The sequence below is a fragment of the Paramormyrops kingsleyae genome, chromosome 2, assembly GCF_048594095.1.
Source record: "Paramormyrops kingsleyae isolate MSU_618 chromosome 2, PKINGS_0.4, whole genome shotgun sequence".
Classification (NCBI taxonomy): Eukaryota; Metazoa; Chordata; class Actinopteri; order Osteoglossiformes; family Mormyridae; genus Paramormyrops; species Paramormyrops kingsleyae.
Window position 1 is genome coordinate 2259478 of NC_132798.1, and position 144179 is coordinate 2403656.

General features: G+C 40.5%; 1 protein-coding gene across 1 annotated transcript; it reads left to right on the forward strand.

Annotated features, from left to right (window-relative positions):
* Positions 1-2635: 2635 nt before the first annotated feature.
* Positions 2636-68347, forward strand: LOC111842678 (BMP/retinoic acid-inducible neural-specific protein 1). Its single transcript, XM_023809557.2, has 8 exons — positions 2636-3096; positions 23319-23586; positions 34737-34927; positions 38040-38209; positions 42708-42813; positions 57446-57682; positions 59498-59720; positions 63527-68347. The coding sequence occupies exons 2-8, from the start codon at positions 23369-23371 to the stop codon at positions 64665-64667; spliced, it is 2286 nt and encodes a 761-aa protein (XP_023665325.1). The 5' UTR covers positions 2636-3096; positions 23319-23368; the 3' UTR covers positions 64668-68347.
* Positions 68348-144179: the final 75832 nt, after the last annotated feature.

The following is a 144179-nucleotide window of genomic DNA, read 5'->3' on the forward strand; positions in this document are numbered from 1 at the left end:
ATGTTGTTAATGTGATGTTAAAACTTTCAAGCTGCAACATAATGAATGTGGCTTCTGGTATTATTTAGCTGAACTTAATTAAAATATACTGATTCTATTAGAGGACCTTTTTAATGGCGACTGATGAATGCAGAGACAGAAGGTGCCCAGCCCCAGGAGCGAAGCCCAACATAATACCAGTCATGGTTATTAGTTCAATCATCTCATGAGAGGCAGTGAGAGAAAAATGTATTCAAATTTTGAGTATTTCAGCCTGAGGAAGCTGGGAGACTTTAGAAACTGGAGGGCACTGTTGATTTTCTTAATTTGAGATATTCAAATTTAAGTTGCCCAGTGACTCTGACCATAATAAGTGGTTAGAAAATAGATGGATGGATGGATGGATGGATGGATGTAAATCTAAGATAAATTGAATATAAGCTGAAGTGGAATGACTTCAAAAGGCAAATTCAAAATAATCATTTCAAAAGTATCTGAATGATGCATATCAGCCATTCAAATAACATGAAGCACACACCAACATTTACATAACATTATGCAAATGCAAACTTAACCCAGTAAGGTATAAAGGATAAGGTCAAGCTTGAACTACAAAGCTGAGTGACATTGATTTGTAGTTTAGTATGGAAATAGTATATGCAACATGATTTCAGCAGGACCATTTCAGCACCTGCCCTCATTTCTTGTGACAATATATGGTAATAATTGGAGGAGAATTCAGACACGATACTTAGGGAAGCGCACTTGTAATTGAAAGATTGCAGGTTCGAATCCCCGACCTGCAAGCCACTGCTGAGGTACCCTGAGCAAGGTACCGCCCCCAAGCACTGCTCCCTGGGTGCTGAATTAGCTGCCCCCTGCTATGCCACATATGGGTTAAATGCTAAGGACACATTTTGTTGTGATGTGTCAACAATGACCACTAACTTCTAAATATTCCAGCTCCTAAGACTCCCAAATGAGTCAAGATTCGGCTGTTGAGTGACACTAAACAATTTTTAATTCATCTTAATTAAAAAAATACCGTTATTGTTGTTGTTCCAGTACCCAAAAGGGCAATGTTAACAAGTTAAAAAAAAAACTTTATTTCCTAACTAATGGACATACAGGCAGAAAAAAATCTGTGAACCACCAAAAATGGCTACAAATATGGACAGAAAAATTATGCATTTTTGTAAAACCAAAGATTGTTTTCCATATTTTTAGCAACAATGCTTTAGACTTTTTGTGAAAACAACTGAATTTTAGGACAATTACCAGTTTTGTAGACACAAAATACGAGAAAAAATATATCAATGAATAATTATCTGATTATAAGAACACTCTCAGAAAAAAAGGTAAAAAATTGTACCTTTGCTTTTCACTGGGCCTGTATCCTTGTAATTGTACCTTTTAAGGTACAGAAACAGACTCTGAGGAACATCCCAGAGGTACAAAGCATTAATAATGTACCATTCCTCAGAGTCCATTTCAGTACCTTAAAAAGGTACAATTACCTCCAGCTGAGGGTTCAGTTGGCAGATCCTTGAGGGTACAGCCCCAGTGACAAGCAAAGGTACACATTGTTCCCCTTTCTTCTGAGAGTGAAGAAACAGATAATACAGAACAGTACAAGAATCTAAATAAATATAAATCTAAGCAACTACCTTCTCACAATTCTTAATAATGGCAACATACAGGGTAAGAGTTTGCTTGGTATGAATGTGAGCCTGTTTGGTGCTGGTTTTTTAGGGATCTACACAAACACATCCATCAAGCTCGGACAAACCCAACCTCCTGCTTCTCCTTCATGCGTACTGTCGTGACAATGCGGTGCTCCTGCCAGCCCATTCATCAAGACACTAAAGCCGTCTATACATCTGCATCAGACCCTGCACTGTAAAGTCACAGTATGGCAATACAAGAAGCTTTGCGCCCTGTTAAAGTCAAGCCAATCTATCCTATCCCCATTAACCCATGATAGTTATCACTTTACTTTCTCCCCTTGGTTTTATGGATACCTCAATAAACAAAGCACTTAATGCTGATGAAATGATGGCACCCTGAAGACACTAACATCAGGTCTGCAGTAGAAAAAAAAATTGCAGCTTAATCGTTATTTACTTTCTTCAATTTCTTAGAAAAAGAAATTAGTGAAGAAACATTTTAGAATAAAGTGTTTCTTGTTTTGATTTTTCTTTTTTTTTATGCATTTAGTGTCAATTAAAATCCATCCTTGAGGTCACTTTTACCGGGAACAACATTCAGTGCTATTCTAACTGTCTGTGAAGTAAAAATAACGGCTGGATTTTGGCTATCTGACATTCAATTAGAGCCCCGGTTATAAATCGCGTAACAGTGAGCGCTTAACTTGACGTCAGTGCGATGTCAGGTCACTGTCCTGGGTCCTGAACACACATTTGGCACGAATGGTGCTGAACGGACAGCCGGCATCACCACTTCAGCCCGCCGCTCACAGCTGAATTCCCTGCTGAAAATGTTAATGGTGTAGGATAGACATTTGGAATGGCATACGCATATTTTAGAAAATTGTAAAGGGGTCGGACAGACTTGCTTGCTTAAATAAAACAAGTAATAAGATCCCCCTAGTCCGAACCTCATATCAACCATTTCTATCTCTTGAACTTCTGTGATCCAGTTCCACCCCTTGTGTGTCGAGCACAACAATCCTCTTAGAAAATAGTGAGCACCTCCCCCTGGTCTCTCTCCCTCTTGCGCGTCCTTTTATGTCACTCGGCTTCAGTCCTTACCTTCCCCGAGATTCGCTCTGCACTAGTTATCCACCTGATCTCTCCCGTATCAGGAGCCCAACACGCTTCCTATCCGGCTCAGCTGTCCTCATCGGATATTTCTCCTCTCCGTTTTCTGTTTCTATCGCTCCAAGTAGACTAGATCGATGCCAACAATCTGACCCGACTGAGAAAGGATTTCTCTCACAGGAGCATGAGAAGGACTGCTAAATCATCTACAATCCAGTTTCCAAGATTGGGTTACCAGCATGAGCACTGGAAGCACAAGAATCAGCAGTATAAGTTTTTCGGTGACATATGAAATTACCGGCGGCAGATCCTAGTCAAAGAGGAGAATCAATTTTAGGTAAGCTTGCATATCTATCTATCTATCTATCTATCTATCTATCTATCTATCTATCTATCTATCTATATATATATATATATATATATATACACATATATATTTCAAAACACTTTAAATATTTTATTGGCTTTGGAGCTATTGTTGAAAGAATATATTACGGCTTTATTAAAACTTGTTTTGGGAAACAGTAGTCTATAGCCTATTATAAAATATTTCAGATTGGGTATATTTACAGCTGTATATAGCTGCGTGGTCCACAAGTTTCCTGATGTATTGTAGTTTCTTGCCTTATCATTTTTATTCTATATGCATAGGATGTGCTGATCTGTTCACTAAACTTCGCATTTGTGGAAATGCTTTTCGCACTATCGTACAACAGGCATTGCCCAAAAACACTGCAATGAGATTGAAAGGTAGTAACTGCAATCTGTGTTCAGACCACGCATCACTATCTTTTATTTGGTAATTAAAATAATATTGATATAATTCTCCCATGGGCTTTAGGTCGCGTAACAACGCATGCCACTTCCTCCTATATAGCCTAATATAATCGAATTGCGCTATCCAGTAAAAAAATATTTATATGATTTTTATTTTATATGCAAGGAACGCAGACACTGCAACGTTGGTTAACCAAGGCAAAAGTCTGTTCTTGATTTGCTGACAGCATAAAACCCGACGCTTGTGGCTGCTGAAGTATGAGAACTCGGAGCAAGGGCACTAAAAAGCCACACAAAACTACGAAAGCCACTTGATCATCTTACTCATCTCCGTAAAACACAAGTAGATGCTCCCTCGCTATGCGTGTAATAAAAGTAATCATAGCCAGACAGAAAAGCCACAACAAAATCACGTTCAAGCAGCTGGCGTCATATTGTTTGCACGCTCAGCTATTTTTTTCTCTCCCTAAAAACACATTTAAGATCAAGCGTTCACAAAATAAGCCACCGTTATATAGGCCTATATATATATTTTAATTTCAGTTTTTTATATTATTTTTCGTATAATTCTTGTGTTGATTTGGCAACCATAAGTCCACATTTTCAGATCTGCAGTTCCAGTCAGCTACTGGAACTCACCTTGTACACATTGTACAACTCGCTTGCCCTCACTTGCCAGACACATAGGACATCATGTATCATGCAAGTTGGTTATACAGAATTAAAAGATCATATTAAATATAGCATTTCAGTATAACAGTATCTGTACCCTGCGAGATGTATTAATTTGCAAAGTGAATTCTGATAGGAAGAAAATGAGACTTGAAGTGCCCCTCACTCGTCTGCACTTCCTTGAATTAACGGCGGGGGGAGCCCAAGCACTTTCACTAGGGCTACATTATCGGAATCGTCAAAGGAAAGCTAATTGTAGAGGCTATTCATTGTTAGGAAGATAAGATGTAGCACTTATGTTATGGGGAATAAATTTCGATACCTATAGATAATTATAGTTTTTCGCAGGTGTAAAAATGAGCTTATGTTATCTTTTTTTTTTTTAGCAAACATTTCATTAAAAAACTAATAATAATAGTTATGTATTTTGTGTTTCCTGTGCAGCCTTAGACCTATCATTACCAGTAATCTAGAAATAATCAGTTTTACGATCCACAGTATCTACAGGGAATTCACATAAGACGCATATAAATTGCATTAAGTGAATTTCAACTGTGCTTTAACTTGTTCTATCCTGATCAAATCTTTGCCAGCCAAGCCATTAATGCGATTCTTGTCGTAAAGTTTCGTAGGCAGGAAATCACTAAAGAGTTTTCAGAGAGTTTTACGACACCCCTGTTCTTAAAAAACTTTTGTTTACGATGTCTGGATTAAAAACCATGTTGTAACACGAGATAACCCTACACCAGAGCTGACAATCACATACACACACACACACACACACACACGTTTGTAATTATATCTTTGTGGGGAATCTCCATTCATTTCTATGGGGAAAACTCTAATCCCAGCATGAGGACCTTAACCCCTACCCAGCCCTAACCTTAATCATAAGTAACCCAACAAAATACGAGACATTTTTAGTTTTCTGATTGCATTCACAGATCATTGTGGGGACCTGAAAAAATGGTTCCCACAACCGTCAAAATATCAGGTTATCAGGTCCCCATCATGTAATGTTTACCTGTACCACACACACACACACACACACAGAGAACTGAAACTTTTCCCAATATGGTTAACAAAAAAGAAGCTCCTGTGTTTGAGGCAGCCAGACCAAACCATGCCGGACTCCGCCCTCAAGCACGTTAAAGTGATGTCACTGGCTAATGAATGAGAATAACCAAGACCCTGTTTGTCGTGCTGCTAAAGTAAACCGTGATTTTTATTTTTACACATTGTTCTAAACCAAAAACTCCAATTAGTGTATAAAATTAATTTGTCTATCAGCTCATGTGTGTGCAAGTAAATACATATTTATGCAACACTGCAAACTCCATGTTAAAAAGTTAAATGAATGTGTGCCGTTGTGCTGCTGTTTTAGTCACGGAAGAGTGAGATTACGAATTATTAGCTGACATTATGTTCTTTCTTTATTAAAAAACGTTAAATTTGAATGCGTGTTGGAAATCCGAATAATGTAATATAATCATAATCCACACACACACACACTGTAGATGGTCATTACACTAGTATTGTAGTTAAAAATGGGTTTACAAAAATGACATCACATCCAGAAGACTGTATGTAATATAATCGGAATGATGCACATTAGAAACTAAGAAAGTTTTTGCTGAATATGAGAAACATATCATTTTCTTTACAGAACATTTGCTTGATTCCTGAGTCTAGCCTGCAGGCATCAAAAGGACATATTTTACTGAAAAACTAGGCAAGGTAGCAGCACAGAGCTTTCTCATGGAGGCAAGCATGCAGAAGAGAGCTTCTGTAAATCAGGAGAAGGGCAACTCCTGCCTCCACTTGCTAGGGAAGCAGCCCGGTGTGTGTGGGCAGGACTGCGGTTCCCTGGGATACATAATGGAACAGAGTTGATTTTAAAACCTGGGCAGTATTTAGCCCCAAACACGTTAATGCATTTTTAGATGAATGACTGTTTTGTTGCCATATATAACTTATAAATAACATTAATGAAAATTAGTGACAGAGTAATGCATTTGTATTTGTTTCAGAAACAGAACGCTGTGCATTCCTAGGTCCATGAGGTCAGGCCAGTCCTTTGGAAACAGCTCGAAAGTCTTACGTATTACAACATGCCTGTCCTCAATTTTCACGGTCTGTTTTACATAGTTGAAATGGCATTTAACAATTCTGTTAAGTAAAAAGTTCCTGGCTGATCGGCACAGACAAACTTGTCATACCAGTAGCGGGGGGGTGGGGGGGGTGGTTAAACTTGGTGACCTGGAAACCCCGCTATAAAGGATAAAAATTTGTAATGTAATTCTGTAGGTTCAAGTCCCAAAAGTGAGTTATCCTGAGATGCTTCATTGAAATATCTAGTTGTCAGCCAAGAAATAAATAATAGTAATTATGGCCAAAAATAATCCTAAAAAGTACATCCATACATATATCTGTTATCCTTCCAACCAGTATAGTGGGGGTCTGAAGCCTATTCCACAAGGCAGTGGAATACCTTGCATGGGATGTCAGTCAAAAAAAGTCCAATAATGGAAGAGGAAAATTCATGCCTGCTGGGTGAATGAAACGCACATCTTGCGTGACTATGTTTTTTAAAAAATGTTTTAGGACAATTCAAGAAAAGACGCTTTGAGCTTTATTTTCTGGATGGAATGCTAATCCATCACAGGGCACACACACACACACACACACACACGCACACACATGCACTATGGACGATTTAGCAAATGCCAGTCCATTTAACTGCCTGTCTTTGGAACCTGGCAGAAAACCTTTGCAATAAGGGAAGAACATTCAATCTCACACACACAGGGCAGGGACAGGATTTGACCGTCACACACTGGAGGTGTTACATGACAGTGCTACCCACTGAACCATCAGGCCAGCATTATTTGGACAAAACAGACAGCTACCAGTGTTTCATCACCACATAGACCTTCCACAGTATTTCACAGTGTTTCTGGAATTAATACTTGTTGTACGTACTACTGCATGTCACACTATTACCGGGGAAGCTAATGCATATTCAGAACTGCATGCTCATGTGTTACGTTACACTGGGCACAAGCTCTACATTTATAATCACCTACAGTCACTGAAGCAAACATAGGTTATAATGACAGTGTCATCTGTTGAATTGGGTACCACTGGAGGTCTACACCTGTTAAGCAAACCCACCAATGAGTGGGTGTGAGAGTAACAATGCCACGTTACTATTGGATGGATATCTGCTCAGTGATCAGATTCATTAAACAATGTTTTATTTTCTTCTATAAATGTTTCCTAGTTTTGTTTTGTTGTTCTTGCAGTGCCATTTCATTTCATAGACCATGCTCTTTCATAATTTGTCTCACATTGCTCAAGATGATACGATAATATCCATGCCAGTGGTTCTCCGTTTTAAGTAGGTAGGTTGCAGCATAGAGAATCAAGACATATTCAGAAAACACAATAAAGGTGTGAGACATTTAAATGTGAAATGGAAAGCTAAACGTGGAAGATTATTGGATATTTAATTTGAAATTCCTCATAACTAATCCTATCATTTGTGATGTAGAACTAGAATTTATATAACATTAACTGTAACATTTTATCGGAGAGTGTAACATAATGTATCAGATATGACTGAAAATACACTGTTACTAGTCTGCAATGAATACAGTAATAATTATTTACAACCATGTGTGAATATATTACCTACTACAATCCTGCACTTAAGTAGTCACTCGTAGTGTGTGACATCTAATAGTATGTGTTATGCGGTATCATTTAAGCCTATAAATGTTTATTTCATGCAGTGACAAAACATTTGCACTTATTTATGTTTAAATAAACTTAATGCTTTTGGATAAAACAGTGTGTGACCACCCATAGGGGGAAAAATTGTCGTGAGTCTGCTGGATTTTTGCAATATGAAAGAGAGGTCATCTACTTTAGCTGACATTTCTTGGATGTTTTTATTTAGAAATAATTTATGAAACCTTCACTAAAGGCTTGGGTGAATGCCTGTTGATATCTGCAGAGTCTTGATGAAGTCTTACCAAGTATCTCAGGATATCATTAAATGCGATTACTATGAGATATCTTCTGTTTTGGGGTGTGTTTCCTGAAACCTTCCTAACGCTATGTCGTTCGTGATTTCCACCTTAAGTCGTCTCAACGCTTAACGCTTAAGACAGTAATGCAATTTTTCATTTGGCTATTGGGCGTTTGCTCATCCCTATGTCAATGACATGCACATATATTCGTACACGCAGGTGTTTTATAGTACAAATAAAAATAAAATAGTGATATTACAATCTGGTGAGGCAGGTTCGTACACCCAATTGGCAAAAATCATATTTACAGTTAGATAATTCAATTAGTTAATTTTGTGATTTCTTTTTAGGTTCTCCCCAGTTCAGATTAATGCAATATGGAGGAAACAATCAATTCTCAAGCCATCAATGTCAACCAAGCAGGTGTTCTGCTTCATTTGGGAAGCAGATTTAGGAAAAGAAATACCTTTTAGAAGATATACCTTTACAGTCTCCGTAAGATGCTAAGAGTCATCATTATCGGGAAACAAACCCTAAATCCTTGTTCACTTAAATTTAGCCCAGACTACCTTAAATCCAACAAGTTATCTGCCTAAAGAAGAAATCCAGCTTTGTGAAACAGGCCCTAGCACTGTTCCCTTTGCAGGGAGTTTGAGTCCCACCTTTGCCCTGTGTGTGTGCAGACTTTGCATGTTTCTTACCACAGTCCAGAGACATGCAGTGAGGTGATCCTGATGATACGGAAATTATTTAACATATTCACAGATGAAGGTGCTGAGCCTTTAAGAGATGCCATAAATTTTTACAAGCTTGTCCTAGAACAGATGGAGTTTATGGTAGTAAAATGACACGTTTAAAACTATGTATCCATAAATGCCTTGATAATGTATTTTGCCAAAATCACTTGTGGTTCCTAGTATGGCACAATGCAGAGTTGTTACGGTAAGTTGTTATTCATTCTTCACACGAGAGCAGAAATTCACAACTACTAATCAAGCCTTATATAATTCACCATTCAACTGTATAGGATACCAGACATCGATGAAATGTGATTAATTCATCTGACATGACTTCCATCTATGCGTACCACAGATATTACCATCCTGCTCCCATGTTTTGTTTGACTATGAATAACAAGGGTATTTCCATTTATCACGACTGACACAATAATTAGCTTTTGTAATTCTTAAAGAAAAATGCAGTTTACAACTCAATATCAAATTACTTTAATTCCCCACATAGCAGTCTGGCTTAATCATCCATCTATCTTCTAACCACTTATCCTGGTCAGGGGTCTGGAACCCATCTCAGGAACCATACAGCAGAATACTAGGGTACAATCTAGATGGGATACCAATTCATCACAGTGCATAAACACTAAGGACACAAAGGTGCATGGTTTGGATGGCAAGAAGATATTGGAGTATCCAAATGACATTGGAGCACATGTAAAGTTAGAATGTATTCACTGATGAGACTTTTAAGCATATATTCAAGTCGCTTTGGCTAAGGGCATCTGCCAAATGCCATAAATGTAAAGGTAAATGCAAAGTGCAAACTTACAACCCAAGAGGCATAAGATCACACTGTTAACTAAAGCCACCATGTTGTCCCTGGCCTAGTCAGCTCTGGTAAACAATGCTGCTTTCTGTTTTATTACAGCAATAAGCAAAGCCCAGTGTACTCATAGCAATCCATGTCTGCTTAGAGTAGAAGGGCTCCCTGGTCCACCTGGTGTCATTATGCTTGTGATTGCTGGCCCATCGGAGTTAGCGTCTCACCCATAGGTCCTGTACACCAGAGAGCCATGGCAATTTTTATTAGTGACATCCTAGTCTGCTGTAGGAAATGCATTCATATAATAGTGAGTAATCTGCAGCAGTAATCTGTCAGAAAGACTTGCATCATTGGGAGTGGAACATCACATTAGCGAAGACAATTCAGCAGTTTTTGTTCCATTCAAATATTAGCTTATTTTCTGCCACCATATCATCTCTTATGATTATTTCATTTATATAAACACTTTATTTATGTTGGCAATAAAAATAACGGTAACCATTTCATGCTATTAATAACGTGCATAAAATCCAGGATCACGCTTCATTTACAGTGGAAACCAATGGCAATTTATTTGTTTGCCCATTACAATAAGATACTGGATTGAGGTGGTGCTTTCAGAATCATAAGACTAGGCTGAAGAAAAAAGATTAACCACTGCGGTACCAATTAGCTACATGGCAGTGCCAAAAAACACCAAGGGAAAATGAGTAAACACGATGTGAACTACACAAACTACACGTGCATGTAAATAAACGTGCATATACATAAACATGCATTTGCACAAAGTAAATGAGCTGTCTGAGCACAGCAAACCAAGAGATTTTCAAATCCGCACAATACAGCACACAATAGAATAGAGTTTTGACCTTTAATGCTGTGTAAAACATGTCATGCAGGTGAAACATGAATGGTGTGTGAGTGAGCCCTGAGATTGGTTGCCCCCCCATGCAGGGTTGTTCCCTGCCTTGCGCCTATAGCCTCTGGGGTAGGCTCTGGACACCCTGTGACTCTGAATCGGATAAGCGGTTACAGAAAATGGAAGGATGGATGGATGGTTGGATGGGTGGCAGGTGAAACACAACAGAGATCGCTGAAGGATATCTGGTAAACTTTCTCCTTCTTTGTATGAATGACTGGTGTGAGTTGGGATGTGTGGATCGATACTGAAATAACGATTCCTTCGATCTGAATGCTTTCATCTTGAGAATCAATTCTAATGTTAATTGCAATAATGAAAGTAATAGCTAGTAACATTGATTCTTACCTAATTTTGAGATATTTACATTATTAGGTAGAGGCACATGGTCAGATTCCCCCCCCCCTATAATTTTCTTCAATGGCTGTTGACCATGGGGGATGTGAGGTTGCAGATGGCGATGGTAAGGAGTTGTGGACCTGGGGGCTCTGTTTGAGGCCCCTTTAAGCGGGGGCCTCGGAGCTTCAGCTAAAATAAGGCTGTGCATGAAAGTGCCCCTGGGAGGAGCAGATGAATTACTAAAGGGGCAGAAAGGGGAAGGGGCACTGAAATGGAACGATCAATCCCCGCCTCAGCAAGTTTGCCAGTCCTGGAAGGACCAGCACAGAATTTTGCTATCGGGATTGACAATACCAACCTTGTTTTGAACTGAAATCAGATCGAATGGAAAATCTGTGGTATCTCCTATCGCTAGTGTTGGGCAAGGAGAATACACTATATGGACAAAAATATTAGGACACACTTCTTAATCATTGAATTCAGGTGTTTCATTCAGACCCATTAGCTGAGATTTATAAAATCAAGCACCTAAGCATGGCGTCAGCTTTACAAATATTTGTGAAAGGATGGGTCATTTTGAAGTTCTCACTGAAATCAAATGCAGTGCTGTCATAGGATGCCACCTTTGCAATAAGTCAGTCTGTGAAATTTATTCCCTACTAGATATTCCCGGGTCAACTGTAAGTGGTATTATTACAAAGTGGAAGCATTTAGGAACAGAAACGAAGTGACAGACCACGTAAACTAACAGAGCAGAGTCTCCGATTGCTGAAGCGCATGGTGTGTAAAAGTTGCCAGTGCTCTGTTTACTCAATAACTGCAGAGTTCTAAACTTTCCCTGGCATAAACCCCAGCATGAAAACAGTGCACTGGGAGCTTCATGGAATGGACTTCCATGGTCAGGCGGCTGCCTGTAAGCCTCACATCACCAAGCGCAGTGCCAAGCGTCAGATGGTGTAAAGCACACTGCCACTGGACTCTGGAGCAGTGGAAACATGTTCTGTGGAGTGATGAATCACACTTCTCTGTCTGGCCGTCTGATGGATCATCAGGGTTTGGCAGATGCCACGAGAACATTACATGCCTGACTGCTTTGTGCCAACTGTAAAGTTTGGTGGAGGAGGGATAATGGTATGGGGTTGTTTTTCAGGGGTTGGGCTAGACCTCCTAGTTACAGTGAAGGGAACATTTAATGCTACAGCATACTAAGACATTTTGGACAATTCTATGCTTCTAACTTTGTGGGAACAGTTAGCATGACTGTGCCCCAGTGCAGGGCTATAAAGACATGGTTGAGTGAGTTTGGTGTGGAAGAACTTGACTGGGCCACACAGAGCCCTGACCTCAACCCCATTGACCAGCTTTGGTATGAATTAGAATGGAGTTTACGAACAAGGCCTTCACATTCAACATCAGTGCCTGATCTTTCAAATGCTCTTCTGGATAAATGGGTAAAAATTCCCACAGACACACTCCAAAATCTTGTGGAATGCCTTTTCAGAAGAGTGGCAGTTGCTATAGCTGTAATGTAGGGACCGACTCCATATTGAAGCTTATGGATTTAGAATGGGATGTCATAAAAGTTCCTGTAGACCAGATGTCCCAGTACTTTTCCCCATATAGTGTATCATGTAGTTAAGGGTTATATAGGAGGAGCAGTATGTGTAGCAGCCAATGAACAACATTGCTTCCCTGAAATCCAATACGAAAACCTAAAGAAATGCTGAAGACAAATATGGATATTTTTCAGTAATAATCAGATGGAAAGTGCCTTTGGAACCTACAGAACATTCACACCGGATGCTTGGCCCACCCCTACCAAAAGGGTTTGTCAAATCCAACACATAAAGTATAAATTCAGCCACCACATTTCTTCTTGTGTGTTTCACCCTGCACTGTTTTTCTTAGTACATGTAATTGTGCAATATTGTCAATACAAAAAAATTATCCAGTATTACAGCTGGCATTATGATTTAATAGTTTGTCTCTGGCCATCTAAAGCAGTGCTCCAAAACTTAGCACTCCACGGACCACCTCAGAAGATATTACGTTCTCCACATACCGGTGACAAGGGTCATTTAAGGTTTATATCAAACTGTGGCTATTAATATTTTTATTTTTGCTTGATTTATAGATCTGTGTAGAGCTACATAAATCAATTCCAAGACAAGTCTAGCTACAAAATAAACAATAGACTTTGCGTACTCTATTCCTGTAGTTAATTGACTGATAAAAGTTGATGTCGCAGTCCATCAGAAACAGTCATTGCATAGTTTAAGCTATGGTACAAGCCTCTGTAATTGTCTGTGTTCTTGGCACTTTTTAATAATTGGATGTATCCAATATTGCTTTTTTCTTTTAATTGATTGCTTAAAAGATACAAGGAAAACTTGTCATCCCTGCTGCTCTTCTTGTAATAAAACAGAAAGCAGAACAGTTTCTTTCAGCATGTCAACTTTTCGTAATCAGATATATACATTTCGCATTGTGTTTGGTGAGAAAGTTAAATTCATACCCATCAAATGTATATCCAAGTATGATATAAAAATTCTTTTGTGTCACTTTCGGTGTGAAAATGAAGATGTTCTGCCTTGTAAACTTAAGTGATTGAATCCCAAAGAAAGAAAACAATAATCCAACATAAGAGAGAAATAGTTTGCTAGATAACTAATTTAATGATGAAGTTATTACTTGCCTGCTGTCAGTTGCTACTTGATGTAACAGTTGTCTAAGCTGACAAATGTGGAAGAAAAAGCCAATTACTTTCAGTAACCTGATGAACTAATCAAATGTTTGTAGAATTATTGCCAGAGAAGCAAACATCTCTTTACTCAGTAAGTTTCAGGCTGCAGAGTGTTAGCGGATCAATAGTGTGTATTGTCCAATAGGGGCAAGATGAGAATCGGGGGGGTAGGGAGCCCACCCCAGCACCCCCCTAGATCCAGCCCCGATTTTAAGTGCGAGCAAAATACAGCTTCTTATTGTAAAAGCAATAAGTATATAATATAACATACATATATCTTTTTCTACATTCTCTGTATTTTTTATTTTACTTTTCATCAACTATTTGATGAATCTAACGGAGTTAATACAAAACAACTTCATGTAAAAGGTGCTGTGGACTGTGGTTCTTGCAGCTGTATCAATCTCTTAGGATGCTTTACTTATGTATAATAATGTCATCATTAATGTGTAGCATTTGGTGGCCAAAAACAAAATCAATATCCCAAACATTAACAAGTCAGCAAAGATCCAAAACAAGGAAATGTAGCTGCCCTTCATAAAAGCTAAAGAAACAAAAAGACCTGCACCTCAGTTCACATGAGAATACGGTTTGAAAACAAAGTTCATTGTGTAAATATGCTGTCCAGAATTATCTCTGGGAAAAGTAACAAACAAACAAATAACAATTACAGTGAAGGATGACCAAACAAACAAACAGACGAATTAATGAGTGAAATTATATTACAGGACAACGTTGTTTTATTGACTTGCTGCCGCTCCTTTCCCTCAGTAGTGAGCTAACTTCTCTTGTATAATTATGTCCTGCAAGCTTCTCATTTTCATACACAGTCTTCGTATAACCACCGTGAATGATAGCTCAGAGTATCAAATTACATTCAAACATATACATGCAGACGATGCCTCTGATCTTTCACAGCTGGATAGTGATATATAGCTTTGAGTTATAGCTATACAGCTTGCTCGATAAGTGCACAGCTACGAGGTCTGAAAGCTGGCGTGTTATGTGAGGCTGCCTTTACCTGTTGAGCATTCCAATAAGATTCTTATTAAAGGAAAAGATGAGCCTTGAGTGGTGGATTTAACAGTAATTACCAGGCACCATTTTCATTTGTCACCCCTGTGGTACTGCGAAAAAGCAGCCTTTATTTAATCTTGTCACTACATGATTGTGGAAGCGAGGTGCCTGAGATAGGAAATTACAGAGGTGTTACCTCGTACTATTTTTTTCTGATAACTGTGATGGGGAACAGGTGAAGGGGTGGGAGATTTGAGGATGATATATAAAAGCGTTTTTACCACTGAGGATTTCCTAAGTAGCTTTCAACTTAGAAATTGAAGAGTTCTGTTCAAACAAGTCATTGGCAAAGAAACATCTGGAAATTTCCTTTTGGTGATGATCTGCCGTTTGTTACGGGTCAAAATATTCCTCATTAACTAAAATAGATAGAGAGAATGAGGCTACATTTTAACATGATTCATACCTCAACTAATTATCGGTCAACAGATGTATTATAACTCTGCTAGAAATATGGTTGAGCAAAATACTTTTGTTCAAACTAAATTCTACATACATTTGTTCCAACTTGTTATATATTCAAACATGTTTCTGTAGGTATGTTTTTCTACTAATCACATCCCCAAAACAGAAAAGGTGTCACATTTATTTCATTTAGTATTGTAAGCACATTTAGAAAAAATCACGGAACAACAGTTCTGTGTAGAACTAGTACTGGTAGGAAAAATCAGTACAAAGGACTGTAAATGCAAATTAGACTAACAGAATGTTTGTGAAGTCAAGCAGCAGATTGCTCTTGATGGAACTAAAGGGGTAATTAAAATCGTTTGTTTCTAATCATATGCACAAAAGCAATCAAAGATAGAAATCACATATACATGTTTCAAGATCTAAAAAATAGTTGAAATGAAAGAAATTGTGTAGCAGTCAGTTGACCAAATGAGAAGGAAATATTTCACTTCAAGCTATGCAAATGAGAGTCACAAATATCCGAATCAACATACACAGCTCTGTAAACAGTACCGCTTTGTTCCAAAGTAAGACTAAATAATCTTTATTCATTTGTGCAAGACATTAATTTTATAATTAGAATGAATAAGGTCTATGATATGAAAATGAAATGAGAAAGTAGTCTTTTTCAAGCCTAGGAAATTGACAAACTTTCATAACCACCTTGTATTAATCGCTTGAATGCCTGGGGAAAAGCCATTTATTATTAAATTATAAATAGATTTTAAAGGATGTTTGTTCCGTTTTAGAAATGCAGTATGAGATAGAAAATGTAACCTTCTGCGTACTAAAAGTGGAGTGCTTTTGGAGCAGTACACGGTCAGGCTATCTGTTTGTCTGTGTTTCGATCGCTGGCCCGTGATGCAGCTTCGAGCTGCCCTCTTAATCTCCCTAGCTTCTAATAAGAGGTCTGAAACAAAACCTATTTCATTTCAATAAAACCCCACTTTGACCGGAAATAAATATTGCATTTACAGATCAATATTGAATTGATAGCTATATTAAATTCTTTTTACTTTATCAAAATAAAGAAACAAATTGAGTCTGGTACCTTCCCGTTGAGAGACAGGGCTGGGGACACATGAAGAAATACCACACACAGATATATATATATCATTATTATCTTATGAAAATCTTTTGTTTGCTGTATAAGCAACATACGCTACCAAGGCTAAAAGCGTTTTGCTCTCTTTGAGTTGGACTGCCAAAAAAAAGCATCCTGAGCAAAACTAGGTCGCTAAGTTCAGTAAAACCTTTGGGGTGGGGTAGGCGGGGGGGGGGCAGCAAGAAAGGCTTTGCTGTATGAAGCTTGGAAAATGGGATGGAGCTCAGGCCTGCCTTCATGTCTCCTGCCAGGGTGCACAGAAGTGAGCAGCTGTTCCCTGTCCCTTGTTAGCGGAGACGTGACAGCTGGACCCAGCTGTGAACATGCACAGCTTTGCAAGCGTAGGCTCAGGTCGGCCTTTGGTAAAGGACGTGGATCCATAGGCAGGGTGCATATCAAGAAGTGTTATGAATATGCATGGCTCTCAAATACAGGTGTTCCTTATGTAGCAGGTTTTTGGCATGTCCAAAATACAAGAGGATACATTTAACTGCTTTTCAAACTATCGTAGTAAGAGTGCATCCATTGTCCTGTTACTGACAGCCAGGTGAGCACATTTCCATGGTGTTCATTGTTCTCATACAATGCATGAAGTGATCATATCTCGCTGAAAACATTGCAAGCTGTGTTTTTCATATAGCTTTTCATAGTGCATACATCGTGCAGGCCCTGCTACCTCTGTCACATGCCCTCTGTTACCCAGGCTCACTATGTAAGCTCTTACGGCTCGGAGGGATATATTTATAGTAATAATATTAAGGTTTTAGAAGACCAATGTGCTCATTCACTGCCTGCTGAATTTTTCATGCTCTGTACCATTTTATGAGTTTAAGCTGCCCGTAAACAGTTATTGAGATTATTTTTACTCTCAAATGCTCTGCTCTCCATTTTTTCCAGCCAATAAGTATATAGTAATATCCTTAATGGCATATTAACAGATTAAGGTTACATGTTTTGGATAATAGAGCAATGCAACAGAGCAACTTGGTATTTTCATATTCACTTAGATCAGAAGATAGGATTCGCTGTTCTTTCTTTCAGGACTGCTGTGACCTATGTGTGTTTTTTGTTCAGTTTAAGTCTGTCAAATGAACAGCACTGATCACGGCACCTGATACAGGTAACCCTTCTGGGCAAGGAGTGGGGTGGAACTTTCGTCAGCAGATTTGAACTTCAGTCAGCAAATATGTACAGATTCTGAGTCGGCAGAATGATTTATTTTGTGCTATTTAAGGAAGTGAGGAATCCAGCACTCTGTCCGCTTGCTGCACTGCTAGTGTGCACTCTTAAAGTCAAGAGCAGGAGAAAGGCAAAAAGTCATAATGTAACAGAGGCTTATGGCTTTGTGTCCTTCTGGGATGTAATTGACATGCTGTTCTCTAAGGGTGCTCATATGAAGGAGGGAGCTATTTATCTTCAGAACGAATGAAACTTCCTTCCTTGGATTATAAAGCAAAACTGATGCATTCAGGTTATATCAAAATGTGTATTGCTGTCACCAGAGATTTCCATTTGTTAGCTTTTTATTCAGGGGGTGTATCAGTCCAGAAAGTATGAAATTCAGAAGTCTGCAGCTTAGTCAGGATAATCAATTTCCTTGGTCAGTAAAATGGGATTTGAAGGCTATTAGTATATAAATAAATAGAACAGTCCTCTTTCCCTGAAGAATGGGGAATCTGCAGTCTCCAGGCAGATTTATTTTGTAGGTAACATTTTACATCACTGCGCTAAAAAGTCGAGCTGGCACACCCTCCTGCCAAAGCATGACGCTCTTCACCTTAACCATTCTACTCAGGGTACACGACATCGTTTATAAGATATGCACCATGTATGTATTCCCCACTATGTATTTAATATAGAACCACTATACCTGATTGCATACCAATTCCGTGACCCTTCTCCAAAGGTGGTCTATTTAGCTGATGCATGTTTGTGTGCATCATATAAGTGTGGTATCGTTTGAGAGCTTACTTAATTATAGCCCATGACTGCTCATTATGTCAGCGCTAGTAGCTGATGTCTGTGACCACATGTTATAGTGTTTAGACTTTAACTGTGACTCTTAATTGCACGATTATTGCATGGTTCTAGGACATAACAGATGCTTTTTTGTTAGCTTGCAGAGGGATTTGATTAGCCAGTCCGCAAATAAGCAAAGCAAGCTGTAACTGCTTAGGCTTTCAGCACTGGTATCAGTATATTTTGTGCAAGTTATTTAGAAATAGGCACCCTTGGAGATATTGAGTGATGGTGATATGTCTAGTGCTGAAGGCTGTTTCCTTTATTGACAGTAAGTATGTTTCATTTATAAAGCACATTTTAAAACAACCAAGGCTGAACAAAGTGCTGTACAAGGGTAGATAATTCATAAGAACAACAAAATAATACAACACAGTAAAATACATACAAATGCACAAAAGGGACACAGTAAAATAAATTATGTGTAGGCAAGTAAAAACAAATGGGATTTCAATCTGGTTTTAAAAAGCATGATTTATGTAGTTGATCTAATGTCCAGAGGCAATGAGTTCCATAGGACTCAAGCACTTACACGTGTTCACAATTGTAAACTTTTGCTGGCTCTCTTTTAGTATTTGTATTACCTTTTGATATTGTGTTTCCACCCTTAGTCTCCGGTCTTGCTTAGAGGACCTGCTTCCCAGTCTCCCAGAACATGGGGATTGATCTCTACTCTGCAGCAGGATACAGAGGCCACCTTACAGCAGTACTGCTTAGCTTTGCTGCCTGCACAGGTTCACCTCTCCTGGCTGAAGGTGATCTCCCTGTTACAGTGGGTTACTCAGCCATATGTACAGATATAGTACATGTGAGAAGGGTCTAGTCCTTGGAAAGTAGCAGTAGTTGACGGCCTAAATAAGGTAAATGTATATACTTTCTATCACTTCAGATTTCTTAGCTGTTTGACACTTTCAAAGAAATGGAATATGTCATTCATTATAGGATATAAATGAGCCCCTTCAGGTGAAACAGCCTCTTCCAGCCAATTGCTCTTCTTTAAAAGGGCAAACACCAGAAACTGCTCATACTTCTTCATACTGTAATGCAGCTTTTAGTTGTTCCCGAATGAGGCTAACTGTAACTGTAAGTCTGTTTGCCTGTTTTCTCTAAATTGCATGTTGGTTTGAATGCCAGTACTACTGGGGACTACCTGATGAGAGCGTTTATTATTTCTGGTTGATTCTGACCTGTGTGATATATCATGCTTTAGGCATGGAATTCAGGCATTTTGATATATGCTTTTCTGAGTGTGTCATTTGAAGTGTGAATTTAGGGGAAAGCATCTTTAGTTCACATTTTCAGTTCAGTGTCATGCCGGATGGATCATTTGTGGCTCATGAAACACAGCAGGTGCTACAGATTCTGAGCTCTGACCTGTTGGCTCAGTGTTTGCAGTAACTGCTCATGTGTTTCCCTAAAGGCAATTCAATTTTTGGGTTCCAGTACCATTCAAAACAGGTCCATTTCAGAAGGGGAAGATGACGTTTGGTATGCCCTAACCTTACTGGCTTTTGAGACGGCAAATTCCCTGTTACTGGTTGCTGGAGCTCCTTCAGGGCTGCATTTGTAAACCATTTATAAAGTGTTTTCTGTCATGTAATGGGTTTTCCTTATATAATATTAACCACCACTAAGCAATAAAATGTACCTGCTGCTCATATTTCACTATATATTTCAGTGACTTTTATGGTTTTACAATAAAGTCTAAATGGAAAAAAACATTCTTATGTACATTAATACCAGTGTTTTTTTTTCTCTTCATTTCCCAGCTCCCTTCAACGGTTATTTTGTCAAAAGCATTGCAAATCATTTACTTACATTCTAATGACCCAGCTTTTTATATTGCAAATCAATCTCAATTTTGACACCACAATTGAGAATGAGATGAATAACTGACTGTGTAAAATGGATTCCTGAGTTTTGCAATTTTTATAATACATACATATACTGTTTACATGTTTTCAGACACACACACACAAACACACACACAGTCGTGTAATCATATCTTTTTGGGGACCGCTCATTCATTTCTATCGGAAAAACTATGACAACCTTAACATGCACACACAAACACACACACACACACACACACACACACACACACACACACACACACACACACACACACTACCAGTCAAAAGTTTGAACACATCCACTGAAAATCATTTGTTTTTCAACAAGATAACAGCCCTGAACACAGCTGGATGTTATGAAAGCACTATATTATATATCTTATACAGTCGTACCTCAGTTCTCGAACTTGGGTGGGGATGCTGTAAAGCGCTTTGAGACAATGTAATGTCATGATAATGTGCTATACAAAAATAAATTTGTTGTTGTTGTTGTATTAGAATTTCTTTAAAAAATACCTAGAACTCGATCTGAATCTCAGAAGTCAAACCTTGAATGCCGACCTAAGATAACTTGTCTGCGCGGGGAAATGAGTCACGTGGCACGTGCTCCAGATCAGCAGCTTTCCACATCCCTCTTTTTCTCGCAGCTTGTTGCTCACTGACTAAGCAGACGATTTGTTCCGACAGCAGGTGACAAAAGTTTATTCTGTCCACACTTGACGGTTATTTTTCATCTTACACGTCTGATTTAAGCTGCCAGACAGTTTAATTTACGTTCGCTAAATGCATCAGAGATGCTTTAGTACAATGGGAATATACACTTTTGCAACTGTATTACTGGACTCAAAAAGGAACAGACATTTCAAGTTAAGAGATGCAAAGTGCTAGACATGAAAATGATTCAGCCAAAATGAAGAAATGTTTTGTGATATCTTCAATCAGGCAATATAGTTCTTCCTCTGTTCTTTTTATTACTGCATATATGTTCCTTCTTTTAATGAAACTCCTAATCCGGGAGAGTCACTTCTCAGCATGTCTGCCTCAGAGAAGGATGCTCTGATTCCTTTTGTTTTGTTATAGTTACTACAGTTATCCCAGTGACCTGCCTTGTTGACCTTTTTCAAGGGGTTGCTGAAGGACTCCGTGAAGCATTCGCACACCTGCGGCTGGCATTCAGTCAGCAGACTCAAGCACATTACGGTTTTGCATGTGACATTTGAAAGCAGGTTTCCTGTGGTACTGTATTGATCCTGTACCCGTGGTTCTGTATTGATCCTTGCTGCAGTCCACTGGCTCGTTTCAGAAAATGGTAGAAGACGATAAATCAGGTACAGGTAAATTGGAACAGTAACTCAGCACATTAATGTATTACAATGTATTTTAAATTGCCCATTGATTGCAGGCATTGCTGTGATTGGCTCTGGACAAGCCCTGAATTTCATTATTGTGCTGGGATGCTGAGCTGTGCTTTCTGAAGGTCAGGCAGCTCCTGCAGAACAAAATGAAGTTGCATACAAATAAACTTAAGTCTCTTCGGGTGATTGCAGTAGTGGGCCGTTACTTCATTTTACTGGGGTGGCTGTAGACAGACTATGATCATCTTAATTCAGTTTGTCATACTGAGTCAGGATTCATGCCTTTCCCTTGCAGTTACTGCTGACCAGCACAGATGTTTATATAATAATTATTTTATTTGCTATTTCAGAGACACTCTTTTAGTCTTCACATATCTCATCTTGCTCTCCTATGAGGCACTCTAATATACAGGTGACAGTGACCTTTGGGGCCAGAACACGGAGTCATCCAGTTATCCAACAGAGTTTTATGAGGTTAAGAGCCTTGCTGACACAGATGTGACAGGATTACTCTGCTGGCCACCGGATTCAAACTGGCAACCTTTTACTCCTAAGCCATAACGGTGAAGAGAGAACCATGTGAATTTAAGCTGCAGGTTGGTTCTAGAGGACTAAAACGTACCACTCTAACACAAATTTTATGTGAAAGCTGCTGCCGGAGCGGAAATCTTCAGGACCTGTGACAAACGGGTTTTAGACCTGTGCGTGATAGCCGCTCCAAGTGAATCCAGCTGGTGAAACTCATGGAAATAAATCACTCAAAGCATATTTAAAAATTCTCTTTCAAATTGTTTGGTGTGATCTCCAAGAAACGCTCATGGGTTTGGGACACTGTGCCTGTGATTGGAAGGTCATCGGTTCAGATACTATAGTTGGTTGAGTGATTTCACTGTTGAGCAAGACCCTGAACCCAGGAACCAAAAACTCAAAATGTGTTTCACTTTGGGTAAAACTGTCTACTAAATAAACTGCAACAGAAGCTTTTTATAAATTACATTTAGTAAAATATACTTCCCTTAAAATAAAATAAAATTTCATAGACTTTTTGCAGTTATATATCACTGCACGTTTTTACATATTTTAGTGGAGTAAACTGATGCACTGTACAAGGAATATGCAATAGTTACATTTTCTAATTGTGTCAAATACATTTCTAACTATTCAATAAAAATATCTCTTAGGTCACTGAGTAATTTGACACATTGCACTTAAAATTCACTGGGGTGTCTCCTGAAGACCCCTGGGACAGAAATCATACAATGTTGATTAATGCCACATAAGAACAGTTATTTTTGTATAAAGATTTACTGTCAAATGAACCTGGATGATGTGAATAAAATTATGTGAATAATACCCTATTCAGTCTGGGATAGTCTCCTGTTCTGCCCTCCTACTTGTGACCAGGATGTGTTGGAAGCTGGATGGATTAATGGATAAATGGACAATCATACATTAACTGCCATGCAGTAATACCATCAGCAACCTTGTTTTCTACTTTTTAAACTAATTTCAAACAACCTCATATTTCTGCAGAAATTTAGAAATAAATGAGTATGAACCGCCAATTCCATGACTGTAAGAATACAGAAGGGTAATATAAGGCATTCTGTGAAGTTCTGAGATGTATTTAATGTTTGATATCTTTATGTCCCTTGGCAGGTGTCCACGGAATGGAGCAAGAATGAGCAGAGAGTGGCTGAAAGAAAAGCATGAACTGGAGGTTTATTGAGTTCATCTGCTTCCTGTTTATATGGGACCATATAGCAGTTCAGTGTTCCCGTCAAGATCCATCTGTTGCCGAGCAACATGTCTCCAAGCAATTTGATTGGCTCATCTCTGACCGCGGGCCTTTCCACCATTCTCGGAGTTACCTCTCCTTTGTGGAAAGATACCGTCAAGGATTTACAACCAGATATAAAATTTATAGGTAAGTACTGCTTCAAGATGTACCATATCTGAGAAGAACTGTCATTTCATTAGTTCTGAATCATGCTAAAGCAGTTGTTCTCAGCGCGTTTGGTCTCAGGACCCACATTATCCCTTGGTCATTAAGTCACAACACAACCTTTTGAAGTTTTGAACCATATATCCCACCTAGACCCCACCTAGAATATTGTATGCAGGTCTGGTCACCATACCTTAAGAAGGACATTGCTGCCTTGGAAAAGGTTCAACGTAGGGCTACAAGAATGATTCCTGGTCTTAGAGGAATGTCTTATGATGAGAGGTTAGCTGAGCTGAATCTGTTCAGCCTCGCGCAAAGGAGATTAATTAAGGGGGGGGCATGATCCAGGTATATAAGATTCTAACAGGTCTGGATGCTGTTCAGCCAAATGGCTACTTTAATAGTAGTTTAAATACTAGAACTCGTGGTCATAGGTTGAAATTAGCAGGAGAACATTTTAAACTGAATTTGAGAAAACACTTCTTTACACAGCGTGTAGTTAGAGTATGGAATAGTCTTCCTGTTAGTGTAGCGCAAGCTAAAACCCTGGGTTCCTTTAAATCAGAGATAGATAAGATTTTAACAACTCTGAGCTATTAGCTAAGTTCTCCCCAGATGAGCTTGATGGGCCAAATGGCCTCCACTCGTTTGTAAATTTCTTATCTTCTTATACATATAATCCATGAAACTTGCTGACTTGCTGACTGCTGACACAATTTGCCAACATTACACAAAATCTTCTACATATATGTATTTTTTAACTACCCTGTCCGCCATCCCCCAGATGAGAAACAGTTTGATAAAAGGTATCTTGGTGAGTGGGGAAGCTAATGTAGGATCATACATAACAGCACCGGCCTGATACCATGCAGGTCCCGCTTGTGCCGGCCCATCAGAACAGCTCTGACCTGTCGAGGCATGGACTCCACATGACCACAGAAGGTGTCCTCTGGTATCTGGTACCAAGACATTTGCAGCAGATCCTTTAAGTCCTATAAGTTGAACTGTTTTTCATGATCCTCAAACCATTCTTGAGCATTTTTTGTAGTGTGTTAGGGCACATTATCTTGCTGAAGGAGGCCACTACCTTCGGGGAGTACCGTTGACATAAAGGGGTGTTCTTGGTCTGCAACAGTGGTTAGGTAGTAACACTGAGACGAATGCCAGGACGCAGGGTTTCCCAGCAGAACTTTGCCCAGAGCATCTCACTGCCTCTGCCAGCTTGCCTTCTTCTCATAGTGCTTCCCCAGGTACCGTAAGCGATGCACACGCACCTGCCCATCCACATCGTGTATCAGAAAACATGACTCTTCAGACCAGCCCACCTTCTTCCATTGCTCCATGTGCCAGGTGACACTCACGGGCCCATTGTAGATGCTTTTGGTGGTGGACAGGGGTCAGCATGGGCACTCTGACCGGTCTGTGGCTACACAGCCCTATAAACAGCAACCTGCGATACGCTGTGTGTTCTGACACATTTCTATCATAACCAGCATTTCTCAGCAATTTGTGCTACAGTAGCTCTTCTGTGGGATCGGAGCAGGCGGGCTGCCCTTCACTCCCCACACACGTCTATGAGCCCATGACCTCATTACCAGTTTACCAGTTGGCCTTCCTTGGGCCACTTTTGGTAGATACTGACCAATGCATACTGGGAACACCCCACGTGACTTGCCACTGGACAAATTATTTTTGAAAAATTAATGTTAAACTTGCGATCAAGATAATTTAAAGAAAAAAAAAACTGTTGGTGTTGGTAATGTATGTCTATGTTTGAGTTCTTTATTATTATTTGAAATTGGCAAAATGGCCAGTATGCTTTAAATTTGCATATGACAGATTAAGATATTCAAAATCTCCCACATGTTAAATTAGTACAGATGGCCCTCACATCGTTTAATATAATATGCTTATATTTGACCAAGTAATTCTCTTTATACAGGTTCCTTGGTCTGTTACGCTGTTAAGACAATTTTTGCCAATTGCTGAATTAGAAAAAAAAAGAAGGTTTTAGTAAAAAATGATGTGACTGCATTATTGCGGCAGACAAGGAGTACTGCTGTGCTTTCCATGATGGGATATCTTACAAGTCATAAATGGATTAGCAATTAATAGCTAATGTCTCAAAACCAAAAGTGGTCAGCGAAACATAAGTTAATTTACGCATTAGGTATCTCATAGGAGAACAAAACACATTAATACATTAATCATAAAAAAACATGAAGAAAACATGCTCTGATGAGGATTTTCATTGATTATGATCTACAGAATAGTCCTGCATGGAGGATCTACTAGCTGGTTTGAGAACTGTGGTGTTCAAAGTGTTAGATGCTTAGGTGCCATTCATGTGCTCATTTGAAAATTTTATATGACTGTTATAAAAGCAAGTGATCAGCTGTAAAACAAACAATTTATTTTGCCCTATTTTAAAAATGCACCGTACTGTATACATACTGCATACAGTAAGTAAGTTAATGGCAAAACAAATATTATACAGCTCAGGAAAATATTAGGAGACCACTCCATCTGCATTTTTAAATCCTGGTTTAATCCTGGTTCTGCTGGCAGAGGCTACACTGAGCGGCAGGCTGCTTCCAGGTTCAAAGTTTCTAAGACAGCAGTACACAAGAATATGGTGAAGCAGGAGACACTGGAAATAACAAAAAACCAGCCAGATAGAGGGTAGAAGCAACTTTATAATGCCAGAGATGACCGTCAACTTATCCTGTAGGGTCTCATAAATTGAAGGATGACCTCAAGTGACCTTCAAAAGGAATGGGAAACATTAAGTGCAGGTGTGAAGTGCACTGCTAGGATAATTTGTATCAGGTTCCTAGAAGCAGGACTGAAGCCCCATAAAGCAAGGAAGAAGCCCTTCATCACTGAGAAGCAGGGAAGAACCAGGCTAGAGTTTTGAAAAAAGAATGCATATTTGACATAGGCACATACCCATAAATTGAAAAATGAATAAAAAACTAAATAAAAAAAATTCTGTGGTCTCTTAATTTTTTCCAGAGCTGTATATTATTAATATATATGCCATAATCTTCACACTGGTGCTTAAGAAGGTATAGTCCAGATACAAAAAGAAGAGACAGAACACATACATAGTTTTAGGTACTGTGCCTTGCGATGGTGCCTTATCCTGGGTTATTCCCAGCCTTGTGTCTGTAGCTTCCAGGATAGGCTCTGGATACCTATGACCCTACATAGGATAAATGGGTATATAGACAATGGATGGATGGATGGATGGATGGGTGCATGAATGGATGGATGGGTGGGTGGACAGATGTTTTAAGCACAGTTTGACATTCTGCCATAGGATTAACCCTCTGGAGTCTGCGATCACGCCAGCGGGATCTGACAGAAATTTCGCCAAACCGTTTAAATAAGTTTTTTTTGTGGGTTAATAACCAAGAAGCAGTTTCTGTAAAAAGGCCCCATTGGGAATTAACATCTTTCATTTGCCGTATTTTACCTCCACGACTTGTAATTCTGTGTGTTTTTTCATCTTACGCACTACCTCTCTGTGAACAAAACAGCTCACATAAAGCTGCTGTGATAATCATGACATTTCTTTTAGTCAGCAAAGTGAATTGCCATAAAAAATGTTAGCTAACATTTTCCTATGAATCGTTCTTCCAGGATTCTACAAAAGGCATCACTATTTTAGAGACTATTTGATAGAAGTTTTTTTCACGCTCACTCCCAATTCTTGCCTGATTGCCTGATAGATTTCCAAGAAGAAATGGCATTTTTCATTTTATATATATATAGCGAGAGAGAGAGAGAGAGAGAGAGAGAGAGTCTGTGTTCCACTAGAGCTCATGCAAACTGTGCCCAGCGGTGCCATAAACGGGTTTGATAGTTTCAAGGATGACAGGGGCCTAAAGAATCTAGAGTTTAACTGTATTGGTCTAAGTTGGGGGCCCAAAATGATGCGCTTTCATAGGGTTCAGTGCCCCTGAATCTGCCCAGTCATCCCCCTCATAAAATCACAGACATCTCTTCTTCTGGCCATTACATTTCCCTCTTAATCATAAATCATGTTTCAGATCTGTTGAATGAAGGCATTTGCTTCTGATGAACTGTCCGTTGCGGTTTCTGAGTTGTTCTTTTCACAGAAATGATGCTCTCATGCTGCCCCTATCTTTGTATGTCTTATATCTTAACCAACCCATTGCTAAGGATGAGGTCACACAGCTGCACTGACACTTTGTCATTTTTTGTCATCTGCACATTTTATACTGTTACTTTCATTCTTTTTTCATTGCTTAACTTTTCATAAACCTGTCATTTTACTGCCTTTTTCACTATAGTGGCATAACTCAAATAGACTATATCTTCTTTGTGCCATTTCTCCAGATACTATACTGTCATACACTATTTCCAAAAAAATCCTCAACAACCAAAACTTGTAAACCCACCACCTACCATTCCAGCAGTGTATCCAATGTATCCTAGCGGGGGGCCAAATCCCCCCAGGTAGAACAAGGCATCATCATCATCTATTTTTGAGTTGTGCATATATTTTCAACATACATTATAAAACTATAATAGCACCAAAGGCATGTGTGTGCACTATTATAAATTACACATTTTTTGCGTTTCTTAATCTGACATCTGGTAATAAATCTAAATAAAGAGATACAAAAACTATATTAGTACACAGATACTTTTCAGCGCTTCATTTGCATGGAATCCAGCCTTTTTTTGGGAGGAAATTTATTGGTCTCTAGAAATCTCACCAGGCTAAACTGTGGATAGTTGCCTTCTGTTTACCGCTGCCAGATCAGCATTTGTCATTATCGAAGGCAATGATTTGCAACCTCTCTGAAAGATTTACTCTGTTGGCTTTTACATCACGTAGCAATTCTACGTTTGAAAAATTAGCGAAAGTCAAAGGCAGTGAAAGGAACACGGCAAGGTGACCTCGATGCAGGTAGGTTGCGGTGTATTTCTCCACAGGGAGAGAGACCCTAGCTGCTGCAGCAGCTGGCTAGGGAGTGGGGGCGAAATCAAGGTGAGGAAGAATTACCGGCTCCCGTTTTGCACAACGCAACCCCCCTGCACCCTCCCTAACTCCAGAGCCCTTGGACGGAATTTGGTTGCGCAAAGGTCACCTTCGATAGCATATCTGCGACTTTTCTGTCACAACAGAGCAGGTGCATGGGTAAGGCTGCTATACCATCCTAACGGATACCTGCGGGTCAGTGCAGCTGTCAGTTCACATTTGGGAAACATCCTAAAATGGGCCGCATCATGGATGCAACAAAAGTAAATGCTAAGCTGAACAGGGAATTACATCTGATCCATCTCAAATCTCTGATAATCACCCCCCACCAAGGAATTAGTTAATGACTACAGGGAAAAATGTGTAAGTAGTTGAGAAATAGAGCTGGAAAGTGTGTCAGGGTTAAGCACTGACTAATTTCAAAGTGTAGGATAGATTCCTTTTAGCTGTTATCCAGAGAGAGTTACTGACATCACTGTGGTGAGAATAGCATTCTGCCACAAGGGACACATACTGTACCAGTCACCAAATCTTACAGCAATAGAACAGATTCTAGAATAACTGTGATTAATAATCTATCTATCTAGCTGTTCTGAAAATCTCAAACAGTTTCAGTGTAGCTGGCAGTGACCCTTGAACTGATCAGTTACCATAGTCACCAAAAACATTCCACTACACCTAGCCATCTGTCTTATTCATATGCAACTGCAACTAACCTAAAGGCCAGAAACATCTGCTATAATACTATTCTTTACATTTACATTAATTTCAGAAAATATTCAGAAAATATTACTCAGATAGCTGCTAGTTATGGTTGAACGTTGTAAAAGGAAATGGATGGAAGTACCTGAGGAATATTTTGAATGTTTCCTTCAAACATATTTTATTTAGTAAAATAAAGAAAACCTGAAATATTTCATGGACTTAAGTATTACATGTATTGTGGCTTCTAAAATATGCAGAAATGGTGTATATTAGTATTTTCGGAATGCAAACTCAATGCTTAATTTCAGCAAGTAATATTTGGTCATCACATTTATATATTTTAAATGTAATGTGGTTTGTTATTAAACTCTAAAGTTATAAAATTATAAAAAATGAAACGCCGTGTCTATAATTAATTTCTGGCAGACTCTCTAACCTGAGAATATTACTAGGACAGATGCTAGCATGGTAGTTAAGGGCTCACATTTAACCTGGCAACTGCCAGCTAAACTCCCAGGAGAAACCGGTTCCTTTGCAAGAGCATTTATTGTTAGGCACATACAATGACGTACGTCCGCAGTACATCCACATCCTGCAATAGCAGAACTCTTTCTTTATGGAAAATGTGATTCTATATACAACAGGGACTACAGACTCATTTATAGATTGATAAAAAAAAGTCGATGCTGTGCATAAGTGGGTAATTCAGTGGCTGGCAATCATTTTGGAAAGCAGAAAGCCGATTCTGAGAAAGCTTCTCTAAGCGTGTCACAAGCATCACCAGGGTAGCAACTGTCATATTAAAAAGCCCAGACTGAAGAATGGCCTCTGAAGAAGTAGTAATATGAAAGAACTTCAAACATTTATCATAGCTGTATGTCCTGATGCATAATAATATGATGACCTTTTTTTACAGAAAAAAAAAATACTTCGAGATACCGCAGTGCTATGGTTCTCCAAATACCGACCAAAAAAAGTACATAACGTATTAATTCATTGTCCGTTCGCTTATCAGTGTGAGGTCATGGGGGGACCTATTGCTTATCCCAGGCAGCAAAGGCTGCACAAAAAAGACTGTTGCAATTGATTGTGCTTTGAAATTATTTTGTATATAAAGGAGTTGTGAGCCACCTAAGCAGCAAAGTTCCCTTTTAAATACTTTATTGTCTGCTGTTGGAGCATTAAAGCCGAAAGAATCATCTTATATGTGTTATGTATACTGTCTATGTTTTTAAATGATTGATGTTGGTATAACTTTGAAGTACCTCAGGTTCTGTTTTTTATTGTACAGTAGATTGATTAACATATGATTTGAAGAATAACCTGCAGAATCAGATGAATTATGCAGTAGATGTATTCAGGACTAGGGAAAAAAATATTGTTTCTTGTCAAATTTGCCTATTTTTGGTACTTTTACTGTGGGGCTAGATAATATTTATTGAATAATATTTTTTTTCACATATCCTCTTCTACTTGGACACAACTTCTGTTAAAATGGTTATTGATAGTTGATTCTGTTTTTATTATGAATTGCTGCATAAGAAAATTTATATTCTTAGATTTTAAATTACAACTGCATCATCCTAACACATATTTTAATATCACAAAAAAAAATATTTGCCCAAAAACTCTAGCAGCGCCCCAATGAAAAAATTCAAGCTAATGCAAAGAATCAACAATAATTAAAACATTTTGTAGTTATTTTTTCAATAGAAGCTGAATGCTGTGCTTAGTCTCTGAACTCCACTGTAACCGCACTGCTGAAATGAAATATAGTTGATGCTAGCTACATAATCTCTGCTTTTGAAGTCAACATTATAAAGCATATGTTTAGACTTCTTTCATACTTTTAAATAAGCCAGTAATGGTTACTGATCTTAAAAATGAACAATAGTGTCTGTTGTCTTGAAACAGCGCGGCAGTTCAAATATTTTGTTTTGCTGGATGAGGAACAGAGTTGGTACTGGAGGGGTGTGAGACCATCTGAAAGGCAGTTGGGTAACATGCACTGATTTCCGGCAAACTGGCCAGAAATCACCCAGGAATTCAATTGTCTCTGCTGCCATTTGATTTATGGCTTTACTTTTATCTGTCATGTGAATATGAAAACCAAGATTAGAGTGTCTATCCTCAGGCATCTGCAGAGGAATGCAATATTAGCTGGAGTTAAAGGTTAGCAGTAGAGTTGTTCAGAGATGGTCAGATACTGGAGAGCTTAGAGAAGCACAAAACGGCTGGAAAGTCTGTTTCACTATATGCTCTTGCCTTTATATAAAGCAACATTCAATTGTGTATTGTCTTCCTCTAGCCGTCAATCTGAATCATCATCAGCTGCATTATTTGTGTCACCTGGTACAAAAAAATGAATATGTATCTAAAGAAGATTTTTTTTTCTTTTCATACTTTCAGTTTTATAAAATAAAAGTTAAATACAAATATAAAAATCTGTTCTCGCTCCCACGCTGCTGAACTGCAGCCCATAATTGGTCATTTTGTGAAGTTTACAGGAGTATTTTGCCATCTCCTAATTTTTCAATTTATTGCATGACAATTATTAGAACCTGGAAGAGAAATCTGGGAGAAAATATTCAATAAAAATCAGAATGGAGGAATTTCAATGAAAAAAAAACAATGTATTGTGGCAAGTTGTTGATGTTGACTGCTTGTAATCTGGTTTTTCTTATGAGGGATAACATCTGGAAATAATTACCTTTAAAATTACTGTACCTTTTTGTTTCTTAATAAAATAAGATTTTTTATATACGGTAGCAATGTGTAAATGCAACTGCTGTAAACTGGTTTTACTCATCGTATCTAACATTATAGCAGTGTTCAATAATTGAAAACTGTCTCAAAAGTTTGGATTCCTCAAAATATGCCACTACTTGCCTTCATAACTGCTTGACAAACACGAGGCATTCGAAAAAAATTGTGAAAACAATTCAGCAGGAAATCAGATGATATGTCTTTTCATCCCTTTTGCAGCTGTTCCTGATTGTGGATGCTTTGTTTTGACTCCTCTGTCTTCTGTTTGGAGACTGAGTAGGCCTGGGTCCTGTATCACAAAGCTGGTTATTCTTGCTTAACTGGATAACTTTTCAGATTTAAGGTAGTCTGGGCTAAATACTAGTGAACTAAGATAAAGTCAATTTAAACTCGGGAACTTTAAATCGGACAATTTATCCGGCTAAGCAAGAAATTCTGTTTTGTGGTACAGGTGATTAATCTAAGATGTGTTTCATTTTCTTCCTTCATTAGATAGTTCTTGCACAATTTTGAGGTGTCACCGGTCGTTGTATTACTGAAAAATGAAGAACTGATCATTAATCCTGAGGAATGACATGTCTTTGATGTATGTTATGATATATATGCTGGTAGATATGCCTGTGGATTGGGTAAAGATTCTGTCACCAGGAGACCAGACCATGATATTGCCCTGTCCTTGATATCCAGTAGGAATCACAAATGCAGAATTCATGTACTTGCCCTCTCTGCATCTTAAAAATAAATCCTGGTTGCACCAAATTATTTCTCCATGAATTCATAAGACTGACTTAAACTCTTGGAAAGAGAAATACAATTACAGTAAAACCTCGGATTGCGAGCATAATTTGTTCCGGAAACGTGCTCATAATCCAAAGTACTCGTATATCAAAGTGAATTTTCCCATTAGAAATAATGGAAACTCAGATGATTCGTTCCATGATAAAAATGATTAATACAAAATATAAAGTAAAAATACATAAAACAAATGAACCTGCACTTTACCTTTGAAAAGAATCGTGGATGGTGTGAGGGAGACGAGAGTGGAGAAGAGGAGGGTAATTTTGTAGGACGACTTTCACTATAACTAACGGAATCACTGCTATCTGTTGGCTCATTGGAATCTTTTTCTTTTTGCGTGACTTTAACAAGGAACCTATCCCATGACAGCTGTTTTTGCCTCCTTTTCGATTTCACAGAAATGTAACATTGCATTGTCGTTAAACAGATTCATCGCTTGCACTGCTACACCCTTATTTGGGTGGTGCTTTTCTACTAAATTTAAGACCGAATGCGTCACCAAATGCGAGGTTTTGTCTTTCAGACACATCAAGAGATGCCTTGCCTACTGTATTTGGTTTTTAATGTTCCAAATGGTGTTAGTGTTTGCAGTCTTAATAATAAATGATAAAATAGGTCTGTTTTCCCTGCTGTACCGAAATTGCACCGAACCATGAACCCAAAACCGAGGTTTGTACTGAAACTTGAATTTTGTGTACCGTTACACTCCTAATGCATATATCCATCCATTCATCCATCCATCCATCCATTCATTTTGTATACCTGCAACATATTGAAGTCGAAAGTCGTTTTTTAACCATTATATATAATGTATGCAGGCAAAGAACTTATAAACCTTTTCCAGCAAGATTTTTTTTGTTCTCTTGGCAGTGTAATTGGCAATTACATTTCTCTATGTGGAGATGGTAGTTAATTGAGGAGCATGGATTCAAAGTGAGATTTTTGTTCACCCCCCATTGGACTTTTGTGCCAGGAATAAGAATGAACATGTCTGAAGCTTCCATTTTCTGATTATGAAAATTAGAGTCCTGTGAGGTTGTTCTCGTTCAACTCCTGTTCTTGTTCAACTAATTGATTCATAATTATTTTAGCTCCCTCACAGAAAATTCACCAGATTTTATTCCTATAAAGCAAACAAGCTTGATGGTTAAATGGGTAACTGTATTTCTTTGTGTATCTTTTAATGTCTATGTCTAAAAATGTCGTTCATGTTATATTTATTATATGTCTAAATATTTATATTCTATTTATTTCTCATCTGCATTATGACCAACATAACAGTCATGAAACTATAATAGACCAATGGTATAACTAAGTAACTACCGTGTAATGTCAAACAGATACAAACAAATACCATTGTAATCTTCTTCTGAGATCAAATGTTACTGCTACCTGTGTTGTTTTTGGCCTGTGTGTGTGTGTGTCTGTGTATGTGTATGTGTGTGTGTGTGTGTCTGTGAGTGGGAATACCTTACCTTATGGGGACACAATGTCCCCACAACGTAATGAATACCCCTTTTTTCCCCCAGTTTCCAGGTCCCCATAAGGGATAACTGAATTTAATAAAAATCTGTGACTGCAATGAAAAAACTAAAAATGCAAAAACTCTTGTATTTTGCTTGGCTACTTATGGTTATGGTTAGGGCTGGGTAGGGGTTAAGATTGTCATAGATTTTTTGGTCTGGGTTCCACATGGAAAATATTACTTAATGGCATGATTATGAGTGGAACATTTCCTCCATTCATATCATAATTTCACTTACCTTACTATGAATTTTGAAGTGGAATTCAGGTGAACTTGAACACTTTTGCTGACATATGATAGGAACTTCCTGTGTTGGACTGACAGAGAATTCGGACGCTGGAAGGTGAGGAACACTGCCGTAGAGAGGAGGGACCTGCTCCGGCACCCGCTTCCACTGATGCCCGCGTTCCAGCAGAGCGTGAGGCAGCTGGGCCGACGTCCCTCCACCCAGCAGTTTATCGACACCATCATCAAGAAATACGGCACCCACATCCTTGTCTCCGGCACTCTGGGAGGTAAAAAGCTGATGGGCCTGTTCCCTGTACCGTTTTAAATAAGTACTTTCTCATTTTTCAAGAACATGCTGAGATGCTTGCCAGGTTGTGCCTATTAAAATTGTACATGGTCTTTCTCTGCCCACAGGCAGAATTATGAGGTTATAAAAATGCATGTTCTAATATCCAAATATTCATGAAAGACATGACAGGGACAGGGGAAAATATATACAATCCTTTACCCAAGTCAGGGTGGTCAGTTGTCAGAAATAAAATGCAGAGAAAGGTGATTTAGGGACATTTGTTTTATGTCCTGACAGGAGCAGAGTAAGGATGCTGTGTGTCCCAATAATTATACCGACAGTGACAGATATATAGCTGACTCAGGCTGTGAGGGGGTTGGAAGACATGGAGTTAAACTGCTGATTCAAGACCAGGTAGCAATGGGAATGCTGATGCTAAAGGATGCACCCAGGGGAAGAAATAAGAATATATTAGCAGCAAGCTATAGGCACTCGGGATTCTATTTCTGTAATAAATTCTAATCATCCAAATCCCTTTCTTGCGTCATTCCATCAAAGATAAATTTGAGTTTCTGCTGATTGCTAATGTTTGTCACCGTGATCTCAGCTGTTCTGTCATTATGTCAGATGTGAAATGTCACCTGTTTTCCTAAGTAATCCAATATAAAATTAATGCTGATATGATTATGAGCTGTGCAAAATAATTTATGCTCATAGTTCCACTTTTTGAGACCTGATGTTTCTTTTTTAATGTAGCCTTCTCTTTTTGTTACTTCGCTGTAAAATATCATTCTGTTTTATATTTATGTTGTGTTTCATTATTTTGATTTAATTTATTTTAATTACAAAGCATTTTTGATCTGATTCTATTTGTATCATTTCTGCTAAAACTTTATGTTAGGGAGACCAGCATGTATGTATTTAACTTTCAGAGGAAATATGGTGAGGTGGGTTATACATTCATTATGCTTTGACACAGTTATACATACTGTAATGTTAAGAGTACCTTTGTCATTCATAGTTATCTGAGAGAGGTAATGCATCACACAGGGTTGCATTTAATGCTTAAATAACTACAGTGTATATAAAACTTTACATATTGAGAGATATACAATCTTTTTAAACAGTAATTTCCTAGTATGCACATACTGAAATTGAGCATAGCTAATTTAAGTATAAGATTGAATCAAGATTATTACATAATCATCACTTTTGACTCATTATGAAAATGTCACCTGAACACATGTATTTATTTACTTCTGGACACCAACAAACAAAAAATTACCGAAGATGTAATGAGATAAATACCACTTGTGTGAAACATGTTATTTACAGGCCATAGACTGCCTGATACTACTTATTTGGGTGATGACATAATTTAAATGATGTTAATTAGCCTCACCTGGGCAAAGCTGCGATAATGAAACCCCGTTCATTTCCAAATGAAGAGGCATGTAGCTGCTGGCAACAGATCATCATTTCTTAATGCTCAAACATAGTATATAGTATGCCAGAATATTTTGTTCAAGATGTAATGGTTACAGTTTTGAACCTTACATAAAAATATAAAGTTATATGTATAACTTGTGTAACACATGGTAAGTTACTCCAAGACAATCTTGTCAGGGGCAGTGCACATGCTACCCTGCCCTTTGTGACCCTTCCTCGTTTTGGCCAGCAGGCATCACTGGTCATCTCCTTTTCCCCGCTCTGCCTCTTAGCCCTTCTGCCTTCTGTGTTCTCCCCACTTCTCAGAATGCTGCATAGTGCTATGGGTTGAGTGTGTGGCTTAGAGACTGTAAACCCTCGCGTCATACGTTAGAGGCTGTAAACCCTCGCGTCATACGTTAGAGGCTGTAAACCCTCGCGTCAAACGTTAGAGGCTGTAAACCCTCGCGTCATACGTTAGAGGCTGTAAACCCTCGCGTCATACGTTAGAGGCTGTAAACCCTCGCGTCATACGTTAGAGGCTGTAAACCCTCGCGTCAAACGTTAGAGGCTGTAAACCCTCGCGTCGTACGTTAGAGGCTGTAAACCCTCGCGTCGTACGTTAGAGGCTGTAAACCCTCGCGTCGTACGTTAGAGGCTGTAAACCCTCGAGTCGTACGTTAGAGGCTGTAAACCCTCGCGTCGTATGTTAGAGGCTGTAAACCCTCGCGTCGTACGTTAGAGGCTGTAAACCCTCGCGTCGTACGTTAGAGGCTGTAAACCCTCGCGTCGTACGTTAGAGACTGTAAACCCTCGCGTCGTACGTTAGAGGCTGTAAACCCTCGCGTCGTACGTTAGAGACTGTAAACCCTCGCGTCGTACGTTAGAGGCTGTAAACCCTCGAGTCGTACGTTAGAGGCTGTAAACCCTTGCGTCGTACGTTAGAGGCTGTAAACCCTCGTGTCATACGTTGCCTCTGGCCATTTGTTATTTATGTATTATTGGTTTTTTTCCTGTGTGTTTGGTATCGTGTATCTCATTTAATTTTTCATTACTTCACCTGTTGCTTGCTGTCCTGTGGCTTTGTTGATTGGTTGATGTATTGATTGTCCTCAACTGCTCCTCGTTGCCCTTATTCCTGTATAGCCATACCTGTCCCTTGTTATTCGTTGTTACCATTGTATTTAAGTGGCTGCCCTCACTCCATTTGTCAGTGTTGTTACTCTGCCCATTTACCTAGTTCGGTTCCCTGTGTTGTCTGCGTACCTTCGTAGGTTTATTTATGGTTCTGTTAGCTCTGTGTTCCCTTGTTTAGTATTTGACCCCTCATTGTCCCTTCATTTTGTGGTCTTCCCCAGTGTGTTCAGCTCAGTTTCATCAGTAAACGCTTGTTGTCTCGGAGCCCATCAGTGGATCACCAGCTTCTTTCTGCCTGCGCCAGGCCGCGCCGTGACAGTTGCACTTCTGGTCATTGAATAGTCTCATAAGGTTCTTGCTTCATTGGAAGATGAAGATTTAAGCCAAACTGCCTAAACCTGGGGGAAATGTAAACACATATGGTGAAGTGTGATATGCCTCAAGCACACAGCTACATTAATGCTACATCATGTTCTTTTATTAAATCAATGATTTTCATTATCATGTGTAATGTCATGAAAAAAGCTTTTACTTTTCCCCCACAGGTGAGGAGGCACTGACCATGTACATGGACAAGAGCAAACTGGACAGGAGGATGGTGAATGCAACTCAGGGTGTGGAGGCCTTACATCAGCTCGCATCCTCCTATTTCATAGACAGGGATGCGGCCATGAGAAAACTCCATGAGATACAGATTTCCACCAATGCTATTAAGGTCTGCATTTTTTTTCCTTGGGAGAGACATAATGTAATACGTAATTATGAAAGCATATTGGTCAAGCCTGTCTGAGCATGGCATTATGAGGTCATTGATAGAGCGTCCATGACAGAAGTCTCAGCTGTTTCCTGCACCACTCTTAGCTAGAATCTTCCTGGAAACAATATGAGCTTCTTGGTTATATTATAGGTAATAGTGTCTTTAAACTGAAGAACTGTATTGCAAACATCCATCCATCTTTCCATCTTCTGACTGCTTTTCCTGGCCAGAATTGAGTGGGGGGCTGACACTTACCATCATAATCCTGACTTAAGAATATCACAAGGTGGTTTGGGAGACTCATGCGTGATCCAATTAAATTTAGCCACGACATAAAGAATCAGACCCGTAGACTGCAAATATCAAATTGCATTGAGTTGTAATTCTGTAATAGAAACAGCTCAAGTTCACAAAGCACATCTATCTTCAGACTAATGGGAACAGAGCATCCAGTCATCTGTGTAGTGAGAGGACAAGCCCGCCCTGAACGTGTAACACTTCTCAGTAGTGTACTGTAGGACGTTCCAGATCACCACTGCAAAATGGGAAACAGCCAAACATATAAATGCAAAAAATAAACAAACAATAAATAAACAAAATACATAACATTAAGTCAGATCTGGTTCTTAAGTTTTCAGTCTTGCTGTCACTGAAAGGAGCGTAACAGCCCGAAGGTTAGAGTGAATTTGATTTCAGTCACAGCCCTGTTATCATACTCTGATAACACCCAGGTTTGACAGGTTTTACTGTGGTGCTGAAATGTATTGTTTAAGGCTGCTGTGAAAAAAGCAGATGAAATATAAATTTCCCAAAAGGGGAAAGAACACGGAACAAAAGTTATTAAAAAGGAAATTATGAAGTTAAGAATGAGATGATTAAGCGGGATAGGAGCCGACCCCAACCTGGATTAGCAGTGGATTATGGATTATGTATACAGTAGATGGACATATTGCAGAAGTTGAGAGTTTTGTATAAAGAGAAAGCATCTTGTCATTTGCTGTACTGCACGGGTGTCAAACTTCAGTCCTGGGGGGCCGGAGCCCTGCACATTTTTGGGTTTCCCCTCATTTAACACACCTTATTCAGCTCCTTGTGCTAATTACCACACAGCTCTTGAGCTGAATCATTTGTGGTGGAAGAGGGAAAGAACTAAGTTACACATGGCTCCGGCCCCCCAGGACTGCAGTTTGACACCCCTGCTTTACTGGATCCTTACTTGCTGTGCCCCTGTTTGTTTATAGTAACATTGGAACGATGCCCCCCTTTCTTGCTCTTAGTTTATTTCCCTTAGAAACACCAATTTTACATTATGCATCTGGTAAGATGTTTGTCGTTTCTTCGCTAATCATTTTCCTGTAAAAAGAGAATCCAACATAAAACTCTGGCCCATTCCAAACCCTTTGTTTATACATTGTTCAACAAACAGTCTGCTGAGCCATTTTCTATAACTTTTGCAGTTTCCTGTTTTCTGCGACCTTTTAGATGTATTTATGCCCGATTCTACTGAAAGTGGAATAAAATGGAATACAGAACTGCCGAGTAGGAAAAGATAAAAATTTCCTTTCTGAAACGGAATGTCACCTACAGTACAAATTGCAGCTTTGCAAATACATAGTAATGCTAATATCCATCAAATAAACAAATATCCACTAAGCAGAATATGTATACAGAGGCAACTTTATATTTAATCTGCATAACTTTTTTTTCACCTCAGTTTCAAAAGTTTCTTAAGTAATTCAAAAAAGAAATGATTTTTATAACAGTGAATTAAAGACATCCTTTTGACCTTCTTTGTAAAAGAGGAAGATGTTGCTTTTTTCACTTGATTAATGACACCAGTGTTTACCATCCTTTCATTGAATAACCATACAGTGAGTATCTGAAGGTCACCCTCCCAAAAATATTACATAATCTGAAATGTAACTAACGCTGAGGTACCCCAATGTCTCAAGCACAACCCAACACAAAAATTACAAAACAGCTCTGCTTGGAATGGAGGAACAAGAGAGCTCCACAACACAAAAGTGTGAAAGGTTCTCTCATTTATCACTGCTGAATTTTTTGACTGAATTACGCTCCTGTCCTCCTTGGAAGACTGTTCAACACAAGCAAAGCACAAAATAGTAATATGGTGCCACATGTGTAGCTATTAATGCCTTGGCCAAAGCTGCACCTGGATGCCATAAATTCTGGAATGTCAGACTCTGGAGCCAGACAAAAAGCTCTGTCAGCTTTGCAATAGTCCTACTGCTCATTATATAACACGTTGGTTGTGTTCTATTATAACTCCAGCTCTCTGCAGTGGAGAGAATTCCATTTGTCATGCGCCCCCTGAATTCTTTAGAACTTAGCAACGCATGCAAATGCATATTGATGAGGCTTAACCCTGAGCCAGCATTACAGCAGTATGTGTGTGAATGTAAAGTAATTAAAACATATCTTTATTCAAAATCATTGTCGATGTACTGATAAAATGAATGCCTTACACTTTTTTTGCATTATTTTTAAATGAACAGGCTTACACTCATACTGCATCATGCTAAAACAAATCAGGATAAAGGGAAAAGTTTTCAATAGTACTTATTGAGCTCTCTGTAAGGACCTATTGTTTTCATCACGTAATATCCCACTTAGAACAGAATCATTGAATAAAATATCAATTCAGCAGAACAACCTCAATTAAAATACAAGCAAATACAAGAATTTAAATCCTTTGAGGTTTTGGCAAGTCACCGTCATTAACCCTGCTTAGTATATCCGCACCCACACAAAATTTCCTTTTAGAGTCACCTGCATAAAAAATATGGAGTTTTGTATGAGCACTAAGCTGAAAAACTCATCACACACTTACACTGTGTTGCTGAGCAATCTATCTGCTGCTGTCATGGTTACGTAGCACAATCATTTATTTCCAGCCTATGTGAATGTGAATCTTGGGGCAAGTGTGATTCAAACTGTCACTATCCCCTACGGACATTAGCTTAGAGGGAAAATAGATGGCAGATCCTTCAGCTATATTCAGTATTCAGACATTCATAGGTTTCATTGGCACCTCAATATATAGGTAAAATTCTATTGATTTCTCTCAGAATTTTAAATATTTGTTATAAATATTGTAAAGAAAAGGTAAATTAAGGTATTTCAAAGTGAATTGTGCAGAATATATTTTAAGAAATGTGACTGAGTAGACAAAAAAGTTAGCAAAGGACAGAAAGTCAGATAGACTATATGATGACTTACGTGTTACATAAGGGATAAAACACAATGAGGTGTGTGGTTATGTGAAAAAAAAATCTAAGAAAACTTGGCGTAATGCAGCCCAACATAAAGTGGAGGGCCACTAACAAGTTTGAGTTGATTATTTTCGTGTAACGGAACACCATAAAGTGGTATATCCCTCTTATTCCATAGATAATAGACTAAAAATAAGAATAGAATAGAATAACCTAAAATAGTCAAAGTTAATTTTACAAAAGAAAATAATTTCATTTAGCATTTAACAATGTTCCAGTGCGCTCTTAAAAATATAGACCCTATAAGGATAGAATGTCTGTTCAGGCTTCTCACTGGAAGTGGCTCATCAGATAAGTTACCATAGAAACTGTCAGCAGACAGGCGTTAGTTTCCTTGGTTTTCAAAACACAAATTCTTATTTCTGAGTAAAATGTCATACGGATATTTATATTTACATGTTTAATAAAATACTAAATTGCATTAATATAGAATGATTATTAGGCTGCTGGAGCAACCTGTACAGTTACATGAAAATAACCAGCACCCACATGACATCTCTGGACCAATAAGAAAATAGTGTTCAAGGTGTGCATATCTCTTCACCTGGAAAATAAAAGACCATTACTTATATATTAATAATTAAAACTTGGCCATTATAATATGTTTTTGTAATTATATTTGCAATGCAAAACATAAAGATTAAATATATATTGCACATTCTTTGTTTTTATTTAATGTTGACATATTGAAAACTGACCTCAGAATATTCTGAATTGCGCTATTCACAAGCCACTGAGAATCTGCATTACCAAACTCAGCCTAAACCACTACCGTGTTCATAAATGTCTGTTTAATATTACTCAGGTTAAAAATATGGAATTTTTCTACTTACATTACACGCTCATTCTTATCTTGACAAAGCTTGCTTGTGACCAGTGCATTTCTAAGCAACGGTGGTTGGGAGATGGATGGTCAGAAGGAAAGCCAATACCTTATTTGTTTACATGACTATAGCTTATTTTTGTGGTGTAACCTTACTTCTTACTATTATATTAAATCAGGGATAAATCTTCACAACACATGTAAAATATCTATACGGGATACAGTATTTAGTGGTTTCCTGGCTTCATTCATAATTTGTGCTCATGTGAGACAGATATCAAGCAATGCATGAAAAGGAACAAAACAATGAGTAAGGCCATCTCCTCTGTGTCCCTCGCAGGTCACAGAGACACGCACAGGCCCGCTGGGATGCAGCAGCTACGACAACCTGGACTCTGTCAGCTCCGTCCTCCTGCAGAGCCAAGAGAGCAAGCTACACTTGCAAGGTAACTCGGATCACTGCTGCAGTTCTGATAGCTAGTACTCACATTAGCGGGTGGAGCAGAGCTGGTTTTCTGCATGGGCCAGGTCCCTTCTCTGCATTTATATAGTCTACTCACTCCCTTCTTAATTGGCTGAAGTGCATCGGAAGTTCCCCAGCTTTGTTCACCAAACATGCTGTCGTTGCTTCAAAGGTAAACTACACTCGAGCTTTGATTTAGGGATGGCTGTCTTGACAACCGCACACAGTACTTTAAGAAACAGAAAGAAAAAAAAATACTCAGTTTGTACACAAAACTCTTAAAGGAGAAAATCTCTTGTTATGTAATTGGTATGCAGGCAGTAGCATTTTATACACCATTTGCAAAGATATATGGACATGAACCGAATAACTTTTTAAAAAGCAAATTTAGAGAGTTATTAGCAGCTAATAAAACAAAAAGATCAATGTCAAACTGTGATTAGAACATACATGCGTGATACGTGCAATTACAATTCTTTCAATAGACCTGTGAGCCATAGCAATTCAGCAATTGATGACGACGGTGATGATTATGATATTAGTCACATTGACAGTGGGTCACATTATTTCATTGCAATATTTCCTTTCCCCTTTATTGGATTATGATCTGGCAAACATTGTGAACTATAGAGCCATACATTATTTTTGTGTGTAGCTATAGCAAAAAATACAAAACAAGTGTATAGCTATCGCAAACTAACCAAAGAAAGCGCACTAAAGTAGCATCTGTATGCATGCAAAAACATTACCAAAACTGCTGAATAATGCGACATGCAGAACATATTTACCCTTGTGCATATTTATACATCACCCCCTTAAAGCTAACTGCATGCATTAGATACCCTCTGCTTGTACTTTGTACCTGCACAGGAATTGTCTCCTAATCAGCTAGTCACTCCTGGCTCATTCATGTTCCTCAGTCTGTAAATGTATCTGTCAAGCATTTGTTGTCATGGTTATGGAACATTTTATTGAAGCATTGTACAACTGTATCTGTGTGCATCATATTGTTAAAATGAATTTAGGAGCATGATGCAGCAAATTTCACGAATAAACAAGTAGTAAACAGGACAAAAGTTGAAACATATTTGAAATCATGGTTTATCCTCAGATAAAGTCACAGTAGTGGTGCATCCAATTTAAAGTATCGCTACTCAAATGAGGGAAATTATGCTTTCACTCAACTCCTACTATTGCAGTGCTGAAGTGACAATATCAACAGTATAGCAAAGTAAAACAATGGCATAATGACAACGAAAAAGTGACTCATTTATGATTGTTAGGTGAGTCATAAAAACAGCAACACTCAGTTAAGAAAACCATGCAGTTTATAAGAAAGCCCACAAAGTGGCTTAGAACAGCAAACAGATTTATCCTGAAAAACATCCCTCCATTATTATTTACTTTTTTATTTTTATTTTATTTGGGGAGTGGAAAAGTAATTTATAAGGAATATAACAGACAATGATGATAGAAGATGTATGCAATTACATTTTATTAAGTGTATGTTTGTAATCCTGCACCTACTATTTTGCATGAGGTATTTGCTTATTTGCTGCCTTCTGCTATATTTTTTGCTCAAAGTAGAAATCTGTTTATAAAATTTTACTTAATAAAATGATCAGCAGCTTTGAATGTTTTGCTGACAAAAAACATTAATAATGGAATAAGCCATCCATTTATCTTCTAACCGCTTATCTTTGTCAGGAGTAATGAAATAATAATTAAATGTTTCCATTACAAGATTAATGGAAATATAACTGCCCGGTAACTATAATTCCTTTTTGCACAATAACCTTTACTGATGAAAATGTTTAACATTTTTTGTTTTTTGCACATGTTTTGTGCAAAATTAAGGTTAATAGATACATCAAACACATTTGTGTTACACTCAACCACATTCAACACTTGTAAAAAATGCATGACAGACTCAGTATTGTGTAGATTGCTATTTTAATGGCATTTAAGGAACAAGTGTTTCTTCAACATATCAGTAAATTGTGTACATAAAGGCCTGATAGTGCACTTACAGTATAAAAATCTTACATTATCTGATGAATTTTAAGGATATCATGGTTGCCTTCCTTCAGATATTTTCACACTGTAAACACTGTTTCATACTTGTTTACATCTACCCTTTGGGAGACAAAAGAAACATGAATGACACTTGCATTTTTGTTCAGAAGACAAGGTCAACAGAGGTGAGATAGATCATTAGCACCCCAGCAGTGCAGTTCAAGACCCCAAAGTGAAATCCTGATTTTGTATTCTCTCTCTGGGGCACTCCATGGGAATCTCATATTCTGCTAGGTGGGTGTCAAATAGTGACTTAGGAGAGAACTGGGTTATCACTGGCAAGAGGTCAGGGAAAGATTTATGGTTTCCTTTAGCCGTAAGATCATGAGGGACGTGGATGTTACACAACGCAGACCCTATAAGGCTTTACGACGAGAGCTCTTGTGGTTTCACTAGTTTTCTGCATGCTTTTCCATTCTTCCATACTCCAATAATTGCTTTATGCAAAAAACAAATACCACAATACTGCCAGAAAGAGTACCACTATTAAATTATGTTATGTCTCAACAAAAGGACAGCCACTTTTTGAGACTTCAAAAAACTGTGAAATTGTGCTATTCCTACATCTTGGAGACAAGCTAACAACTAACCTTACAAAAGTATCTTTTGCAAGATATACTTAACGAAAAGTGTTTCAGGAAACGTATCGCAGCGTTAAGAGGCAAAACTTACAAACAACGTAGCGTTAAGATGGTTAACGGGAAACTCAAAATTTTGATTTGAGCCTTCTGTTCAATTGTTAGCTGTGCCTTTCTAGACTTTACAAACATAAAAATAGGAAATATTTATCAAACATTCTGACTCATCAGTCAGAATGAAGATCCAGCAGCAGAAGTGAGGAGCAGACAGTGCGTTAAACCTCTCACAAAGTCATCTGGGACAAGGCAGAAAAGTGGCTATTGTTTCGTTTATTAAGTCATAATCAAGAGAAGCCAAGAGCAGATCGAGTTCTGACATTTAGTACATAGAATTCCAAAACAAAGAGAATGTCAATGCACTAAAGACAGACCTGATGTGTCTTCCTCAAAACCAATAGTTTCAGCCTTTGTGGCTAAACAATGTGTAAAAAGCTATAACATACTGAAAAACATTCAGTTACATTTGTTTGAAGTATTTCTCTTATTTTATTGTAATAAAAGTTTAACAAACCAGTGTATTGTTTTTTGTTTTTTTTTTTTAAATCTGAGGGCCCAAACTTCTGGCCTCTAGCGTATATCATGCTCTTTCTCGGCTTCTGTGCTGGCATGATTTCTGGCAAATGAATACTTGGATTTTATGTCTTGTTCATGTTGTCTACTAATGTTTCCTCCAGATTCAGTGAAATGGTAGGAAATTCAAATACAAAAATACATCTTTATTTACTTAGTAATAATAAATTAAACATTTTATTTACATTGAGATGGATTTCTTGTATTTGTACTACATATAAATAAACAAAACAAAGTGCCTTTAAGATTGTACTGTAACTCTGCATAGGACAAGTGGGTTTGGAAAATGGATGGATAGAGTTAAATATTTATTCACCGACTCATTTACATATTCATATTACACAGTTGTGACGCTCGGCAAGAATGGAGCAGGCAGATCCCAATATGCGGGAGCAAGCGGTTTTATTATATAGATCAGGCACAAACAAATCCAGAGGGACAATCCAATCCGTTGTTATGCCGAAAAACGCATCTCTGCCGAAAAAGGCATCCCTGCCTTAGAATGCATGCCGGTGTTCAGGCAGAGGTCGAGTTCCGGGATGATCAGTCCTACACCGAAGGACGTGACGAGGAGACGAGAGACAGGAAGGAGCATGGTCGGCAAGGCAACGGGGCGGGACAGAGAAGGCAGGAAGGCAGGACACAGCAAGCAGGACGAATAGGGAGAACAGGAGACAAGGAGATTGCTCGGTAAGGCTCATTCAGAAAATGGCAACAATACTTCACGAGTAATGTCATGACAGCCAATCTTAAGTAAGATTGGTGTGCGCGTGACAACAGTAAGCCCTAAATATGCTCCCAAAATACTTTAATTTCATTTAATAGTTAGCTTAATACATTACCTTTAAAAAAATGTTTGATGACAGTATCGCCTAATGGATATTTGTCACACTAGCACATTTACAGTACAGTATACTAATGTTACTCCTACTAATTCATAGAACACGGCATTGGCTGCCGTTTTCTTTTGCATTCACAGTAAGGTAAAATCAGTAAACGAACAGGACTGTACACATTGACAGAATTCATATCCTCCTGAGACCCAAGGAAAAAAGTGTCCTTGTCTTTTGAGGAAATAAGACATCTTACAATTTAGATTTTTTCTAAGTTATTTTTAATTTGAAAACATGTCCACTTTAGTGTACAACAGCAATACATATGTTTCCTTACATCAGTGAAAAGATAGATGCAAAAACAAAATGTCCACTACAATGGACATAAATGGGTGGGGTCTCAGGAGTATATACTGTACGTAACCAAGGTACAATTTAATAAAATACGTAAAAGAAATGTACTGTACTCTACGTACAGACTACAGGTATTCAATCAATTAAAAATTGCGTAAAGACGTACAGAAAAAATAAGTTGTAAAAATACTATGTGTGCACTAACCATGAAAAAGAGAGAGAGAACAAAAATACAAACAAAAATATTTCATAAAGAACAGTAGTATGGGTACTCACCAATGATGAATATTGATTTAAGATAATGATGATTATGAGTTACCTGTGCAGTACGTTGAAAATATGAAAATGTTATGTACTGTATTGCCGGGATAGCAGGGGCAGGACGCAAGGAATCGGGGAACAAAGGGTTTAATCAAAAGGTAAAGACAAGCAGAAGAACGGAACAGGCAGCAAACTCAAAATGACGTAAATGACCGGACTTGAGAAACATACTTAAACGCAGACTTAAATACACAGGATTAATGGATGACATCCCACTACCTCAAGCTAAACCCCAGTAAGACTGAACTGCTGTACATCAAAGGCAATTCATCACCAACTCTTGACCTTACCATTACCTTTAAAAACTCTCTTATTGTCCCCTCAAAAACAGTAAGAAGTCTCTGTGTCATTCTGGATGACGAATTATCATTCTCGTCACACATTAACAACCTGTACAGGTCCCGCAGATACCTTCTCTACAACATTAGAAGGATTCTAATGGTCATCTCCAAGTTGGACTACTGCAACTCCCTTATGGCTGGTCTTTCATTGAAGGCAACAAGGTCACTTCAGCTGATCCAGAATGCAGCTGCAAGACTCATCTTTAATGTTTCTAGATTCTCGCACATCACACCTCTTCTACGGAACCTGCACTAACTCCCTATGGCTGCCCGCATCAGGTTCAAATCTCTAACACTTGCCTTTAAAGCCAAGACTTGAACAGCTCCTCCTTACTTGGCAACACTGATCAAGAATCGTGTCACTTCTCATCCTCTCAGAGCATCATACGCTGTTCATCTCGAACCATCAACACTTAAGAGGACAACATGCATCAAGACTTTTTGCAATGTTGGCTCCTCAGTGGTGGAACGAACTTCCTCTTGCCATAAGAATGGCCGAGTCCCATCCTGTCTTCAAGCGTTGTCTGAAGACACACCTCTTCAAGGAGAACCTAGGAGTCTAATACCCCCCTTACTGTCCACTCTCTCCATTAAAAAAAAATAAAAATCCACTAACAATCTTTGCCTGTGCACTCTTTTTCCTAACAAGGTTTTTTTATACAACGTTCTTAGCGGTAATTTGATCTTGACAGTTGTTAATTTTAGGTCTAGCTTATAGATCGAAGAACAGTCATGGACTACAAAGCACTGGTTATAAGTTGCTCTGGAAAAGAGCATCTGCTAAATGCTGTAAATGTAAATGCAATGACAGCAGCTCGAAACAGCTGATCACACGGGAATTCCACACGAGGTAGTTGAGGGGGCGTGACACATGGGAGGATTAGACGAGCAGGTCATGACAGTTCCAAAGGGAATAAACTTTGTGAATGGGATTCATATCTTGTAAAGGTACAGTACAGAAAAAGGAACGTTTCCATGCGAATGCCACATTTTTAATGGATTTTTTAACTGATTTATTTTGTATGTCTTGAACTTTCCCCAAAAACACAGTAGAATCTTCATTAACTAAATTTTTCTTACCAATTTTACACTTAAAAGCATGAAAACTTATAAATTACTATGAAAATTAAACATAAACACTTCTGTAGGGTTCTTCGAGGATTTCGCAGATGTGCGAAAAAAATCGCAGATGCAAATAATTTTGTTTCCAATGAAATTTTTGCGGATCTGTGAATTTGCAAATCACGAAGCGCGAATGCATGATGGCTGACTGTAACTGAGTAACACTGGACTGTGTAATGCTGATACACTGCTGTGGTAGGTGACCTACAGGGACATGCCTGTTATTTGGCACCAGCCCAACATCATTCGCAAGTACTGTGATATAGACGCCCCATTACATTTCAATCAGATAATGGCTGAAAACACACATGACTGAACTGGGAGGAGAAGGACAAGTTTTGTTATTATTTTACAGCTTTAGTTGAGTATGTGTCCCTGGCATCATTTGATGGCATGTAAAAGACTTATTCTTTTGTCCTATTTCCTTGTTATTGATTAAAAATGCTAAATAAGCACAATCGACTAGTACTATGATATTTGACATATGATCACTTAAAAGCTGTATGTGCTGTAATTTTTAATGACCATATTTATACTGACATACAGTGGTGACACTGCTGCAGGCCAACAGGAATCCTTGGTGACAAAGAATGTCTTCGCATTCCATGAACCTAGATAAAAGCATGCAGACACACACTGAAAATAATGATTCACAAGCTCAAAAAAAATAGTATTAAGTGGAATTGATTTACTTAAAATATAAGAGTATAAGCATTGTGTACTCATAAGTAAGGTTAATGGGCAGTAAAAATTAGGTAAGCTCAATACTTTTTTAAGTGATAACATGAGGGAAACCAGATGATATGCATGTGCTTTCTGTGAAGGTTCCAGAACACTTTGGCCACAACAGACATAACTGACAAAATTGTTACAAGATTTTCCAGTATGTTAAATTTGGCATTGTTTTGTATTTGTGCAGTATCGAGATATAACGCTGAGTGAGGTCATGTTAGCTTTGCATTTAGGATGGAGCTGCATGATACAGGAAAAACAAATTACAAATATTGTGATGTGAATTTTTTTGACAATAAATATTGGGATATTTCTAAAGCAAAAAATTAGTTGAATATTTACTGAAACCTAACCTACCAATACATAAAAGTTCCCCAAAAAACAGCCAGTACATCAAGGGGAACAGAAGCCAAACAATCCCTTGCTGTGTGGACAGGGAGCAGACATGTAAACAAACCTTACATCACCACTCTTAATACTAAATGAAACAGCACGGCCAGCTGCTAGCTTCTATAATCCCTTCACATTTTATGTTTTTATTCAGCTTGCATTAATAATATTACTCAATTGTTGTTGTACCCTATTGGTGTTCAGCCTGTACAGTACAGTGTCAGAGAAACCTTGGGATGATTTGGTCGAAGAACACAGTTCTTGAACATTATTTGAGTTCCCCAGAAAAAACAATGTACCGATTCTACAACAGCCTGATGGGGGAGGGGTGACCTGGTTCTTTCCTGTCTTGGTGACTTGTACTGTCCAGTTGGCTTCTACATCTTTGCATCTTTGCATCTCATATCTTATTCTCATTAATAAACATCTTGGCAGACAGAGCTACTGTTCTGGGTCACGTGACCCTCATCTTCATCATCCCTGCAATCAGCTCTGTAACTAACCCCCCCGGTGGCAGCATAGGTGTTAATATGATTACACATGGTGTTGTGTCCTATGCACCTGCTTACTCTGTGAAACCAATGCAAGGGTGCGATTCTGTACCAGCACTGTAATGCAACGATTAACAAAGACAACACCTATCATCCTAACCAGGAGACATTACTATATTATACTGTTTAATATGACGGAGTTTTAGAACAAACAAAAAAAAACATTTCTTCTTGTGACACTTTCTGGAGCCCTGTGACAGAATTTTTTCCACTGGCTGAATTTATTACTGAGAACTGCTGTGGGACTATTAGCATTCTCTGACCCGTGAATGTATACTTTCCTTTATTTTATTGATTTCAGTTTTGGTTTAGTCATTTAACAGCCGTACTGCTTATGGTTTTGTTTCACTGATAGCTGCCCTTTTATCCACAGGAACTTTTTTCCTCATCTTGTCAATTGCAGCATTATAGCTATTAAGAGTTACGCAAACATGCATTACTCAGATTATAAAGTGGGTCATCACTTACGTAGATTTATAATCACTAGTGCCAGTGTCGACCAATAGGCCAAGGACAGTGGGCCACTGCCCCATGCAGGATAAGTGCACAGGAAAGAGTATCACTGGCAAGATGAGTACAGTGGCAGTGTGACACAAGTGGGCAGCTGAATGGAAGATCAGTGTCCGGAAATGCATGGTAGTCCTACAGTAATGATTGTGCCCACTTGGGGGAAAGCAGTAATCTCCAGGGCAGAGAAGTGTTGTTCTGTGAGGGTACAGGAGAGGTCACCTACCTGGGAAGGGGAAATCTGGATCAGAAGTGTGGGAGCAGGTTTAAGCTTTCCGGTCAGTAGTCCCCATCCTGTTCGTCCTGAACTTTCTGCTCCATGCTGTAAACATGCGGATTGGACACTCGCTGTAAGGAACAGGAGGTAGAATAGGCCAGCATGGACGAACAGGGTGGGGGACTGCCTAGTCGCAGCTCCTCTGTCAAAGCTCTCTATAGGCCACACTTCAATCCTGAAATCTTCATCCTAATTCTATGTGTGAAGCTTCTCTGCTGTACGGTGCTTGCATGTGAGAATCTGTATTGGTACACTTAGGTGTTGGCAGTGTTGTAGACTTATTCTCTGTATTTTTAATTGGGCTAAGCTGCCTGGCTTGTAAGTCATTAATAAAAAGAACAAAAAAGAAAAACTAACAGCTGCCATAGTAGTAAATGGAATTGAGTCTGCATGCGAATATCCATAATGCAAAACAGCAATCAAAATCAATTGGGATATCTGACCATTTTCTTAAGATAGCTTATTCAGTTTAAAGCTGTGATTTGTACTGGATTGAAAACATATATCTGCAAGGAATGACTGAAATAACGGAGCCATAAGAAAGTTCCACGTTATTTAATTTGCCGCTGTTGTATTGTTTCACTGTAGACAGTTGAGTACCTCCCGTTTTCCTGTTAAATCGGTTCATTCAAACAACATGCAATTTCCACCAACCCTTTGGATAGCAGCCTTCAGCCTGCATGCAGGAGCAATTGTCAAGTGTAATTTTCAGCTGTTAGAGTAATTAACATCCTGATTTTTTAGGAAGTTCTTCTGAAGGCAATTATGGTCTTCAGATGCCTGCTAGTTCAGTACTCTCTCTATAACTCACACTCCCACACAGATGTCAGATGGATCAGAATTTCATTGTATGCACAAACCCTGGAAACACCTTCATCAGAAAGCTACTATCCTAACTTCTATGGTAGTACACATATGTAATAGAATATCTGAAGCTTTACTAAATAAGTATTTCACATTAAAATATTTCACTAAAAATACCATTAATATTCTTACAAGGGAAGAATCTTTATACATATTGATAGTATTTCTTTGAGTGTATTTGGTATTAAGAAGGATATTGGACAAGGAGGCAAGGCAAGAAGGAATATACATATGATGCAATAAATAAAGGAGTTTTGGTAACATTTCATTTGAAGGGGCACAAGTAATGTAAAGTACACTCATTTTTAATTAACTCATGTTTTAATTAACAGGAAACTGTTAGTTACATGCTGATCTCAAGTTCATTCATCAGTAATCTATCATGGTGATCCATGTATTTCATGCAGTTACTATATTTGTCCATGATTTTAATCGATTAGAATACTTGTATTTGTAGTTGAGTTTCTAAGTTATCTGTGCCCCCTTAAGCAAAGTGCTGTCGGAGCAATATTTAGATTTTTTTTGTCTCCATGACCTGAAGACAGCTTAGAGGAAACATGGCAACTCATGTGTCATGGCTGTTAGTTTGTTCACAGTGCTGAGTGTTTTTATGCAAACAGTTTTGGTTAAGCACCTCAGTCAAGGTTGCTACAGTAGAGCACTTTCTGGGATTGAACCAGCAACCATTCCCTTGGTTGTGAGTCTGTGTCATTAACCACTTCAGCCTGTACAAGGTGGCACAAGCTTGGGGTACACCCAGGGTGTTAATCCATCTCAGAGTAACTTAAGAGATGAATGACAGGGATAAAATCCACTTATAAGGAATACACACAGCAGATGTGGGATCTGAGACCCCAATGCACAAAATGTCAGGCAACAGTGCAACTCACTGATGTGAATGCCACCCCCTTTTCTTTCATATTTAGTCACATAAAAATCTTCATTTTGAATGTATATCCACTTGCTAATATATTTTTCTGTTCCCCTTTAATGATTGTAGTTTTTCTATTTATGTTTTATGTCTCGGACAATGAGTTCCATTCTTCTTTTATTGTTTCAGAAAATAGTTTTTTAGGGCACAGATATTTTCTAGTTGACTTTAATAGCATTGCTTATATGAGGACTAGAGTGATAATCATTGTATTCCCCATGCAGGTAAATACATACCAGTCCCCTGCCATTGCCACTTATACTTTTTCATTAACACGATAACTCAAAGAGTATTTGATGGATCTTTTTTGCAGACTTGGCAAATTTTATCAGTAGCATAGTTGATCGGTGAAATTTATCTTTGGGAAAATGTCAAAATTTATCATAGGAGGATTTCAATTAAAGTTCGATTTTTAATCATTTTTGGGTATGTGGGTAGATTGTGAAGTTTAGGCTTGGGCAGTATTTTCGAAATATCTTTGTTACTGAGTGGTATTTTCGTTCGGCAAAATTTATTGTTCATGAATCCCCGACTTGCTGAAATTTATTGTGGGGGGAATTAAATTATGTTACTTAGCCCTAGTCCTAGTCAGAAAGAACAGGTGCAGATATTAAGAAAAGTCACAAAAAGTTGGGGTTTTAATAAAAATTGATGGAGAGGCGGGGAGATTGTGTAGCATGGGCTTGGGCAAAATTATGGTAATATTTTCAGTTGGGTGGTATAGGAGGAAAAATGATTAGGTGGGGGAGAAGATGTGACAGGGCCATCCAAATAAAACATTGTTGTCATTTTTTTTTCAGCTTCTTTGCTATTTCAATGCATGCTCATTTTAAATATTCTGGTGTCATAATAAATATGTTTATTTCCAAAGTTAAAATGCTAACATAACTTTTTGGTTGTTTCCTACTGTATCGTTTCGTTTCTACAAGTTTGGGATCTGGTACATTATACAGATGTTTCAAAATTCTATTCAGATGAATGTTATCACATTTCATTAATTCATAGAGATTCTCAGTAATCCAGTGGTAACTGCAGGCCTAGGTATTCCACCAACATGCTTTAAAACACGTTAATTTTAAACTGATGTGCTGAAAATATATAATCTGATATTTTAAACATCATGCCCTTTAAAGGTGCATCACAAATACCTATTCTGCTGCAGCTGCACTGCTAGTATTTGCTACTAACCTCCAGGAACTTTTGATCTACCATTGTTGTAAAAAAAATGGTTCATTGGGGTGAACAGAACTGATGTGGCTCTCTTGCTACATGGCTCCGTTCACAGCTAAAGTCAGGCATTCAGTTAGCATCTAAAGGGGAATTTGATAGAGGGAAAGATGAAAAATCATTGTAACTGAAGTGGGGCTTTATTGTGAAATGCGAAATAACGTTCTTTGGATCGAGGTGCTACATATATACATGAAGTTCATGGATAGACAGGCTGGGGGGGGGTGGGGGGTTAGGCTAACAACATTAGCACACAATATAAAGTAAATATTGAGGAAATGTTTCAAATGGGCAATGATGGAGCAGCAAAGTGGTATTTAGGAGTAAAAAAATTAAAAATGACAAATAAATACAGAATGAAATAACGTGAGAAAGTGCTGATGGTCATTGCAGTTAGTGAATTTACATGAATTATGGAATTAAAATGCAAGTAAACACCTTGATCAGGTTGTTCATTGTAAATGTAGCCATAGACATCTTATTTCACTGCACTGTGCACACCAAAAACGTTTCTGTTTATGACACTGTTCTCAAAACACAAAATGAGATGTTTTTATTATTATTATTATTCATAATCTATTTGGCAAATGGCTCTACAAACAGAAGCTGGAAAACCTTGAAAAGTGCACTTAATACCTGAAAAGATGTTTTTAAGGTATTAGCCTTCAGCAAACAACAAAATGTTGCAAAAGAAAAATATATTTTTAACATGAGAACCCTTTGGCAAAGTTTTAAAACAAAATAAACCAAGTAACAATGATTACTTACCTTTTCCTTCTATCAAATTCCCCATGAGACATTAATTGAATGGTTGGACTTTAGCTGTGAATACTACCATTCTGTGTAATGTTGCTCACATTACTTACAAGGAAGGAATGTTGGTCTCTATGCAAAATCTTTAATACAACCCTAATTTTAACACATGATAAAAGTAGGCCTCTATTGATAGAAATAGTATTGTGTCATCCTACATCTCTTCTTGTATTAGTTTATACATTCTGAAGAAAATAACTCCTTTGTTGTTAATATTTTGTTCATATTTGAAGAATGAGCAGCATAATGTCAAGGTTACAGTCTTCAGTCGTAATGTGTTTTAAATATCTGTGGATTTTTCCTGCACTTAGTCTTTATGACTTTCAATCTACAAGGTAGATTTTCAAGGGGTGGAAAATGTCATTTTTATGCAAAATTAGTGAAGCTGATGCCTCACCATAACTGAATGTCCTGTTCAAGTTGCATGCTTTACTGCATTATTGAGTTAAAAAAGTATTATTTAAAAAATCTGTGTTAGTGAATAGAAATAATTACTCCTTTATTTAATCAAAGTTCATAAGGCATTCCAGGGCAACACTGTGCATCCCAAGCATCCCAAGCAACAATCCCATTTGTCAGAAAAATATGGAAACTTTACCCTGTACAGGAGCATCTCTACATTTCTGGTGCTTGGAAAAATAAAGCAAACTTAAAATATGTTAAAATATGTTAATCTTAAAAACAGCTCTTCTATAAGCCTCTGTTACATGAATCCTTTCTGATCTACATTTTGTGCTATTAATACAACAGGCATAATGATGTTAATTACTGCTATTACTATCACACAGTATATACTGTAGGGTTTGCAAAGTATCCCAATGCTTTTGATATAGCTAATTTTAGGCTTACAATGGAATAATATAGATTTACCGTCAGATTTTTTGCGTAAGTACGAGTCAGAAAGCATGTGTATGTGTGTGTATATACTAAAGCAAAAGCAGATGCTACAAATATCTTCCCTTCACAGTACGTAGGTGTGTTACAGTAAATTTGGCGAAAATAATTTTGTTAATATTATGAAATCAATAAAACAATTGAGATAAGCGCCAAAATCTAATTTAGCATTTATTTGAAAAAAGTTAAGTGCTAATGCATTAAATCAGAAATTATGGCTCTGTCACAAATTATGATAAATGCAGCTCCTGGTGTCATTTTTGTAAGTCACTGGGAAACAGCATTACAGCTAAATGTGTCTCTGCAGTTTCACACAAATCAAAATTTCATACATTAAGATAAATTATTATAGTCATTAAAAGTGGTGAAGAGAAGGCATTAGACCATTGTGCTTGGGAATGCTGCAGTATGTCTATACTCTTGCTCATGAATCAAATTTCACTGATTCAAACACTTTTAATAGTACGAGCAATTACTGAATGAAAGAGAGGTAAGACTTCATTTTTTTTCACCCTATTATAGCCTTTCCTGTAAATATTCAGTGGGTTACCTATGCAGACTGTCTTCACTAATATAGAATCAAATAAACACTTTCGCTTCTAACCGAAGGGATTGTTCGTTACTTTTTCTTCACCCTATTATAGCCTTTCCTGTAAATATTCAGTGGGTTACCTATGCAGACTATCTTCACTAATATAGAATCAAATAAACACTTTTGCTTCTAACCGAAGGGATTGTCCATTATTACAATTAGAACATGTGGCAGTCTATCCAGCTACATTAGAAAGAAGATATGCAATATTTTACCCTGGTAGAAGGATGTGTGATGTAAACCATTTCAAAGTATCTTTATTGTTGCATTTTTTCTTAAAAGTTTTACCAGACTGTTATATCAATATAATCTTCATTTAATGCAGAAATAAAGAACTATATTGGGTTCACAAACTTCTCCAGCTACTATATATAGCATATTTGTATTAGTTAAACTTTTTAAAATTATCACAGAAAACATGATTATACTAATCGTGTTGCTCCACATCATTTTATTTTAATTTTTTATTTAACCTTTATTTAATCAGGTTAATCCCTGGTTTTGGTTGGTCAGATTCCAAAATATGGCTACAGTACATGACTGTTATTCGTTTGACACACCCATATATCTTACTTCCAATAGGTCTCCAGGTAATTTTCCCTGAATATCTCCAAGAGAAGTTTGTGCAATCTGCACTCAGCTACATCATGTGCAACGGAGAAGGCAAGTATGTGTGCCGTGACAGCCAGTGCATCTGCCAGTGTGATGAAGAGTTCCCACAATGCAACTGCCCAGTCACCGATATCCAGATCATGGAAAATTCCCTGCATGGAATGATGGATACATGGGCTAACACATATAAGGACTTTGAGAATTCAGGTAAGATTTTGGCCCAGACTTCCTAGAGTAAATGAAAGGAATTCTTTTTCAGAAATATCACTTTACTATGTATCTGTCCAATTATTATTAGGTGCTGCGAAATTGATGTTGACTCCTGGCCAGTGTTTCCCCAGCATGTCTTTTGTCTCACTATGTGTTCAAGTTTCCCAATGACATGTTTACATAGAATAATATAGGAGGCTGCACAGAGCTTTTAAAATGAGGGTCATGTATGTGGATTTCTGTGAAAAACAGATGAGTAGAAATGCAACTGGACTTTTTCCTCATAATATGATTGGTTTTTTGATGACTCCATTATTCCACTGTATCTATATCTATCCTATATCTATATTGTACATACAAAGCATTGGGGAAGCAGTGACACATTCTGATTATTTCAAGAGAAAACATCATTTTGTTTAAGACTTGCAAGCAATAATAATAATAATAATTATTATTATTATTATTATTTATTTTATTATTATATTACTAGTATTAGTAGTAGTAGTAGCATTAATAAAAATTACAATTTTATCAAGAAAAGGAGGAAAATGTTTGTGGCAATGTTAAAATGATGTGTTAAACTGAAAAATTACTTTACACTTCATTATTATTCTCTGAAGGTATACTGCTTTCATGTGGTAAACTGAGGCAAACTCAGGAAAGTCAGTGAAACTGCAATGTAGGTACAAAATGAAGGGGGAAAAAGTAAAAATTACAAAAAAATTACATTCCGTATATACAGTATTCATGTTAGACTTGTTTTATCAGAACAATTAGAATTGTAAAAATACAAACAAAACAAACTGTTTCATTTCCTTCTCCGTTTAAATTTATTTTATTACATGGCAAGAATTAAAGATAAAGTGTAAATATAAAATAACTTTAAAGGAATCATTTTTGACTTGATATCATATTGCATTGAAAAAAATGTAGTATTTCATACATATAAACACATAAACCATACAAACCAAAAATAGCTGATGGGTCAGTGCATTGTAATTCAGTGAACGCCGTGTGCTTTATATGATTCTGCATATAGAGTCTGCGTATGAATTTGTTTCAGGCCAATAAGTGATACAGCTTAGTTAAAGTCACAGCACTTCTGTTTTATAGGAAGGCTCTTGCAGTTATTCATAAACTCACAGCAGCCAGCTGTATCATGAAGCATGCGAGGCAGACCTCAGGCGAGAAATGGGAATTTCTGTTTCTTACACTGAACCAGCATACTGGGAATATAACATTTTTTTTCTATTATTGTCACTGTATATAGAGCAGTGAAATGTCATTTAGAAGGTGCATACTAAACTAAACTAAACCCAGAACTTGATGGATAAGAATTTTTTATGGGTTATATCTGGATATATAGAAATGTAGCAAACAAAGTGGCACCCCCTCATGTTTAATGTAAATAATTCCCCCCCCCCCCCCCCCCCCCACCAAATATATAAAGCGAAAGCATTTGATTTCAGTGGAGTAAAAGCAAAACATTTCTTATTGCAAGTAGCAAATGTATTTCTGTTGCGTTAACGATGTAACGTTTGCTTTCTTTTGTGGTTTGTAACAAAAAAAACTCACTATAACCCAAATGCTACTTTACTATCCAATATCAATGCCCTGCCAGACTGTGCTATAGAGAGAGTGAACTTCCCACTACAGCACAACATACACATACCTTCGCCATTAAAAAATACCCTCGGTATTTTATACTTTTGAAAGAGATGCTTGCTTTACAATTGGATCACAAATTATATAGATCCTTTGTAGTGTCTGCTCAGCTGACTCGCTCTGTTCCTCTCTCCCCTGCTTTCCCAGATGAATTCAAGTCATTCCTGAAGAGGCTGCCTTCAGCTCACTTCCTTTCTGTGAACAGTGTGCACCTGCTGTGGGGGAATGATTGGGACCTGCAGGCTCGCTATCGACAACTGCAGAGCTCACTGGAGGTGCAGCGTTTGAAGATCCAGCGTGCTGCGCGCAAGCTCTATGGCCTTAGCATCCGCTGTTACCATAACCCTAACCACCAGATGCCTCGAGAAAGGTGAGCTTCGAACAAGAGATACTGTATAGTCACAAAGCACATGTAAGACACAATAACAGGATTGAATAACAGATATTTGCTATAATGGTAAGAATAAAACCCTTGAACTTACTAAATAGCCACTGCACCCCAAATCCCTGTAAGGTTGTCCATGTCAAAAATGCCAATATTTTTATCCAGACATTGTTTATATATACAAGGTTCTCACCAGGGGCGTACCTAGAACCAGACTGCTGCACTAAAGCCCTGGATATTTTTCTGTTCCGAATGGTGGGACCCTGGCTTAACTTAACATTACTATGACATACTTTCCATGAGTCTGATCATTTGGATGTTTGAATCTGATCCTTGGCTATCCCATGGCCGCTCCCACCACTATTCTCTGTACCTCTGCAGGGCTACCGCTCAGGGCTGCATTTTTAAAACACTGTGGTCAAAAGCATGAGCCCCATAATGGATCATGGTTATTGGAGTTGACCTACAGTAGGTGTCCTCAGTGGTAGATACAGGCATGCTACCATTCAGCTGTCACATTTTGATTCTCAGCAAATGCACATACACACTCGCCCCGACTACGTTCCCTGATATTTTCAGGTTTTTCAAATACTTAGTAGGAGATGAGAGGCAAAACTTCTGTTGACATTGTAATTAACTCCATTAACCTAAGTGCACAGTTATTTAACTGTGTTGTAATCTGTACAAAGTGCGAGATCACCACCATTTGCAATCAGGCAGATCAGCCTACTAACAGATAGTTAACTATGTAAGCTGGCTGATGTTAATAGGTAAGAATAATAATTTTAGAGTCAACTTTTCCACAAAATCAGAACCACGATAAGCTTAGAACTGATGTATTTTAAACTAAACAGATGGACAAAATTTTATAATTTTAAATCTTGACTCATCAACATGGTTCTCTCCTTATACTACAACCACCCCTGGTCCTTGGTGAAATGTGATGGCTGAAGTGTACTGCACAAATGCAGTGACCCTGGGCCCGTTAATCCTATAGATGACATAGGCGACACAGGCTGCCAACTTCTGAGAGGGCACCAATTTGACCGGCAAAGCCTCAGACCGCTAGGGGGAGCTGCTGATGCTTGCCTTGGGCACCGCGTTGGCTAGGACCGGTCCAGAATGTATCAGTTTGCTTTCCGGGCATATTTATTCAGAACAGTTTGTATTTAGTAATGTATAACTGGAATGTAGATGTGGGAATTTAGATAAGCATGAAATTAAATAAAAATGCAAAGTTGGTCAGGCTTCTAAAATCTATATAGCCATTTCAAATTGTGTAGTCATTATCCAAACTACTGGTATGATGTTGTGGTTCTCATATAAATTCTAAGAGTTCTAAATAAGTCTCATTCTATACATTTCTTATAGTTTCCTCTGGTGACTTACAGGACTACAATGAAATAAGGCCAGTGTTTATGTTGTAATTATAGTTTTTGATAATGACCAGAACAAAAATTTGAAGGCTGCAGAAAGTTGTATAACACTGCTTTAGGAGGATGTTGCACTGTAAAGGGAAAGTAACACCAGCCATTCTGGGAATAGGATTTGTTGTTACCTTGCATTGCAGGAGCAGCGCAATGACGCAATGTGAGAAGGGAAAAAAAACGAACAGATTTGTTTACAGAAGGAGATGCTGGTCACATCTGTTGAGTGCATTTTAAATGGCAGGCATTGCCTGCAGCAACAGCAGGTGTACGACCCGGTATTCAATCCCAAGGCTGGCCATTAGCTAGACTTCCCCCTCTCCAGGGGCCAGCACTGTGCCTGGAAGGTGTGAGGAAAGATTCAGGGTGCTTAGTGGAAATTCATCGCACTACCGGTAGCTACAGTAGATGGCCTCATAATTATCCTGAGCAATCAGGCAATGTCCTCCTAAGCCCTGAGAGCACAAGTCGAGATTAGTGCATCTCTGGAACTGTATGGATTCTGGAGTACATGTCTTTGTGACAAACTGGCATGCCTGCTGTGCCAGTGTTCACAATAATGAAAAATATATCGATGCCTAAAAAATACTATGACAGAATGTTATGTTGCACGGCTTGCTTGTCTTCTGGCTTGCTTCTCTGATTGCGGCTGGATTTGTAATTGATCTGCAAAGAGGCACAAAATTCTGTACAACATACATGTAGGCATTTGTCTTTAAATGAAGACCACCTGTAATTTAAATGAAGACCACCTGAAAGAATATTGTAACATTACTTTGGTGCTTGTAGCATTAATTTGTTTCCTATTTTGAAAAAAAATAATAACCTAATATCAAAGAAAAGTCATACATTCAAGCAGGAATTTTTAAATTGACCTCATATTGACCTCCTAAAATGCCATTATACACACAATCTGTGCAATCACCAAACCTGTTTGGGTATCACAGTTTGTGATGGGATAGATTATGATGTGATGATTTATGATGACATTATGATAGTATTGCTATTTATGAATGCAGTCTACTTACAGTATAGTCATTCTCAAATCTAGGGTCAGCAGTCTAGAGTCACCCTGTCATTTTGTGGTATAAAAGATAACATGCCACTGCTTGCATGTTCTTTGAATTAGAACAACATAAATAAGCTTCTATTTATTACAAATAGTATTGGCTGAAATGTTATGCATTTAAATATTATGTGCATTCATAGTGCCATAAACCTAGAAACATTTACATATATAACATACTCAGTATTGTATGGATATCTAATGAACACTTACATTCACTTACATTGAAGTATAATTATGATAATAATAGGCATAATATATGCTTACACAAGTAAGCATCTTTCATTCATTTACAATAAGGAATAATGCAATATGTATGATTTGTTGTGCTGCTACACATATAACATTTGTATCCATCCATTGTCCAACTTGCTTATCCTACTGGGTCGCGGGGGGTCTGGAGCCTATCCCGGAAGCAATGGGCATGAGGCAGGGAACAACCCTGGATGGGGGGCCAGCCCATCGCAGGGCACACTCACACACCATGCACTCACACATGCACACCTAAGAGCAATTTAGCAACTCCAATTAGCCTCAGCATGTCTTTGGACTGTGGGGGGAAACCGGAGTACCTGGAGGAAACCCCACGACGACATGGGGAGAACATGCAAACTCCACACACATGTGACCCAAGTGGAGACTTGAACCCAGGTCCCAGAGGTGTGAGGCAACAGTGCTAACCACTGCACCACCATGCCACCCCTAACATTTGTATATAATTTAGAATTTATACATTTAACAAATTGTGTGTTGTACTTAATGAATACAGAATTTTATTTGTTTCTGTAATCTGTATGAACAAGAATGTGGAGAAGCCAACAGTTTATGACAGATGGAATTTGGCAATGTATCTATTCAGGCCATGAAGTGCGTGATAATGAAGGGCTCTGCCTGCCTGACAGCGGCCTGCTCCTTTCCAGTATCCGCAGAAGCTAGTATCGTCACAAAGGCTCATCACATCTTAATGACCTTGATCACAAACTGTCATTTTAATCAGATATGACTACTTTGTCACCCTGTCATATGGATTTACCCATATGTAATTAAAGATGAGTGTTGGATGTTAAAAGGCAAAAATACATTTTGTGTATTCACTGTGACTCTCACAAAAACCCCATTTTAAATATTGATGGATGAATCCAGTCTGTATCCTCTATAATGTATAACGATAAGAAAGATTTGTATGCTTTTGTTGACTAGTTAAAAAAATGGTAGCTAGTTTTCCTCAGATGCGTCTTCTGGAAGCAGTAAATGTCCGGTAATAATGGCATATTATTCTCTTCTTTCATGTTTTGTAGATCCCTTTTGCAGTGGCTAAACATAGTTCAGTCCTTTCTATACTGTAATGAAAATGGATTCTGGGGGACTTTTTTGGAGAGCCAGCAGACCTGCGTGTGCCACACAGGGGTCAACCTTTGCCAAAGACCTGTCCCCTGTGTCATCGGGGGAAACAACAGCTGCGCCATGTGCAGCCTGGCCAACATCTCGCAGTGCGGCTCCTGCAATAAGGGCTACAAGCTCTACCGCGGCCGCTGCGAGCCCCAGAACGTGGACTCAGAACGCAGTGAGCAGTTTATCAGCTTCGAGACAGACCTTGACTTTCAGGACCTGGAGCTGAAGTACCTGTTGCAGAAGATGGACTCACGGTTATACATACACACCACCTTCATCAGCAATGAAATCAGACTAGACACTTTCTTCGATCCGCGTTGGCGAAAGCGGATGTCCCTCACGCTGAAGAGCAACAAGAACAGGATGGACTATCTCCACACGATTATCGGGCTCTCCATGAAGATCTGCCAGGTCCGCAACAGCAGCATTGACCCAATGTTCTTTGTTTATGTCAACCCTTTCAGCGGAAGCCATTCAGAAGGTTGGAATATGCCTTTTGGGGAACATGGATATCCCCGTTGGGAGAAGGTACGGCTCCAGAATACGCAGTGTTTCAATTGGACTCTACGTCTGGGAAATCGCTGGAAAACCTTTTTTGAGACTGTACACATTTACTTGCGCAGTCGGACAAAGCTTTCTACCACTCTGCGCAATGATACTGGGCAGGGACCAGTTGACTTATCTGACCCCAACAAGAGGCAAATATACATCAAGATCTCAGATGTGCAGGTGTTTGGCTATAGCCTGCGGTTTAATGCAGACCTGCTCCGCAGCGCTGTCCAGCAGGTCAACCAGTCCTACACTCAGGGCACACAGTTCTACTCTTCATCCTCTGTCATGTTGCTACTCTTGGACATCAGAGACCGGATCAATCGCCTGGCACCACCTGTGGCCCCCAACAAGCCGCAGCTGGACCTCTTCTCCTGTATGCTAAAACATCGACTGAAGCTCAACAGCAGTGAAATGATCCGTGTCAATCATGCACTGGACATGTATAACACAGAAATTCTGAAACAGTCTGACCACCTGACAACCAAACTCTGTTAAAAGAAAGTTAATTATATAAACACAGAAATAAACATGGAAATATCTTTCATTTTAATTGAGGAGTACTTTTTAGAATGTGCTTTCCTCTTTTTCATGTAAAAAAAAAATTTGTAAATGTAATTATTTGACAATACTAAAAATAGCTGGAGAATTAAGAAAAGAAATCATTTAGCAGTGTAATATAATTGTTGAGCATGTCTGTTATTTCCTAAAATGGATATAAAGGACAAATTAAACATCTGGTGAATAAGAGGCCTTGAATTTATGTTTATTTAATGAGTTAAATCTTTTTTAAGTGTTCTTAACTCAAAGAAGAAATTATATATTTTAGGAACACTATTTCATGAGTATACATTCTTAAAGGGGAATTATGCCAACTTTTAATAATGTGATTCTTCCTAGCTAGCAAATAAATGCTATGAGAATCACTTCTTTAAGTTTTTCCTAAAGTGGGCATCACAATGAGCAGTTTCATACAATTTCCTGGGAGAATTTTATTATTTTCCATTTTATGCACTAACTTTTTATAGCTCCAAGGATTACTGGGAAACAATATTTTGAACTAGAAATTGTTGGGGGAGCTAATTTAATGTAAATATCATATCATGCCATCTTATCATTAAGTAATATAAATGCAATGTAGATTATTCTGACTATTAATAAAATGGATACATTGATTTATAGAAGATCGTATGGTATACATAACCCAGGTTATACCAAGGAAATCTTACAATGTACACAATGCGTAATTATTTTCTGTCCATTGAGGAAAAACTAAAATGCAAATGGCAGTGAAAAATCTTTTTGCTGTGTATCTATGGTCATTTGGGTATGTAGCGCATCACCTGCTGAAATTCTCCTTTACTATGAAGAGGTTTAAGGGTGTAACAGATTTTAAACAAGTTTTATATTTGAATATCTTGGGTGTGCTATTCAAGTTAGCTTCACACTGATAAGCCTTCCATTGAACAGGTCAGTTTTCTGAAAGCTGATAATATACAATTAAACGTATAAAGGCACCCTTTCCCCATCTAATCCCCTTGCATGTTTCAGCTGTGGTGTTACTATGTTACTTTGTCACAAATATGCAATATTTACAGTTGTAACTCTGAAGATATCCAATTATCTGTAATACTGGGGCCAGACAATGAAGTAATTTAATTGTCAGTTTATTTGGGCAAACACAAATCCAAATGAGCAAACATATGGTTCAGCCTTTAAAATCAAATCATGCAAAACCATATTCAAACGGCTCTCTTGGTTGCTAATCTACAGATAACTATTTTGCTTTGAGATTATTCTAGTAGTGAAGCTTGCTAACAAGTATCCATGATTCAAAAATTGATATTCATGAGATGTTTTGTATGATTAATGCAAAAATAATTAGAAAAGAATGTATTACTGCATTTGCATTATGAAGCTAGTATGCATTAATTACCTAAAATCTTTGGTTATGGATCACAAAATACAATTTTTTGTAGTGTTACCCACCAGATTTCATTATCCAAATATGAATTACTTAACATTTAATAGAATGTAAAAGATTTCTAAGATAATACATTCTCTTGAAATATGAATGCAAAATATTGAAAACCATTCTGCAAATAACCTACAACTGATGTCAGTTGCAATTATCACTCGAAAAACATCAAAATGTTGGAAAGCTGTTACACCCTTTCTATGCTAGAATGATTAAAATTATGTCACATTGATAGGTTAATCATAATCATAGAACTGCTGATTTTTATAATTTTTTTTCCTGTATTAAATTAAGTATAGGGTGTCTATATTTTTTAAAGGTGTCCACAACCCCAATATTCTGCAACAAATCATCTAACAATTTCATCAAAGAAGAAAAATATCTTGGTTTGGTTAATGCAATTACTGCAAAGTGGTGGGACATGATGAGACTGAGTAATTCTAGGTGGCCATCAAATTCAAATTCAACATTTTTTCAGAGACTGGATACTAAGGCCTGAATCTTGACAATGAAGGTTACTCTTTCATTGCGTTATCATCATACATCATACAAATATCAGTTACTTGAGAATTGATAGAACAAAAAAAAACAATTCTGTCAATGATTACTCAAAATAATACCTTCTCTTGAAGTGTGAACGCAAAACACTGAATCGTTTTGACATATTGAAGCTACCCCCCCCCCTCCCCAACTAGGCACATGGTTAAGTAGTAAAAGTAAGTGGGTGAACCCCACCACAAATTTGCACTGGCTTTTCAGCTGGCAAAATCTAACAGAGTTGACGCCCCCACCAGAGAAACCTATGGAGAGGGACCCTGGACAGTCCACCCCATGGTCAGCAAATCTACCATGGGGGACCTATCTGTAGAGTTGCTGGACCCCCCAAAAAATTATTTTCGGCTACAGGACTGCTGGTGATGAAATTAAAAATAAGAAAAACAATATATCACAAATTAGCAAGGAATAAATGCATTAATGAAACAATTACAGTTTGAAATTAACCTTAATATCTTGGAAATTCCAAATATATATATTTGAATGTATAGAAACTTATTTATATCTTTATGTTATTGCAGCTGGTGAAGGTACAGTAACAGTAACTTCTGAAACTTGGATGACATCAAATGTATTCATGATTTTAAGTAGTACAATGGGAGGTACAGTAAATGTATTACAGAATGCAGCTGCGAGCGATTTAAGGTATTTTGACATGATATATGATTAAGTGCCTGTTACTCACTCCTTTAATAATTTATTGGAAGACCAAAAGATGTCTCTATCTGGTGTTCCTCCAGGAGAAATCACAGTGAGCCCAGATTAATATTAGATTATGCCAGAAATGGAGGGAAAGAGTTATTATCTTATTCTCAAGTGGTTCAATCAAAATTTTATATAAAAAGTCCTGAGCAATGCTTCAGTGTCTTCCAATCTGTGAAGGCAAATTTTGTAGCAATTTATTGTAATGTGCATGTGTAAAAGCATTCTTAATATAAGATCATTGAAAATAATGCAAACATATTATACAAACATAATAAAATAGGTTTTTTTAAAAAACTGGTAATTTATACATGTCCTTGTATAATCGCAAATGCCAGGCTTTTAAAATTCTTATATTTACCAGAATGAAAGGCATCTTAACAGCATTACTTTAGGAAAAAAAATAGAATTCTCCCCCTGATTTTTCTTTCAATCTTGAAATGATTTTACTGCAGTGTACAAATACAGATTCTACTGTCTCGAAATCTCACGGACAATACACTCCATCGTGTGGCAGGACCTGAGAGCCTTCATCCTGGCAAAATATTCTTTAAATGTATTAATTTACATAATTTAAGTGTATTTACATATACAAGAATAAGATCCTTGTACAATTGCAACAGTTACATATATGAATATATTTAAACTGAATTTTTAAAAGGAAAATCTAATGTCATAGCTATCAGTAACTTGTCCTTGTAGTTTTTGCTGTTCTGTTCATCATGGTAGTACTGTACATTTCTTCAAATAAATGTTTCAAAATACAGTTCTTTCATTTCTCATTACAATGCCATTGTGAATAAAGAACAGTGTGGTCTTGGGAGGGAGCGTCAGGTTATTTATTTTTTCCACCTGTTCCACATTCTGTGTAATGTTGAGACTTCCTGTCTTTCTGGTTTTATTTTCATGTTTACTTACTTTCCTAAACCTGTTTCCCCCTTAAAAGGACATAAATAAAAAAATTAATAAAGATGTCATTCCATGCCCAACCCTGTGTCTCGTGTATCATCAATATTTTCAATACTCATTTCTTATTTTTTGGATGAACTGTGTTTTACTTGTCAAGAATATATAATCATATAATCACATAAAACAATAAATTCTGATTATCTGGCAAGTAGGGATGTAACGATACGATTCTGAGTTCACAAAACGATTTTCTCACGATTTTTTAACAGAATGAGCTGCAGGCAAATTTATTCAAAAAAATTCCTTTTTTAATTTTTCTAAACTGTGCAAGACGTGTCCTCTTCTTAACAGTGCGACTGAAATTGAATAAAATACTGTTTAAAAAAAATCCCATATCCATCCATCCATTATCTACTGCTTGTCCGGGGTTCGGGTCGCGGGGGTAGCAGCTTCAGGAGAGACACCCAGACATCCCTCTCCCCAGCTACCTCCACCAGCTTCTCGGGGGGGACGCCTCCTCCCTGTAGGACATGCACGGAAAACCTCTCCGGGTAGCCGCCCAGGAGGCATCCGCACCAGATGTCAAAACCATCTCAACTGGCTCCTTTCGATGTGAAGAAGCAGCGGTTCTACTCTGAGGCCCTCCCGGATATCCGAACTTCTCACCCTATCCCTAAGGGAGAGCCCAGACACCCTGCGGAGAAACCTCATTTCGGCCGCCTGTATTCGCGATCTCATTCTTTCGGTCATTACCCATAGCTCATGACCATAGGTGAGGGTAGGGACGAAGATGGACCAATAGATCGAGAGCTTTGCTTTTCGGCTCAGTTCTTTCTTAGCCACGACGGACCGGTTAAGCGCCTGCAAAACTGTAGACGGCGCTCCGATTCATCTATCCAGAATAGACTTTCCCAGGGAGGCTAAGAAGTGTGATCCCCCTGTAGTTGGAACACACCCTCCGGTCCCCTTTCTTAAATAAGGGGACCACCACCCCGGTCTGCCAATCCAGTGGCACTGTCCCTGACCTCCACGCACTGTTGAGAAGGCGTGTCAGCCACGACAGCCCCACAACATCCAGAGCCTTCAGGCACTCCGGGCGGATCTCGTCCACCCCCGGGGCCCGGCCACCATGTAGCTCTTTAACCACCCTGGCCACCTCAGCCCCAGTGATGGGCAAGCCCCCCCCCCCCCAGCACCCTCGGGCTCTGTGCCCTCAGATGTCTCAAAGGCAGTGTGCATAGATGTATCTGAGGCAGGGTTGAGGAGGTCCTCAAATTATTCCTTCCACCTCCGGGTGATGTCCCCAGGTGAGGTCAACAGCACCCCCTCCCCACTATAAATAGTAGGAACCAGGAGCTGCTTCCCCCTCCTAATATTCCGGATGGTTTGCCAGAACCTTTTTGAGGCCAACTGAAAGTCACTTTACTTGGCCTCACCGAACTCCTCCCACGCCCGGGTTTTTGCATCTGCGACTGCCCGAGCTGCGTTTTGCCTGGTCTGACGGGAGACCCCCAGGCTAATAATTCCCGGAAAGCCTCCTTCTTCAGCTTGACAGCCCCCCTCACCTCTGGCGTCCACCATCGGGTACGGGGGTTACCGCCACGACTGGCACCGACCACCCTGCAGCCACAACTCTGTACGGCCGCTTCCACAATGGAGGTCCGGAAAAGTGTCCATTCAGACTCAATGTCCCCAACCTCCCCCGGTATGCAGTTGGAATTCTGCCGGAGGTGCGAATTAAAGCTCCGGCAAACAGGAGCCTCTGCCAGATGTTCCCAGCAGACCCTCACTATGCGCTTGGGCCTACCAGGTCTGACCGGCTTCCTCCCCCACCACCTGAGCCAACTCATCACCAGGTTGTGATCAGTTGACAGCTCTGCCCCTCTCTTTACCCGAGTGTCCAAGACGGAAGGCCGCAGATCAGATGATACGATTATGAAATCGATCATCAACCTGTAGCCCCGGGCATGTTCGTACCATGTCCACTTATGGACACCCTTATGCTGGAACATGGTGTTCGTTATGGACAAACCATGCATTGCACAAAAGTCCAATAACAGAACACCACTCGGATTCAGATCAGGGAGGCCATTCCTCCCAATCACCCCCTTCCAGTTCACACTGTCATTGCCCACGTGAGTGTTGAAGTCCCCCAGCAAAACGATGGAATCCCGTCGCGGCATGCCAACTAGCATACCGCTAAGGGAATCCAAGAAGGCCGGGTACTCTGAACTGACATTCGGCGCATAAGCGCAGATGACAGTCAGGGACCTATCCCCGACCCGAAGGCGCAGGGAAACAGCCCTCTCATTCACCGGGGTAAACTCCGTTGTTAACCCTCAATGGGTCCTTGTCAGAAAGTTACGTTCCAGGTCCTTGGGGTTCAGATTACACCCCTATTCATTGGCATATATAATTCAATGGTACGAAGCTCAAATTCAATAAACTAAAGTTAAGATACGTTTATTAGTTAACTGCATGGTGCATGCACAGCTTATGCAGTGAAATAGTGCAGTTAAAGGGGTTGCAGCAGTGGGGGGGGGGGGCAGCGGAGGGAACTGGTCATATAATGCACATTCCGTCTAGCCGACCCATTCACTGCCGCGATGTAAGCGCCATTTTAATTCCAATGTCGTAATAAAATTGGAAAACATGCATTATCACACCTTTCAGATGCAAACATTGTTCAAGATTTCTGCAAATGACATGTCTAAATCATACAGTTATATGCATTTGTCACACAGTACATTTGATCTATTGACAGAGTGTGCTGGACAAGCAGGCCTAGAGCACTTATCGCAGAATTTGCGTGTCTTCCTGTCAAACTCCGCGCGGGTACAAGTGACAACGTCCCTGTGTCCTCTTCACTTTAGCTGGTCACCTGTTGATCTTTTGTTTACAAGAGTAGATGCAGGCTAAATGATCCATGTTATCTACGCCGCTCTTAGTTGCATTATAATGAAGGATGATCTCTGGTTTTTGTTTCGGACCATGAACAGCCTTGTCGTGATGTTTAACTGATACCACCTGAGGCCGAGCGTGAACGAATGTGGAACCATCTGGGCAAAGTTGAAAGAACTGCATTGTAGGTGGGTGATAGATTATGTCTATGGCCACCTCCTCTGTTCAACGATGGTCGTTCATTTGAACCAGTCATCCTCCCGGTCCACCTACAATGCAGTTCTTTTAACTTTGCCCAGACGCTTCCACAGTCGTTCACGCTCAGCCTCAGGTGGTATCAGTGAAACACATGAAAGTCAGGGGGAACAACAACAACCCACAGGTGACCATCAAGTGCTAGCAACTTGAGGACTCCACAGGGTTCATAAACCTGCTATGCCAACCAGTCAGTCAGAATTGAGAAAGCACTCCAGTTGGAGTGCGAAACATCTTCTACGAAAAACAAAGTCCAGTTGCTATTGCATAACCCTTTTTTAGGATAACCATGACCTGGATAACTGAGAATCTCCACAGACATCTGTCATAAATTAAGTCTTTTTTGGGGTGCATATTGCACCCCCGATGAAAATATGCCAGCGATAATTGACGTCAACACTTTTTCTATCATTCTATGCATGACCGTATGTAAAACTGGTTCACTTACAATGTCCTAGAGGATAACTGCTGCAATTTTTATAACAACATGGTAGTAGCCATAGAAATGGCCAGGGGGTGCAGAACGCACCCCAAGGAACCATTGAGGGTTAATGCACCGAGCTGTGGGGCCACCAATAGCCCCACTCCAGCCCGGCGTCACTCACCCGCCGCAACTCCAGAATAAAAGAGCGTCCAGCCCCTCTCCAGGAGATTGGTTCCAGAACCCAAGCTATGTGTTGAGGTGAGCCCAACTATACACTCACCTAAAGGATTATTAGGAACACCATACTAATATGGTGTTTGACCCCCTTTTGCCTTCAGAACTGCCTTAATTATACGTGGCATTGATTCAACAAGGTGCTGAAAGCATTCTTTAGAAATGTTGGCCCATATTGATAGGGTAGCATCTTGCAGTTGATGGAGATTTGTGGGATGCACATCCAGGGCACGAAGCTCCCGTTCCACCACATCCCAAAGATGCTCTATTAGGTTGAGATCTGGTGACTGTGGGGGCCATTGTAGTACAGTGAACTCATTGTCATGTTCAAGAAACCAATTTGAAATGATTCGAGCTTTGTGACATGGTGCATTATCCTGCTGGAAGTAGCCATCAGAGGATGGGTACATGGTGGTCATAAAGGGATGGACATGGTCAGAAACAATGGCATTTAAACGATGCCCAATTGGCACTAAGGGGCCTAAAGTGTGCCAAGAAAACATCCCCCACACCATTACACCACCACCACCAGGCTGCACAGTGGTAACAAGGCATGATGGATCCATGTTCTCATTCTGTTTACACCAAATTCTGACTCTACCATTTGAATGTCTCAACAGAAATCGAGACTCAGACCAGGCAACATTTTTCCAGTCTTCAGCTATCCAATTTTGTTGAGCTCGTGCAAATTGTAGCCTCTTTTTCCTATTTGTAGTGGAGATGAGTGGTACCCGGTGGGGTCTTCTGCTGTTGTAGCCCATCCGCCTCAAGGTTGTGCGTGTTGTGGCTTCACAAATGCTTTGCTGCATACCTCGGTTGTAACGAGTGGTTATTTCAGTCAAAGTTGCTCTTCTATCAGCTTCAATCAGTCGGCCCATTCTCCTCTGACCTCTAGCATCAACAAGGTATTTTCGCCCACAGGACTGCCGCATACTGGATGTTTTTCCCTTTGCACACCATTCTTTGTAAACCCTAGAAATGGTTGTGCGTGAAAATCCGAGTAACTGAGCAGATTGTGAAATACTCAGACCGGCCTGTCTGGCACCAACAACCATGCCACGCTCAAAATTGCTTAAATCACCTCTTTCCCATTCTGACATTGAGTTTGGAGTTCAGGAGATTGTCTTGACCAGGACCACACCCCTAAATGCATTGAAGCAACTGCCATGTGATTGGTGGATTAGATAATTGCATTAATGAGAAATTGAACAGGTGTTCCTAATAATCCTTTAGGTGAGTGTATATAGTCGATACCTCTCAACCTCACGAACAAGCTCAGGCCCCTTCCCCACCAGAGAGGTGACATTCCATGTCCCGAAAGCCAGTTTTGTCAGCCAGGGATCGGACCGCCAGGGCCTCCCTTGGCCACCACCCGATCCACAAAGCACCGAACCCCTGACATTCCCCTGTCGGGTGGTGGGCCCACCTGGGGACAGTCCCGCGTGCCTCTTTCCCAAATCAAAATAGATAAAAAAATCTTCAAATACTGTAAATAAACGGTAACGCTTTACATTTACTGCACCTTCATAATGCTTTTATATTGCATGCATAAAACGTTCAGCACACCTACATAATGTATTCATTAAATATTCAGAAATCATTCATAAACATCATGTATGTATACCTTTACATCCTATCATCCCTTAGCAGCTGTAATATACATTTATAACAAACATGATATAATAACAAATATTTTGTTTAATTGTATAATCATGTATTTTTTTGTTATTAATGTATATTAAAGCTGTTAAGGGATGTTAGGATGTTAAGGTGTACTTGCATGCTGCCTATGAATGTTCTATGAATGCATTATGAAGGTGCACTGAATGTTCTATGAATGCATTATGAAGGTGCACTGAATATAAAGTGTTACCAAATAAACTAAGGCTTGCATGTGCAGCTTTTTAGCGTGATTTGCCCTTTTAATAATCGTTGCTCTGACGGTGGTGAATTAAGCTGGACATACTGAAGTATGTTCATTGTGCTATTTGTGTATGTTATCAGTCTTTTATAATGTTTGCATGCAGTTTTTGTCTTGTCTGTGCTTTTCTTGCCATTTTCGTTTGTGATTACCGGAAAGGTAAAATGCTGCCACATTGGCATTTAAGATCGGGGGGGGGGGGGGGGTCCTCAATTTCAAATTCGCTCGCCATCTCACGTTTGAACTGACGTCATGAAATCAAATGTAATATAGCACCAGTTTTTCTGTTAAGTAAAGTACTGTACCGTGAAGTACTCCTAAAGTAGCGATTCATTTTCCACATCAGCCGGTTTAAATAGTCATACATTTACATCGATTTTTAACCGATTCGTGATTCATCGTTACATGCCTAGTGGCAATCATGATAGATTACATACAATTATATAAAATGTATAATCTTCATTTATGCCTCTAAAGCTACATATACATAATATATTACAAATAGTTATTTATCTTTACAATCTTTTGCATCTATAAATTTCAAAGGGACAGTGTGTCTGAGCAGGTTAGACCTTTGTGCCTATGATCTGAAGGTCACAGGTTTGGATACTATCCTCAGGAAAGGGTCCTCTGTTGGGCCCTGGTGCAAGGTCCTTATCCCCCCAAAATACTCAGGGGCACCTGAAAAATCGTTGACCTTGAGCTTGGAACACAAGCTTTAGCTGTCATCTGTGTATGCGGATATATCTCACAGGGGAGCAAGATGGGATATGAAAAAAGAAGCATTTCAATGTAGTTGTGCAAAAAGCAAATACAGCATCATGTCAGACATCAATTATTGAAAATGCTTATAAATCACAATTGAAGACTTAATATTGCACTGGCAGCAGAAAATTACCACTTTCATTGCTAACATGAGTCTGATCAGGTACATATTTCAAAACTCCACACAGAAAATCACAGTGGGGACCATTGCAAGCCTATAGTACTTGCTTCCAAGCACCCTTTCGTCTGTATAAGGAATTAATGAGCTGCAGGCCGTCAACACACTAATGAGGTCAGGCAGTTAGAGTGTATTATTGTTCCTCCAGTATTATTAAAGCTCAGCACTCTACTACAAGGAAGCAAGGAATGTCAAGACATAATTAGAACAGTTCAATAAATCAGACTACTTTGGGGTTTATTGAGTTTAATGTTTTGTGAGTTAATTGTTAACTGTAATAAATTTATGGGGACATTCAAATCTAGTATAATAAGCAATTTCTTCAGGGCAATAGTTTCAAAAAAGACTGTTAGAATGTAGAACACTATGAACTTGAACTTATGGAACACATACGGCTAAATGAAAGTGCCAAAAACGGATATACAACCAAGGACACGACCTAAGCCATAAAGACAAACACACACCCACGTACCCATCAAAATGGGGACCGTCCATTCATCTCTATGGGAACAACCCAAATCTCAACAATGACAACTTTAATAACAGGTTTTTATCACATTGTGGGGGATATTTGGTCCCCACAATGTGAAACATAATCCACACACACACACAGTTCAAATATTCCTATCATTGTGGGGACTCTTCTTCTCCATGTGAGATCCTTCTTTTTTTATAAGCTGGTCTTCAAGTACTCATTGATGACACAACTGGGGCCATTAATGTGAGACATTCATTAAGTAGCTGAGTTGCACGGGACCATAGATCCAAGCAGAGTCAGGACAGTAGAAATCAGAATTGAAGACATTATGCTAGACAATGAACCAAAATGATCTAATCCAAATAACTAAGCCAAACAGAATTAATGTCAAGCCCAGGAACATAGACTGCTAAAACAGAATATATCCAAACCTAGACTGAGCAAAGAAGCATTGACCAGAGTGAGTTTAAACAGACTGACAATGAACTACATATAGAAGCCATAATTAGGTTGATGAAATATTCCAGAGAATTGTATTTTTGGTTACATTTTATCGTATTTTTTTTAATATTTACTAAACATTTAGTGGTTGGTTTGTACCTACAGTATATGTTTTTGGATGTAAGACTTTTGATAGAACAATAGGAAGTCAGCAGTAATGATAAAAATGGCGTCAGTCCATTGGGCAATGGAACATTGAAACTTGTTGAAACCGCTGACAGTCTATGGTTCTTTACCGCTTTACCACTATTGCGCTTTATCAATTTTGCTTCACTTTTCATTTTACTATTGCTTCGCCTTCCATTGTTGTCTTTTGCACTAATTTAACGTTTCAGATATTGTTTCTGTTTAATCGTCGCCTACCTACTCCTGTTGCCCACCCACCTGCCTTGCTCACCAGTACTTACCTGAATCTGCTTGCTAAGGTATGACAATGGACATTTAAAATCATTGCATGGATTAAAGCATGTAAAAGACAAGTTAGTGTTGGATTTTTTTGTTTTGAATTTCAAAACTGGCATTTCACTACACGTGTGGGTGATTACAGATTGGAACAATCTGGAGGTTGGTGGGAAACTCCAGACTGCCTGAGGAAGGTAACATGAAAGATGAACTTTTTCCATTTTCAGCTGACGTCAACAGGTTCAAGGTTTGGGCCACTCTGCAACCTGGATCAGGATAACAGGCAGAGGCAGAAATTTCAGGTCCAAAAAGTAAATAACCAGACCAAGAAACTGATTCAACCAACTAGCTGAGTACTCTGTGACTGCAACTCTGTATACTGAAGTATGATAATAAGTTTGAAGATGGATGGATGGATGGATATTTCAAAGGTCAATTTATGGAATATTATATAGTTACAATACTCCCTGTTTGTAAATGAAGGTTTATAATTCAGATATATATCAGATGCAATATAGCACTTACATGCATTACTTTCAGAAACAATAACCACTTACACAGTGCACATTTTGTTCTTTGTTCTGTAAATTTGATCAGGGTATAGTGCATTCACTCTTGTGTGCAAAGGGTTTAGATTTCACCAAAAGCAATGGAACTTATCCAATGGATGGCAGTCAGCAATGTCTTGGATGTATTAGGAACTGTCAGCCAGACTTCAGTAGTGTGATCATGTCAGTGTATTTCACCAGTATTTAGCAGCATATAAATAAAAACAGACAGACTGGTTCAAGGTCCCGGGTTCAAATCCCAGACGAGCCCCCAATTTTGTTACGATCCAGTCTAGGGTTGGACCGCAACAAAGTGAAAGGGAAGGAGGGATTGGGGAGGACAGGACAACTAGGGCTAGGAGAAGGGAACACGGGACACAGAGGGAGTCTTTTTTTATAGTTTTTTTTATAGTTTTTCACAAACACAGTACAAACACTAGGTGTAACGAACGTCAGGAGTGACAAAGGCCAAAGAAACAAACAAAAGCACATCTACCGAGTAACCCAAGCTGAGCTACCTAAGTGAACACAAAGAAAATGGTGAAACGAAACAACAATGCCTAAATCCATCTCCCTGACCAAACAAACAATAATCCCCACGTTAACGAATAAACCAAAAAGGCAGACACTCCCTACACACCTAGTGAACACGAATCACCAAGCCGAGGCAAAGGTATCAAAAGGGAAAACCGAGAGGCGAAGTCGAAACACAGGCGAAAGTCCAAAACCAATCAAGCAATCAGAAACCAAGGCGAAAGTACAAATAAGGGCGAGGCGAGAATCGAAAGTCAAGGGCAAAACAGTCATACACAATCAATCAATAAAGCAAAAGCGAACAAAGAGCGAGCTAGCAGGCGAGAAGCAAGTAGCGGGCGACGAAGGGACGAAGCGGCGAACTCTTCAGCCGGTGAACCGGAAACGGCTCCGAGGGCAAGGGAGGCGGGGTCAGGTCCAGAGGGCGGAGTCGAGGGGGCGGGTGACCAATCGGCGAGTGGGCAGGACATCCGAAGGACCTGCAGGCATCCTCCTAAACTTACGGCACATATCCCTTACGGCACGTAACCGAAACTTACGGCACGTAACAGTTCCCTTTCTGCATGCAGGTGGAACCACTTAAAATAAGATGAACAAAAAGGTTTGGAACCTTCGATTCTTCCTTATAATACTTTTCCAAAATGGCCACGACCTACTGATGAAAAGTAGCCCTGGCAGCATGATGATACCTCTACTGCTATTCACCATCGTCGTGGTGGGGGTAATAATAGACCTGTGTTGGTAACCAGAGTGAAATTATATTTTATGAAACCACAAATTCCTGATCAGCATAGAGAATCTTTTTGTTTAAAACCTACTTCCTCATTATGTATCTGAATAATAACCAGGTCAATCTATTACAGCACAGTTGCAGTCTGACAAGAGTACCTACAATGATCCTAAGCTTTCCAATGTCCAATGTGTCCTGCAATCAGATGCAAAGGAACCTCCTATATTTAGAGGTTATCAATTAAAGAAGTTCCCATATAACCATATACTTAAGGGTGTGAGCCATTTCATTTCACAAGCATTCACAAGAGCTCCAGGTGAGGTGGAGACAGGAGATTTGGTAAAGATAAAACTGCATATTAACACATGCATTGACTATTCTGTGGGTCCCCATGGAATTTTCAATATCGCGAAACAACATTTTGGTAAACTGGTGTACTGAAGTATTCCCTGGGCAGATTTCTACGACACATTGCCTGTGCCTGGTGAGAATGTAATGAGTATTGAATTAGGCTAAACAAGACAGTAGATGTTGCAGGTAAGGACATATCATTCCACACTGTCTCACTGCAAGTAAGAGGGTGGATGTTTGAAGTGTTTGTCTTCTGGTAACTGGCAGAAGGACTGTCGTCAGCAGACTACCCAGCCACCTCAGCCCAAGACAGAACCTTCAGTTAAACTAGATAACCCACACCTGGAGAGGGGTGGTGTGGGTAACATAAACCAACCGCGACCATGCTGACCTATTTCCTTTTTGTTTTGTTGTATCCACAGTAGTCTTCTCTAGTTAGCTTAACAATTTCATGAAGCACTTTTATCAAACTTTTAGGTGTTCTGTTAGGTGCTCTTGAAGTTCAACTTGTCACACCTCTCTAGGATCATAAGTGGATACATAAGTGGCTCTGAAGTAAATCCTCTGGACAAATGTATCGCATCAAAAAGAAACTGAAATGTAGCTAATATTTCTCCACACCTACTAACTGAGGATTTAACATTTTAAGGGGCCTATATGTTACTCCTGGGAAACCTATTGTCTAATTTGGTACTTGTCCACAAGAAATTTGTCCGAGCTTGGCCTGGATGCAATCAAGAAGATGGAAGAAAGATAGTGGGTTATGGATCTGCACAGACTTCAAGTGGCTTAATGCCAGAATGCTAAAGGATGCCCATCCCTTGTCATACTAAATGGACTGTTTAGGGACTGTCTCTTTAGCATACTGGACCTCACATCCTGCTTTTATAATATTCCAGTGCATTAAGATGGCAAGTATGATATGGCTTTCAGAACTCTGTTTGGACTGCACGAATTCAATTGTATGCCACGGGGACTGTATAATAATCCTGCCTTTTTGAGGATAATGATTAGAATCTTTGGGGACATGGATATCACACAATTGTATTATCTTGATTATGTTCTTATGTTCACTACATCAGAGAATGAGGCCTGTCCAGGCTAATAGTGTAAGGCTCAGCTCCAACCTACCACCTTCTCCACAGTGAGCATGCCCCCTTCCCTGATCTCCCTCCCTGGTTGAAACTTCCAAATTATAACGATTACATCTCCTGTTTTTTGCTTCTAAATTTCATATGCTCTGCATTTGGATCCCTGAGGTTTGTGCATTACATGCAGAGTTCCAAAAGTTGCAGGAGAACAACTTGAAGTTAGCTCCTAAAACATGCCATCTGCTACAGAAACAAGTCAGATGTATTCATACTGTAAGTATTTACCAGGGCCAAGTGTTGTGTGGCAAAAAGCGCTACAGTTAAGCCAGGGGAATCCAGAAACTTGATGAACTTCTTTTTTCTTTGAACCTTGTATCTAATGTAACTTCTGTGTTGACTCTGTGTCCTAAATCCTATTTTCCAGTTTCAGAACGGATGAATGTTCCCCAGCTATTTTTTCCTTATGTCAAATCCTGATCAGTGGGGGGAAATGTTTTGTTTCCATTTCTGAAATATATTCATTCATACAATAGTGTTGCTTAATACTTGTACTATTACAGGCTGCACTACAGTATATGAACTGAGATGGTTGCAGTTAAATACTAGGGAAGAGCGAGTGCAGGTCTATCTGTATCTGTGAATGTATCTGTTCAATCAACAAATTTATCTGTATCCGTATCTGGAACTAATAAAGAAGGTGGGCGTGGTTTAATGTGGATTTTGTAGCACAGGCGAGATTGTTCACATAGCAGAGCCGTTAACAGTGCAGTGCATACTGGGAGATATGTGCAAACAGCCACTTGTATTACTGTCAAGTGTGCCCTTACCTGTGTCATGTGTGAATCCTGTCCAATCCTTGCATGTCTTTAGCCATTGTGTAAACTACTCACCATGTGTGTTCCTTACTGTCCAGCGTCCAACCTCCTTTCGTTTCCCTGCTATGTGTGTCAGAGTTGTGGTTGTTGCTTGTGTACAGTCCTTTCAAGGGCTATAATTAAAAGAGCCACCTTGTTAAAACCATTTTGCCTCGTCTTGTCCCTGCCACTGTGATGCCTGAGTCTGCCAAGCTCTACACCAGAAAAGTATTAAACAAAAAAAATATTGAAGGGGGAGGCAGCTTTGTGGGTTGGGACTCAGAAGGTTGCCGGTTCAAATCCTGTGATCGGAAGAGTGATCCCACCCTTGGGCACTTGAGCAAAGCCCTTAACCCCAGTTCCCCCAGGGACTTGCTGATCCCACTGTCTCCTCTACACCAGTCTCATGAGGTGTCCTGTGATGTTTTTCTAGCTGTCCTGAAGGAGTTTCCACAATATATGGTCGCTTTTCCTTCACTTCCTGGTCAGACTCCCTCCTCTAAAACCATTTGTACTATGTTTAGATCAGGTGGTCAGGTCATGTAATGCAATGCTGTCACTCTCCCTTTTAGGTGACTTGGCACGTCCCGACTTTTGACTGGTATTGTATGAAATGGGCCATAATTGTACATGCTGTGTAGTAGAACCAATTTTATGTTTTTCTGTATGGGTGGACAGAAGGCTTGCACAGTATTTCAGAAATATGGTATACTGGTATACCCTAATATTTCCATTGGTAAATGTTATAGTCCCACTGCCCCCCCATTGTCAAAATTGTTCATCAAGATACCAGAATAGCATCTTTTTAAAAAATCACACAATACATTACAACAGAACAGAGTTTACACATGTAACGCAGGTCAAAAACACAGAAGTGACAGGTGTCGTGCAAGAAGAATTTTGTGTAGTTAATAGTTTTGTGGGAGGGACGGGATGTGTAAGAAGCCAGTGAGCATCATTGCTTCCCTGAAATCCAATGAGGAAACAAAGAAATGCTGAAGACAGACAGATTTTCATCAATGACAATTGGCTTTGGAAAAAAAACACATTATTACTAAATACCGGATACTCATTTCAACCAGATATTCAGTTATATCCTAGTAAGTACACATTTTCACCTGGGGTTTGACATGATAGCTGGCCTGAATACATTTATTGATATTATTGCAAAAGGCCAGAATGACTAGTCTCAATGAACTCTCAGAAGTCAAATATTATATTTGGGGTATCTTAAATATGGTGTAAAGCAATTCTTGCAGATGTAAGACAAAATGCCAACTTTTTACTCTTGAGTCACAATTGGAATTTGATTTTTTTTTTTTTTGCAATGTTAAATATAGAAAATAGCCTTTATTTGTTTTTTATACTTTTAAGGTAAACAAACATTCTTACAAACAACATGTTATATGACATGATTTTATGTATCATGACATGACGGCTCAGTGGGTTGCATTGCTGCTCCCACACCTGCTGTGCCGGGGATTTGAATCATCCGCATGTCCATGTGGAGTTTGCATGTTCCCCCACGCCTCATGTACATTTCCTCTGGGAACTCTGGTTTCCTCCCACAGTCCAAAGACATGCATTTAGGCTAATTGGTCTCTCTAATTTGTGCATAGAGTGAGTATATGCATGATGGTAGCCTGGAACTAAACTAGATTGCTGCAACATACTGCTAATTTGTTTTCCTTCCTTGTGCTCCAAGGGCACAGTGGGTGCAGGCAGATAAGCTACAATGCTTTCTGTTTAATGAAAGTATTGTGGAGATACGCACAAAAAATACATGATTAGTTATTTATGTATTACTTAGAAATCAGTGTATGATATGGGAGCATTTAATAACTCACATTACTGTACATGTATATCATACTTCTATAAATATGTACATACGTATATTAGAAGGTGGATGGATATATGTAAATTTTGTTTCAAAATGTTCTTGCATTGTAAAGGATTTTATATTGAAATTAAATTGTATTGATATCCATTTACGGTTGTAGCAGTTATTGTTACCGGCCTCAGGTCTAGGGGATTCTGAACCGGCAACACTCGATGCACAGGCCTGGTGACACTGTGAACCCGGAAGAAATACTGGGAAACGATGAGGAGAGAGACAAGATTACAATAGTACATGTAAAGGAATAAAGACTATACAATAAAAAATAAAAACGGGTAGGAAGGTGTTAAAAAAAATAGATACTAATAATAATAATACTTTTGTTTCCCAATTTCCTTTTCCACTATTTAAATAATTGTTTATCATTATTATAGAATTGCACTGCTGGGCTCATTGCATTGTTTTTGTCTTGTTCGGCCATAAAAACTAGACAGAATTAGTAAACAATCACTGGCTTTTATTTTCACACAGCAGATTCATGGCTGCATCCATTACTATGCCAGTAGGATTTGCTAAAATAGAAAAAATACCAGTTGTTAAAGAATAAATGGACTCCTGAATACTTTGAGAATTTTGAAGTTTATTACAGTCCTCAAATTCCAATCTTACTCAGCTGATTCTGGAACAGACACTTGTGACGTATCAGTGGGAGCAGGACCCCCCTCACTCCTGCTAAGTATGATTCTGTCAGTAATAAAATAGATACAATTTCAGACACTTTAGTCTATCCATCCATGCAATTTCTTGCCATAAAAATCTCAAGGTACCCAAATATCAGTTTCAGGCAAGTCCATTTAGCCTTGTTTTTCACCAAAGTATATGAATTTGTTCTGCTCCAAAAGGTTTTAAAACATGAAGACCAGTGCTCTCTTCCATAACACTTGTCCCAATTACTAATACTTTAAAATCATGTATGTAGTTCCTTCACTTACTGTACATGGACAGTGATATTGGATGGGATGTGTACAATATTGTGTTTCTTCCATCTTTCACCAAGGCCAGTACACTTATGCATGCCATAAAACAATTTGGAGTCGATTTGATTTCAAATCATCCTGAGCCCTCATGTATTAACTGGTCAACTTTGCTTTATAACAAACTCTGTAAATGAGTGTGTCTGAACCTGGTCCTTAGAGACCGTCAGACCATTCACGTTTTTGCTCTCTTCCAGTTCATTTCCGTTCCCAGCTGAGGAGGACCAGAAATGTGGACTATGTGGGGGTCCCTGACCACTGGCTTGGGAAACACTGAACTAGACAAAGAGGTCGTCCCCCCCGACCCGCTCTGCTGTTTATCTACATGTTTTGAGTGTTTTTTTTTTTGAGTTTTGCCCTATTCAGTATATTTTTCTTTTTGACTTAATAAACTTTGCTAGTCTCTGAACTTGATGCTGTCTATTTTCTTTTTCATCTTGATATATTCACATGGTTTATTTAAATAATCCCACATTTGGTTCCTAGTCTAGTTCATCTACCTGTTCATCTACAAGATAATCTGTAGTGAAAACCTACAACAGAGAAACCCAACTACTGCAGGTAGAAAACTAGATTTTTTTGACTGTAAGAAAAGCTGTGTCAATCAACCATCATCACAAAAACTGTTTTTAACATGTGAATGTGGAAAAACAGTAATTTTTATGCATCTCCTGTTGAGTGGAATGACTATAGAATAAATGTTGTAGAGTTTAGGAAGAACCATTTTAAACATTTTGAAAGATGGTATGCAAAATATATATATATTTGAAATATACATTCAGTCTCATTATAGATGCTAGGTCGTTTGAGAAAGCTATTGTGGGGGTATATCACTGTGCATCTGTGTTATAAGGTTATAAGCTTACTCATCTAAAGATTTAATTATTAGGGTGATAGTTGAAATTTCAATGTAGTGATTTATAGATATAAATATAGACAGGAACACATGTAAGCTGTTCTGAAATGTTTGCCTTTTCCCTTTTATACATTTTATTGCAGAACAGCTAATGAATTATTACAGCACATCTCTCAACACTTGACTTTTAATGTATTTTACAGGTAAAATTATGCATGAATATATCTTTTTTCAGGGCAACATAAACACGGCCTGTTGGGCAGGGGTGTGAGGGGTAGGGTTATGTATATGTATGTCCCCACAATGTGATAAAACCCTGTTATTTTGACCTTGTGGGGACATCATTCAGGGAACATAAAGTGCTATAAGACTAGTAGAAGAATTCCTAAAACAGATGGATTTTGAGGTGTTTCTTGAAGGCAGAATGGGAGTCTGAGGTCTGAATGTGGTTCAGCAGTTCGTTCAACCATTAGTAAACCACACATGAGAAACACTTGCAATGAGTCTCCTTGCAGGGTGGAGGGACTTTGGTCTGTTGACCGAAGAGGTAAAAATGGGACATAGGTCTTAAGAAGCCTCGGGATGGAGGCTAACACTAATGTAATAATTACTTAGTTCATACCCACTTATTTTACGTGTTCTTTGGCCAGAAGACTAGTCTCTGCTTTATAAAAAGAAGTTGCTAAACACTTATTATCTAAGGCTTGTATAACAGACAGCGCCCTCTCACTATGTTGGCTAAAGCTGAAGTTAAGAGTAACCTGCAGAAGTCTGGTAACCATAATGGTGTAATAATAATGCCGCTTCTCTGGAACAAGAGGAACATTATTTATTTAAATATTATGTTGAACCAAAAACACAAAGAAAAATGGCCAGAAAAAGAATAGGCACCTATTTCCTAAGATTTAATGCACAGATTTTTTTGTTAATGATCAAAAGGCTCAGCACTGCTATGTCCAGCCCAGGCAGATAATTGGTTCATTAGGATACAGTAGCTTCTTCAGCTTCACATCATCTCTAGTCAATCATGCAGCAGTTTCGGTGACAAAGTCAATTGTTAATCTATTGTGCGGTCAGCAAATGAAATCTTTGCTCAGTTAAAATCTTGTTTTTATCTTGCTCATTTAACTATGTCTACAGATACCTTATTAAAAATGCTTTTGACTCTTGATTACCCGAGGGAATGGGGAAACTTAAAAAAACGAAACTAAACATTGTTCTTCCCGCATTATGGCATAACTAATTATAAATGCATGAATGAATTAAGAAACAGTGTCAGGGGTTTTTTTCAGATTTTAAAAGTGTCTATACATATTCTAGAAATTTAATTAGCCAAATACCTCTGCTTGGGAGCAATACATAATTTACCACACCAGCTATGTCATCTGTACTTGTATGGCAGTGCAATAATTTGATTATAGCCCGGAGTAATCAGAGGAATTTGAGATTGATAATTACTTAACTGTTATCATTTCTGGGGATCATCATTGTATTAAAGTATGCACAAACAGATGGTAATTAAAGCAACCGCAACATACGAACTGCATTGATTCCATTTATTCTTTTTCTTTTATATTTAATGTCACCCTTCTTTTTGGCATGGTTTGATAGAGTGGCATTCTATGACAGTACCATGCTTGGAATCACTGAGCTCATTCACAAATGTTTGTAATCCTGACTGAACGGCTAGATGCTTGATTTTATACACGTGTGGCAAGGGATCTGAATGAAACACCTGAATTCAATGATTAAGAGGCATGTCCCAATATAGTGTCACGCCCCGCTCCGTCTGCTCCTGATGTGTGCCACGGCCACCTTGTTACCTTGTGTTCATCCCTGATTGTTCTCACCTGTGGCTCGTTACCCGTAGCTTGTCTTTTGTATTTAGTCCGAGTCTCAGTCAGTCTTCCCCAGATCAGTCATTGTGGTGTCATGTTCGATGTTTGTTGCCAGACTGCCCCGGAATAAACTCCCTTTGTACGTATTCCCGGCTCCACTCGACTTCCTGCTCGTCCGCCTACCGCGCAACGTGACAATAGTCCATATAGTTATGGTTTTTATATGGGTACTACTTATGGGTATTACGTAGCACGTACAGTTATGGCCCATTTCGTACATTACCAGTCAAAGCTGCCTACTAAGGAGAGTGATAAAGTTGCATCACATGACCTTGTCACCTGGCCTAAACAGTGAAAATAGTTCTAGAGGATAAATAGCCAATAAGCACTCAGCATATATATGTATGGGCCCTCCTTCAGGACAAGTGGAAAAGCATTGCAGGAGACCACCTCCTAAATCCAGCACTGGAGTCCCTGAAGCGATTGGGGTTAAAGACCTTGCTCATGGGCCCAATGGTGGCATCACTCTGCTGGCCATGGGAATTGAACCGGCAGCTTTCTCAGTCCCAACTCACGGAGCTGCCCCTCCTCTCCCCATACAAACGTGTGTCCAGCTGGTTGTGCATGTGTGTGTGTGTACAATATACACACCATCACATCAGAATTATATTGCCATTGCCGTGGTCCAACAGTTTTTATTTTTGTATTGATGATTTTCCCTAAAAAGAATTCCTGAACTAAATATTTGTTTATGGGCTCAGCAAACATTATTCTCACCATCACAAACATTTATTAATAAAAATTGAACCATGATCATGCTTAGGTTATTCTTATGCTTCATGAACAAAGTTTTTTTTTTATTGGGGGGGTTAAGGAGAGGGAAAGTTGTTTATGATTCATGGCAGTGATGAATTTTGGCTTGAAATGTTCGAGAACGAGCTTAGGTAGCTTATTATAGATCTGCTGTTATTTGGGGTGAATTGGAGTAAAATTTTATCTACAATAAATCTCATCTACAGTCACTAAAATAAAAGGAATCCATGCAAATAATCCAAAGTGTTACTAACAGAAGCTTCTGCTAAATATATAAGATTAGAATGTGTAGTGACAAAATCGGTAATACTTTACTTAAGGGGACACAAATAATGTAATACACTATTACTTCATGTATTAATTAACCAGATACTAAGTGTTAGTTAAGTGCTCATTCCATATTCATTCATAATTAATCAGTCATAGTGGTTCACGTGTTTTATGCAGGCATCTGTTTATACTCAAGTACTGACTGACTTACTAAACTACTTTTGTCCCCTCAAGTAAAGTGTTATCAATAAATCTTGCTGCAAAAAGGGAAAAAATGTATGGAAGCCTAAAGGATTTTTGATCAAATCACACAGTACTACCTCTTTAAAAATTTAATAGCGTAGGTTAAGAAAGAGAGAAAAGGGGACAGAGCTCCTACCTCTCATGTTAAACCAACATATTTAAATTACCTTATTCAGGGTCATGCAGAAAGGAAGGATGCCCCCAAGCAATGTTTTTCCTCAAATGGAGCATATAAATTTAACTTTGCACCCTTTGCAACTTCACCTTTTTTGCAGGTATAAACCTGGCCCATTTCAAATCAGCTTAACGTTTAATATCTATCCTTGCTCATTTGGGGAAAAGAAATACAAATCTCACAAAACAAAAAAAAAGAATGAAGAGAAGACATTGTGGAGAATTCCATTTCACAGATGAGATCCACCTCATTTCCCTCATATCAAATGCTCTAATCATGTAACATAATTTTTAAAATGTTAAATGAATAGTTTTGAGGTACAAAGCATGCAATAATGTATTTATACATTACCTATGTCTCCCCATTTTAAGATTTTACTATATAATGCCATTATGTCTAAAATGTAATGTATTATTCAATATTTCATATTAATATTTAGTGTAAATAGAAGAATGTTCTAAAAAAGCTTCCACTTAAGAGGGTGATTTCATATTATGGCATCAACACCACACACGTCTGAAAAAGCATTTTACTTTACTGAGTCTGTGCCAAAAGTAACACTTACTGTAGCCTTTAGAAGAAAAATAAAACTTCAAATCTGCTTCAGTCTAACCATGACAGTTTTCTGGCACATTTCTCCAGGAAGGCTCAGGTTCTTGGCTTTGGCGTAGTTTATTTTAGCACTGACTTCTAATTCTAGTAGCAGGCTCCTTTTGTAAAGTGCACACATGGTATACGGGGGCTGGACAATGAAACTGAAAAACTAGCCAAAACAGTGGTTGAGGTTTCACACCTATACTCTATATGCATGGCCACGTGGCCAGACCTCACTGACTGCACATTCCGTTATTGAGAGCAGAGTGTGATGGTTGAATCAGCAAAGCAATAGCACAGCTATACATAAAATACTGCAATCCATACAACATAATGGGAGATATAACAGACTTCAAAAGAGGACAAATTTTTGGTGTGAGTCTAGCTGGAGCATCTTGCTGGAGCGTCTTTGAGGTGTATGGAAAACCACAGTAATCAGTATAATGTCGGCATGCCAGGACAAAGGATGGACCACATCCGACAGGAGTAACTCAGGATGCAAGAGGCAGCTGTCTGAAAGGGACGTCCACGTAACCTGGAGTGTATTCCAAAAACAAAAAACCACAGCTGCCCAACTCACTCCAAAACTGTTCGTTGGAAGCTCCACAGGGTCAATATTCATTGTTGGGCTGCTATAGCCAAATCTGGGAGACTTGCGATGTGGTTCATCCCCATGGAGACTCGCCACCCAGACTGTTGCATACCTAGATTACAGCACAGGGGTGGATCAGAAAATGGTTTGGTCTGCAATACGTTGACATTCCCTAGGCCCACTACTTGTCCTAGATGGGCATGTCACTGCCAAGGACTACCAAACCATTCTGGAGGACCATGTTCACCCAATGGTTCAGACATTGTATCCTGAATGTGGTGACATGTATCTGGATGATACCAATAAACACAGTAAGACTAGCAACAGAGTGGTTTGATGAACATGAAAGTGAAGCTGAAGATCTCCCATGGACTGCACAGTCACCTTATTGTTGTATTATTGAACTGCTTTGGGATCAAATGTTTTCCTCCACCAGTATCACAATGTGATCTGGCCACTATTCTGCAAAAGGAATGGCTCGAAATCCCTCTGACCACTGTGCAGGACTATCTGTCATTTCCAATACAAATTGATGCTGTATTACAAGGAAAAGAAGGGCCAACACAATGCTAATTAATCATTGTGTTCTATAACCAGGTGTTTCAGTTTCATTATCCAACCCCTGCATGTCGCCACTGTTCTATTCTGTTTTCTGATATTTGGTATGTTTGGTACACTTCATTTTCAGGTAATTAGCTACAACCCGAATTCCGGGAAAATTGGGACGTTCTTTAAATTTTAATCAAATGAAAACTAAAAGACTTTCAAATCACATGAGCCAATATTTTATTCACAACAGAACATAAATAACATAACAAATGCTTAAACTGAGAAATTTTACAATTTTATGCGCAAAATTAGCTCATTTCAAATTTGATGCTTGCTACAGGTCTCAAAATAGTTGGGACAGGGGCATGTTTACCATAATGTACTGTAGCATCTCCTCTTTTCAAAACTGTTTGAGACACCTGAATTCAATGACATCTGGGCATTGAGGTTATGAGTTTCTGGAGTTTTGGTGTTGGAATTTGGTCCCATTCTTGCCTAATATAGGTTTCTAGCTGCTGAAGAGTTTGTCGTCATGTTTGATGTATTTTTCGTTTAATAATACGCCAAATGTTCTCTTCTCCGACGAAGGCCTTCCCTGACATAGATGTCGTCTGGAGGGGAGCATATGTTGCTCTAAAACCTTTATATACTTTTCAGCATTCATAGTTCCTTCCAAAACATGCAAGCTGCCCATACCATATGCACTTATGCACCCCCATACCATCAGAGATGCTGGCTTTTGAACTGAAAGTTGGGAGGTCTCCCTCCTCTTTAGCCCGAAGGACATGGCATCCGTGATTACCACCAAGAATGTCAAATTTGGACTCATCTGATCATAGAACACTTTCCATTGCAAACGAGTCTTGGCCCACAGCACTTCTGGACCATGTTCAGATATGGCTTCCTTTTTGCATAATAGAGCTTTAGTTGGCATCTGCAGATGACACGACAGATTGTGTTTACCGACAGGGGTTTCTGGAAGTTTAATAATGTCATTGACACAATCATGCCGATGAGTGATGCAGTGTCGTCTGAGGGTCCGAAGACCATGGGCATCCAATAAAGGTCTTCGGCCTTGTCCCTTACATACAGCGATATCTCCAGTTTCTCTGAATCTTTTGATGATGTCATGCACTGTAGATGATGAGATTTTCAATTTGACGTTGAGGAACATTGGTTTTTTTAAAGTATTCCACAATCTTTATGCACTCTTGCACAGATTGGAGCGCCTCTGCCCATCTTTACTTCTGAGAGACTCTGCCTCTCTAAGACATCCCTTTTATAGCTAATCATGTTACAGACCTGATATCAATTAACTTAATTAGTTGCTAGATGTTCTCCCAGCTGAGTCTTTTTAAACTTTCTTGCTTTTTCAGCCATTTGTTGCCCCTATGCCAACTCTTTTGGTAACAGCAAAAGTCTGTTTGTGAAAAATTTTCCCTGCTAGATATTCCATGGTCAAGTGAATGCAGCATTATTGCAAACTGGCAGACAACATACAGTGACAGAGCAGAGTCACTGAGTGTTGAGGTGCATAGTGCATGAGTCACCAATGCTCTGTTGACTCAATAACAGCAGAGTTCCAAACTTCCTCCGGCATTACACTAGCACAAAAACTGTGCACCGGGAACTTCATGGAAGGGGCTTCCATGGCCAATGAAGAATTTGACTAGGCTGCACAGAGCCCTGTGGCCTGTACTACAAAGCGGGGTTACTGGTCAAATTTAAGGTAGCAGGTGGACAAAATTAATATGAAGTCCACTTAAACTGTGGTACCTTAAATCCGACAAGTTACCCCGATAAGCCAGTAACCCTGCTTCGTAGTATAGGTCACTGATCTCAACCCCATCAAACACCTTTGGGATCAACTACAACAGGTATTGCAACCCAGACCACATCCATCGTCATTGACTGACCTCAGAAATGTTCTTCTGGATGAATGGGAAAAATTTCCAGAGATGTCATGATGGGGCATGGCGCAGGCAGAAAGAAGGTGATGATGCACAGTGCTGCTCCAAAACAACAAAGTTTTATTATAACTGAACAGAACACTGGGGAAAACCACAAAAATAAAGAGACCACTAGGGATCAAAAACAAACAGAAAACAATATAGACTAAACTAGACTAAAAGACCATGAACTAACCACAACAAAAGAACTAAGAAAACACTGAGAACAGTGGCCTGTACTACGAAGCAGGGTTACTGGCTTATCGGGGTAACTTGTTGGATTTAAGGTAGTCTGGGCAAAATGTAAGTGAGCGAATATGAAGTCCATTTAAACTGTGGTACCTTAAATCTGACAAGTTACCCCGATAAGCCAGTAACCCCGCTTCGTAGTACAGGCCACAGGGCTACAAAATAATCAAATAATCAACGCAGTAACAGGCAAAGTAACAACAAGTTACAACAAGTCAATTAACCAAACAGCAACAGCACAAGGAAACAGGTAACAGGTGGAGTAACTTACAATAACGAGTAGAGATCTAAGGGACCCTAACAAACACTGAAACTGGGAAACACTAACCCCACACAGGGAATTACTGCACTACGATAATTAAAATGGAACAAAAATATAAACAAGACACAAGCCGGGCAAACCAACGACAGGGAAACTAAATAGAAAATAACTCTAGGGAAGAGAAAACAAAAAAATACAAATAAACAGATGAGGTTGGCCCATGACCAAAGGGTTCACGTTTATGTATTCTTACAGTACTTTTTTCATATGCAAATAGCCACAAAAATATCAATACACCTGAGTTAAACCACATCCACCATCAATATTGTGCTTTGGTCATTACAGATATGGAATCAGATAGTTCTGTACTTAGCCAAAATCAATATATATAAGATACATAATTCAAAGCACGGTTAGGACATTTGTAAGGGTATGTGTTAGTCCATTTTTCCAGTAACAAATCTTCAAAAGTCCTTGAATCAGACTACATGCACCCAGCAGTTGCATTTAATCTAAATATTACAAGGATGTAATTGTATAAATATGAAAAGGAAATTTTGCCTTTTTTCCTCCTGTTTTAAATGATTTAGCACACTTCTATAAAGCTATGGTCAGGGAGAACCTCAGGTACTGGGACCACAAATATATAGTAAATATGAAGCCAATACACTTGGAATCGGAGGTCAGTTAAGATCCAGTACTCTGGGAGTGACTTTAATTGCAAGGACAGTAGCAGAGTGGTAACTGGCTCACTAGTAAGAAAAGTTGGAATTTTTAGCGTATATGGGACTGTGAGGTGCAGTAGTAAGAAAACAGAAGGACAGAGGGATGGATAGACAGCAGAAAGCAGCGAAGAGTAGACTGAAGCAATGTAATATTTCAAGGGTTGGAAAGGAGTAACTATGAAATCTGGGGGTTGCAGTTTCTTGGGAAAACTCACTTTAAAGTATAGGTTGTATAAGTGCACTGCGTCAGGTTCTGAGAGCAGAAAGGCAAGGAGGATAGTAACTTGAAAGTTGTCAAGGTGGATGCCAAAGCTTCCTCCGAGAATCAGTGCTTTATTGTCATTTATAAACTTACAAGCATGTTAGACCCCCCAAAAAACAGCTTAGGGATCCAGTGAGCAAAAATTACAACAAAAACAGAGAAATTACTGAACGCAATGATAGTTCCTGCAGGGAATTAAAAGCAGAGTGAAACAGAGAAGCATTTCCATCCTGGAAAAAGCAGGAAAATCTGTGCTCAAATTCCACTCAAAAGATCACTGAAAGTCAAAGTAAAACTGAGCAGGTTAGCATGGCTATATAGTCAGTGATTATGTTTGGTCTTTGGCCACAGTGTTGATATTAATATCACACATGTCCCAGCCCTACAGTCAGGGCTCTCGAATTTCATTAAAAGTTTGGAGTGGAATTTAGGGGTGGATCGTGTGTCGTGCATTCATTGGATGTTGCTCTGCTGCTTCCACCTTGGCTGCACTCTGTGAGTATGCGCATCCATGTAATAACATGCATGCAGCGGGATCACATTTAACTTATTTTGGAATTTACCCAGATACAAGAAATGCTGTTTCCTGATTGGCTGGTGGGTGGCTTATAATTCAGGACAGTTATGAATTCAGCAGAAAACTCCACTCTATGTACCTGCACCTCTTCCATTAATTCTGCATAATGGGACACCTTAGTGGGTGATATTCCTTACTTCTCAGCATGAGAAATACAAGGTGTGGTGTGTGAGCATGTGAGCTGATTGAAATGTGTGTCTCGCGGTCAATACATGAGATTTGAGAGCCCTGCCTACAGCCATTTTTAAATTCAGTACAAAACAGTCTGCCTTGTGGTGTAATAATATCGTTCTGAGCCAGTACCATTGACTTTGGTAGTGTTTTGAGGTACCAAAAGTTCAGTACCTAGTGAATTGTAAAAGTACCCTTGGTTGAACCAGCTTGAATCTCTGCTTTAAATATGTGGCAGGTCTCTATGGGGAGACATTTATGGCTAAAGTAATTGTACTTCAAAAATGAGCTGCAAATCTAAAATTATATTTGTATATCGGTAACTTGACCTGTAGGCAAAGATATTGGTACTGTAGCACATCTACTGTGCTACTGTGACATTTACCACAACAGATTAACACATTGGAAGACCATGGTGGATCATGAGGTCGCTGGAAAGGGGTTTGTGGTGCTCCCGATATATTTGCAAGAGGACGAAGGTCCAAGTCTTTAGACTCCAGGTGCTCCCTGTCTTGATGGATGGCTGTGAGACATAGAGGCTATCCAGTGAGCTGAGATGAAGACTGGACTCCTTTGGTACTGTGTCTCTTCAGAGAATCATTGGGTACCGCTGTTTTGACTTTGTGTTGAACGAGCAATTCATAGAGGAGTCCTGAATGAGGCATATTATACCTGCATTGTGAGGGAGTGTCAGTTACGGCACTACGGCCATGTGGCACGTTACCCTGAGGATGATCCGGCTCGCAGGATCCTCATTGCTGGGGACCCAATCGGCTGGACCAGGCCAAGGGGTCGCCCAAGTAACACCTTGCTGTGGCAGATGGATGGCCATTTCTGGAGGGCGGGACTGGACCATGCATCTGCCTGGGGATCCCGAGGAGTTTTGCCGTGTGGTGGGTGCGGCAACATGCTGCATCAGTGCATGCTCCCCAGCCTGACCTAACCCTGATCAATGTAAAATGAGGATGGTACTTAAAGTGGAAGGCACAGGCACACATTTGCAACTCTGAATATGAATTTTGCTTTTCATAAAATCACGAGTGACTATTATGCCGTTTACGCTGAATAAATACACTTGGACACAAGAGTGACTTTTCGCAGTTCCCCCTTTACTTATCTCCCTGCTCACCAAACTACACATGCGCACCACAGACCAACCCCAGAATTCCCACTCCAGTTTCCTAAAGCATGTGTATATAACATTTCCCCCCCTTCCCAAAACAAGTCAGAACCGGACTGCAAAACCACCACTTAGGGAACGCCCTAAGTTTAAACAGAAAACTCAGTTTCGAAGTCGTTGAAACGAGCGGGGCGAGCCCTTGCCCGCTCTGGCCGGCCCCCCTCGGCCGCTGGCTGTGGCCCCACCAAAACAGGTGAGAACAAACCCACAACAGGGCCAGGTGTGTGGGCTTGCGCCGGGTCTGGCTGGGGACCAGGAGCAGGGCAAAGTTCAGGTGCTGGTCGCCGCTGCGGAGGCCCTGGCAGGGGTGGTATCACCGTGCTCGCAGGACCAAACGAAGAAGGGACTACTTCTGTGGCAGACGCTGCAGGTTGAGCAGGGCAGTGCACTTTCCTCAGCCTTTTAGCAGGCCAACGAGAGCCGTCACTGAGCATGAATGTCACTGGCCACAGCTGGCGCTGAACCTGTAAGGGCTGAGACCAGTACGATGTCATCTTGCTGCACCGGTGGGGCCGGTGGGTTCAGACCCAGTCCCCCACCGCAATGGTGGAAACCTTAATTCTGTGTTTCTGATCCTGTTGTGGCATGCTTGCTGGCCCTGTAATGCATCAAGGTTTGGTTGAGGGCTGTCAGAAACGTACAACCCTGAACCAGGTGTGCTTGGATACCGTTTTTAAGGCTCTGATTGAACCGTTCAACCCCTCCGTTAGCTTGGAGATTGTAGTGTGCTGTGCAGATATGTTTGGTGCCCCTATCCCGGAGGAACCATGAGAAGCCTGCAGAGACAAACTGGGGCCCATTATCTGTCGTGATGGCCTGAGGCATGCCCCATCATGCAAACAGGTCCTCCAAAACCTCTGTGATCACTTGTGTTGTGACAGTCCCCAGTGGAATTACCTTTGGCCATTTGGAATGGAGGTCATACAGCACCACCAGGAAGCGCTGGTGATAGGGAATGTTGTGACCGTGAAGCTCGCCACAGACATCAAGCTGGAGATGTTCCCATGGTCGAGATGACCGCGGGACCGGTTGGAGCAGGGTTAACGGCGGAGGTCCAGGCATGGTGCACAGTCCTTAACGAGGGCTTAAATGTCTCGGTCAATGCCCGGCCACCACACAAGGTCCCGGCACCGCTGTTTCAGTTTGACGATGCCCAGATGACCCTCGTGTGCCATTGCTAAAATAACGTGCACGTAGGCTTCTGGGCATGATGGTTCAGAGACCCCTGGAAACGCTAGAGAGCTTGTCATGTACCCAGGCAAATGGGGTGAGTTACGCAGGTACCTTCACTGGCTAACCAGACTGTATGTACATGCGAAGTGTAGTCAGGACCAGGTTGCGCTTAGATTCCTGTTTCAGCTCTTCTAACAACACCGCTGGCTGCAGGGGTGTGTAAAGCATCCGAATGAGCTCAGGTTCGGCATCCCCCACACCCGGTGACACAATAGGTGTGGGCGCATTTACCGAACATGATTGGAGGTTAGCAACCACATTGTCTCTCCCAGGAGCAAATTTCAGATCATAGTCATACTGGCGGAGGCGTTCGCCCCATCTGTGCAGACACATGGGTTTATAGCCAGAGCCTGATGCTGACAGCAAAGTAGTCAGGGTCTGAAGGTCCGTGCGAAGTATGAAATGCCGCCTGTAGAGGTAAAGGTGGCACCTCTCCGCAGCCTAAACGCAAGCAAGTGCCTCGCGCTTGCCCACCAGGTAGCGTTGTTCCGTGGGCATCAGGGCCCTGGAGGCAAAGGCGATGGGCCTCTCCACACCATCCTGCGACAGGACTGCGCCAAGTGCACGGGTGGAGGCATCGCAGGTCAAAAACGTCAAGCAATTGTGGTTAAAGTGGGCCAGAATGGGGGGTGTTGTGAGCTGGGTCTTCAGAGTCTGTATGGCCTCCGAGCAAGTCGAGGTCCAGTTCCAAGGCTCCTCCTTCTTGAGTAACTGCCGAAGTGGTGCCGTGGTGTGTGAGTAGTTGGGCAGGAAACAAAGGTAGTAGGCAGTCATGCCAAGAAATGAAGCTACCTGAGCGGCAGAGGCAGGTTCCGGAAGCAGGTAGATGGCTTCAATGTTGGACTGCAATGGAGAAATGCCCCTGGCCGAAAATCTATTGCTGGAGCCGCAAAACAACACTTCTCCCTGTTACGCGTCAGGTTGTGCTTGAGTAGGGCCTGAGCCACCTGGTGTAGCCGTCCGTTGTGTGTGTCCATGTCTGATGCATGAACGACAATGTCGTTGAGGAAAACCGCCACACCGGGGATGCCCACCAAAACGGTGCTCATTACTTTTTGAAAGTAGCTGGGGGCAGAGCTTAACCCGAACGGTGTCCCAGTGTAATGGAACACCCCAGCACGCATTACAAAAGCAGTGAGGTCCCTGGTAGCCGGGTGCAGTGGCACTTGCAGGTAGCCATGACGCAGATCGAGCTTTATGAACACCGTGGACCCATAGAAATGCGCTGTGAGTTCCTCTGAGGTGGGTACTTGTCGGGAATCACCGCCGTATTCACAGAGCGTAAGTCCACACAGAGCCATATCCCCCCCAAAGCATTTCTTGGCAATGGCTAAGTTTGAGATCCAGGGAAGGCATCGACAGGTTCAATAATGTCCATGCCCTGAAGCGCCTGAAGCACCACAGTGACTACGTCTCTCAAGGTTGGCCCCCTTCCGGGAAATGTGGAACAGGAAGGATGGCAAATGCGTAGCCCCATTGTGGACGGAAACATGCAGCACCCCAAATATCTCTATGCTGGAGTTATTGTAGCCACGCAAAGCAGCAGCTGACCGCTCCAAAGGCAAGTGGGAAAAACACTTGCAGTACTGTATGTGACAGAATTGAGAAGCGACGCAGCAGCTCCTGTGTCCAGGAACAGGGGTAAGCTGACCTCACCCAGCTGAACAGTGCACATTTTAAAAGCAACCTGGTGCACCTGCACCGTTCTAATCTCTGTGCAGACATTCGGAGCAGACGGGTTCCCTATCTGCGATGGAGGAGCTGCTGGGGCGGAACGGCACACCCTGGAAAAGTGATTTAGCTTAAAACAATTTTGGCATTGTTGGCCTCTAGCAGGGCAAAGAGGAGCTTTGGAACGGTGTGACCTGGACCCACAGTTACTACAGCTCTCAAAACTGCGGCGATTGCCATGCCTCTGCACGAGCTGCACTGGAACACCCATTTCCAAATGCGGACAGTCGTCGGCGGAGGAGAGGCTGACCTGAGTGTGGTAGGTGTGCTCGTGCTGCTGAGCGGGACTGTCTGCGAGTGGGCGGGAACTCGCGAAAAGGGAGAAACATTCAATGGCTGCCTCGACTTGAAGCACTATTTCCACTGCTCTGTCCAAAGTCAAATCATTAGTTTCAAGCACCAGTTTGTCCCAAGTTTTGTCACACAGCACCCCTTCGATGAGCTGATCACGAATTATCTGATCCTGCAGAGCTCCTGTCACAATCGGGTAAGAAAGAAAACACAGATCCAGGGATGCAGGGACAAAGAACGTTTACTGGGGTAGCGGAGAACAAACAGGGAAGAGCGTCGCCGGGTCGCCTAGGAGACCGGTCCTCTCTGCCGGGGCGCAGAGTCGTAGAGACGACTCCGATCTCGGAGGCGGGGAGCCGAGGACGAGGTACCAAAAGGGGACATGCAGGATTCGTGGTCGGGGTTCGGGTGCAGGGTTCGTTAACCAGGAAGTCAGTCCGACGAGAAGGCACAGGAACGAGGCACATGAGGAAGGGGAGACAGGAGACGCTGGGCTCAGCAGGACAGGGAGGCTAAGGTCGGGAGCGGGTCTAAAGAGGGAAGGCAAAAAGGTAAGGTTGGCACACTCGGCGAACAAACAGGGCTGGGAAAAAAGGGCAGACGAGAAACAAGAATAACGCTCGGTATAGCTTCCACACATCAGCTCAATACTTCGCGAGGAAGTGTTGTGCCAGCACGGCTTATAAAGGAGGTTGATTGGGGATTGAGGAGCTGCCCCCGTCGCCGCCTCCGGGAGGCCGACGACGTTTGCGGGGGCGACCCCTAGGACGGGGGGCCGGTTTGTCGGGATGGGACAGGTGGAAAGCCGTCCCATAGAGCAGGGTCAGTGACCGCAGAGGCAGACACCCAACTTCATTCATCCGGGCTATCCCCCACCCAGTCTACCAGATACTGAATCGGTCAACACGATGAAGGGGTGCAGAGCTCCTTCCAGCCAATGACGCCATTCCACCAAGGCTAATTTCAGGGCTAGGAGCTCGCGATCGCCTACCGCATAGTTACGCTCAGCTGAAGTCAGCTTCTTGGAGAAGTACGCACAAGGATGTCGTCTTCCAGTCTCCGGATCGCGCTGTATCAAGACGGCCCCTACTCCAGCCTCGGAACCACTTCCACTTCGAAAGGGAGATCGGGTCGTGGTTGTTTCAGCACCGGGGCTGTGCAGAACACATGCTTCTGCCGGGTAAAGGCGAGATCAGCTTCCCGGGTCCAGCTAAGCCGAGCAGGTTTCCCACGAGTGAGCGAGGTGAAAGGGGCCGCGATCTTGCTGAAATTACGAATGAACCTCCTGTAGAAATTGGCAAATCCAAGAAAGCGCTGCAGGTCTTTGAGGGTTTTGGGTCGAGGCCAGCCTTGGATGGAAGAAGTCTTCTGGTCATCCATAGCTATAGCTCCGGGTTGAATGACGTATCCAAGGAACCTTACTGAGCTCTGGTGAAACTCACACTTTTCCCCTTTGACGAAGAGATGATGCTCCCTGAGCCGCTGTAATACCTGACGCACGTGACGGACGTGATCCTGCTTAGACGGAGAGTAAATCAGAATGTCATCGATGTAGACCACCACAAACTTGTTCAACATGTCGTGAAACACTTTATTCACAAAGGCTTGGAATATAGAGGGGCTATTTGCCAACCCGTAGGGCATCACGAGATACTCGTACTGCCCCCTACTGGTGATAAAAGACGTCTTCCATTCATCTCCCGCTCGGATTCTCACCAGATTATAGGCGCTACGTAGGTCCAGCTTAGTGAAAATCACCGCTTCCCTAAGCTGTTCCAGGGCGGAAGGGATTAATGGCAGCGGCTCCCTTCTCTTAATGGTGATCGCGTTTAGAGCCCGATAATCCACCACCGGGCGCAATCCTCCATCCTTCTTCTTAATGAACGGGTGACGTGGACGGCTGAATAATCCCCTGTTTCAGCCCCTCGCGGATGTAGGTCTCTAGGGATGCCTCCTCCTGCAAGGAAACAGGGTACAACCTGCCGTGAGGTAAGGTAGCGTCCGTTAGAAGCTCAATAGCACAATCGCAATCCCGGTGAGGTGGTAAATGAAAAGCTTTCTCTTTACTGAACACATCTTTGCAATCCTCATATTCCACTGGAACAACCCCTAGGTTCTCCGGCTCGGGACTTTCCACTCCGGTGGCTTTACATGGAAGAGATACGCAGTCACGTAAGCACTGGTCAGACCACACTACAATCTCTCCCGTGCGCCACTCAAGGTGCGGATTATGCCGTCTCAACCAGGGAAGTCTGAGTATCAGCTGGTCCTTCGCTTGAGGGAGAACAAACACCTCGAGTTCCTCCCGATGAAGGACCCCCATCTGCATCACAAACGGGCCAGCACGATGGTGGATCGTCCCTTCCACCATCCGTTCCCCAGTAACCCCTTGTATAGAAATAGGGTGAGAGAGCGTCTGCAAAGGTAGTCCCATCTGGTTAGCTAAGCTGGCATCAATGAAATTACCTGCAGCACCACTATCGATAAGTGCTCTGACAGCGCGTTGCTTACCCCCACACTCCAGGAACACTGGTATAGTGAGTTGCGCGACAGAAAGGGGGTTTAAGGAAGAAACACCAACCGGCAGGAGGGCCTTGTCGTGGTCGGGCCGAACAGGACAGGACGAGATGGCATGACCGGGTCCTCCGCAATACAAGCATAGACCGGCTTGAAGACGTCTTCTTCGTTCGTCGGAGGTAAGGGGCGAGCGGCCGACTTGCATAGGTTCTGGAGCTTCTATCGCTAGGTGGGGTGTTCCCCGAAGGGTCTCCACGTGGGCACGTCGACGCCGCCTGTCCCTCACAGTATTGTCCAGCCGGACTGCCTGCCGGACAAGGTCATCGAACGAGGGGGCCTCTCCCTTGTGGGACAACTCATCCTGTAGGTCCGGATTCAGCGCTTTCAGGAAGATGGTCTGCAGGCAATCGTCAGGCCATCGCAGGTTGGCGGCGATCGTCCGGAACTCCAGGGAGAAGTCAGCAGCCGACCGATTGCCTTGGCGACATTCTAACAGCCGGAATCCTTCTTCCAACGGCCGGATGGTCGAATACTTCCATCAACGCCCGGTGAAACTCTCTCCCCGACATCAGGAGTGGGCTGTCATCCGCCCACAAAGCCGTGGCCCATTCACGCGCCCGGCCCGTCAACAGGGAGATGGTAAACCGCACTTCAGCACCCGGGTTACCGAACATCTCCGGGTGCTCCTCCACGTAGATCCCACATTGCATGAGGAACCCCTGGCACTGGTCTGGATTGCCGTCATAACGTTCGGGCATGGCGATAGGCACTGGGGCAGAAGGACGTGGGGGTGAATCCGGGAGGGGTACCTGGGCAGCTTGCGAAGCAACCACTTGCTCCAGAGCCGCCATCCGACGCTCCAAGTTCCCTGCTGGATCCATCTTGAAGGCAAAGTATTCTGTCACAATCGGGTAAGAAAGAAAACACAGATCCAGGGATGCAAGGACAAAGAACATTTACTGGGGTAGCGGAGAACAAACAGGGAAGAGCGTCGCCGGGTCGCCTAGGAGACCGGTCCTCTCTGCCGGGGCGCAGAGTCGTAGAGACGACTCCGATCTCGGAGGCGGGGAGCCGAGGACGAGGTACCAAAAGGGGACGTGCAGGATTCGTGGCCGGGGTTCGGGTGCAGGGTTCGTTAACCAGGAAGTCAGTCCGACGAGAAAGCACAGGAACGAGGCACACGAGGAAGGGGAGACAGGAGACGCCGGGCTCAGCAGGACAGGGAGGCTAAGGTCGGGAGCAGGTCTAAAGAGGGAAGGCAAAAAGGTAAGGATGGCACACTCGGCGAACAGACAGGGCTGGGAAAAAAGGGCAGACGAGAGACAAGAATAACGCTCGGTATAGCTTCCACACATCAGCTCAATACTTCGCGAGAAAGTGTTGTGCCAGCACGGCTTATAAAGGAGGTTGATTGGGGATTGAGGAGCTGCCCCCGTCGGGTCCCGCCCCCGTGGGCGTGACAGCTCCGTAGTCACATGAACGCGCCAGATCCTTCAAGTCAGTGACATAGTTTTGAATTGACTCTGCCGTCGCTTGCGGAGTTTGTACTGCCGGAGTAAAGTCCGTTGGTGGCCAGCGAAGTGGCCGTTAAGAGTGTCACTGCCTCCTCGTAGGTACTACCAGTACGAAAAATCTGTTGCCCTTCCGTGCCCAGACAGAGGAGAAGACTCGCTAATTTCCTCTTGGTCGATAAATCGTCGTAGCCCAAAGCCGCTAAGTATACTCAAAAACTATCTAACCACCGCTTCCATGGGAGCGGGTGGTGGCAAGCTGAATTCGGCCATCCTTGTCACCAAATGTTATGCCGTTTACGCTGAATAAATACACTTGGACACAAGAGTGACTTTTCGCAGTTCCCCCTTTACTTATCTCCCTGCTCACCAAACTACACATGCGCACCACAGACCAACCCCACAATTCCCACTCCAGTTTCCTAAAGCATACATGTGTACATAACAGTGACATATAAGTATAATTACTTTAGACATAAATCTATCTCCATAGATCTCTAGTGAACTATAGATAATGCACATTCATTTTTACTGGCCCGAATCACTTGATGAGTTTATAAACTTATAGTTATCCTCTTGCTTCAGTTTGTTTTTATAAAGAAAAATATCTAAGCAAACCAAAATGCACTACTACAAATTACATGAGAAAATTCGCTTTGCTTATTGGTCAGACTTTGTGAAAAAGATGTGCTGCCTTCAGATGATTGAGCAGAACAGGGGAGCTAATATGGAGCCATTCAACTCAAACTAGCGGAGTATACCTGGTACTGTAGTTAGGTTGGACCAGTGATCACATTCGCACCACAAACAAACTGCCCTAGAAAGCTCCTCTAAAGGGTTCTCGGTCCAGTTGTTTTGGTCTGCACCAGAGTGCGATTACTATGTTCACCCCTGCTCAAATGAATCATAGCAAGGGGGAAACTAAACCAGAGTGTGATTTAACCAGATTAAAAAGTGCAGGTGTCAAAACAACCTTAGTTTGGCTAAGTGAAAGGGGTACGACTCAAAATATCACAAGCCCCTTGATAACCATCTAGCTTTCATTTTCCTGTTGGTCAGGCCATGTGATTCTCCCTGTTCTACCTGTGTTTCACTATGAGCTGGATCTTAGTAATGCCCTGCAGGAAATAAATATACGGACAATTCAACATTAAAATGAAGGTGAACATATAAACCAAAGCGCTGAATAAAGGTAAAGCAGAACTTAGCGGCCGAAAGTTTGTTCAGATACTGAGCATGGTTTTACAGAAGACAGACAATAAGAGAAAGAAAAAGATGCTATTTTTGTAATTTGAAATAGAAGAAAAGGCTAGGGTGTACAGGGAAAAGTGCTCCACAAACTAACTTCTTTTTTTATGAATGTGGTAATTTCTTTCAGATGTCATACAGTACAGGGACATTACTGGATCTTGACTACAGTCTATCTGCTGTGCCAAAGGAATCTTTGTAGCTCAAGTTTTTCCTACTGCCTTCAGCTATATGAATATTAAATATTAATAACATTGTTAAATAACCATTTTTTTTCTCCAGAAATACAGTGCTGTCACCTTGCACCTCACCGCAGCTCATTTTCTGCTGAGTTTCCATTTTATTTTTTTTGGGGGGGGGGGGGGGGGGGGGAAGGGGTGAGATTCCATTTCCCTCACACAGCCAAAATATGTGAAATACAGGTATATTTGTGGTTTCTGTTATTCATAGTCTGTGACTGTCTGTACATTTGGCTCTGGATGTGGATCACTGCAACACTGACGGGACAAGTGGTAATGGAAAATGCATGGGTTTTGCGGTATTGTCTACCTGTCCTGTCAAGACTTGTTACTGTGTCACATAAAGTGATGTTAACTCAGCCCTGTGGGGGTTCTGATGAGATTTTCCCATAAGCTGCACTGCTTAGTAAACTTGACACTTCAAAAAAGAAAATTTAATAAAAGAGCAATTAATAGGTGAAAGTTAAGGTGTGGGAAAGTGGAATTTTAATTTTCACTCTCTCTTTCAGTTTGGCTGAAATGCAAATTCCCATGAGGGTATAATCAGTCTGTCAGGAAATTTTAAGACTAATGCATTTACGGAAAATCCAGGGAGTCACATGACACATATAGTCATGTGAAAAAAATTAGGACACCCCATTAAATATTTAGTTATTTATTAGAAAATATCAACATATCAATATTCAATCTTGTTTCAAATCACATCTGTAGATAAAGGTGATGTAATTGTATCACCTTTGCAAAAACAAGAAAAAAAATCACATATTTAACAAAAACTATGATGCCAATTTCCACTGAGGAAAAAGTTAGGACCCCCTCACATCCATCACTATTTAAAATTCCTCAAATTAGATTCAGGTGCACCACATCAGGTGAAAATGATTCGAACATCATTACAGAGCTTTTTGGTGGAGCCTGTCTTATTGAGTCCCTCCATGGTAGTGTCGTCTGCAAAAAAATGATGTTACTCTGACGGACGGGGTTGCAGTCATGTGTGTAGAGAGAGTAGAGCAGTGGACTGAGCAGACAGCCCTGGGGGGAGCCAGTGCTGAGACTTAGGGCTGAGGATGTATGATGTCCAACTCTCACTCTCTGTCTGCGGCCAGAAAGGAAGCTGTTGATCCACATGCAGGTGCTGTGAGGAAGCCCCAGGTCTCCTAGCTCCTAGTTTGTGTGGAAGGAAGGTGTTGAATTCGGAGCTGTAGTCCAAGAAAAGCATACGCACATAGCTCCCTTGCCCCTCCAGGTGTGATAAGGCGGCATGGAGTGCTGTGGCCACGGCGACTTCCGTGGATCGGTACTCTCTGTATGCAAACTGGTGGGGGTCAAGGCTGCAGGGCAGGTCTGCTGTGATGTGACTACAGACCAGCTTGTCAAAGCACTTCATCACCACTTGGGTGAGTGCCACTGGTCTATAGTCATTTAGGCTGGAGATGTGGGGCTTCTTGAGCAAGAGGACTATAGTGGAGGACTTGAGGCAGGGTGGGACAGTCGACTGTGCAAGGGATTGGTTGAAGATCCTGGTGAAGACCTCAGCCAGCTGGTCTGCACACTCCCTCAGCTCACGACCCAGGACGCCGTCAGGACCAGCCGCCTTCCTCGGGTTGACTGCCCACAGGGTACGCCTCACCTCATGTTCCTCCAAAGTGAGGATGGTACTGTGGTGTTGCTGTGCCTCTGGCGCCGTGACTTCAAAGCGGCCGAAGATGTTCAGCTCCTCTGCCAGTGCAAGGTCACCTATAGCAGCTCCAAGGTTGGTCCTATAGTTTGTCAGATGCTGGACGCCCTTCCACACCTGCCGGCTGTTATTACTCTCCAAGTGGTTCTCAATCCTCCTCCTGTAGTCTGCCTTGGCCTCCCTGATACCTCTTTTCAGGTTGGCTCGGGCCCTGCTATAATGGTCACTGTCACTGGACCTGAAGGCGGTGTTCCTCTCCTTCAGCAGCCGCTGGACCTCCCGGGTCATCCAGGGCTTTTGGTTGGGGTAAATCCAGATACGTTTGTCCACTATGACAGTGTCTATGCAGTGTTTTATGTAACAAAGAACACTGTCTGTGAACATCTCCAGGTCTTGATGTTCAAAGATATCCCAGTTGGTCCTATCAAAGCAGTCCTGCAGCTGCTGTGAGGCACCATCTGGCCATGTGGCAACAGTCTTTGTAATTATGGTAGTAGTTTTCTTGAGGGGAACATATGCAGGAATTAGGAATTAGTCCCCTGCTATGATATGTACAGCATCAGGGTATATGCTCTGTTTGTTGTTTATGTTGGTCTGCAAAAGTTGAATAGCAGAGTTAGCATTAGCATCTGGTGGTATGTAAACAGCTGTTATAATGACAGCTGTGAACTCCCTTGGAAGATATATGGGCCTGCATTTGACAGTCAGGTATTCTATGTCCGGTGAACAGTGACGGACTATGATCACTGTGTTGGTACACCAGCTGTTGTTTACAAACATACAGAGCCCCCCTCCTTTGCTCTTAAATCCAGTCCACTGTTTGGTCGTAGCACTGTGTGGTGTAGCCCGCTAATTCGATAGCATGATCTGGAATGAGTTGATGAAGCCAGGTCTTGGTGATAAGCAGGATGCATGGATCTTTAATGTAGTTGTTCGCTGCTATTTGTAGCCTTATTACATCCACCTTGTTCGCAAGGGATCTGGCATTCGAGAGGAATAGACTGGGGAGTGATGGTTTGAGTGGCTGCCTCCATAGCCTGGCTAGCGCGCGAGCCCTGCAGCCTCGCTTTTTCCTCCTTTCACACCACCGCCTCTGCCTCCTTCCCGCAGGGATGGTAATCCACAGAGAGCCCGGTCTCCTCGCTACTTCCTCCAGTATATTATGCAAGCGGCTAAATTTGCTAGTTACACTTTCACGGTAACTTACTCTGATCTTAAGGAGATCATGTCGCCTGTAGATCTTGTTTGCTCGACTGACTATACACAAAACAAAACACGAGACGTACAAAAACATCTAAACACGGCACCAACCGATGAGACACTGAGCTGCTGCAACTGCCATCCACATGCCCCGTGGTTCCATCCGCAAGCCCCATAGATCCCGAGATGTCCAACATCCTAGCTGGAGGGACAGCTTTAAACAACTGCTCAAAGTAGCCGGCCCAGTGGGTCACAACTGCAGTGTCATCCGTAAAAACTATCCCATCACCTGTCTTGACTGCAAGTCTCCGAGGAACAGATTCAGATATGCTTCGATTCCTCTGTAAGCAGGATGTGAGTCACCAGACCACAGATGGTGTGTCATTTGCTCACAAATTCATCTAACAAATGCCTCGTTATCTGTCCTCAGAGCCCTCACAGCCATCCTCCTCAGTTCCCGTTACAGACTGGAGTTGCCACCAAGTCGTGCGCTGCGACTCATCTCAATAATACCCAGGGTGCCTAGTGAGATGAAACACCTCCTTCTGGGAACACATACAGTAATGTCTAGGGATGGAGAAGCATTAATAACATTTAAGTGGCGGACAGTAGGAGGAGCACCCCAAACAGATGGTCCATATACACGCACACACACATACTCAGTTTTACAGCCGGGGAGTAAAGACAGGACATTTATTTCACCAAAAATACAGCAGAAGATTAACTAAACACAAAACACACTCAATAAGTAGAAGTACTGGTCTGTGGATGGCGCAAAAGGAAAGAACCCAACAAAACCAAACAGCTTCCTTAACAAGTGTTAAGTAGTTTATCTAATTCAATAAAATAAGCAAAATAACACCTACCTAGTCTAAGCATTAGTTTCAAAACATAAAATACAGGTGGTTGTGCTCACCCCTTTACCTAGAGTGTCTTAACACAGGCTGGAACCTATGTGATGGGAGTATAGGCACGCCCCTGCTACTCTGTCCAGCCCTCCGACCCAAGTTACTGGAACAGAACATGCTGGGACAAATGGGCACATTAAAGACAGCAAACAGCTGGAAAAAGCTGTCCCCCTCCTGTGGTTCCCGGGCAAGATGTAAGATGGTAGCTCCTCCTCTTCAGCACAATGGTTGGCTGATGGAGACACACGACGTCATGCGATAATTAGTCGACCGAAGTAAGCTGGATATGATTTGCGGCCAGACAACTGAGGACCATCCCTTGTTAACAAAACGAGGCATGCGCACACAGCACACTCAGACAGACACATACCTGCACAACAAGTGCATATACGGGCTCCAGACGCAACACCGCACGTAACACTAGCAACAACAGTCCTTGGCAACCTTCAGGTTTTTATCACGGAAGATCTCCCACATCACATTAGAATCAGCAGTCACACCCAAGTCTGCAAGTTCCTCACATAAACTGTGTGCAAACTCATCAGGAACAGCTTGATCTTGGAGTCTGGCTAAGTCCAGCCTCATTCTCCTAGTAGGTGGTAACATAATGGATCTAAGCTGAATCTTCAGAGTAGCAACATCGTCTGTCGTCAGAATTCACAAACTGGGCACTTCTGTAGACCCTGCAGTTCTGCAGGAGCCTCCAGCGTCTGACCACAAGGATGTGATTGATCTCCTTCACTGCACCACCAGTATTGGAGTACCAAGTCCAAAGATGCGGCTTAGGGTGTTGGAATCAGGATCCAGCAGAGAGCAGAAGAGTATTGTTGTGCTACACAATACACTGACAGGATTCGAGGCAACCAGGTTTATTTCGAAAGACAACAGGGCAAGTCGAAAGCCATAACCAGGTCAATACTGAGAGCCGTCCAATCCTTTCACCGAATGCCAAGCCGTAATCCGAGAGACAGGTTGTGAATCCAAAAGCCAGGGGTCGATAATCCGGGAGATCCGTCTGAAGACACTGACGAACAACACCAAGGAATACACGAGGGACTTCACAGGAAGGGTGAAAGGGAAGGAGGACAGGCAGGAGGCGCGGGAGGATTGGGAAGGGCAAGGAAGACAGACCATAACTGTGGGAAAAACAAAGACGTAAAGGTCCTGTTACAGACCTACTTCACCCAAGACTCAGAAGGGCCTGAATGAATTTGAGCCACAGCTTACGTCCTGCAGGGAGTCGTAGGTTCTTCGTGGCTAACCATACTCTGTAGCCTTCACGGAAGTGGGGTCTGGGTCGACATCTGCGGTCCCCGACTGCCTTCATTCGCCTGGCCCCTTGTTTGAACAGGTCATGCGAGCGATTCCACACAGAGGAGGTTGAAAGCCCAACACAAACTGAAGAGGGGTCAGTCCCGTGGCAGGTGTGGTAGCGAGTTGTGGGCGTATTCTGCTTATGGCAGAAATCGGGACCATTCTTGGGGCTGAGAACCACACATGACCCGGAGCCACTTCCGTACCTCCTGGTTGGTTCTCTTTGTCTGGCCGTTGGACTGCAGGTGATAGGCTGAAGAGAGACTGAGGAAAATGTTAAGTTTTGTACATAGGGCTCTGAAGACCTTGGAGGTGAATTGGGATCCGGTCAGAAACTATATCCTCCGGTAATCCGTAATAGCAATAAGCCCGCTGCATTAACAAGTCTGCTAGTTCTAAAGATGACAGAAGTTTAGGGAGAGGCATGAGGTGACAGATCTTTGAAAATCGGTCTACTAGGGTCAGTATGGTGGTATGACCAAGAGAGGGGGGTAGATCTGTAATGAAATCTATGGTTATATGAGACCAAGGACGAGAACAGTACTAGCAATGGCTGTAATAAACCTGAGGGAGGACCCGTGGGATTCTTATTCTGGGCACACAAGGGGCAAGAGAGAACGTACCTTTTCTGTTCTCCAGCCTGGTCACCAATAGTGCTTACCAATGAGCCGCACCATTGCCTTAACCCCTGGGTGTCCTGACCTAAGAGAGGTATGTACCCATTGGAGGACATCATTGCGTAATTGTGAGGGTACATACGTTTTCCCTAGAGGACATTAAGGAGGAGGGTCCGTACGCTGATTGAAATCCATGAGGCACTTCTCCAGATCCCAGATAGCAGGACTTAGAATACAGGATGAGGGTCGAATGTGGGACACCGGATCAGGGTTTCATGTGGACAGGATACAGCGAGAAAGTACATCAGCCTTTACATTCTTGGAGCCTGGGAGATAAGAGACCTGAAAATCAAAATGGGTGAAAAAGAGAGTCCAGCGAGCCTGACTGGCATTCAGACGCTTGGCCTCTCTTAGGTACTGTAGGTTACGATGATCAGTGAGGACTTGGAAGGGATGCAGAGCCCCTTCTAGCCAATGTCTCTATTCTTCCAATTTCTTCTTTATGGCCAAGAGCTCCCAATTACCCACATCATAATTACATTCAGCCTCTGTGAGCTGGTTATACGTGCTCCGCAGATCCAATTTAGTAAAAAAGCAGGCTGTTCTGAGATGTTCTAGGGCATAGGGAATCAGGGGAAGGGGCTCTCGTCTTCTCTGGGTGATTGCGTTGAGTGCTCGATAGTCTATGCAGGGTCGCAGGCCTCCATCCTTCTTAGAGACAAAGAAAAATCCCGAAGCGAAAGGTGAGGTGGAAGGATGGATGATACCTTGCTTGAGGGCCTCTTGGATGTATGTCTTCATAGCTTCTTCCTCTGGTTGCGAAAGAGAAAACAGGCATCCACAAGGAGGTTTTGCTCCCTTTATGATGACACAGATCTGATGGACGATGAGGTGGGAGACCATAAGCCAGGACCTTACTGAACACATCTCGGAAGTCACTGTATGATTCAGGGATATTTGACAGGTCTTCTGGGAGAGGGCTTTCTATGGAAGAGACAAGGAAGAGAAAGGCACTCGTAGAAACATTCACGGGACCAAGCCTGGATCTCTCCTTGTTTCCAGTCGATCCTAGGGTTATGCTGCTGCAACCATGGGAATCCTAGGATAATCTTATCCCTCAGAGACGAAACCACAATCAACTGAATGATTTCTGTATTGAGAACCCAAGACCTTAAGGGTCAGAGGTACCATACGGTGCCTGACTAGTCATGAGGAGAGGGGTCTTCTATCTACTTCTCGCACTATCAGTGGCTGGTACAGCTCTTCCAAGGGAATCCGATGTTGTTGGGCGAAGGAAGCATCCACAAAATTTCCCGCAGCACCAGAATCCAGTAAACCCAGGCCCCTTACACTCTCTGCTACTCAACTAAAAATTATTGGTACTACCAGCTGCACTTTGGTAAGGTTATGAGGGAGTACTGTTCTTACCTGTGTTTCCTCCGGTCGACTCCGGGCGGGCGCGTCAGGCAGAGGCACATGAAGTGTCCCGCTTCGCCACAATATATGCACAACCTTCCCTGTCCCGGTCTCTCTTGTTCCTCTGGTGTAAGGGGTGCTTGTCCTAACACCATCAGCTCTGGATCCGTGGGGTGCGAAATAGCGGTCATCTCTTCTCTCTCTTTGTGGACGGGAGCTCGGCATTGCCCCCGTACGATGGTGTTGAGGGTGATTGATAATCGGACATATTCATCGAACGTCCACAATGCTCCTTGACATGCCAATTCTGCCCTCAGTTCTGGATGGAGAGCGAGACGGTAAATAGTTTGCAGGCAGTCAGTAGTCCAATTCAGGCCAGCTGCCAGTGTCCTAAATTCAAGCGAGAATTCGGCAGTCGACCGGTTCTCCGGACGTAGGTCCAGGAGTAGGTTGCCGATGTTCCGCCCCACTGCCGGATGATCGAAGACTTCTTTAAACGCACTTTGGAAGTCGCGCAACAAGAGGAGAAGAGGATTGTCCTCTGTCCAAAGAGCGGTAGCCCAAGTGAGGGCTTTCCCACAGAGCAAAGACATTACAAAATACACTAACTACTCTGGGTGATGCTCTATATAAAGCCTGCACTGCATTAAAAAAGCCCAGCAGTGTTCGGGATTCCCATCATATCCGTTAGGCAGGGCCACTGGTATGGAAGGATGTGGGGGAGAAGAAGGCAGTGGAACAACTGCCGCACCTGTTAGTTGGAGAGTCCTGACCACATCTGTCAAACGGGTGATCTGCTCCTGCGCCTGCTGGAGTTAATCCTGGATATCGTGAGGATCTATGTTGAAGGCGAGGTATTCTGTTGTCCTACACAATACACTGACAGAGGATTTGGAGTAACCAAGTTTATTTAGAAAGGCAACTGGGGAAGTTGAAAGCCGTAACTAGGTCAATACCGAGAGCCGTCCAATCCTTTTGTCGAATGCCAAGCCGTAATCTGAGAGACAGGTCGTGAATCCAAAAGCCAGGGTTTGATAATCCGGGAGATCACTGACGGACAACACCGGGGAATACACGAGGGACTTCATGGGTAGGGTGGAAGGGAAGGAGGGCAGGCAGAAGGCTCGGGAAGGGCAAAGAAGACAGACCATAACTGTGGGAAAAACAAAGACGTAAAGCGCTCAGTACTTGCATAGCAGATAATACCTCGAACTGGCTGAATGCCAGTGCGGGGCTTAAATACTGGTCTCTCCAATTATCCTCCACTGTTGGCGCAGTTTTCATGAGATGGGCATGACAAGTATCTATTAATAATGTCATAAATATTTAATGGGCGTCCTGATTTTCTCACATGACTGTATATTGAATGGGAAGGCGATCAGAGCTGCTTCGAGATGCAGACGCTTACAGTAAGTCAGTCACTCTTGTTCTTTCTATTCATATCACGAAGCTGTAAAAATATATTTAGTTTCTACCTATATATATTTGAAAACTAGACCGTCCAAGGTTTCTGAGGGTGTTTTTTAAATGTGTATATGACAAAAACTCGGAGTTATTTAAACGGATTGGCGAAATTTCTGTCAGGTCCCGCCGGCGGGACCGCCGAACCCGGAGGGTTAAAGCTGGCCTAAGAAGTCTACCATCGACCGTATCCTGGCAGTGAGGGTTCTCATCGAGCACAAGCGCAAATATTAGTAGACGTTCCTTGCAGCCTTTGTTGATTTTCATAAAGCGTTTGACTCAGTTGATCAAGATGCCCTGTGGGACATCCTGAGACTTCTCGAGATCCCCCCAGTGTTGCTGGATGTCATGGCCAGCCTGTACACTAGTGCTGTGAGTGCTGTGCAGAGTGGAGGGAGAACCTCCGCATTCTTCTCAATTGATTCTGGGGTTCATCAGGGGTGTGTTCTTGCTCCTACTCTGTTCAATTCTTATATGGACTGGGCAGGGACATGGGGTCCGGAAGCTGTGGGGCGTCCGTTGGTTGAAGACAGGTTTACTGATCTTGACTTTGCCGATGATGTGATCTAGCGAAGTCAATGGAGGCTCTGATCGGGGCTCTAGAGAGACTGAATGAGGAGAGAGATTTATTTACCTCGGCAGAGGCATTCTTGTCTCTTGTGACTCTTCCTATGAAGTCAGCCGACGGATTGGGAGAGCATGGGGGGTCATGAGGTCACTGGAAAGGGGTGTGTGGCACTCCCGATATCTTTGCAAGATGACAAAGGTCCAAGTCTTTAGAGTCCTTCTTCTCCCTGTCTTGCTGTATGGCTGTGAGACATGGACACTATGCAGAGAGCTGAGACGAAGACTGGACTCCTTTGGTACTGTGTCTCTTCAGAGAAGCATTGGGTACCGCTGGTTTGACTTTGTGTCGAACGAGCAATTGATAGAGGAGTCCTGAATGAGGCATATTACCTGCATTGTGAGGGAGCGTCAGTTACGGCACTACGGCCATGTGGCACGTTACCCTGAAGGTGATCTGGCTCGCAGGATCCTCATTGCTGGGGACCTAAGCAGCTGGACCAGGCCAAGGGACACCGATATAACACCTTGCTGCCTGGGGGGTCGCCAGTGGGATCCCAAGGAGTTTCACTATGTGGTGGGTGTGGCAATGCACTGCATAAGCACATGCTCCCAACCTGACCTGACCTGATTACTTGGGTGGGTGGAGATGCAGTCATGGGTATAGAGAGTGTACAGTAGGGGGCTCAGCACATATCCCTGTGGGGAGCCAGTGTGGGGGCTCAGGAGAGGTGAGAGCCTACTTTGACTGGTCAGTTATAAAGTTTTTAATCCAGAAGCAGTTGGAGTGTGTGAAACCGAGGTTGTATAATTTAGTTACCAATCTGTTTGGGATGTTTGTGTTGAAGGCCGAGCTGAAGTCAATGAAGAGAAGTCTGGCTTAGCTCCCCTTCTGCTCCAGATGGGTCAGAGTTATAGGGAGTGCTATGGCTATGGCATCCTCTGTCAACCTGTTTTTCCTGTACACAAACTGGTGCGAATCGAACATGAATGGAAAACTTTTGATGATCTAACCAGTTTCTCTAAACACTTCATGATGACTGGAGTGAGAGCCACTGGACAGAAATCATTTAAGTTGCTTATTAGGGTCTGTTTTGAGACAGGGATGATGGTTGAAGACTTCAGGCAGGGAGGGACAGTAGACTGGGCTAATGACAAGTTAAAGATCTTTGTGAAGACCCCTGCCAGCTGGTCTGCACAGTCCTTCAGCACCCTCCCAGTGACACCATCGGGTCCCACTGCCTTTCTGGGGTTGACTGCCTCTAGCATGTGCCTCACGTCATGCTCCTCCACAGTAAGGGTGTGGCTACTATGCACTAGCAGGTGTAATGCGGCCGCCTCTGGTGACTCAACTCAAAACGAGTGAAGAAGCAGTTAAGTTCCTCTGCCAATGAAGCATCTCTATCCACAGCTATGTCTCTGGGTTTGTAGCTGGTAATATTTTGGACTCCTTGCCACACCTGCCTCATGTAATTACTGCGGAAGTGGTCCTGAATTTTCTTTTTATAGACTGTCGTAGCCTGTCTCATGCCTATTTTCAGGTTAGTCCTGGCCACACTCTACAGTTCCACATCACCAGACCTGGAGTCTCTGTCCTTAGCTTTCTGCATTTTTTCATTCATAATCTTCAAATATGTCAAAGTCAGCTGATACCAAATAAGTACTGATTCACATGTTGGGTATTACCTTCATCAGTATCAACTCTAATTCCCTCTGATGGAGGCAAACCACACTCCTCTGGCTGGAGCATCTCTCCACGACCTTTGGAGAACTTGAAATTTACAGAAGTGTGTAATTTTTTGTGCTTTTTGTGCTTCAGCTCAATGCTGAGCTGAAGTCAACAAATATCATTGTCACATAGGTGGCATTGTGGTTCATGTGTGTAAGAACAGTTTGGAAAGCAGATGAGGTGGCATCTTCAGTGGATCTGTCTTCCGTGTAGGAAAATCCTTGTTTGTCCAGGGATGGTGAAATATTGACTTTAATGCACATTAGCATTAGGCTCTTAAAGCACTTCATCACTATCTGAGTTATTGCCACAGTGCGGAAGTCCTTGGGTGTACATGCTACAGAGGACTATTGCACTAGGATAATTCTTGTACTTTTTGGGCACAACCAGTTGGTAACTCTTTTATGTACTTAGGGATTTTTTTTAAACCGTCATGATCAGTGGTAGCAGAGGAAAATGTAATGCTTAAGATCAGGTTTGAGCTTCTTCCATCTGTACCACCAGGAGAGAACTAAGACTTCATTTCTTTTTTATGCTCCCATTTTTTAAATATGCAGATGGATCCAATTCCTTAATATTCATATGTATATGGAGTGGAAATGTCAAAATGCAGGCTATACTGCAACGCAGATATTTGTCGAGACAATGGCAACTATTCTACTGTGATACAGCTTCACTTGCACAATGACTAATGAACAATGAAAACTAAACCAGTTATAGTACCGGTAAGTGCAGGACAGCTATACACGCATTGTGTAGTTTTGCCCATATTATCAAGCAAAACTTATTTGACATCAAGTGTTAAAACAGTTGCCCTTAATACCAGATCTTTAGTAAACTACTTTTGTTTTAGTCTTACCCACTTACCCATCCTTTAGTTTTGTTGTGTCCTTTTGTTGTCGTTAGATTTTATAAAAATGTTTTTTGGTATATTGCTTTCCTTCTGCATATGGAAATTGAAGAGCTGATTGTAAAATATTTTTGTCATTCAGTGGGAGGGGGGTTGTTTTTGTTTTCTATCAGCATTTGTGTTTATAACACATATGAAATAAAATTATTGTGGAAAAATTTGACCTTTACCTTTTTATGAGCTTGTCAGGGTCAGCACCTGTTTGTCCCAGACTTTCGTGCCCTGTTAGTTTCTGATTTAATTGTTTTCTTGACTTAATTATTCATTTCACATGTTGCCCATTTTTCCAGTCCTTGATAATTGTTCACACCTGTCCTGCGTTATCCTTGTTAGCGCTCTGTATATAAGTTCCTGATCCTGCTGTGTTTTCTTGTGGATTCATTGCTGTGATGTTGTTGCTGATGGTGGTCTTTGTGGTTTTGCTAGTTACCTGCCTGTTCCTTGTGTAACTAGTTTCCTGTTCTACATTATTTTGTTCTATTAGTTACTTTTGTACCCCTTTTTAGTTTTGACCCCTCATGTTTTGTTTTGTAGTGTTTCCTAGTGTTTACTGTTCCGTTAGCAAACCCCTGTTGTGTTCCTGGAGCCGCTGGTGGGTCGTCCACCTTCCTGCCTGCCTGCACCATGCCTCATGCCCATGCCAGAAACCCCTGAATGTCAAAGTTAAAATGTCTTTGTCTGACAAAATTCATACAAATTATTATATTGTGTTTGTTGTGGAATTTTAAACAAATGCATTTTGTCCGCATGTGAAGAGACTTACATTTTACCTATCATTCATATTACATAATACATGATGTGTGGCAGAGGTGAAGCTCATATTAGTCCCATAATGTTTTAAACCCCCTTTTACCAAGAAAAAGGAGACTGATGGGGACTCCTTCAGGTATTTCAAAATCACAGTTTAGAAATGTAGTTTTTTAATTGAGTTTTAATGACATTTCTGTATTTCATCTCTGATTTTAGATAAACTATGTTAATATAGCCGAGAACTGGCCACAGAGATAGAAAGTACAAAAACACACAAATATTAGAATTAGAATTTGGTGATCAGTGGTCATTTTAATGTTAAATGAGAATAGACAGTATGTGTTGCACAAGATTCAGAAAAGGGTTAAATGGATGGAGATTAATATGTAGATTTTTTTTTTCTATTACAGTGTTAAGGTTTTTCTTGTAGTACACTATGTTATTTTCGTCTTTTCTTGACATACGTGATAAGCATTAAAATAAATCACAATAGATTATTTCAGTTGATTTTAGTCAATTGTTTATTTGTATAGTTCTCTCCTGGTGTGATGTTATTGCTTCTTTGAAAGCTTCCCGGTGTGAGGATCAGCAGCAATTAAGAAGAATTTTACATCTGCTTGCTTAGATCATTCAGCCTTACTGTGGGATAGGTAAAAGGTCATCACATGACCCAGCACTGCAGCCCTGAAAAGCAGCTAAAATTACCACAGCCAGCACTGCAAATCTTGTACTGAGATGTCCTTTGCAGTGTGTCATGTGAGGGTAGAACAGAGGCAAAAAGCTGAGGCAGCATGGAATGTGACTCAGTGAAGGTTGTAGGCTTTAAAGGCCACACAATCCCTGTCATGCATAAACACACACACACACACACTCACTCACTGGTTTGGAATGTTATCTTTGTCGGGACTCTCCATTCATTTCTATGGGGAAAACTTTAATCCCAACATGACGACCTTAATCCCAACCCAGCCCTAACTTTAACCATAAGTAACCAAACAATATACAAAACTTTTGGCATTTTTAGTTTTTTGATTGCATTAAGAGATCTTTGTGGGGACATGAAAAATGGTCTCCATGATGTAAAAATATCAAGTTTTTATTATACTGGCATCATTAATCAAAATCCTATCAACTACATATTTACCACAGTTTTTAAAAATACATAGTATAGTGATCTAAATAAGTGTAACATTTGTCTAACTCAAAGCGTAAAGTGCAACGTGGAACAGTTACGGTCGTGTCCAAATTAATTTCACTATTTTGACTGCAGAAAAATCAGACTTCGCGCAAGGCACAAAATGTTGTCCAAAATCTCTTAATTATTCAGAGGCGTGTATTGGGTGTAACAGGCAATAAACAATCGGAAGTGCACGTCACCTCACCTTTAAAAGGCTATTCCAATGGCGCGTTTACTCAAGAGGGTCTGGCTGCAGACGCCTGTAGAGTGGAGCTCCACCGGAAATACGTGATCCTTAAGGACGTAAAGTGGAGCTCCGGTTAGGGTTAAGGTTAAGGTTAGGGTTTATTCGCTTTTTTATGTTGAGGCCACGTGTTTCCTGTGGAGGTGACGTATTTCCGGTGGAGCTCCACTCTACAGGCGTCTGCAGCTGGACCCTTCTCCGTTTACTCTGCAAGCCGGATCGCTTTTCATCTTAGGAAACGGACATGCTTGTGTGCCCGGTGAAAAGGCATGAGCATATGGAATCAGATTTGTGCCAATATTATCAAGCAAAACTTCTTTGACATCAAGCAAAAACAAAGCTTAGAGAAGAAAAAAACCTAACTGAAGCAAAAGAAATGTCATCTCAAAAGTAAAATTTATAACTTGCAAATACATGATTGGTCTTTTGATAATGTTTTCCTTTGTTTACGCTGCCAGCTTCCTCGCTTGCTCTCCCTTACCTTTTGCTTACAATTCTGACACAAACTTCTCGCGTGGGCGGTTTTTTCAAGGATGCGTCCCCATTGGCTAAGTCTTTGACTGACAGGTCAGTGCCACGGACATTTTTAATTAACAGCGGAACTGGACATTCACTACCCACTAACTAATTTTTACTGGATCCGACAACAAGATTAATAAAGTACTGTATAAGTGTTGTTGTTTATGCTACACTATACATTTTATTGTGCTAAATTAGAAGTGAAGTTGAGCTTTGCTATGTAATTTAGCTTTTACCTAATTATAATTAACATTAGCTAACTTGCTAACATTAGCTAACTAGCTTAAAAAATCTTAAATAAAAATTTTACTTTTGAGATTACATTTCTTTTGGTTCAGTCTTTTTTCTCGAAACCTTGTTTTTGCTTGATGTCAAAAATGTTTTGCTTGATATTATTGGCACAAATCTGATTCCGTATGAGCACGTCATCCTTAGCAGCAGCACTGTTCCAGCTTTCGATGTAAAGCAGGCGTGGGATGAGATAGCAGTGAGTATCCTCATTTTTTTGGCATCACCATATCAACTAGGAACTACGGATATATAAATGAAACTAAATAAAATAACGAAACATTAGTGCACTATATACCGCATATCTGTGTCCATAATGAGCGTTATTTTATTAAATGCACGTCTGATTTGGTTTACTAGGTGTTGGTGAAAAGCGCGATGAGATTGCGCTGCAATAAATTAGCAATGCGCCAACAATGCGCTTGGCACCGCCTCATTTAAAAACACAATTCCTACAAGTGGAAAACCGGCGCAGAATCATTTACTATTTTACGATGTGCGCGCCTACTGTGAAAATAAGCAATGCACTGGTATGAAACTTTACTGTAAATATATCTTTAAAAAGTAGTTGAATCAGACTAACTTAATCTCAGTCTTCAGTATCGTATATTTCAAAATAAAGTTCAGACTTATTGGGTAGTTCATGGACTACTTTTTCATTTCAATTATTGAGAAAAATGGTTGAAGGGCAGTGATATACGAATTCAGCAAATATCATACTTTGTACCAGCAGTACTACAAAATTAGCTTCTGCCCTTGGATGCCTTAAGGATGGAAATTTGTTTCAGGATTTGCTGAAAGAAAATGTGATACAATGTGACAAACAGTGCAGCCTCCTTTGACACAATAGAAGTTGCAGTCCAGGTGTGGGTGTTAAGATTTTATTTAAAAATAATTGAGGCCCCTTTTCAGCAGAGGCAACCTGCTGCATTAAAGTGTCCCAGTTTGCACTAACATTGTCTCCTGTGCTTTTTTTTTAACTTTATATACATGCACATTGTATTTATTAACCATATTGTATGTAACCACTGTCTTGTCTTAACTGTATGTACATATAGTACACTATTTGGAGAGAAGTATTGGGACGCTTGGCCATTACACTTACAGCAACTTTTATGACATCCCATTCTAAATCCATAGGAATAAATATGGCGCTGGTTCACCCTTTGCAGCTATAAGAGCTGCTACTCTTCCGGGATAGACTTTTCACAAGATTTTGGAGTGTGTTTGTGGGAATTTTTGCCCATTCATTTAGAAGAGCATTAGTGAAATCAGGCAATGATGTTGGATGTGAAGGCTTGGCTTGCAATCTCCATTCTAGTTCATCCCAAGTGTTTGATGGGACTGAGTCCAGGGTTCTGTCAAGTTCTTCCACACCAAACTCACCCAACCATGTTTTTATGGACCTTGCTTTATGCACTGGGGCACAGTCATACTGGAACAGACAAGGCTCTTCACCAAACTGTTCCCACAAAGTCTGAAGCATAGAATTGCCCAAAATGTCTTGGTATGCTGTAGCATTAAATGTTCCCTTCACTGGAACTAGGGGCCCTAGCCCAACCCCTGAAAAACAACCCCATACCGAGGGGCGGATTAAGGTGCACAGAGGCCCCTAGGCTACAGTGGTCTGTGGGCCCCCCAACCCCGCCCCCATCCACGCCAATGGGGGCCCCCTTGCAGGCTGGCACACGTGGGGCCCCTAGGCTTAAGCCATATCTAGCCTGTGCGTTAATCCGCCCCTGCCCATACCATTATCCCTCCTCCACCAAACTTTATAGTTGGTACAGTGGAGTCAGGCATGTAATGTTCTCCTCCACGACCCCGCTCTGTGGCTTTACATGGTCTGCGACTTCATATATGAGTTTCTGTTGTTCCTAAATGCTTCGACTTTGCAATAATTCCACTTACAGTTGACCATGGAATATCTAGCAGTGAAGAATTTTCACAAACATACTAAGTGAAAATCCTACGACAGTACCATGCTTGAATAAGTGCTGCACACTATGTACACTAGCACTGAATGCACAAAGTCTGCAATTTTCACTACATTTCATATTTTTCAGTTTTTGCACTGTTTTTGATTCGTGATTTTAGATTTTATATCTGCACTGTATATTTTAGATTATATACTTGGTTCCTTACATAGTATTTATATATTGTAACTTGTCTTTTTTACTCCGACTTTACTTCTTACCTTTTTCTTTTTTTCTCTTCTATTTTTACACAGCCACATAAGGGCAACACAGAGATACATTTCACTGTTGTATGTATGTGACAAATAAATCTCTTGAATCTTGAAAAAAAAATGTTTGTAAACCTGACTACATGACTAGGTGCTTGGTTGTATACACCTGTGGCAATGGGTTGGGATGAAACAATCTGAATTCAGTGATTAAGAGGAGTGTCCCAGTACTGGAGGTGTGGCCATATAGGACATGTTTCAGAGCCATTGACAATTTGAGATGATTTTGCTCTGTGTATGAACATACTTGGTCAATAAATCTAATTTTGATTCTGATTTGCCAATGATTTCAGAGTTAATAAATAAGGAGCTCAGGCAGACTGGTTTTTGGAAGGTGGAGTAACATCACTGCTAGATTAAGTCTGTAGTACTTTGAATGAATCTCAGTCAAACAGCTGATTGTGAAAATGGGTAAGAAAACAGTCCCAGTCATCATCAGATGGTTGGTATTTTCCCAAAATTGAATCCTCTATACACTCACAATGTCATTACGCAGTATAGTTAAAAATACATTAGATTTTGATCATAATGAATACGAATGGGGCTTATTTGAAAGAATGCTGAATCCATATGCAAATATAAGGTAGTAGACCTAAACCAGTGGTGCTATGACAACCTGACACTGACTATAAGAACCAACTAAAGAGTTTATTGTCACCTGCTGAGAAAAACATGCAGCAGTCACCAGCAATGGGCAGCACCTTTAAAGGTCAGATGCTTTTTTTATTCCTCAGACTTCAGATTGCTAACCTGCCCTGCACCAAACATGGGTGCCTGCCTGTAAAAGACACGTCTACACCTCTACTTTACTTCACTTACTTTTCCTTTCTTCAGTGCAAGACCCCATGAATCAACCTCAATCTCTATGTTAGACAGAAAGATTCAATTTGGTCCTTTTAAAAGCTCTCTTTTATGAGGAGAAAATTGTTTCTTTCAGACCGTTACACTGCATGGAATTCCACGGTGTTCACCAAATCCGCTATGTACATTTTTATTCCAGAGATTCAATATTCAAATACTAATAGATGGCTCTGCTATCTTTTAAGATGAAGCCAGGAGAATGTATTTTATGAATAAAAGGAATCTGTAGAGAAAGAAATGCAAGTTTAAAACTTAGCAAAATTGATTGTTTGTATTCAATTAGAACATAAGAACATAAGAAATTTACAAACGAGAGGAGGCCATTCGGCCCATCAAGCTCGTTTGGGGAGAACTTAGCTAATAGCTCAGAGTTGTTAAAATCTTATCTAGCTCTGATTTAAAGGAACCCATGGTTTTAGCTTCCACTACAATAGCAGGAAGACTATTCCATACTCTGACTACACGCTGTGTAAAGAAGTGCTTCCTCAAATTTGTTTTAAAATGTTCTCCCGCTAATTTCCACTTATGGCCACGAGTTCTAGTATTTAGACTAATATTGAAATAGTCATTTGGCTGAACGGCATCCAGACCCGTTAGAATCTTATAGACCTGAATCATATCCCCCCTTAGTCTCCTTTGCTCAAGGCTGAACAGATTCAGTTCCGCTAACCTCTCCTCGTAAGACATTCCTCTAAGACCAGGAATCATTCTCGTAGCTCTTCGTTGCACCTTTTCTAAGGCAGCAATGTCCTTCTTGAGGTACCTGTATGGTGACCAAACCTGCACACAGTATTCTAGGTGGGGTCTTACCAAAGAATTATATAAGTGTAACATCACCTCCCTTGACTTAAACTCCACACATCTAGAGATATAACCCAACATTCTGTTCGCCTTTTTTATTGCTTCCCCACATTGGCGAGAGTGGGACATGGAAGCATCAACATACATACCGAGATCTTTCTCGTAATCAGCTACCTTTATTTCAGTGGAACCCATAAAATATCTGTACTGTATATTTCTGCTCCCTGCATGGATTACCTTACATTTATCTGTGTTAAATTTCATCTGCCAAGTATCAGCCCATTCGCTAATTAAATCCAGATCCCGTTGGAGCCTCTCTGCTGCTAGATTAGTATCTGCTACCCCGCCCACCTTAGTGTCGTCTGCAAATTTAACCAGTTTACTGTATGTATTCGTGTCAATATCATTAATGTAAATTAGGAACAATAGTGGTCCTAAAATTGAACCCTGCGGTACCCCACTATAAACGGAGGCCCACTGTGACATAGTGCCTCTAATAACTACTCGCTGCTTCCTATCAGTTAGCCAGTTTTTGATCCAAGCTGCCACAGTTCCTAAAATTCCTGCAGCTTTAAGCTTTAACAAGAGCCGTTTGTGGGGGACAACATCAAAGGCTTTCTGGAAATCTAAGTAAATCACATCATAGGCCTTTTTGTGATCAATTTCACTTGTAGCTTCCTCAAAGAACTCAAGCAGATTCGTTAAGCAGGATCTACCTCTCCTAAATCCATGTTGGCTATCCTTTATAATGTTATTTGCATCTAGGTAATCTACCATTTTCACTTGAATTATAGCTTCCATTATTTTTCCAGTAATGCTAGTTAAACTGATTGGCCTATAGTTTGCCGGATTACTTCTATCCCCTTTTTTGAATATGGGTGTTATATTAGCATGCTTCCAATCTGATGGTACCACACCCGCAGATAACGATTTCTGGAATATTAAAGTCAAAGGTTGGCTAATAATATCCCTCATCTCTTTCAAGACTAAAGGTAAGATGCCATCAGGCCCCTGTGATTTATTTATTTTGAGTTTAGCTAGGCTTAGTATCACATCAACCTCAGTTATACATATATTGGTCATAGACGATGCTGTATTCGTATTAATTGGTGGTAAGTTACTTGTGTTCTCTATTGTGAACACCCTTGAAAAATAATCATTAAACTCATTTACCATATCAATTTCGTTATCAATTATAAGGCCCTTACTATCCTGTAAATTAGTGATTTCAGCTTTTAGTGCTCTCTTGGAGTTAAAATATTGGAAGAAACCTTTACTGTCATGCTTAGCCTCCAATGCAATTTTTCTTTCTACATCCCTCTTGGATAGCCTAATGTCATTTTTTAACTCTGCCTGTAGACTTAGATACTCCTGCTTGATTTTGAAATCATTAGTTATTTTCCAGTTGTGGAACAGAGCCCTTTTCCTCCTGACTTTATTCTTAATTTCCTTAGTAAACCACCTTGGTTGTCGTTTCCTAGATTTAGTTTTGCTGGAAACAGGTATGAAGTCCTCTTGCACTTGCAACAATGTGCTTTTGAAAAATTCCCATGCCTCTTCTACTGTCTTGCTATTTAACTCTGTCCAGTTTACAGTTTCTAATTTCCGTCTCATACCATTAAAGTTAGCCTTCCTAACATTGTATACTTTTAATTTAGACTTTGCTCTTTGGACACTAAAATTAACCTCGAATTTAACCATGTTATGATCACTACCGTACAATGGGTCTAAAACCTCTAATTTTCCAATCCTATCCTGGTTATTACAAAAAACGAGATCAAGAAGGGCTTCTCCCCTGGTAGGAGTATTAACAAACTGAGTAAAAAAACAATCCTGTACTAATTCCACCATCTCAAGTTCATTTACAGAAGAGCCAGAGACTGTGTCCCACTGTATCCCAGGTAAATTAAAATCACCCATAACCACCACATCATTTTTATTACTCATAATCCTGATATCATCATATAATATTCTGCTTTCCTCTACAGCTACATTAGGTGCCCTATAACAAACCCCGACAATTAGGCCATTTGAATCTTTAGCATCAAGTTTGATCCATACAGCTTCTGAATTTTTATTTTTATCAGTGAGATCCCTTGCCTGCAAGTTTTCTTTTACGTATACTGCAACACCACCTCCCTTCTTGCCTATCCGGTCTCTACGGAACAACGTATAACCATCCATATTATATTCATCACCATCATTGTCACTCATCCATGTTTCAGTTATTCCTATAATGTCGTAATTGTCTGAAGAAATTAAAGCCTCTAAGTCATTAATTTTGTTTCTAATACTCCTAGCATTCAAATACAGACCACTAATGGTAGGCCTTTTACAGTGTCTACTTTTAATTTTTATTTGGGCTTTCCGTCTCTCCCCACATAAATTCTTAACTGACCTCCCTGCCCCCCCCAGTCCCTAGTTTAAACATTCCTCAACTATTCTGCACATACGCCTCCCCAATACACTGGTTCCCCTATGGTTCAGATGCAACCCGTCCGGCTTGAACAGGTCCCACCTGTTCCAGAAGGTCTTCCAGTGCCCCATAAACCTGAACCCCTCTTTCCTACACCACCATTTTAGCCACACATTTAATCCCCTTATCTCAGCTAATTTTGCCTGACTTGCACGTGGCACGGGAAGTATTCCAGAGAATACCACCGTGGATGTTCTGCTTCTAAGCTTATCCGCGACTTATTTATCTTGCAGAACAGCCCTTCTGCCCTTTCCTATGTCATTGGTGCCAACATGCACCACGACCACTGGATCCACCCCGGCTGGGGCCAAAAGCCTGTCCACTCGATCTGGAAGGTCCCCTACCTGGGCACCAGGCAGGCAAGACACCGTACGGGACCCTCTATCACAGGTGCACACATAACTATCTACACCTCTTATAATTGAATCCCCAACTACCACAACCTCCCTCCTACTAGGGTTAGGTGGCTCCTTGGTGCCCAAGGGCCCACCTGCCTCCCCAGTCTCTTCCGGCTCTAAAGCTGGAAGCACCTGAAAGCGGTTAGAAACCGTTACTTCAGGTGATGCCGCCTCTGTGAACTGTGTACGTCCTTTTCTACCTCTACGACCTACGTTCACCCAGCTGTCTCGACCTACCTGTTCATCATTCTCCCCCCTCCCCGCTTGTGACGTACACATAGTCTCCCTAGAAGGCGTATTAACTCTCTCCTTTAACTCATTGCTATGCTGGATGAGAGCCAGCCGCTCCTCTAGGTCACGAACCTGGACCATGAGTGAGTCAACTAACCCACATCGCTCGCAGACGAAGTCCGACTGGACGCAAGCATCCAGAAGGGCAAACATCTTGCAAACACAACACTGAGCTGGCCCCATAATTACCTAACTCACTATGTTCCCGTCCTTTACTCCCAGCCCAGTATATTAATAGAGAATATATAAACTTTTAGTTGATCTAATTAACGTATAGTTAAAACAAAGTGCCGAGTACACTAAAACACTAAATTAACACTTGCGTTAAATCGGTACTTTATTATAAATTATCCGGCAGCGTCAGCGATAACAACCTTTAAATTTAACTTTTAAAATAACCAAATTTACAATTACTTACCCGAGATTAACTTCCTGCTGAACCACGTTTAGCTTAAACTGGACCTTGGTCAGCAGACTTTTTATAGTTTATATACTAATAATAGTATAACTTTGGGTAGTCCCTAGGTTATGAACCAGATCCATTTCCTAAGTCTTTCTTAAGTTGACTTTGTGAGTGGGCTTAGTTGGCTAAGCCTGTGTGCCTGTGATGGGAAAAACCAGCCTTGGCATGTCTGTGGGTCCCTCAGCAAGACCCTTAACCCCCAACTCCCTGGGCACTGCTGTAGGTGGCTGTTATTCAGACGTGAAAAGAATTTTCCCAAAGGGATCAATAAAAAGTATCAATTATTAGTAAGAAAAATAGCTATACAGAAATAATAGGTGTCTACATATGCTATTGGGTGTTTACAGTATATTATCAAACCATTGTGTTCATCCCCCAGTGGTTCAATACAAACACGTGAACCACGATATTACAATAAGCCATTTTCTTTATGCATTGGCATGAATATAAGATGGTGTTTTCCCCCCAAAAAAATTATCTAAAAACTGGGGTATTCTTATTTTTGAGGGCTCAAATTTAAATGTCATACAACACCAGATGGTGTAAAATGATCTACCTCCTGGCTATACTGTAGGTAGCCTACTTCAAATGTAATCAATGTCCTTACAGGAATACAAAGTTGTAAGAGTGGTGATTCCACCCACTGTCGACAATTCATTGACACGGCTTCATCCCGCCTGCTCCGCATGTCTGATCCCTGCATTTCCCCCTTGGGCGTGGCTCTAATCTGGCCACGCCTCGGGCTTGATAGCTTTCCTGCTTGGTCCTGCCCTCCTGTTACCCTTGCAAAACTGCCTTGTGTTTGCTCCTGTATTAGTCAGGTATATAAGTGTATATCAATCCTTAATAAACATCCCTGCTAGGGGATCACTCCACTGCAGCCTGCATTTTGGTTGTCCTTCTCCCACCGAATACGTGACAGGCATATTATGATGTCATGGGGTTGGTCAGCAGCCAGCCTGCTTTGTTCCACACAGCACTTATCGTTAAATGGTGTAAATTAATGTGTGTATTTGTGTATTTATATTAAGTACAGGGGTGGCATGGTGGTGCAGTGGTTAGCACTGTTACCTCAAACCTCTGGGATGCAGGTTCGAGTCTTCGCCTGTGTGTGGAGTTTGCATGTTCTCCCCATGTTGTTGTGGGGTTTCCTCTGGGTTCTCCGGTTTCCCCCCACAGTCCAAATATGTGCTGAGGCTAATTGGAGTTACTAAACTGCCCATAGGTGTGTATGGTGTGTGAATGTGCCCTGCAATGGGCTGGCCCCCCATCCTGGATTGTTCCCCACCTCGTGCCTGTAGCTTCCGGGATAGGCTCCAGACCCCCCATGACCCAGAAGGATAAGTGTTTTGGAAAATGGATGGATGTTAATTGCAAATGTGTTATGTTTGCCATGGAATGCGTGTATTTTGTTAGCGTGTAGTCGTGAGTGACATCTAAACTGTCGGTTTCATTGTCTATATTAAACCGATAGCGGTTATTAATAAAGAGAGTATTTCATTTTAAAAGAGCTGTTGAATACTTTATTAAAATGACTCGACCACTCACCAAAATACATTTTTTGCCCCCTTTATGTTGATCTGCTGCATCAAAAGCATTCTGCACTCTCTTGAGTTGTGGAATTTATAATATTGATTATCTGTCTACACTTACTACGCTGCGGTTGCCTTTGGTTGCTGTTTAATAGTGGTATGCTTAAATTCCTATATGTTCTTTTCAAATAATTTTTTTTTCTTGATAAAGATAACCTTTGGAATAGCAAATCTTTTCTTCCAAAAATGTATTTAATATTGCCTGTACAGGTACTGTATATAAATACCGAAACCATACCGTCACTGTGGCCCAAAACTGTGACACATACACAACCACTGTATTTAACCAGAATTTTTTCATATAACAGGCTTTATGGCAGTAAGTGTGAGTTTGTCCATAAGGTGGACATTATTAAACTGGGGACTGCCTGTACGTATGTATGAATAAATGTATGAATATTAAGAAGCAGTTTACTTGTTAACATTAACATTGCTCCAATAACACCCATAACCTTAAAGCATATTCCCCAGTCAGCAGGTAAATACTCTGTTAGGCATTCAGTGTATTGTTTTCTATTGTGACATACATGTTTCATTTTACACATTTTAGATTGTTTTACATTCATTTTGAGTTTCCTCACAGTTTGAGTTTCCTACCTTTGAACAAGAACTGTTCTTGTCCAGAATGCAGTGGGGAAAAGTGGCTAGTAAGATAAGACAGCAAACAAAGCTGAAATAAGCTCCCACCTTTATGTAATATGCCTAATGCTGCAAGTTAACTTGAATTCACCAGGGAAATTTATTAAACTCTGTGTTATTGAAATTGGCAAGAAGATGTTAATATCGACTGGCCCCAGCCTTTGTATCCTGCACATCAAATTTGTTTGTTTGAATGTCCTTACATTAACAGGCTGCCCTGGGAGCTGCCTGTTTAGCTGTCAGGACCGCTCAGTTAGTCAGCCTGTGCCACGCTCCACTGATTTTAGGACCTCATTCTCTGAGAAATGTGGATCACCTCACAGATCCGTAGCTGGCTTTTCTCCAGCCTTCTGAATTTTTACCAGACATGGGATGGTGCGGTAGACATTCTACAATAGCTTCCACAATAGCAAGGCCAGTGCTTTATACTTAAAAACGATGTATTCATTCCCATTGCATTGTCCTGTGTCTCCATGAAAAGACCAGTTAGTAAAATAAAGCTTAGATCATCTGAGGTTCAGTCTTCAAGAAGAGGCAGCTTTTTTTTTGCTGTAGAGGTTGAATAAGAGCATATATACAGCAGGTGTATAACCTTGAAACAACCCTTCATTGCCAGTGGATGCAGAAGTGCACAGAGACTTTAAGGCTACTTTGAAATGAAGTTTTGCTTCCAAAGGTTCATTTTAGAATGGCAGGTACTGTTTGGGCAGGTCTAAGTGTCTTTTTGATATTCTTCAGCTAATTGCATCTCAGAACTTATACATACATTTTTTTCATAATACTAGAGAAGAAACTGAAATATTTAAGCACTTAACCGATCTTTGCAAATAATAGTAAAGACTCTGGCGGCAAGTGCATGAGTAGATTGGCAAGATATAAAGTCTGAATAATATAATCCATTGATTTAAATAAATTTTCACACCCACCAAGGACATGTTGGAGCAACATTTGAAGAAACTAATAGGAAAAAACGCATCTTAAACATATGAACCGAACCTTTTGTTTAAAAGATCATTTTTCATTGCACAAAAAAATTACAATTGAGTGTGAAAGTGGTAAGCTCCACTCATACATTTTGAAATACCCAAGAGAACCTTAGGACATAAAGGTGTTTCTTTTGATTTTTTTTATGCTTTATGCATACTGGTGTCGTGCCCACATGGGCAGGACCGGACACCTGCAGGCGATTAGCGGCTAATTGCCCCACTTCTTAAAGCCGGCAAAGCTGATTATTCATTGCAAAGTATTGTTGCCATTGTTTCAATGAGCTGTATCGAGTGTTCCTTTGTCTATTGTTCTCCCCGCTTGCCCTACCTGCCCCGTCCTGCCCTGCTGCTTCGTCTGCCCCATCGACCTGCCTTCTCCTACCTGCCCTGCTGTCCCATCGACCTTGTTCCTCCCTTCCCATCGTCGCCTCGTCTCGTCCCATTGTGTAGGACTGACTTCCCCGGGTTACCGACTCCCAGCCTTCATTTTCGACTACTCTCTTGGATTGCCCCTTTGGATTTGTTTGCTCCCGGTTCACCCATTAAACCAGTGTGCTACCGCATCACGGCGTCTGCCTCTTCTTCTATCGCTGGGCATCACAACTGGTATGAGTCATAATTCTCATGGTGGAAAGTAAAAATACAGGAAAATAAATAAATTTTAAAACTTCAAAAGCAGAAGAGCCCCCTAGATCAGACCTAGGCAAATGCCGGCCACATCTGACCAGCAGAGCTATTTTTACTGGCCTGCGTGACCATTAACACAAAAAGGGAAGAAACTTTTATGTTCAAGTCACATGAATAATTGCAAATACAACTGCCGCTTCCATATTGGCATGAAAAAATGAGCCCTTCCACAAAAAGAAAAAAAAAACAAATCAGAATGTGGGTCTTTAAGAAAAATAATGGATGTCTAAAAAAAATCATACAAAAATGGCCCCTGCTGACTTGGCGGTCAGGTTTGGCTCTCCACAGAAAATAATTGCCCTGGTCTGAATGTAACAGTGTGCCGGGTTCTCAGAAGATTTTTTTGTTAGACTGTTTTGGCCATTGACAGAGGAGTGAAGGCCAGGTTGTCATACCAAACTGACGTTTGGCTGGCATGGATGCATATGCCCCAGACAAACAGTGTCTAAATCGGCTGTGAGCTCATACACAAATGGCTTGATTTCCTTAAGACATCGTGAGAGGTTGCATTCACCAGTGCCTGTCCAAATGCTAAACGTTAGGCCGAAACAAAATATCAAATTTAAAAACCCAGCTCAATCATAGCAATTTCAGTTTTATGTTAATTCAGGTGAAATGACTAGTTATTATCATGTAACTTTTCCGAAGTCTAACAAATAAACCTATCAGTAGAAATTACTATAAATGGAAATTGCAGTCAGAAAAAATAGGAGCAGAAGAATTTACAATGCATTTGAACACTTTTATAGGTTACTGAAAACCTAGTATGTAATTAATAACTGTACCCTATGTGTAGTTCAGATATCATGTGTCTTTTATATTTTATATTTTTATGTTGAATTGAGTATTATCACATCTCCATACAATCACTAAACCAACATAGGCATGGTGATATGCTCCTGAATGATGAAATTGTTGCAATATGGCCTTGATGAAGAAAAGTTTGCGCTAAGCTGGGATCACCGCAGGAGTTAGTGTTTCTGTGCCTATTATCACAAATAGAAGAAGTTTTCCCAATTACAAAAGACTGATCTTAGTTTGAATTTTTATATCCAAAATTTTTAAATTTGCATTTTAGGTTTTAGGTTATGAATTGGCCACTGAATATTTCACACAGGTCTAGAATTTTTTAAATTTATAAGGAAATAACTGATATTTTGGCTTAGCCAGCTTCTTGTTAAAGTTCAGAAAATAATAAGTCCCCAGAGAGGGTTATCACCTCGTAGCATAATTACCCACCAGAATGGGAAAGGGAAATTAATGTCCCAGGTTTGAATACAGATGTGGTTTTCTCTGAAAGCAGACGGCATCCAATGATTCCTCCTTGAAAATTTTACCCTACACTATACAATGTTCTTAATTTACTTGCATTGAAGAATAACTATGATTGTATTTTCTGGGCTTACGCAAAACATATATTCACATTTTAATTGGAATCCTAAATGTTATGCAGCACCACAGTCTCAATTTATAATAAGTTTCAGTAGAAGCTTAGCGTTTGACGTTGTTCTAACAAGAGCAAAGACTAACAGAGCATTCCTTTAATATCCATCATTCACTGTCCTATATGTACAAGTATAGTTAGATTTACTTAGTTTCAAATTATATTATACAAATGTAAGCCAGCTAATTGTCTGGTTAATATCATGTGTCATAAGACCACATGTGTTGATAATAACAAAATTTTGTATTTGGAACTGGAGATTGAATCTTTAATTGGCTTAGTAGTGGATACATCAAAAATGTATGCTTTCATTGGGACTCATGGATAAATTTGAGAAACTCTGGGCTATAGGCATACTTATAATGCTGCTTCAGCAAAAGTGCTTTCAAAATATACTGCACATATCAGTATATACATGAAGATGTTTCACATTTTTATTGGTACCAGACATAACCATGGTGTTTGCACATGTGGTCCTTTGTTTGTACATGTGGTATATTTGCACTTGCACTGGTGTTTGCCTCTCATTAGTTTGGTGTTTACCTCTCATTAGTTTGGTGTTTACCTCTCATTAGTTTGGTGTTTACCTCTCATTTATTTGGTGTTTACATCTCATTTATTTGGTGTTTACTTCTCATTTATTTGGAGTTTACCTCTCATTTATTTGGTGTTTAATTCTCATTTACTTGGTGTTTACCTCTCATTTATTTGGTGTTTACCTCTCATTTATTTGGTGTTTACTTCTCATTTGACAATGTTTGAAGGTGTGGCTTCAGAATATTAGTGGGTTAAATTTTTTGCATGCATGAAGATTTGCTTACATTATCATATTTAAAGAGCTTTTAATGTATTTGTACAAGAAAATAGTATAAAAGATAAAACCATGTTATACCTATATTAATACAAGACGTCTTTTCAAACACACTAGTTTGAGTGGGCATGATCTTACAAAGTAAGGACATTTATGACTATCATTCTTGTCTTGTCTGGAGGACCTGACCTTGTTTTAGGGGGAAACTGCAGAGTAGGACTGTAAACACCAGTGCAAACCACTGTGGTAACTGGCTCAGTCTCCCAGAAAAGATACCATCTTCACCCAGAAGGACATACTCTGTGGCTTCTATTACATTAAAGTTCTTTTGGGAGTAACAGTTACATCGAAGAACATTGCTGAATAACAATGTTGCGAATGTACATGGGTGCTCATATAATTTGGTGGTTTCTAGTTTTGTGTAGACATAATTAAGGAACCGAAACAGACTCTAAATCACATTTTGTTCTCCTGAGTGAGTACATAGTGTGTGATGCTAACTGGAACATTTTAATATTATGTTTCAAATGGGTCTAATACATAGTACATCAAAGTCAACATTTATTCAATCTTACAGAAGCATTATATTTAGAATCCAATCATGTATGATAACGTTAATGACTAATGCATGGCATGAATTAATCAATGGCCATTACAAACATTTTTCTTCTTTGAAATGAATTGGTAAAAAAAATATTTTTAAAATTGCAAGTTTGGGGAAATATACAGAAGAAAAGCATGTGAATGATATCAGGTTCAAGGTCTGAATAATATTCTCTCTTCAAGTAGTGGACATTCTCACAACATATTCCCTTTTCCCCCTATATATCAAAGCAGTACCCTGTTTTCTTTTTTCCCACAACACAAAACGGGGTACACAGTGTCACTCTAAATTGCCTTTAATGTATGAATGTGTCTGCTCCACAATGACCGCTGTGCATCCTGGGATATGCTCCACATCGCTGCAGCACTGAATGAATATCCTCGCTGTTACTTAAAATAACACTGCTGTTAAAAGACATATTAGTGTTAAAGCGATTAAATCTGCTTATCTGTCGATGACATTAGCCTTTATATCATAAAATGTCTATGCTATACAGTATTATAAAATGTTTTAAAATATATATTTTATGCAATATGTTTGTATTATTAAAAGAAATAGAGCCAAGTTTCACTTACATCTTAACTCTTTCTGTCATTTTAGCATTAATCAGCATTGTATAGTCAGATTGCAGGCTGTAATGCTTTCAGTTGAAATAATGCTTTTTCTGTAAGGCTCTAGTTATGACTGTGCCATCCTCAGTTTAACAGACGGACATATAAGACCACATATTGTTCTACTGTAACCATACTGTAAGTCTGGCAGAAGAGAGTGATTCAGCAATTTAGCAGGAGTAAGCCACTCATATGTTGATGGACATGTACCTCTGCATTATATTCTTGTTCCAATCTAATTTCCCAAAGAGACGATGAGTAGCAGCCTCTCTGCTTCTCACTGCAGCAGTGTCATCACCATGCACTGAAAGACCATTGCAATGGCCCCTGAACTAAACACCTCACTGTATTTTTGTTGGAGGAGCACATCTCCCTTGACACACTAATGGGAGTCTTGCTCTGGGTTAAAGTCTTTAAAATCCTCATTGTTAAACTCCTCCCACACCCGACTTCATTCATCTGCATCATCTCCTCCTGTTAGCCACATAATGTGAAGAATGCCCAGGGCTGTATAAAAGGGTATGGCTCAGAAGAAGCCATTTGTTTCATTTAGCTTCATTGGTTTTCAGTGTCCTCCTCACCGCTCCTCCTCACCGCTCCTCGTCGTGCCGCCCACAGGTTTAGTCTCCTATAATATAATGCCTCAATTTGTATTGGCGGAATTTTTGTCACCCTTTGCAAATAAATCAATAGTGCTGGACCGACTTGTGTCCCAGGTGAGCAAAAGTCTTAGTCATGGGTAACGAGTGAGCTGTCCTGTTGGAATGACACATGCACCACCTTTGGTCAGTGCGCCGTATTTCTTGAATTCATACACGTCTATCTGTGTGCAATGGTACATGAGGGAAATGAAGGGGAAATCTGAGTAATGATCCCGGACATATAACATGCTGACCATGCATTAACTGGGGTATTGAAGGTTTATCCAGAGACTACCTAAGGCCAGATCTCTCGATCGGGGTGTACCTCAATTTATTTCTGTGGACAAGAGCCTGAGCGACTGCCATTTGAATTCCCATCTCTCATGCATCCCTTAGGGATTTGTCACATCTGTAGAGCAGTTTAATCAGACTGAAAAATCCTACTAAGGATACAGCTGGATCAAGTTTGTCCTCTCAGTAGGAACTTCTCTCAGATACCACTCCTCTGTATCCCTCTATGCCTTGTTATCAGCACTTGCTGCATCACTAATGCCTGAGAGTGAACCAGAACTGCTTTTGACTGTGCAGCTGTTCAGGACCATAAGCAGCACATCTGGCAATGGTTCCACAGACCGGTACTCTATCGCCGTAACAGACTGCCTTAAAGCATGTGGATGTCATTTTATCTCAAAGGTGAACATCTTCTGATAGCTTGTTCCCAGGCTGGTCAGGGACAATACTCCTGGAGTAAGATAAGATGCTCATTGTGATATGAGTCCTAATTAAGCTCCAATTGGTATTCCAGATATATGTGAGATTTAGCCTCAGGATATACAGTAGAACCCCCAAGTCAGCAAATCCAAGCTAAATCATTATGATAAACAAAGCAATGTGTTACAATGCATTTTCAACAGTAAAATTCAACTATCTGGAAAATTCAACTATTGGATTGATACGAGAGTGTTTACTATTAATGCAGTGTTGTTTTCTGGATTAGTGTCATGGCCTAGATAATACTAAAATGATTTCAGCTAATCAATTAATTTGAATAAACATTTAAAAGAAGAAAAACACAAATGAGTGTACATAAATTGATTATGTGAACACAGGTATAATATCAAATTGAATTAAATGATCATGTTATAAAAAACGTAAAGTCATTCCATCTGTTAGTTCTCTCAGCCAATGTGTGGTGCTAAGGCTTCTTTTCTACCTTAAGCTGACTTTCCCTCCTGACCTGGACAATAGTCCAGTCCCCCTTTATCCTCAAATACCCATTTTTGACACAGGCTCCCTTGGGATATTGTGTCAGCCAATACTGCCCTCAAGCACATGGAAATGAAAAACGGCGGAGATGACTTGGTAGGATACTGTACATCCAAGAAACATTTGAGAGGTGTTATTTATGGCTCTGAGACGTGTAAAAATCTCCCACCCAAATTTCTGTTGGGCACGTTATTATATAAAAAACGATTTGCAGAGATTATCGTAATGATTTGTTATGAGAGCTCATGGTGGATATACCATCACATATCCTGATATCTTTGGACTTACTTAACTACTTCAAGCCAAATACAGACTTTTAAAATTAAAATCAGTGAAACACTGTTGTTATGTGCCGTAAGGATTTCCTATGGCTGTGTCTGTGGGTGGCCTCGATTCCGCCCTCAGGTCTTCGCTCGCCAGCTGTCTCTTCAGCTCCGCCCTGGGCCCCGCCTCCCGGATTCTGACCCCGCCTTCCTCAGGACTCTGCGTTCCTGACTTGCAGTTCCGTAGTGGAAAGGCCACTGGTCACCAACATCGAGAGCTCTGCTTATTGCTTTGATTGTTGTTTGTTTGCTTTATTGGTTTTGGATTTATTGTGAATGACAGTTTTGGTTATTGGTTTTCTGATTTTCGCTTTGCCCCTTTTGTACTTTTGCTTTGGTTTACATAAGAACATAAGAACATAAGAAATTTACAAACGAGAGGAGGCCATTCGGCCCATCAAGCTCGTTTGGGGAGAACTTAGCTAATATCTCAGAGTTGTTAAAATCTTATCTAGCTCTGATTTAAAGGAACCCATGGTTTTAGCTTCCACTACAATAGCAGGAAGACTATTCCATACTCTGACTACACGCTGTGTAAAGAAGTGCTTCCTCAAATTTGTTTTAAAATGTTCTCCCGCTAATTTCCACTTATGGCCACGAGTTCTAGTATTTAGACTAATATTGAAATAGTCATTTGGCTGAACAGCATCCAGACCCGTTAGAATCTTATAGACCTGAATCATATCCCCCCTTAGTCTCCTTTGCTCAAGGCTGAACAGATTCAGTTCCGCTAACCTCTCCTCGTAAGACATTCCTCTAAGACCAGGAATCATTCTCGTAGCTCTTCGTTGCACCTTTTCTAAGGCAGCAATGTCCTTCTTGAGGTATGGTGACCAAACCTGCACACAGTATTCTAGGTGGGGTCTTACCAAGGAATTATATAAGTGTAACATCACCTCCCTTGACTTAAACTCCACACATCTAGAGATATAACCCAACATTCTGTTCGCCTTTTTTATTGCTTCCCCACATTGGCGAGAGTGGGACATGGAAGCATCAACATACATACCGAGATCTTTCTCGTAATCAGCTACCTTTATTTCAGTGGAACCCATAAAATATCTGTACTGTATATTTCTGTTCCCTGCATGGATTACCTTACATTTATCTGTGTTAAATTTCATCTGCCAAGTATCAGCCCATTCGCTAATTAAATCCAGATCCCGTTGAAGCCTCTCTGCTGCTAGATTAGTATCTGCTACCCCGCCCACCTTAGTGTCGTCTGCAAATTTAACCAGTTTACTATATGTATTCGTGTCAATATCATTAATGTAAATTAGGAACAATAGTGGTCCTAAAATTGAACCCTGCGGTACCCCACTATAAACGGAGGCCCACTGTGACATAGTGCCTCTAATAACTACTCTCTGCTTCCTATCAGTTAGCCAGTTTTTGATCCAAGCTGCCACAGTTCCTAAAATTCCTGCAGCTTTAAGCTTTAACAAGAGCCGTTTGTGGGGGACAACATCAAAGGCTTTCTGGAAATCTAAGTAAATCACATCGTAGGCCTTTTTGTGATCAATTTCACTTGTAGCTTCCTCAAAGAACTCAAGCAGATTCGTTAAGCAGGATCTACCTCTCCTAAATCCATGTTGGCTATCCTTTATAATGTTATTTGCATCTAGGTAATCTACCATTTTCACTTGAATTATAGCTTCCATTATTTTTCCAGTAATGCTAGTTAAACTGATTGGCCTATAGTTTGCTGGATTACTTCTATCCCCTTTTTTGAATATGGGTGTTATATTAGCATGCTTCCAATCTGATGGTACCACACCATCTGCCCTGCAGTGTTTTTCCTGGTTGGGGTGGGGGGGGGGGGGGGCTGTTGATGCACAAATAATTATGAATTACGGTTTAATTGCATTTCTGGTTTGATCTCCCGCCTGACTACTGGCTACTCTTTTGCTCGCCCTCTCAGACACTGTATTTTCAGATTGTGCGTTTGTTGCGTGTGTGTGTGTGTGTGTGAATCGGTGCGTAAGGAGTGGCTGCCATTTTTGTTCTTGCAAAGCGTGTTGGTTTATTGTTCGTTTGGTTAGGAAGTCAGGTTTTAGGATTGTTGTTTTGTTTCCACTTTGTTTTGTTGCACGTAGGATTAGGTTAGCTTTGGGAATGTGTTCGGTTGGTGTTTTTGTGTAGTCTTAATCTTAGTCACTCCCGAAGTCTTGTTGCACCAGGTGTTTTGTGAAGTGTCCGTGTGGTGTTAATAAAATAATAATAATAAAAAAAAATACCCCTTTGTTACTCGTGTTCCCTCTTTCCATTCCCTCTTTCTGTTTGTCTCGTCCTCCCCTAACCCTAACCCCTCCCCTTTCCTTTCTGTCGGGCTCGAACCCTAGACTGGAGCTCGTAACACTCTTCACCTGATGCTGACACAGCAAATTTCATTCAAAGATGCAATTCTAGATTCTCTACATTTAATTATGTAATTATAACCATTTATCTTTGTTTTAATAGCATCATTTATTAATGAGCCAAAGGATTCATGCTTAGGTTCAACTTTAAGTCTTTGGAGTGCAAAGATATTTATTAATACATTATCAAAAGGGTAAAGCACAGCTGTGCCAATTATAATAATGATTCCTCTTAGATTCTTAAGAAACAGACCTAAAGTATGTCACATACTTGTAGCAGCTTTTTTCTTGCCAGTGTTGGTTTTAATGTACCATGCTGTGCGGAAACTTGGATGACATGTATTACAATACAAAAAGAAATCTGTATATTAACAACTGTGTTCTGAGATGGTTAGATGGCAGCATATTGCTGTTTCATTCTGCCACCTTATTACAATAAGACCTCAATTTCCCATCATAATTTTTTCAAGAATTAAAAGTGAATCCTGCAGAATAATTCAGTGTAATGTAAGTAAAACTAAAGTCAGGCACAGTATTACTAGGAAGAATAAGTTAAAAATAAAATTTATTGCTGTAACTCTTTGTGTACCAAGTGATAACGTAACACATTCTAATGCTGTATGAATGTTAGTTCTGGATTCATGTTTATTAGATGGGGAAGCTGCAGTATGAATTATTGAGTAGCCCTATATAAGTCTGCTTGTGTAGACTGAAAAATATCCTGAAACAACTATATTAAGTGTATGTGACTAGAATCCCACCCTGGGCGCCCCCTGCCATGTGCCTATTGATACCTGGGACAGGTCGTGGACTCTCCTCTAATAAGCAATTTTAGAAAATATATAGATGGATGGATAATTTAAAATTAAATATATTAGTGATAAATTTATTTTGCAAATGTTTCAAAATTTGTATACTTGTACAATCATTACATAGTTATATGACTTTGCAGTCTAACTATTGTTAAAATCTATATTGAAAATTAATTTTGCCTTTATTGTTTTTTCTGTAATTGCTTGAAAGTTTCAATTTAACAGTTTTGCACTGATTTATTTTTTTATTTAAAAAGCAGCATTTGGTTGTTCGTGTCTCTGCCCTGCAGTGTTTTTCCTGGTTGGGGTGGGGGGGGGGGGGCTGTTGATGCACAAATAATTATGAATTACGGTTTAAACTTTAATCTAATAGACTCTCATTATAACCCTAATAGAAAACTACAATTTAGTTTTGCTTTTTGTCATATTACTGCATAGCACTTTTATTTTTGGCAGCTTCATTTTCATTCCTTTTCTCTAAAAACATTAGCTTTGACTGCTTTAGGAAGATGTATCTTTGCTCAAAGCAGAATTAGTACTAAATCAGACACATTTGTATTCTTACTTTGGAGTGCTGCATTTCATATGGAATAACAGGTTTTGATATAATTTACAAAATGACATACTATGACATGGCAATTAAATTCTGATGACAAACATATTTGTGTTTATAAGGGATTTTAGCTGATATTGTTGTATTGCTTTGTAGTTTAACAACCAGGCTTACTCCTGCTAACAAAGTTAATTACATGAGCCATGGTGGTGTTGCCTTGCTCTCAAGTAAACAGCAACACTGCTTGTTTTGTTATTGACAGTAACAAGCTGTTTTGTTACAAGCTATTCTGTGAGGAGATAAACTTTGTCACCCAGTACATGAATCACACCAAAATTTTATTCATTAGAATACTTTGCTTTACAATGATAATTTAATGCAGAACTTACTCACATGCCTCGGGAGATGAAAATGACTTACAGTAATAACCATTCGTCACTCTCCATAAAAAAATCTGTGTGGTCCCAGACTACCCTCTCACATCTTTCTGAGATCTTCTAGAAGAGCCAGGTCTGCCATTGGCAAAACTTGTTGATTGTTAAGGTACATGTTTAAACAGGTGACTGAATTAGAATCTAAGTGATCGCATTGCAAATCACACAAAGTAACCATTGCCTTTAATTGTATAATTTTAATGTGTTGTAATAATGTTAGCAGTAGCCAAAATCTAAAAAGGAACGAGAAATTAATTGTGCACCCAAAACTGTTAACCCTGGTAACTGCAATCAATTTAAATATGCCTATATAAGTTACATATGACACATAGTCAATGCAGGCCTTACAAAATATATTGTAAAGGCATTGGGCATCGCCGGCATTAAATCTGAGGGGGATGTGTCCCCCTCACATTTCATAATTATTCATTTGGACCCCCCCACATTTAACATAAAATATTAGTTTTACAGTATGCCAGTGTGTCCCCCCCCACATTCAAAATGCTTCTGATGCCCCTGGTAAAGGCTACATATTTTGAAGATTTGCTATGTTACGTGCCAGATCACGATGAATCGAAAACTCTGATTGTAGCCTCTGCTCACGTTCACATTGATAAAGCTTTGCATGGAAATAACCGTATCCCCAGTTTTCTGCCGTATGTATGTTTCATAAATGAGGGGCAATGTGTTTATAACACTATAACAGTGAGAACTAATATAATTGATTATAATTCATGTTTCTTCTATAAAGAGAAACAACTGATTTTCCATTATTTTACTAAACTATTCCTATAGTCCATTTTATTTTGGTAGTAAATACCATTCACACACCCTTCTGTTAGCACATCTCATGAAAGGATCCAAATGAGCATAAGTACTGTATAGGCAACTTGGATAATTAATCAGTGCTGCTGTCTTTCAATACTGGACTTCAGAGTAAGTGTTGAGTGTGCAATGGAAAATATTGGGATCTCAGCAGGACAAATAACACAGACCTTTATAAGGGCTTTCAAGAATAGAAACACATTATTACTCAAGACAAGTGGCTCAATGCAGCTTACACTGGAAAGCAGAAAAAGGAGCAGGTAATTACTGCAGGAACATGATTGTTCTTATCAGAACAAATTTGATACTATTTAGTAAATATATATTTTATTTGACCACTAAAAGGAAATAACTTGGATACAACAACAGTTATTTTGTAACATAATATTGAGTTCAAAAGCTATTTTCTGTGAAAAGTAAGCATGTGTGAATGCACATCTTTGTACAAGTCCATATAGCATAATGAAGCTGGCCAAGCTATATCACACAACACAATTAATTCTTGCTTCATATAGTCTAAACTGCCCTCCAGAATTATTGACACCCTTAACTAAAAATGAGCAAAACAAGTTAAGTTAATGTTTATGGCTGCACATTACATTTGTACACAGCAAAATGACTAGACATTAATTCAAACATCTAACAGCAAAAAACTCTACTGAAAAACAGACTTAACATACTTAACAGACCTTTATTTGTAAGAAGGCTTTTCTGATAGATCCATGTGATTAATTATTCATCAAATGAAAAGAACAGTGGCTCTACCTAAATCAATACAAAGTGTGATCTGTTTAACTCCAATAACCACACTGTGTTGTAATTTGTATAACACAGCGATATGTCACGCCCTCCCCCTCCGCACAGCTTTGCCCTCAGTACTTCTCCTGGTCGTGGCCCTAACAAGCCACACTTGGTGATTATTACTCTCATCATATGTCCCTGCCCCTCCGCACATCTTTGCCCCCAGTACTTCTCCTGGGCGTGGCCCTAACAAGCCACACTAGGGGATTATTACTCTCATCATATGTCCCTGCCCCTCCGCACATCTTTGCCCCCAGTACTTCTCCTGGGCGTGGCCCTAACAAGCCACACTAGGGGATTATTACTCTCATCATATGTCCCTGCCCCTCCGCACATCTTTGCCCCCAGTACTTCTCCTGGGCGTGGCCCTAACAGGCCACACTAGCGGATTATTACTCTCATCATATATCCCTGCCCCTAGTTAATTACTCCAAGTGGTTGTGTGTTAGGTCCAGTGTTCCTCGTATATTTAAGACCTCCCTAGTCCTGTGCTCGCTAGTCTGGTCATTATTGCTTGTCCAGTGCTTCAGCTGTCTTCATGACTAAAGTCCCCTACATGGGGTTTTCCCTGTGAAATGCAGCATTGTGGGTCGTCCCCTCCCTGCGTGTGTCACAATATAACCACATTTTTTTAAATTTTAAAAACTGATGTCCTTGGGGCTGCTTTGTAGGTGTTTACTGTGAAACTGCATTCCCCAGACATGTCATGGGGTTTTTCCAGGTCAGGATAGCAATGTGAGGATTCACAACAGATGCCTTCTTTTACCTGAGCATGTTTTGAAAGTTCTCAGTTATATTGCTCGAATGTGGTTGTTCAGAACGTGTGTTATTTAAATAACACTTACCTGGAAAACTGAGGCACATACTGTGTAACCAGGTGTATCATTTCCACCAAATATTGTCTTCAATTTGGCTATAGGTTTTGCTGATATTTTGCTTGATATGCACGGGACTTCATAATTAGCTATGTATGCTACCGGCTTATTATTACCACATGTGGCGGGACCTCAGTACATTTTGCCGCAAATCAGAAATATAGCTGCCTTGTAATTTCTCTGGATTTACTTGCTAAGATGATGGACTGATGTCAAAAGAAATTAGCTACAATTTCCCCTGTAAGCCCCTGAGCACCTACAGATCTGACACATAATCTGGATTAAGCTGATAATGACTAATATGGTTACAGCTATCTTGTTCTACAAGGTTATTGTGGAAATACTGTATTAGTCTGTAAGTTGATTCAATAGGATCATGCATTTAGTGATGTGAAATGGTCAATGACATAGATTTTTTACCCGAAACACTTTATTTTCCAAGGGGCTGTACTGATGTTCTCTGTGAAAGGATGTTTAGTTTTCAACAACTAAAATTCAATGTTAGCATTTTCAGTATGTATGATACTGTTTTGTGTTGATAAAAGTGGTCTGTCTTTTCTTAATAGTTAGAACTATTACGTTTGCCCTGTCAATCTAGAAGTAACATTTCTGAACATTGATTACTTACTTACATTAATTACTTACTTATTAATTACTGTGTTTGTCCCCTTTCATTTCTTGGATTGGTGGCTCCAAAACGTGCCACAACTGGGCTTTGATGAAGCAGTCAGCTGGAGTCCTCAAATATCCCATATTGCCTTCGTATTATGACTCCTTCTTATGCAAAGAGCATGAGACAAATGAAGCATTAAACATAGTTTTCCTTTCTGTATCAATTAATGACTCATTCCCTTAATGGATAAAAAATATATGTGCATTAGATGATTTCAGAGATTAGTTTTTATCTTTTGCATCTCCCCAGTCAACTTAGCAAAAACTTTGACTACTAATCATTCATTCATACTTAATCTCAATATTAGTTCATACTTAATCTCTAAACTTACGTGTTAGTTTCACTGCGGGGAGGAACAATGTTGGTGCTGTGCTTAGTTGCACCCCAGTTAATACTAACTTAAAATTCATCTCAGTGGGCAACACCAGCGCTGCTGTTGGCCGAGCCTTCAACACAAGGGTTGATACAATCATCTTCAAAATTAAATCAACAAGAATATTTAAAGTGACACCTCATACATTGTATTAGGGTTAGGGTTAGGCTGCTGAATCACTGCATGACCTCTGACTGGGAGGATCAGTGTGCGTGAAAACCAAATTATGTTTCCATTGGTCAAGTATCCCAGCAAATTCCTAAGTATTGTGCTGCTGAGCATCTTATTAAGCTCATAAGTTAGTGTTTATTTACTTGTAATGCACCTAAAACGAAGCTATGGAACTGGATTGTGAAACTGGTAAATACCAAGAACGAAAAGTGGCAAATATTTATCTGATGTAAGAGGAACGAAAGGAGGAGTGCGAGTATAAATACCGATGATAGAACAGGACATAAATAAAATAATTTTTTGTTTTGTATTCTACGTGTTTATCACGTGTGAACCTTTCATATAAAAGAGTGATTCAGCTAGTGCAGGTGGTCGTGAAGAGAGGCCTTGATTATGCTCAAACTATAGTCTGAGTCTGAGTTACGCCACTGGACAATGGTGTCTGAGAGAGCTGCTCCAACAGCGAACCAATAAAGGGCCAGAGCATTTCAGGTGGATATTACATAATCACCTTAGACAGGCCTTTCAAGGAACTGGTGCTACTAGCTGTCGGGTGTTTTTTTATGGGGGGGTGAAACAGTCCTACTGTTGAGTTTAGTTGCTATGCACAATACCTTGGAAGTTACCATATATAGAACAAAGCATGTCTATCACAGATGTAAAAGGACAGGAGGAGCCCTGGCTGCCCTGTACTTCCTGAGATATACTGGAAACATTGCAGAAGGAAGCATAAAGAGACACATACATACATACATACATACATACATACATAAGCAGACTGCAGTCCCATTAAGGCTCCTCCCCCCACAATGTGCCCCCTGACGCCTGAGACAGGCTTGTCATGACTGCTGAAGATTAGCAGCTGAAACATAATAAATGGATGAATAAATAAGCAAAAGATTCGTGTTTTTATTTGTGGTGAGGGACAATCACTGCAAAGATTCATTAATTGTTGGGATATATGGATT

Bases quoted from the DNA above. Each gene is read 5' to 3' on its own strand.
- LOC111842678 (XM_023809557.2), top strand. From the start codon at position 23,369: ATGAACTGGAGGTTTATTGAGTTCATCTGCTTCCTGTTTATATGGGAC. The intron at 38,210-42,707 runs GTCTGCATTTTT...TGTCCCTCGCAG, and splicing joins TTTCCACCAATGCTATTAAG to GTCACAGAGACACGCACAGG. The intron at 57,683-59,497 runs GTAAGATTTTGG...CTGCTTTCCCAG, and splicing joins TAAGGACTTTGAGAATTCAG to ATGAATTCAAGTCATTCCTG.